The sequence below is a fragment of the Solea solea genome, chromosome 12 (genome assembly GCF_958295425.1).
Source record: "Solea solea chromosome 12, fSolSol10.1, whole genome shotgun sequence".
NCBI classification, from domain to species: domain Eukaryota; kingdom Metazoa; phylum Chordata; class Actinopteri; order Pleuronectiformes; family Soleidae; genus Solea; species Solea solea.
Genome location: NC_081145.1, coordinates 13,433,672 through 13,571,870, shown reverse-complemented (window position 1 = coordinate 13,571,870; position 138,199 = coordinate 13,433,672). Strand labels below are relative to the sequence as shown.

The 138,199-nt window shown below is 40.0% G+C and overlaps 15 protein-coding genes and 1 non-coding gene across 33 annotated transcripts in view; 7 read left to right on the top strand and 9 right to left on the bottom strand.

Annotated features, from left to right (window-relative positions):
- Positions 1-32,321: 32,321 nt before the first annotated feature.
- Positions 32,322-43,928, bottom strand: kif23 (kinesin family member 23). 2 transcript variants are annotated; one of them, XM_058646051.1, is made up of 23 exons: positions 43,797-43,928; positions 42,467-42,530; positions 42,167-42,295; positions 41,356-41,461; positions 40,932-41,068; positions 40,725-40,837; positions 40,462-40,632; positions 40,288-40,332; positions 39,394-39,506; positions 38,756-38,877; positions 38,553-38,655; positions 38,394-38,473; positions 38,108-38,227; positions 37,848-38,007; positions 37,334-37,495; positions 37,061-37,227; positions 36,793-36,966; positions 36,399-36,608; positions 35,237-35,470; positions 34,210-34,298; positions 34,031-34,109; positions 32,888-32,958; positions 32,322-32,798 (listed from the first exon to the last, which is right to left on the bottom strand). In XM_058646051.1, exons 1-23 carry the CDS (start codon positions 43,805-43,807, stop codon positions 32,783-32,785), a joined length of 2,676 nt encoding a protein of 891 aa, XP_058502034.1. In that variant the 5' UTR covers positions 43,808-43,928; the 3' UTR covers positions 32,322-32,782. The 2 variants fall into 2 exon arrangements, with proteins under 2 accessions (XP_058502034.1, XP_058502035.1); XM_058646052.1 differs by lacking the exon at positions 40,288-40,332 and having other exon boundaries at positions 43,797-43,923.
- On the bottom strand, positions 39,237-39,333 carry LOC131470699 (Z30 small nucleolar RNA). Its single transcript, XR_009241929.1, has one exon. It is a non-coding gene; the product is annotated as a Z30 small nucleolar RNA (small nucleolar RNA).
- An 888-nt stretch (positions 43,929-44,816) lies between the features above and the next one.
- Positions 44,817-49,156, top strand: ddb2 (damage-specific DNA binding protein 2). 3 transcript variants are annotated; one of them, XM_058646053.1, is made up of 11 exons: positions 44,819-44,952; positions 45,030-45,159; positions 45,242-45,363; positions 46,115-46,306; positions 46,730-46,896; positions 47,086-47,185; positions 47,370-47,547; positions 47,820-47,965; positions 48,397-48,552; positions 48,642-48,687; positions 48,777-49,156. In XM_058646053.1, the coding sequence occupies exons 2-11, from the start codon at positions 45,033-45,035 to the stop codon at positions 49,028-49,030; spliced, it is 1,488 nt and encodes a 495-aa protein (XP_058502036.1). In that variant the 5' UTR covers positions 44,819-44,952; positions 45,030-45,032; the 3' UTR covers positions 49,031-49,156. The 3 variants fall into 3 exon arrangements, with proteins under 3 accessions (XP_058502037.1, XP_058502036.1, XP_058502038.1); XM_058646054.1 differs by lacking the exon at positions 46,730-46,896 and adding an exon at positions 46,427-46,572 and having other exon boundaries at positions 44,817-45,159; XM_058646055.1 differs by lacking the exon at positions 44,819-44,952 and having other exon boundaries at positions 45,075-45,159; positions 45,237-45,363.
- A 57-nt stretch (positions 49,157-49,213) lies between these two features.
- On the bottom strand, positions 49,214-50,242 carry LOC131470318 (protein FAM180A). Of its 2 annotated transcripts, none has more exons than XM_058646056.1 (3): positions 49,960-50,242; positions 49,720-49,793; positions 49,214-49,617 (listed from the first exon to the last, which is right to left on the bottom strand). In XM_058646056.1, exons 1-3 carry the CDS (start codon positions 50,030-50,032, stop codon positions 49,273-49,275), a joined length of 492 nt encoding a protein of 163 aa, XP_058502039.1. In that variant the 5' UTR covers positions 50,033-50,242; the 3' UTR covers positions 49,214-49,272. The 2 variants fall into 2 exon arrangements, with proteins under 2 accessions (XP_058502039.1, XP_058502040.1); XM_058646057.1 differs by having other exon boundaries at positions 49,720-49,823; positions 49,960-50,066.
- Positions 50,243-50,884: 642 nt separating this feature from the next.
- Positions 50,885-54,329, top strand: kbtbd4 (kelch repeat and BTB (POZ) domain containing 4). Of its 3 annotated transcripts, none has more exons than XM_058645825.1 (5): positions 50,885-50,945; positions 51,637-52,110; positions 52,203-52,344; positions 52,773-52,879; positions 52,969-54,329. In XM_058645825.1, exons 2-5 carry the CDS (start codon positions 51,649-51,651, stop codon positions 53,827-53,829), a joined length of 1,572 nt encoding a protein of 523 aa, XP_058501808.1. In that variant the 5' UTR covers positions 50,885-50,945; positions 51,637-51,648; the 3' UTR covers positions 53,830-54,329. The 3 variants fall into 3 exon arrangements, with proteins under 3 accessions (XP_058501808.1, XP_058501809.1, XP_058501807.1); XM_058645826.1 differs by lacking the exon at positions 50,885-50,945 and adding an exon at positions 50,974-51,204; XM_058645824.1 differs by lacking the exon at positions 50,885-50,945 and adding an exon at positions 50,974-51,302.
- Positions 54,330-55,003: 674 nt separating this feature from the next.
- On the top strand, positions 55,004-61,876 carry rapsn (receptor-associated protein of the synapse, 43kD). The gene is made up of 9 exons (XM_058645827.1): positions 55,004-55,259; positions 55,370-55,755; positions 56,275-56,613; positions 57,195-57,353; positions 58,053-58,151; positions 58,259-58,381; positions 58,490-58,543; positions 58,634-58,833; positions 59,969-61,876. Exons 2-9 carry the CDS (start codon positions 55,531-55,533, stop codon positions 60,039-60,041), a joined length of 1,272 nt encoding a protein of 423 aa, XP_058501810.1. The 5' UTR covers positions 55,004-55,259; positions 55,370-55,530; the 3' UTR covers positions 60,042-61,876.
- A 1,447-nt stretch (positions 61,877-63,323) lies between these two features.
- On the top strand, positions 63,324-67,930 carry LOC131469624 (zinc-binding protein A33-like). Its single transcript, XM_058644799.1, has 6 exons — positions 63,324-63,824; positions 63,968-64,063; positions 65,800-66,030; positions 66,687-66,709; positions 66,799-66,917; positions 67,365-67,930. Exons 1-6 carry the CDS (start codon positions 63,429-63,431, stop codon positions 67,913-67,915), a joined length of 1,416 nt encoding a protein of 471 aa, XP_058500782.1. The 5' UTR covers positions 63,324-63,428; the 3' UTR covers positions 67,916-67,930.
- A 48-nt stretch (positions 67,931-67,978) lies between these two features.
- On the bottom strand, positions 67,979-74,680 carry ighmbp2 (immunoglobulin mu DNA binding protein 2). Its single transcript, XM_058644795.1, has 16 exons — positions 74,495-74,680; positions 73,441-73,523; positions 73,146-73,315; positions 72,868-73,063; positions 72,672-72,769; positions 72,403-72,566; positions 72,092-72,292; positions 71,866-72,013; positions 71,615-71,789; positions 70,634-70,816; positions 70,430-70,548; positions 70,250-70,344; positions 69,937-70,060; positions 68,982-69,815; positions 68,684-68,883; positions 67,979-68,396 (listed from the first exon to the last, which is right to left on the bottom strand). The coding sequence occupies exons 2-16, from the start codon at positions 73,515-73,517 to the stop codon at positions 68,199-68,201; spliced, it is 2,982 nt and encodes a 993-aa protein (XP_058500778.1). The 5' UTR covers positions 73,518-73,523; positions 74,495-74,680; the 3' UTR covers positions 67,979-68,198.
- A 117-nt stretch (positions 74,681-74,797) lies between these two features.
- Positions 74,798-81,350, top strand: chid1 (chitinase domain containing 1). Its single transcript, XM_058644800.1, has 12 exons — positions 74,798-75,155; positions 76,651-76,794; positions 77,176-77,308; positions 77,398-77,442; positions 77,535-77,641; positions 77,720-77,781; positions 77,892-77,981; positions 78,071-78,172; positions 78,311-78,460; positions 78,829-78,909; positions 78,994-79,036; positions 79,136-81,350. The coding sequence occupies exons 1-12, from the start codon at positions 75,051-75,053 to the stop codon at positions 79,232-79,234; spliced, it is 1,161 nt and encodes a 386-aa protein (XP_058500783.1). The 5' UTR covers positions 74,798-75,050; the 3' UTR covers positions 79,235-81,350.
- On the bottom strand, positions 79,844-83,078 carry gatd1 (glutamine amidotransferase class 1 domain containing 1). Its single transcript, XM_058644804.1, has 8 exons — positions 82,990-83,078; positions 82,816-82,905; positions 82,614-82,690; positions 81,007-81,112; positions 80,440-80,547; positions 80,253-80,344; positions 80,072-80,165; positions 79,844-79,975 (listed from the first exon to the last, which is right to left on the bottom strand). The coding sequence occupies exons 2-8, from the start codon at positions 82,862-82,864 to the stop codon at positions 79,860-79,862; spliced, it is 642 nt and encodes a 213-aa protein (XP_058500787.1). The 5' UTR covers positions 82,865-82,905; positions 82,990-83,078; the 3' UTR covers positions 79,844-79,859.
- Positions 83,045-87,612, bottom strand: cd151 (CD151 molecule). 3 transcript variants are annotated; one of them, XM_058644802.1, is made up of 9 exons: positions 87,518-87,612; positions 86,330-86,414; positions 85,288-85,479; positions 84,654-84,728; positions 84,343-84,363; positions 83,973-84,077; positions 83,734-83,889; positions 83,574-83,660; positions 83,045-83,475 (listed from the first exon to the last, which is right to left on the bottom strand). In XM_058644802.1, the coding sequence occupies exons 2-9, from the start codon at positions 86,411-86,413 to the stop codon at positions 83,416-83,418; spliced, it is 780 nt and encodes a 259-aa protein (XP_058500785.1). In that variant the 5' UTR covers position 86,414; positions 87,518-87,612; the 3' UTR covers positions 83,045-83,415. The 3 variants fall into 3 exon arrangements, with proteins under 3 accessions (XP_058500785.1, XP_058500784.1, XP_058500786.1); XM_058644801.1 differs by lacking the exon at positions 87,518-87,612 and adding an exon at positions 87,389-87,511; XM_058644803.1 differs by lacking the exons at positions 84,343-84,363; positions 87,518-87,612 and adding an exon at positions 87,389-87,511.
- On the bottom strand, positions 87,524-97,751 carry cracr2b (calcium release activated channel regulator 2B). Of its 4 annotated transcripts, XM_058644797.1 has the most exons (19): positions 97,567-97,750; positions 93,988-94,252; positions 93,799-93,910; positions 93,515-93,662; positions 92,692-92,838; positions 92,525-92,615; positions 92,339-92,434; positions 92,066-92,253; positions 91,137-91,208; positions 90,936-90,990; positions 89,985-90,064; positions 89,762-89,882; positions 89,098-89,224; positions 88,936-89,017; positions 88,698-88,812; positions 88,373-88,480; positions 88,202-88,278; positions 87,813-87,944; positions 87,524-87,601 (listed from the first exon to the last, which is right to left on the bottom strand). In XM_058644797.1, exons 2-18 carry the CDS (start codon positions 94,243-94,245, stop codon positions 87,860-87,862), a joined length of 1,962 nt encoding a protein of 653 aa, XP_058500780.1. In that variant the 5' UTR covers positions 94,246-94,252; positions 97,567-97,750; the 3' UTR covers positions 87,524-87,601; positions 87,813-87,859. The 4 variants fall into 4 exon arrangements, 3 of the variants coding, with proteins under 3 accessions (XP_058500780.1, XP_058500781.1, XP_058500779.1); XM_058644798.1 differs by lacking the exon at positions 87,524-87,601 and having other exon boundaries at positions 87,742-87,944; positions 92,531-92,615; positions 97,567-97,751; XM_058644796.1 differs by lacking the exon at positions 87,524-87,601 and having other exon boundaries at positions 87,742-87,944.
- Positions 97,752-97,902: 151 nt separating this feature from the next.
- On the top strand, positions 97,903-100,429 carry tmem138 (transmembrane protein 138). Its single transcript, XM_058644411.1, has 5 exons — positions 97,903-98,381; positions 98,746-99,197; positions 99,316-99,487; positions 99,634-99,709; positions 99,810-100,429. Exons 2-5 carry the CDS (start codon positions 99,070-99,072, stop codon positions 99,920-99,922), a joined length of 489 nt encoding a protein of 162 aa, XP_058500394.1. The 5' UTR covers positions 97,903-98,381; positions 98,746-99,069; the 3' UTR covers positions 99,923-100,429.
- Positions 100,430-100,712: 283 nt separating this feature from the next.
- Positions 100,713-102,822, bottom strand: tmem258 (transmembrane protein 258). Its single transcript, XM_058644412.1, has 4 exons — positions 102,752-102,822; positions 102,297-102,406; positions 100,973-101,101; positions 100,713-100,868 (listed from the first exon to the last, which is right to left on the bottom strand). Exons 1-3 carry the CDS (start codon positions 102,752-102,754, stop codon positions 100,975-100,977), a joined length of 240 nt encoding a protein of 79 aa, XP_058500395.1. The 5' UTR covers positions 102,755-102,822; the 3' UTR covers positions 100,713-100,868; positions 100,973-100,974.
- Positions 102,823-104,261: 1,439 nt separating this feature from the next.
- myrf (myelin regulatory factor) lies at positions 104,262-122,669 on the bottom strand. 5 transcript variants are annotated; one of them, XM_058646096.1, is made up of 28 exons: positions 122,467-122,669; positions 122,082-122,343; positions 114,978-115,068; positions 114,453-114,860; positions 113,848-113,909; positions 113,077-113,287; positions 112,846-112,946; positions 112,560-112,674; positions 111,678-111,873; positions 111,506-111,582; positions 111,109-111,219; positions 110,903-111,008; positions 109,766-109,966; positions 109,406-109,514; positions 109,089-109,198; positions 108,660-108,820; positions 108,477-108,549; positions 108,304-108,386; positions 108,147-108,209; positions 107,975-108,058; positions 107,766-107,833; positions 107,565-107,639; positions 107,256-107,483; positions 106,986-107,079; positions 106,404-106,466; positions 106,072-106,177; positions 105,871-105,945; positions 104,262-105,778 (listed from the first exon to the last, which is right to left on the bottom strand). In XM_058646096.1, exons 2-28 carry the CDS (start codon positions 122,125-122,127, stop codon positions 105,698-105,700), a joined length of 3,198 nt encoding a protein of 1,065 aa, XP_058502079.1. In that variant the 5' UTR covers positions 122,128-122,343; positions 122,467-122,669; the 3' UTR covers positions 104,262-105,697. The 5 variants fall into 5 exon arrangements, with proteins under 5 accessions (XP_058502079.1, XP_058502082.1, XP_058502080.1 ...); XM_058646099.1 differs by having other exon boundaries at positions 112,867-112,946; XM_058646097.1 differs by having other exon boundaries at positions 110,918-111,008; positions 122,467-122,668.
- Positions 122,670-127,263: 4,594 nt separating this feature from the next.
- eps8l2 (EPS8 like 2) overlaps positions 127,264-138,199 on the top strand; it is a 20,520-nt gene continuing 9,584 nt past the window's right edge. The window contains exons 1-6 of one of the 3 annotated variants that reach the window (XM_058646268.1): positions 127,264-127,480; positions 130,512-130,562; positions 131,010-131,056; positions 134,821-134,885; positions 137,145-137,306; positions 137,405-137,554. In XM_058646268.1, coding sequence (XP_058502251.1) covers positions 130,528-130,562; positions 131,010-131,056; positions 134,821-134,885; positions 137,145-137,306; positions 137,405-137,554 — 459 coding nt within the window. In that variant the 5' untranslated portion in view covers positions 127,264-127,480; positions 130,512-130,527. Of the gene's footprint in view, positions 127,481-130,511; positions 130,563-130,829; positions 131,057-134,642; positions 134,719-134,820; positions 134,886-137,144; positions 137,307-137,404; positions 137,555-138,199 lie in introns of those variants that run through there. The other 2 variants (XM_058646267.1, XM_058646269.1) reach the window with 2 other exon arrangements.

Sequence of the window (138,199 nt, the reverse complement as noted above, 5' to 3'; positions counted from 1 at the left end):
TTGTCACAATCTTGAGGATTGATGCTTGAGCAGTACGTCTTGATGTGACTGCAACTGGGGAAAGTGCCGCTTTCTCCAATTTTTTGACAAATAAACACAGTCTGAGCATAAATTATTGCGTCGGATTAAAAATACCCTGCCTGATCTCACTTGCAAATGTGTGGCCTGGCATACACATTTTTCATTTCTCTCTGAAAACTACAACACAAACTTTCGTTTTCCTCTGGTACAGAGGCAAAGCATACAGACATGTGTAATAAAGAAAACATAATACCACTCTACATATTATCTTCTAAATGTAAAGCGACTGACAGATGGATTTGTACATATATGGGGGGAAAGCAAATATAACCCAGAGTGCAATTTTTCAGCTACTTGTGTCTACCTCATTGCAGTATTCCTCTGAGACAAGAGGAGAGGAGCGAGAGGCCCTGTGTTAAGTGTCTTATTAGTGGGAAATGACTGCAGTGTCAGACTAGTCTGAGCTGTCACAGTGTAGCCATCATTAGAATAAGCACGAGAAGCTCTTGTCGTGGATGGAATCACATTTTAATCCCCACCATATTATTACTGTGGTGAGGAAGGTCAGCACTCAGGCACATTTAAGCAGGAATAAACCCCCCTTGAGAGCTTATGATAATGTCTTCCCTCAATGGGAAATATTGGTCATATTTTAGTTTCAAGCTTTTTCTAGAATACAGCACAGCTAATGAAGAGCCTAATGTAATGCAGCTGTGCGGGCCGCCATGGTAACCATGAATAATTCAGCCTACTTGTTCTTTGGTTTCCTGGTCTCAGGAGGGTTCTGCCTATATTGTCCATTATGACAGGCCATTATCCAGCCTTCAGCCTGCTAGCTCTCAGATGGTGTGCAGAGCCCATTTGTTACCCCTCTTGCTCCTGGTAACCTTCAACCAGATGGAGGGAATGATTGAGACTATATTGTTATATAAACATGAGTGCAAGAGGTGCAAGAGGCAAGAAAACGAAGAGACCCCCTCTGCACCGGGGAGTTCAAGGAGGCCCCTCCATTTTATTATAAGTGCATATTACATCTACCTTCAAAGCCATCAGATACTCTTTGAATACAAATTGCACTTACAGGCCACTACGATACATTAATGTGAACTGTGATTGTCTTGTGTTGAGCAGTTTTTAACACACCAACACTAAAAGTTACAATTTTTTGTAACTTTTAGTGATATTTTGTCATTAGTCTACCTCTATTTGGTATATTGAAGGCAAGGCGCGTTCTACGTGTGCACTTCTTTGTCTCGTCAGTCTCACTCTAACCTGTTTGCAGCCGCCTTGCTTTACTCGCCCACTGTTGCTGTTGCCTGCATCTGTCTCGATGTAAAACAAATTGCCCCCTGGGTGCTGAGTGGAAATGTCGCCTGGTGACACAAAATCAAAGCACAGCTATACTGAGACACACAGATAGTCTGTGGAGGTGACAGGCTTAATCAGCCTTGTGAACTTATACTGTATGAATGACAAATGGAGCAGGAGTAGAAAGCAGTAAGACATGTAAAGACCCCAAAAGAAGGTTAAAAATACAACAGTGAAGAAAGAGTCAAGTTACCCTGCTGGACTTGAACTGTGGATGTCAAGGTTCCTGATTACCAGCCTACATTTCATTCACACGAGTTATCAGTGACCAGGTCCCTTACTATGGATTCAAGTGAAGAGGGAGAAGAGAACACATTTTAGAGTCGAAAAAGGTAATCAGTGGTGTGATTGTATTTGGTCTGGAATGTAGTCAGTATTGGATGGGCCAGCTGAAGAGGTGTGATGCATTTGATCTGGTCATTAGGACGAGCAGGGTGCTCTGCACCCTGGTACCTCCGCTATTTCAAATCAATGCCTGTGGTGGATTTTAAATCAATGAGTGTGTTGCATTTCAGAGGCTCATCAGTGGACAGTCCCCTGAGAGGCTGGGCAGTGAGGAAGACGGAGAGGGGGAGATAGATAGATATTTGGGAAGAGAAGTGGAGGGGGAGGGGTGTCCACTCTCGGCTACTGACCTCCATAATTACCCTGTGCTATTGCCTGAATCCAAATGTGAACCAGTTGAAATAATTGCCTTTTGGAAACACCATTTAACCTCAGTGCAGTCACAGGTCTCAGCCATCTCTACCTGGACAATCCGTAAACCTATCACGCTGTGGCAGAACTGCTGCTTTGCTATGACCTGATATTGAGCACAGGAGAGAATTGAGACTGATGTTTGTGTTCTTGTGATTCCAGCCCAGCTATTGTCCCAAGGGCAGGACGGTGTAATCAGGACCATGATAGCATCTCTTGGGGGGAAGGGAGGTAGAAGCGGGGCCTGTGGGCTGATCCAGAGGGCAGATATATTTATCTAGGTAATGAGAGCCCAAACAGTGTGGCTCTGTGGGGAGGGCCGGGGACATGGCCTAGTGCGCTGAGAGACCTGGCGGTGCCATGGTAGCACGGTCCCCGTGCTGCTCATTAAACTTCCATCAGCGTGTGGTCACCATGTTCCTGCCAGGCTTCCAAAGTGCCCGTTATTAATTCATGAAAGCACACCACACATGTGATTGAGTCTGGTGAGCAGTGAAGCATTGAGGCACAAGAGATGGGGGAAATATTGTCTGTGTTTGAACACCCAACCCACCAATGAACCCCTCCCATGCTTTCCCTCTGGCAGTGTGCCCTTGAAAAAAAACTAAGACAGGGAAACAGATCCACTATGTTGTGAAACATTAATAGACACGGCTGCAGTTTGCCTACAACTGGAAAGAGAGCAATGCAGGTCGTGTGTGTGTGTGTGTGTGTGTGTGTGTGTGTGTGTGAGCACATTTATGAATGTACTCTATATGTGGAGTGCCCTGATGAACACGCATGTTTCGAGTCCATTTGCTGTGTTTTCTAAATGTGGTGGAGGAGACTGTATTTATGAATATGTTACCAACAAACATGCTGTTGTTTCAGGATATGGTGGCTGCATATATGGTGAGCCAGCTGCTTTTATCTGTGCTCCACACTCTCTACAGCTTGTGTTTGTATGGCCGCCTTTAAAAAGGAGACAGTAAATTGGCCTGGATATGGATTGTTGCAATTGAATTTAAAACATTAGCTCCAGGATAATAAGGGCTGCTATAGAGAAAATCTAGGAAATGCATTTAGTCGTTAGAGCATGGAAGGATGGGACTAATGGCATATGGGGGGTGGGTTGGGGGTGGAGGCAAAAAAAAAAATGATGAAAAACCATTTTTACGATGAATGGGTTATTTCAGTGAAAGAGAGCAAGAGAGAGGGGAAGTGAAATGGAGCGAAATAGAAAGGGGGGAGATGAGTGAGACGGCGAGAGAGAGGGGTGCTACATGATTTCAAATTAACCATTATTGTAGGCTGTGTACATGTATTATGTCTCCTGGGGCTCTGAATCTTGAGCTCATTTTCACGGAGAGGAGAGGAGTAAGAGTCCACTGTCACAGTTTGAGCGTGTGCAGCTGGCTCGAGCTACTCATCTTACGGCCAATTATAATTTCTCTTCTCCCAAATCCTTACCCCAGCTCTCTGAGGCAAATCTCACCACGCACAGCTTATTGTCAGCCGCACTCCGTGTCCAATTAACAGAGTGTTCCTCTCTCTTCCACCCCTTCCCCCTGCAGTAGAAAGTAAAACACTGACCAATGAAACCGTGTTAAGCTGCTGTACTCTACATCGATGTAATAACAACAATATAGCAGTGGGGATATTAAGTTTGGATTATATCTATGCAAGAAAGAGTATACCATTTTGTCAAGTGTGATGTTATAAGCGCGTTGCTGCTACAGTGTGTTTGTGTCGTTATTAAAGCTAGAGCTCGGAATCCACACACATCAGCAGCACCTTGTGTCAACTGTAATAATATACGTGTGATAATAGTATCGTAATCACTTTTGTACGACTTCTTATAAATCAACAATCCATATCTGCTTTTCTGACAGTAACTGAGCTGTGCACTGTGGTGTGAGCCACACATTTTGTATCTACTCAAACTCACCTCATCATAGTGAGGGAACAACGCTTAGAGAGAAGAGGAAAGTGACAGAAGACAAAAATCACCTGTGTCAGCAGAAGAGATAAAATGACAACTGTTCACACAGACAGAGATTATCTGTGCATTGCATTTGCTTTTGTTTACTCTTTTTAAATGCAAATTGCTATACGCTATTATAATATTGTGCTGCTTTCAGATTCCAATAGTGTAAAATTAAAAAACAGGATCATAAAATATCTCCTTGTATTAATCTTCTTCTTCTTCTTCTTCTTCTTTCTTTCGGCTTCTCCCTTTAGGGGTCGCCACAGAGGACCATCTGCCTCCATCTTGCCCTATTCCTCGTGTCCTCACAAAAAGGTCTTGTATTAATAGCTGCATTAAACGGTTGTATTCATGACATCATTAGGCCAGTATGTGGTGTCATTATCAGATGGGTGGAAAATGTAGCACTAAAGAATAATGAATGGTAATCCTAATTTGCTATTAAGGTTGTTGAGTCAGTGATATTAAATGATCTGGGGTGTTGTTTCCTGTCTCATGCAAGTAAAACAGCACTATAATGTTGGGCCTGTTTTAAATACAGTTTGAAATACAATATAGGGATCATACAACAGCTTCAGTACAGTGATTATATGTCATATCTACTATTTTATGGCTCAAACAACCTTCAAATGTGGAATAAAATGACAAAGCAGATATAAGAACAAGGGTCACAATTGCGTTAAATGATAACCAGTCATAGGTCATAGTCACAGGTTTTACAGTGACAGTGACCTCGTGTTCACTTTATACTGTAGAAGGACCTATAACATCATGCATCCCTGCACTTTTTCTTTATTTAATGTTTGCTTTGTACATGGATGATCACTATCACTGTTGGATCATTTAAACTACCCATTCCTACATGAACATGTTAAATACACACAATTCTAAAAGAAGATTTGAATTTGATCTCTAAATGTATTTAATTTTCTTTTGTTTCTTTATGTGTGCGTATGCATGTACAGTACATACACACATAGTCCACAGGTCTTTATCCTTACACTGTCCTCTTACCTTTCCATGACATCTATTTTACTTATTTACTTGTTTGTTTCCCAACCCATCCACTCTGGAACATCTGAGCTTTAAAGCAGTAGAAATCACTTCTGAAACTTTTCTTTTCTTTCTTAGGCCTAATCAGCATTGTATGAACTCATCTACCAGTGGTTATATTTGAAATTTATACACTATAGTTTCAAGTACGGTGCTTAACATAGTCACAGAAAGGAACACATGTTATAACACATAGTATCTGCACACACACGCACACAAAGTCTCAGTCAGGCACGTGCCGCACATATGATTCCTCTTTAGCCTCCCTCTCCTTCTCCGGGGACCGATTTCTCCTCTCATCTTCGCAGTGAAAGGCATATAGTATTAGCTCACATTTACTGCTGCACAGAGTGAAGCATGCTCTCTGCCAGCAGAGCTGAGATTTACCACGTCCAAATGTGTGCCACCTGTCTGACCTGTCTGTCTGCACCCAGATCTGCTGCCCAAGAAGAGCCATTAGTAGATCTCATTGCCACCGTCTCAGCTCTCACTGGGCACGTCAGTTAGCATGTCCTGGCTCAGGTAAAATTACACATCATGTTCTTTTTCTTTTAGATTTGATTTCACTAATGAATTAAAACATATTCAGTGTGTGCATATGGCAGTGCATAAACTGTTTTGGTGGTCACAGTTAGCAATTGCCAGGAACATATTATTTGGTTGTTCAGGCGTTTCTGTAGCAGAAGGACGTCTCTGTTGTATGTATCAGAAATGTATAAGTAATGTAGCTGAATAATCACAAGTGGTGCTGTGGAGGAACACGTCCCACTGGGAGACAGATGGCAGTGGCCACAGAAGTGCGAGGCGTGTGCTGGCTCTGCACATTCACAGTAGGGCCAGATCTCAACACCTCACCCTTTTCGATTAATCAAGCCTGCCTTGGTTATTTAAGGCCCTCGATTAATCATGCAGGATAAGCAAGGTGATAGATTAGGGTTAGAGAAGAGTTTGGGGAAAAGAAAAGGGGGTTATTCAGGGTTAGTCTTGCCAATGGTCATTTGGTCTCGGGGTCTTCTCATGCGGTGAGTTTAGTCATGATTAGTAACGTGATATTTTGAAATAGTGAGCTGTGTCAGGCTCGTGTCTTCATAAACAGACGGATAAAGGTCACAGATTTTCTTGGTAAAGTAGGAATGATACTGTAATGCACAGGTGTTAATATCCATCCATCTTCTACCGGTTTATCCCATGCATGAGGGTCGCGGGGGGTGTTGTGTCAATCTCAGCTGACATAGGGCGATATGCGGGGTACACCCTGGACAGATCGCCAGTCCATCAATACAGCAGGTCATTTGTTGTGATGCTAAACCTTCCTTTAAATATATTTCTTTCTCTCAAATGAGAGGTGACGTGACTGTTAATGAATTCACTTGGGCAGGAGAGGCAATGAGAGCTTGAGAGCAGTGTACTTCAGGCCTCTTTACTGGTAATTTAACTGCTCTACGTGAGCGGATGTGCATACATCAACACTCAACACCTCAAAACCAACACTCGCAGTTGGCACGGTCTGAGGGAATCTGCGAGTGTATATGTGTGTGTTTCTACCGCTTTGAATGAATCTGCTCAAGCAGCCATCAGAATAACACACTGATCCTTTGCTCTGTGAGAGACGGTTGACTTTGCATGAAAAACTTGCTTCATTGTGTGTCAGCGAACCGCACGTCTATGTAGTGCATCTTGTTCATGGGCAGTCCAAACCTGAGCATCTAAAGTGAGGTGGTCTGCTGTGCTGTTAAATGACAGCGATAGCTGTGAGGATCTTACTCAAAGCTGACTTGATCCTCTTCATCTTTACGTTTGCCAGCTGCTCTTTGCTCTGACAGACACAAGCACATTTCTTGGAAAGTAGATTCTGGTGGCGCTATTTACCTGCCAATCAAAACAGAAGGGGTCACCCCCCTCGGGGGGGGGGGGAGCATACTCTCACAGCCTCCACTCATCATGCACTGCAGGTCTCCAGATGAACTCTGTCACGCGTGTGCTGATGAGGGATCATTTGAGCGTGTCAGCGTGTAGGCGTACAGAGTCTATGCCACTCCTATAAGGGGCCACTGTTTTCACTAATTAATGGAGCTGAACGTCTCAAGGCGATGCATAGCTTTCCAGGGAGCAAGACCCAATTCTATATTTAAATCTCAGATGCAGCAGGGTTATTTACAGCTGGGAACATTGTCTAACACCTCATTTTGCTGAATCCAAATGAAAAGTGTCACTTTAGTGCACTTGTTCGGACTTGTTTCTTCCACATGTAAGTATATTGTACACAGAAATCTTTAATCAAATTAAAGTTCTAATTTATATCCCTCATAAATTCAGTAACTATTCTAAAATTATGGAGTATTAAATCTGTCGTGTGCAACTTTCAAATAAATGCGTTATAAATGTCCGTTACGTTCAAACTATTGACTTTCAACCAAACCTTCACATATGCTGAGGAAGCCTCTGAGCTCCACACGACTCTCTCTGTGTTCCTCAGTATATCGTTTAGTTATTCTGTCGCCCAGCGACATTCCCGTGCTGGATATGGAAATAATCCATTTATGTGATGAAGTGTTCGATTTTTCTTTAATACATCTTGTGTTGTGGGGGATCTATGTACAGTGCATATACTGTATGTATGAAAAGAGGGGGCTTACATTTAGAAGCACACTGGGATATTTCACAATAGTGGTCTAATCTGAGTTTAGGCTTTTAAACAATGTAGCACCTGATTGTTGGTTTATCGTGGGGCCTGTGATCACTGTGGTCCGGCCGCTTCACTGCACCATGAAGCAAAGAGGGAAATGCCTGTCGAGAGAGAGGGGATGGAGTGCACAGCAATGGTGGGGCGCTGAAATGTGTCCTGTCACAAGACTCTCTGCCTCTCCTCTTCCCAGCGGGGCCCTGTTGCCACCTCCCCCTCCCCTCGGCCTGTCCACCTGCCCCCCCCCCAGTCTACTCTCACATGACAGAGGAGCCGCAGGAGCAGCTGGGGTTAGGGATACTTGTCAGCAGGGCGATCGTGTGTCCTCTGAGTCTGTCCCCTCTCCGTCTCATAGCCACGTCGACTGACAGCCAGCATCAGCTGATTATCGCCACTGTGGCAGTAAAAGAAACCCACTTTGGCAGTGACAGGCTTATGACCTGCAAGACGTGCTCATATTGAGTAACCAACACTTCATCCAGAGGCTCAGGCTGTGTTGCCCTAGCCTTGAGAACACAACACTGTGCAGATAGTCTGACACATTAGCAATCTGTTTAAGGTTAAAGGATCAAATCATAGCTGCGGTCATAAATTCCATCTGTTCCCCGTACAACATGTTTATGTGTTTGTATGCTGTAATTGAACTTTATTGCCTGTTTGATACAGAGAGCAGAGCACTTGTACTGGGCAAAATGTGATTAGGATCATATCTACAAAAATAGATGTATAAAAGATCATTGAACCAAAAGGATTGCTCATCGTTTGTTATGTTTGAATAATTTATATTGCTGACCGAAGGCAAGTGTGAAAACAACAGTATATGAGCATGGCACTCATAAAAGTTATTTCAATCCCTTCTGGCCAGTCGTGCTTGGTGTTTGTGTATTTTGAGAATCTCTGAGAGGTTAACACCCCCTGTGCTCAGAGGCTCAGACAGACTACTGGTGTCTGGTATCAAGCTGAATTAAAGCTATGTCAACACATTCAGTCAACCAGGCTTTCATTACAGAGGCACCCAGTCGTCTCTTATCTGAGGCACAGACATACAGTCACTATGTTGCATGCACGCGCACGCGCACACACACACACAAACACACACACACACACAAACAGTTATGTTTTGAATCTCTCTCTGTATATATTTTTTTGTTGAAATGTAAGTTTTGATACCTATATTTAAAGTCAGCGATGAGGTTTTCAGATCAGAAAACACTAAAAGTTTGTATTTATTGATGGAATCAAATTAAAATGTTCCATTTTTGGATTTAAAATACATTTAACATGTCTGTAATCTGACTGAAATGACATAAAATTGAATTTCTCAAGGTCACACCCAAGTAATGCTTTTGGTAGTTACTATTCTGAGGGACCAGAGTGAGACTCATGCTCGTCTGGGCATTCTACAGAAGAATTCTGAAGAGGCAGGTACACAGAAGAAGAAGACAAAAGTGAAAAAAACCAGTGCAACAATTTTTGCACTGACAAGCAGAACGATTGCATGCTCTGTCGTCCTAAAAAAGTTGAATATCTCAAAGTTCATAGGTGGTATAATGACTCAGAACGGTGCTCAACAACTAGCTGCAAGCTAAACTGGAAAATGTTAATACTAACGAGTTGAAAGGGAGAATGTATCGCCACCTAGCGAAGTGGAGGCAGACACACTTCCTTCAATCATCGATGACTACTTGGCAGTAGACGTCCAACTCAACTGTGCATGAAAATGGACTGATTGTGAGTGTAGAACTGTGTATCTAAAGTGTATCTGCTGCAGACTAACAGTAACTGACTGGCTGTGGCTTATACTGTTATTTTTAAAAATGTCTGGGCCATTGAGAAAGGCAGACTCCTCGCCTGTAAATGTGACTGAGGCAAAGTTGAGGTGCTCCTCAGACTCGTGTTGTTTTGTTGCTCGTCTGTGCGTTGGGCTTGTTAGGCCACTGAAAGCCTTATGTTTAGCCCCAGAGACCGTGGCTTGAAGGTGACATCTGTCTGGGAGGTAGAGGGGAGAGGAGAGGAGAGGAGAGTGCCGTGCCATGCTGCTATAAATACGCAGCGGCCATGACAGCTCACAGAGGAAGCAGCTGAGAAGAGGAGCTTTGCTATGCTACATACCTTCTAGTGACCCTGTCATTTCCACAGAGGTCTTAATTATTCTGCACTGGCAGCTCCCTTCTGCCCACCGCTGAAGCTGTGACACACACACACACACAGAGGCCTGTCAGAGGAGAGATGCACACTGTTCTCTAAAACACTACACTCACTGTACATGCAAACAGCAGTTTGTGCATGTGCATTCAGATTAGTGTGATGCACAGGTTTCGTGCAGCCTGATGCCACGTAGACTGTGATTATTCTGTAATTTGCCATCATTACTTCACGGCAAATAGTCTGTACCCGTGTAACTTGTGAGTGTACCTATTTCATTAGCTCTCTACGGTCGCCACAGAAATGATTTGGTTTAATGTGCAATTTCTAATCTTATACTCAAGGTTGCAGTCCATAAAACAAGTCATATTTTAGCATAGTGTGAATTACCTTTGTTGGCCTGTGAATGACGCCAGTAGCTCAAACGGCCGGTACTGGAATGAGGTACATCTTTATCGCCTTCGCAGGCTTAATGGCGACTTATAAATGGAGCTAATGTTTCCACGCTCGGGTTTCAGTGTAGTCAAGGTCACACACTAGTTCCTGTTACTTGTGCACATACTCGCAACACACACATGCAGCGTCACATTTCACACATTTCAAATTTATATTATTTTTCCATTTTTTTTTACCAAGAGAAATCAACATTGTCTGTCTTTTTGGTTTCAATGAGCGTAATCTGATTTAATAAACACAGTTCACATCTCTGTGTGTTAATATAATATCAAACAGCATTTCTGCTGCATTCGGTTTCACTCCATATTGCTGGCGAGATAAGAGCCCACCAATCACCTTGAAATAATTCCTCATGTTGTTCATGCAGAGTCATAACCAGCTCTCTGTCCTGACAGTGACGGATACTGTTGTGTTCCCTTTATCTAGGCCCATTTATGTGCTTATGTGTGAGTGTGTGTGGGGGTGTGTATGTGAGTGCAGCACTAACTGGCACCAGAGGATAGATTACCTAATACAGTCCAGGCACGTTATTAGACCCCAGGGTGCTGGCTAAGTCACTCTGAGTTCTGTTTCTGGCCTTTTAATTATTCATCAAGGTATTGCCTGGGATGTAACCTCAATTACTGTGGGCTGCAGGGCCAGGTCACGTGTTGTTAACACTGCGCTGTGATCAGAGCCACCACAGGGAAGGTTGCCAACGGGAAGAAGTGCTCTGTGGCTTGGCACTCCACCCACCACCACTGATTGGCTCACATTTAGCAGCATGCTGGCTGCACTGAGGGCAGAGAGAGGAGGAGGAGGAGGAGGAGGAGGAGGAGGAGGAGGAGGAGGAGCATACGTCAGATTCCCTGTTGCCACAATGGGGACAGGAGGATGGTGTAAATACTGTAAATCAAAGCTTGATTGGTGTGAGAAGTGTGGTGTGAGCAGCCATATGAGCCCGGAGAAGAGAGGAGGGGTAGGAGGGAGGGAGAGGGAACAGCTGAAGATTTTAATGAACCAAGAGGAGGGTGCGGTGTGAGCTCTCTCTTGGGTTCACCTGTAGTGGGCAGGGAGGCACCTGCAGCCATGGAGCCCCAGCAGAGCAGTGCAGGAACAGAGGAACTGGCAAACCAGGACACAGAGATGAGAGTGTGCAGCTGGAAAGTAAAGTGTGGTCTTTGTTAATCAAATGCCCTGTTTTTACAGTCACCATATTGAAATTCAGATATCATTTTCAATTTTTATTGCCTCAGTAAAAGAAAAAAAAAAAAATTTCACCTCAAACAAACTCAACTTTTCTGCCTCAATTTGCACCTGGACCAGGCGTCTGTGTTTCCATTTGTAATCTCCACATCTACACTTCACTCAGATCGGGTGAGAGTTATCAGACATCCCATTTCTCGGCTGATTTGTGGCGATCGTGTGGAGCCATCCCCTGTGCCTGTGTTGCTCTGACAACCATGCCATGCATATCTAGGTAGTGATAATGAGAGCTGCTGTCATGGCGATCTATGACTAACAGCAGTTTCACGCTGTGTTAAATCAGGGCTGCTGCCTTGTTAGAGTCTGCTCCCTCAGGCCACACCTACCTTCAACATCTGATGCCAAGGCCTCCAAATCCCACAAATTAGGTTATATAAAGCTGGTTATTATGAGGTGACAAATGTGCAGATATTTTTACTGACAAACACGTCCTCACAATAGAACAAATGATCCACTGTTACACTGTTATAATCCAGCAAACCACCTGCACATTCTGCAGCTGTGCACTGGTTACACATCCAGCCTAGTGAAGTTTACAGTGTTAGGAACCTGAAACATAATCTAAAGAATTGTAATAACAGATTACACACGTTTTAACTTTTCCTATAGTTCCGGCCTCAGGTATTTATCACCTGTTGTGAATATGGCCTCCATTTTTTATATATATATATATATATATGTATTTATATATATATGTTTCTGACATTTTACAGACTAAATGATGAATCAAGAATTCAGCATAATAATAATATATAGATATCATGAAAAAACAACCATTACTAGTAATGAAAACTTTCACTCAACATAATTTCACTTTTTTTTTCCTTCAATGATTTCTTTTTTAGCTGTGAGGGACAGAAATATAACTTTAGTAGCCAATTCAGAGCCAGACATTGCTCTATTACAGTTTCTAAAAGGAGAATATTTGATGACTTCTTTTTCCCCTTTTTTGACAAAAACAGTGGCATTTGACATAATTGTACCCTATGGATTCTGTAAGCATCACTTACTTTCTCTTTTTTTCCACCAATAACAAAAGAGACAGAGCAAGAGACCTCAAGAATAATAATAAAAAAAACTCAGAAGGGCAAACAACTTAATAATGACTTGAAGTTAAATATTATTCCAATAAATTATTCATTTCCGCTGTAGATTAAATGGTCGGCAATGAAAATAATCAATAGTTGCAGCAAAATATCATTAACATCTCTGGTGACAAAATGTTTTCTGCTGCGGGCATTAAATCATTACTCCCAGAGGAGATGAGCAGGTGTCCCAGAGAAGTGCTTCTGGCTCCAGGCAGCCCATCCTCTGGCTCCCAGCAGAAAGGAAGCACCTCCAGATGGGAAATCCTGTGTCATAAATATTGTGTGAATTATAATGGCTCAAACCTATTTTTTCTATGCTTACCACAGTAACCTTGACCACAGATTTACAAGTACAGACCTGAACTGCAAATGATTTAAAGGCAGCAAGACTATTCACTCAAACACATGTATAGAATTACATGTATATGTCCCGTGAATCAGAAAAAAAATGTAATAGCTTTGCTTCATGCTATATATTATACTGTATAAAATGTCTACATGAAAACAAAGATACACATATTAATACACAACCTGACAGCGTTTCTCTTAGTTTGTATCTGGCGGTTTAATTACGACATCTCTCCAATGTACATGTTTAGATAATGTAGTAGGTGGTAATTAAGCAGCTTGCTCTCCCTCGTGTATAAGGCCACGATATTGCTTTGCTCATGTTGATCCAACAGCTAAGCCCAAGCTCTCTGCTTTCCATAATGCTCGAAAACATGGAGCAGTGAAATAAACCTACAAAATGAATTCCGGGGCAAGAAATGCAAATGCTTTGCAAGCCTTGTGAGCTGAGTGGATTATCTATAGCCGCAGTTCTGCTGCTTCTCTTGGATACTGCCTTTTATTATGGAGTATTTTATTGCTGCCAGGAGTAAAGCTGACAAGGAAGAGGCAGCTATAAAATGAAGCTGCCAATTCCTGGTCGTCTGCCACCTTCTGTGAAAAGCTCTGCGGTCTGTATGCATGTTCATGTGTACTGGATGTGCATGCGGAGGATTGATGTGCATTGTGAGCTTGTTTGTTTGTTCGGTTGGTGTAAGATGAGAAGCTGAATAAATACGTAGAATAAATAAGGCACCATTGATTACTCTTGTCACTGTAATCTATGTGGCTCTGACACCTAATCTGTCCTGTACTTCAATCACCGAGAAAGTGCACACAGAAATATGTGTAGAACAGCATCAGGGGGACGTTTGAGAAATTATTCTTTTTAATGTGCTGCTGCTGCATCTGTTTTGTGCTGACAGGGTTTTGGCTAAAATAAAGCAACACACATATTTTTTCTACAACCTACAATGAGCTAATAGCTCATCCATAAAGCAACATTTGAGCAGTGCAGTGTGTCACAGTGATCAGTGACATGAGTTTTATTTACACCTCTTATCTCAGTCCAAAACATCAGGATCAGTACTTTCATTGTCCCTAGTGGACAGTGGGACACACCCAGGGACTTTTTCTTCCAAGCTGTCATGTAGTCATGTATGGTCTGTATACATGTGTGTGTGTTTGAGACCATGTTCACATTCCTTGCAGTAGGGTGTAGCAGGGATCAGTGAAAGTTTAGCGCTGACAAGTTGACCCATACCCAAAGCCCCCTGTCATTACAGGGATCAAACTGTTCAAGGCCATGGACTTTCACTTTAACACCTCCCACTGCAAAAAAAATGCTGGGCCTGCCGATTTCTCTTGTGCTGTACATGTAGAGTTACACGAGTTTGACAACCACATATTTCTAACTTCTGGGCTATTAATGGCCCTGTCTTTGGAAAATGGCGTGTATACATGTGTACACCATGCATGCTTTTAGCAGAAATGTTGCCCAGTAGCTATAATTCTGCCCTTTATAATTATTCTCATCTATCAGCTTTGTTGTTTTTATGTCAGTCAGATTCTGTGATCGCTGGCATTTGAAATTGGAATAACGTGACTGAAAGTTGGTCTTGTATATTAGAAAGCTGTCACTGAGTTTAACTCGTACATGCGTATGTCATGCTTAAACATGTCTTTGGCGTAATAAACCTTTTTCACAGCAGATATTTGTCAACATTAAAATAGTTTTCTGGATTTGTTCCTATAAAGTGATTAAGATATAATTATACTGGTGACAAATCGAATGGTAGCCTATGACTTTTGCAAGTACTGTATATGTTATATAAAATAGGCATTTGTTTATAAGGAAACACACATGCTGTCAAGATGATGTGTAATACTGAAAGTATGACATTTTTGTGCATAAGGAGATGGATTCTGAACACGAGAGACCAAGGTTCACACTTTGTCTTGTAGAGTGTGCGGTTATTTTACTGCTTCAAAAAGATTTGTTTCAATGTAATAAAACTATACATGACACGTCTTCTCTCCTTCAAGTCAGTGTTTAATATTTAGCCAGAGACTACAAGGGGATTTATAATCTTAAAATCTTGGAGTGTCTAAAGATAAACATACAATCATAGTTTCTGATTGTGGAAATAAAACAGTGCTATCACTTTATTAAACATTATTCAATTCATATTCAAAATACATAAAGTAACAAATACATATATATACTTTTGTGCTATTGTTGTATATATATCGTATAAAATAATAGCACAATAGTAATTGATGGGTAACCTTGTCTGAATGTGAGTCAACCTAATTTTCACAATTGCAATATTAGTCTCCAACAACATGGTACGCTGAGAAGTGGGTCAATATGAAAACACACAGTGATAATAGGTGTTTTTTTTATTATTTACTTCCATGTTTACTTGTAAGTGGTGTTCTTTTTCTCTGCCTTTTCTGGCACATCTCAATAAAGGCAAGAATTCCAAATTACCAACGAACCGGTTCTTTGAAAAATGGGCCCCAAAAACAGATAAAGCCCCATTAGCTGTATGAGCAGATTATCTGGCACAGCAACAGAGTAAGTTACATGTGTACGAAAGTGTTTTCTAACATTAAAGGGAAGGTGTCCGGAAGCGTGTTTTCTCCCCTCTCTGCTTCTCTGATTACTGCTGTTTTGGCAGCTGACGCCCAGTAATGGAGACCTGGCTGTCAGGGAAATTTGTAGCTGTCTGCTGTAGCACAGCTCTTCATTCCAATCAGCAGCTGTCATCCCAGCCTAGGCCGTTATTAATGACGGCCACTAACTGCCTCACAAATTCTCAGCACTATTTGAGAGCCAGCGTGAAATAAGGTTACACTCTCCCACTGTGCTGCTTTGGATTAATGGAGAGGTCTCAAATATCAAACAATTCTAGAAACTACTTGTGATCCCTCTATCATTTGAAGGAGCTCAGACGTCATATAATGTGATTGTTAAATAAAAACAATAATACAATTATAAATCAAAGGTTTGTCCTCGATAACAGTTCACATGTTGAACCAGTTTGAACTGTAAATCTTTGTTATCTTGCCGATGACTGAATTAGTTACTGTATCTTGCTTAATTGAGTGAGATAACTGCACCCGTAAAGATTTCTTTATATCCTTGTATGGTTGAGGTTGCACTAATAGAACTGTGTGTGAGGCCATAAATGTGACCACGACAGAAAAACCATGTGATTGTCAGCTGTTAAATGTGGGACATGGACATTCAGAACGGCACACTGGGGAACAGCTGCCATATAAATCACTCACCTTTGAAATGCTGCAATTAGCTCGTTGCTCTCACCGTCACTCTGTGGGTGAAGAGAACAGCGGCCCAGTGCGGGGAGTGTCTGACACTCAGGATGTGACACAGGGTACCTGCAGGTTCCAATGAGTCAAATTTAAGACTTTTTTAAGAGCATCATGAATTTACGACCTGTTTCATGTCTGTGCTGGCAAAAAAAGTATGAAGCATATTCAGGAAAATCATCCCAGAAGTACTTTTTATTTATCGATTTAACATAACTACATGTGGTTTGTGTATGTGTGTGCGGAAGTGTGAGTTGTAGCCTTGCTGAACAGGTCACACTGGGCCAAGACTTTGATGGCCAATGGTTTTTAACGGCCACGTTGTGTCTCTCCGACTTTGTGCGCAACAGTAATGCTTTTATTCCCAATTTCCCAAGCTGTAGCGTCCTCTTACATAAGGTGCAGCAGACTTGAGACTGGTTTTTAAGTGACTTCAACCACTCACGAAAATCACTACTGTATGTTCTAGCCACACATCGTTAAACCTGCACTAGTAACATTGCCAGACTGGCTAGTGCTGGGTGTGTGCCGATAGCCAATAAATTCTGACCGGGCTCGAATGTTTTAGTTCTTTTTGTGGCACGGACCCAAGACCAGAAGTTACATAGTGCCAATGCAGGTGACGTAGACGTGCTTTGACAGGTCGAGGTGTCCTCAAAATAACACATTACATGGAGTCTGAAATCCTACATTGTGTCCCTTTAACGTTAGTAGTTATTGTTCCATGTTTGTTCCGTTGTTATATTACAACGCAATAAATATGTCCAAATGTTTTATCGAAAATGAAATAAGAGTAACCAAACTTTATAACTCAATAAAAGTAACGTTCATCACATTTTTATTTAAGACCTGGCAAAACTGTAAATAAGACTTTTTAAGGCCTAAAATTCAGATTATTGTGTTTGAGACTTTTTATGACCCCGTGGAGACACTGGCAACACCAAGCCCATCTGCCTGGCAGGCAAAGCAGCAGAGAACCACCACCTGTCACCTCTTGTCAGATTCCTCAATACTCGGTCTACTGCTTACTTTTGTGCTCAAGGCAAATTGGTGTGGTGCTGCAACTGCCTGAAAAACACAAAGAAATTTACCACGAGAAACTCTGCACAGTTGCACTGACACACATTTTCTCTCTTATCTTTCATCTGCCATATTACCGATGCATCCATTTAGGTTGATGAGTTGCTCCCACAAAGAAGACCAATGCTCTTGGCTATTATGGGCTCATAAAAGACGGAAGATTCCTGCCCTGTGACAGGTAGCAATTCAGTCTAAATGAGGTGTAACAAGGTCCTAGATTATCCTTGTCAGTGATCACATTAAGCGCCGTATCTCTCCTCTTTGTGGGGAGGATAAATCAGATAGAATAGAGATTGTTGGGGATTTTGTTTTTGCTTTACTTTTGGTTCACAGGTAATCCTTATCTGAGGAATCTTGGGCCTCAAAGGTGTGGCTGTTTCCTAACTTCATTCACAAGAAGAGTTTGCAAAAGAATGCTCACACCTGTAACACTCACCCGAATGTGAAGCCTGTTGTGAGAATTCAGCTGGGTAGCACACGCTGATCACAGATAACAAGCCGTTGTTCTGCCAAAAGCCAGACTATCTGATCCGAGAAATGACAGAGCAAATGACGGAATGATGATAATGATAATAATAATACTGATAATAGTCACTGTGTTATGAGGTGCTGGCGCCCCCGAGTCCTGCGGCTGTTTGTGGTTCATTAAGACCTGGTCGCCCTCGGCTTTAGGGTTGAACTACATTCCACAGCATGTTAAGTTGTTAGTGGCTTTGACAGCACAGTGGAGCCTGGAGAAATGGATGCGTGTGAGTCAACTGTTCCACTGATCTGGGATGTAGAAAAGAGCAGTTTGGCTCACAGCTATCTGCTCAACCACCTGTCAATCTATCCGACCCTGTAGGTACATCAGTGGAAAGCACAAACTGAATTTATAATTATGGAAATTAGCTTCACTCATGCTAAGTTTTCACTGCATCTCCAACTTTAAAAAAAAAAAGAAGCTTGTACTGGGTGGCCAACAAGCTGATGTATCAGAGGGATAATGTTATTGTTGCTCTACAATGTTATAATATAATGTTAATAGAAAACAGGAGCCTTCAGCTTGACTACATCATTAAATAATGCTTGTATTATATAAACCTTGGTGCCAAACACCAGGTATTTCTTTGATAATTTAGCTTGTAAAACAGCAGTACGTAACTAAACCTGATTTGCAGTAAAACAAGAGGTTTCAGATAAATGCGTGTCCCCCACACAAGCTGCTACTATTGGTTCTGTAGATTTCTGAACTATATCAATATTTATATTGAATTAGGAAAAAAAACGGACTAAAAATTAATGTGTTAGTCCAACTGAAACCAGACTTTTAAAATTTTATTTTAGTCAGGCATCGTACTTTTAAAAAGTCTTGCCTTGACAAAACGATGAACTAAACAAATAATTGATTAGTTGCAATTGTGCAAGCATATTGTACAAATGAGATATGTATATTTTTGTACATTGACTCACATTTGCTCTCCACAGTCAGTATAAGTGATGCTAAGAACTGCTCAGTCCATCAACCACTGCGAGTGTAACACTAGACATTTGGGAAAAATGGTAAACCTCACTTTTGTTCCTGTCAAACAAAACACAATGTTGCACAGCATTAAAAGTTCATTCTTCCCACGCTGCTCTACCATAGAGCAGGGCACGTTTGCAGAACCACAAGACCACAAGTCATGCATGGTCTATAAACTTATCACTTGCTGGTTTCCTCACTCTGAGGCAAGACTGTTTCATCTATGTGCAGATGAAAAATACTGGGTTGTGAAATGTACACTCACTCACGTATCAACCGACTGGTTAGTTGGTGGACAAAAAAAAGAATAATAAGGGAGCTGTTAGATTCAAAGAGAGCACTCTTTTTCTGTGCACTTTTATGGACTTCGATATAAGACGCCTGTCTGTAGTTGTAGGTGGATGGAACAGAGTAAAGGCAACAGTTATAGAACACTTTCTCAAAGAACCTTGGTCTGGGCTACTTAAATCTTTCAATAAACATTATTTATTTAAGTGGATGTGTGGATTTTACAGACCTTTTATTTTGTAGAAACACCTAAATGTGTCATTGGGATTTTGAAGCATCACACAAACATGAACAGACTCTTGTCATTCATTATTATATTAATGAAATATTATTGTATTATATTATATTATTAAATACTTCACTCATATTACACATGTGGAACATCACGTTTTCTGTGGAACCTTAAAAACAATACTGGGTGATATTTTATTTTAGCTATAGAAACAAATGCCCAACTTTAACATGGATGAGATATCCATGTTTATGCCTAAACCCTCTCATTTAGCATATAATCTACAGGTTTAATCTGCTCCTTTGCCCTTAGCTGTCCAGAGTAGTTTTATAATAAGCAATTATTATATGAAATTATATTAATAAAGCAGCTTTTATTTAAGATTATCTGTGGCAAATACAGCCTAAAATCAGCTAATGGTTTACTGCTAGATCTTGTAAAATTAATACAAGTCTGGAATGAGGATAATGCATCGCTAATATGTCTCATAATTAAAGGTGCAGGTGTGATTAACCTCATTACAGCCAAGTTATTTGATGGATTGGAGCACATTATTATTTGAGATGGCTTCCTAAAATGTTCTGTTTTAGTTTAAGCAGACACATTTATCATGGATGGAGCGCTGTGTACTCCCTGTAAGTGTCCATGATGAAGTGTCGTGATGAAACAAGGAGGCACCCACAAATGTAGCGGTCCGTTCCCCTGACAGTGTGGTTTGGGGTGACTGAGCTGTTAAATGTGGGTACGAAAATGGATCATGTGAAGTACATCATGTGGACAGAGTGACGCTGAAGACTGCACAGAGGAATACCGTAAGTGCACATTTTATACATAGAAACTTTAAAAGAAGAAAAAGGAAATCATGGAAATTAACAATTTTGTGGCCAAGCTATTAGTGGCTTTTGGCTACCAGTGCTAAAGATGGATAGCTTATCTGACTTTAATAGCTGGCACAGCAGCATTAGTGCTGAGCTGGAGTGAGGAGAGGAACAATACGGCACATTAGAGGAGCAGCTAGCACACGCCAGAAACTGCTCCAGACTTCTAATTAGCATTCATTAACAGTAGGGGGAAGAGCGATTATGGTCTTTAAGTAGTGCATTAGCTAATGTTGCTTTTCCTCATGTCAGCACATTTAAATAGGAGGGCTGTGCCGCCACATCGGAACCACAGTGTTGTGCTGACTGTGAGGTTTAGGTTGATGTTTGTGATGACCTTAAAATACACTGCTGCTGTTTGTTTACACTAGTTATTACCACTAACAAGGCCACAAACTCATTCAAACATGACTGACTGCCGGATCTTAACTGTATGGAAGCGTCACACTGTTTTATTGTTCTTATATGGTGGTGCTTTGGTGCAGATGAGAGGTTGCTGCCTGTGTGATCTATTGGGGTTAGGCTTTTCACAGCTCACATCCCAGCTACAGAAGGTCACTAAAATGTAATTATCACAAGAGATATGAACAGAATATTTAATATTACGAAACTTTGAACTTCAGAAGATGTCAATACCTGTTTATTTTGTCTATTTATTTCACCTGTAACCAGAATGTCAGAGTGAAACCTCCTGATAATTGTAGTTCTATAATGAGATAAAGTCTAAATAAAATGAATGAAGGATTGCTAAATTGGCTGGTGGGTGGGTCCCTGTCCCGCTCATCACTAGTAGGAAGACATGGTCACTCCACATGCTAGCAGCTAGCTGCACGCTAAACTGGAAACTTCTGATACTGATAAGCTAAAAACCACCTAGCGGTGTGGAGGCAGACACACTTCATTCAATACATCAGTGTGGGTAATGTGAGCAGCCCATGGCCAAAGGAAATAATTGGGCTTGCAACTGGAAGGCCGTCTGTTAAAATCACGGGAAAGGACAAGGGCTGGGTTGTCCCTGTGCAAGGCACCTAATCCCCCAGATAAGTGTTACCCACTGCTGCTGCACCGGCTTGTCTGTGTTCACTACTGCGTGGAATAAGGATGGGTTAAAATGCAAAGGTCAAAATCACTGATTGGTGTGTGTGCAAATTAACTCATTCGATTCTATTCACCTCAAGTGTTTGAATACTGGGACAAGGGCAGCAGTCCATTTGAATCATGCAGCTTGACTTAACCATGCTTGGAAACGTACTTACTGTCACACTAGTGAATGTTAAAACTGGCTATTGTTAGCAGTTGGCTAACAATAGCCTGTTTGGCTGTTGAGAAAGTCAGAGCCCTAAGAACGTCTTGCAATTTGAAGTATGAAATACAGAAATACAACGCATCAGCTTTCACTCAATAACAGAACATTTATTCTTATTTCACCGAGATCGGCACTTGCAAAAGCTCAAAACATTCTGTTTGTGTTCCAGAATCGTCTGCAGATTAAACTGTGCAGAACAAACAGAAGGTTGTGTTAGCTGATGGGTTTATAATTTCCTCTCACTTCATAATTGCAAATGAGGCAAAACCCAAACATTATTCTGCTGCCATCTGTAATTAAAGCTTTATGCAGCCACAAATATGCTTTACACCACTGCATGCTTTATGTTGAGAAATCACAGTTAATGGCCTTTAGTGCTCACTTTCACTTTGAGTTTATTCACCCACACCACATTTATTGAATGGACAAATTAGTGAAGTAGCTGTGCAATCTTACAGTAACAATGTCATAATCAGGCTGTTGATTTTGGCAGCTGTTCGACCTTGAGTATACCGAAAGAAACTCTCCTTCAAAACGGAAATGCTGAGCTGAAGTGTTCACCTGCAGCGCCCCGGGCCGGAGGAGGGCGGTGGACTGCAGGAACTGGGATGTCTGACCATAACACCCACATAAAAGCAGGAGATAAAAGGGATGTCACTCATGTCAAATCTGTAAGCCACTAAGGCAATGGTAAGCCAGTGTTTGCCTTCTTCCTTTCCTCATTATCTTTATTGTTGTTACTGCACTGGTCGGTCAAGGTTCACTAACACAGCACACTTAACCATGTATCCTGTCACACACACACTCCACCTACCAGCACACACACATAACTCTGTCTCTATCCCAACACCGGCCCTGTTCTGTGTGCTCTGCTAATATTGACTCTCCAGACTAACACTGCCTCTATTGAGTCAAACACAGAACTGTTTGACTAGAATTAGAACATCATTGAGATAACAACCGTGGACCTGTCCAGGATGGAGCTGTGGTGCTAATGTAAAGCAAAGCGCGAGGACTGCTGCTCCTGATTGTCATTGTGTGAGCTGAATGTGCAAAGGTGGAGCGTGCAATCTGGTCTCTCTACAAATGTTTTCTCACCCCACGACTTTTATCACCAGTGCATAATGACAGCCACTTGTGAAATGTTTTCTTGTGAAAGTGCACAGAGTGTTCTTCTTCTCTGTTGGCAAAGCTGTGTTTATGTGTTTGTGGTTCTTCTGTCATTAAGCTCAATGAGTACCCAGGGCTGTAAAACTGGCTTGTCACTGGGGCCATTGTGTCGTTTGTGTCTCTGTGATGAAACAATATAACACGAGAGCTTGTTTTGTGTGACAAAGCATGTTTGGAGTTTGATGCAGGCATTAAATTTTTATCTTCCATTACATATTGCTGCTATAACGTTAACAGCTCTACTGCACAGATAAGCAAACCTACTCAACTCCTCACCTCCACCTTCGACTTGTATCTCACAAATTGCAGCTGTCTGAGCTTATATGAGATCCTAGCTTCATGAAAAAAAAATTATGTTATATGTTTGGTTGTCATCTAAAATGCCCGTCCATTTAAAATAAACTAGAAATAATGTAATAGCCATTTATGATTTGGAATGTGGAAAACAATCTCCCTTCTGTGCAACTGCTATTCTGCTTTGAATGGCACTTTATGTTGTGTATCAGCTGACAAACATAAAAAAAAATCAATTCTGGCCTGTGAAATTTGGCACAGTCCAAATCTGTCTTGCATCTACAGTCACTAAAGGTAAATCTGTAAGAGACACAGACTTACAGACAGCTAATTGTGTTGATATTCCATTATATATAAGTTATTCATATGAAGTTAGTTAGCCTGTATATGCTAAGGTTTTCTTTCAGAATTGGTAAATTTAATGTTAGCTGCATTTTAGTGCATGTTAGTTCAGGTAAACAGGGGAAGCACATCCAACACATCCATCCTTAGCATGCAAAATGACAGATTCAAAAATCAACGCCTGTCATTCATGATGCAAAAAGACAAGAGTTAGAAATCCTACAATGTAATTCTCAACAAAAACAAAAACAAAAAAGTAAAACATCAACAACAACAAGAGAGTCAGTGCTGCAGACTTAATTATCATATCCATGTAAATCATCGTTGACGGTATTGCATTGATACACCTTGCTGAGCCCAGCCATCTGGGTCAACATCAGGTAACGTTTGTCAAATACATGAAAGGGGAAACGGTGAATAAAAGGCTGCTGCAGATGGCAGTACAGCAGCCTTCTCTGCCTATCCCTACAGGCCCTTGTGGTATTTTGAATTGCCCTGGGTTATGTGTTCACTCGGTCATGTAAGCTAAATGAACCATCCATAATGTAAAGAAAGAGAGATTGAGAGAGAGACAGGGATGCAAATGCATTGGTGCCCCTGGTGTTGGAAAGGGAAGTAAACTAGATGTCAGCGTTTTCCCACATTTTACTTTCAAATGAGCCACAGCTGACTGGAGCGTCAAACCTTTGCGCTGCATATGCACACCAAATAGTGCAATTGCTGAGCAAAAGATTCAACAATGCGTGCATTTAAAAAGTCCAAACCATCACAGTTTATTCTGTAATATATGTGAAAGTCTTCTCTTCCTTGCCTTGCATTTGCATCAAGCGAGATGATTCAACAGAACCTGCTACATCATTGACAGAGTTGCTGACTGGCTGGCAGCAGTTACAGTATGTGTTTTTGTGTTTATTGTGAATAAACCTCCACCCCTGCTCTCCCTGTACTCACTTTGCCCCGAACTAAGTCCCAAATGCACTGTTTTCCCATTTAGAAGACAGAAAGCACTTTTGTAAATAGTTAATGGCTTCCCAGGGACACAGGTCATGTTTTGAGTGGAGAATAATTACCGTAGGATATTCTTGTCTGCCTTCCCAAGTCACAACACAAGGTAACCACAGCACTGCTGCTGTCTGCACCCCATCTCATTTCAATCAGTAATTACCCAGCGTATTTTGCACTTGGCACAGCATGACATGATGCAAGTTATTTTATGTCCTCGTTGAGAAATATTTCGTGGCATTTCAGTGCTTCCAAAAAGTTACAGCCAATTTGATATTAGATAAATATTTGAGCTGGCATGCATGGAGCATATATATCAGATGAGCAAAAAGCACTGGCACTACTGATGCATTTAGCTGCTTAAAGGGAGGGAAAAAGACAAGGGAGAGGCCCTGTCTGTTCTCCATTAGAATCCACTCAGTTCCTCTACAAACAGAGAGGATGCAAGCCAAACAAGCTTATTCAAAGGGGTTCTGTGTGGACTGTGTTAGCTCAGCAAATCCAGCTCCACAAACATGCTTCAAAGAATCCTGCTATCTCCACAGAGCCTTTGATGTGGGTATTGATCATGCAGAGGTCTGAGAGAGAGAGGGGTGCAGTGGAGGCTTATTCTATTCTGGCTCAGATGGAATAGATAATAGCAAAAACATGCGCTCCCACCACGACGTGCTGTGCATCAGTTATGACAGCTGCACAACCATTTTCTGGCTCTTCTGGTAGATGCGATTAGGAGTAAAACACGGGAAGAGCAAATCAGATGGGTCCCCCCCCCCCCCCCCGCGAGGACAGGTCACAGCACAACATAGCTTCTTCCACACTAAAATTATGGGGTGAAGGTAAAACAAAAAAAATCCCCACCATTCCGTGCCAGGGGTTTCCAGTGATGCTGGAGCTGAAGCCAAAAATCCGTGTGCAGTGCAGTCATTTCACATTCCCATTGGTGAGAAATCCACAGGTGATAGGGTAAACAGTGAGTAATGTATCTACACTCTTAGCATTCCCGTTCATAAGGCCGCCACATTCAAAGGAGAAAGAATAATGAGTACAATTAGAACTCATTTTGTCATCGTTCCTATTGCTGCAGAACAGCGACAAGAAAAGCACAGCAGGCAGAAACAAAGCCAACACTTCCAGCATCACACTGTCACACTGTATGCTATAGAAAGACAAAGTCTGTTCTTCTTAGTGTGGTAAAACAACCACCCACAGCCCAGCCCCTGTCTCACACTGAGACCATTAGTCACAATGATTTCTCTGCCAGCTGTCCTGGTGTTTGCTTAAGCTAGCCTCACAGGCAGGTTGAGCCTCATTTGAATTCTCAGTTCAGTTTATTAGGCATGCGCTGGTGGATCATTAGTATCCAGTAAGGCCGATGCAGATGTGTTCCTCAGGTAATGTTCAAAAGCAAAATCTGAACGGCCATTAATCATGAGGCTACACGCAACATGAAAATAGCACGCTCTGTGAATAATATGAACCCACAGTCAGTCCAGTATTTCTGCTTCATGGAGCTACTGTCCCTTCCACCCTGTCAACAGCAGTCTCAGCCAGAGTTCTCATCCTGTTTGCACATAGTAATGCTGTAACCTCTCCTTTCATTCTCATACCTGGCCTGACGTGATAAAAGTTGCTGCATTATTTCGAATGAATGAACTTTGCATCTTAGCAATATGTAATGAATGAATTTAATATAAGATAAACTCCCTAACGAACCATGAGTAATTACCTACCATCTGCATACTGCAACGTGCAAGGTACCTATCAGAGCAGCAACGTGGAAGACTATTTTAAGATAAACAGATGATGTGTGCATCCAAAGTGCCTTTTGTGTTTGCTTTTGCATGGGAGTTGGTGTATCTAACTGTGCTTTATGCAGATATGAAAATTGTGGTGCTGTTTCACCTCCTCCAAATGCCACATATGATTGTTCAGAGATAAGCTGGTTCCAGTGAGAGTATTTTGCATTGGCAGGACAAAAGGTTTGAAATACCACTTCTTTCCCCTCTTTCATTAGGAAACTTGCACTCACAAATGTAAGTCAAGCAGCTAAATCGAATGTGTTTTTAATGCTAACATATGATTTGTACTTGCAGAGGTTAATATTCATGTAGTATATATTAAAAAAAAACTTTCCTCCACACCCAACAACCGTTAAGTCATTGTACATCATGCTGCATTTCACCATTGTCAGTACAATCATTTCTGGCATCTCTTCTCCTTTCATTTAATCAGCAAACTGCTTGGAGCGAAGCGCCACTTAAATAATCAGCTGACTGCACTCGAAGTCTGGTTAAGCCTCAGCGTTAACTAGATGAGATCAACGACTTGAATTAAAAAAAAAAAAAAAAATTATATGAGGGACACATTGTGGTTTACAATGAAAGTGAGTCAACGGAAATCAGTCATGGCATACTGTCATCAGAGTAAGGACCCACAGCCAGCTGAAAGTGCAGCCAAGCCACATATACTGGGCAAAGGGAGTACACTGAACTGACAGCTGCGAGCACTCACAGAGCTGCCAAGAACAAAGACAGGCAGGAAAAAACACGATTCAACTCAGTTTGGCTAGTAATGAGCCTGCACAACAATGGTTTCCAATATTTTCAATAACAAGTCAGTCATGACTTGAATTGTGTTTGTCAGAGGTCAACTGTCCCTGTGTTGATGTGTCACCGCAACAAGAAGCACAAAGACAAATGGATCACTCATTACAACTCTAGCCTGAAATGATAACTTTGAGGAAATGGATTAGAGAGACAGACTTATCAGATGACGCAATCATTATCTCCTGCATGGATTAGCGATTTAACACGTAGCATTTCTGCATTAAATATGTAAAAATGCATTAACATGTCTTAAAAAAAATAGACTGGTGTAATATATTTTGTTGTGTTGAGTACATTAGCCTAAACGTTTCCAGTAAAGCGGTAAGAAAACGCAAAAGCACAGAGACAACAACCAATTATCAAACTTGGTCTTTTGCTTTTATCTTCACTGAGAAATCTCTTGTAGCAGAAATGACACACCGTGCGTTAAATACCTCCCAATAGATGACATGTATCCCGTCAGATAGACTCTGATTGGAGCAGCCATAGAATAAAAGCAACAGCACAAAGAGAGGCAGACAGCAGATGGGATGAGGTGTTCTCATACCACATATCACCCCTTATGTGTTTAAGGGGCATAGCAATTCTTACTTAGTGTGCTTCTAAACAGGAAACAAACAAACTTCCCCTCCAGGAGTCTGTCTATCTGCATGTTGTGACACCGGCAGAAAAGAGAGCGTAGGAGCTTGTGCCTCTTATTAACAGTGAACATGGTGCATCATGCCTCCGCTGTGCATGTTAGCGTGCATTAAGGCAGAGAAGTGTGAGGTGAGTGAGCAGTGAAGAGGAGGTCCCCTCCCACACACACACACACACACACACACATACACAAAACAAAACTAGATGAGTCCCAAGAGGCTGGGAGATGGACTGAATGACAATTGACTGGCTGTCAGCACTCATCTGCATTCACATATCTTTCCGGCCCGACACATTTAGCTGGCTGACAGCCACGGCCTTGACATACTAAGATGTAGTGAACAGACCCTGCTCAGAGCTTTGCCTTGGAAAGCTTTACTCATGCGGTGTTTACTCATGTTTGCCCCTAATTTACTCATTGTCTGGGATCGTTAAATGAAAGCATGAAACCTCATAATAAGCTCTGATTTAAAGCACAGCTGTGGCTGCGGTTGAAGTACTTGCCTCCACTTGCCCTTCATATCACCAAACACACCAGTTGTTATGATACAGCTTTGGGGTAAACTGAAACCACCAACGCAACTCAGATGCCCCCAAAGGCCAAGGATGGAGTGGATAGAGTTACACGTTCATCACACCTATTTAAGCCCATGCCCACTATTCACAGGCAGATTCATTCCAGCATGTTAATCACGTGCACACAAAGAGGTCATGAACCTGTGACTCGAGTCAAACTTACCTAAACAAAATGGCCACTTTAAAGCTACAGTGCATAGCTTTTTAAATATAAATGAAGACACTCAAGCCTTTGCCTGAGGTCACACAGTGTTGATTAAGCTACAACCACACTACTTTCTCAGTAAAGCAGTGTTAAGATCATCTATGCGGCACTCAGGAAGTGATCCATTTTACATCATGACGGAGGAGGCAAGTGGAAGCACGGCAACAGGTTGGTTAAAAATGCACCGCTGCACGTTCAGCAGTTTGATGGGATAAACACTCATCATTTTTACAACATGGTAGAGGAGGAGAGGGGGCAGTGAAAGATTACCGACGCATATGTCATGAAGAGGCGCCAACAGTATTTTGGTGATTACTCATGATTCCTCAGGGGGGTGACAGAAGTTACACAATATTGGTAAAACAGCAGATCAAATGACTATGTGCCGTAAAATGTGTCACTCGTCATAGAGAGAAACTTACAGCGATTTATAAATCAGGTGGACACACAAATACATCTCCACATGAATGTGAACACTGAGTGGCTGTGGGATGTGCAGACCTTCCTAGTGATCAACATTATCCACTTGAATGTTGGTGATGATGATGACGATGAAATGTCACTGTTGTTTTCACGGCGGAAAACATCATTTTGCTCAGATAAAACTCTCATAAATGATTATCTAGCATATAAAATAGTGGATTTTGAATGTCAAAAATATGAATGGTACCTCATCAGCGTCATAAAGTGCCTAAAGGCGTCTTCAGACTCATTCAAGCTAAGAGTCAATAAAACAGTGCAATTATGCGTGCTCTTTTTAAATATGAGATGGTCTAATTGACTGTGTGCATTTGAATAGAACATCAGAATTCCCTCCAGCAGGTTTTACGACACTGATGAGGAGCACACTGCGTAATTATAAGCCGTACCTTCTGGAACATAGACGGTGTGTTGTTACCATATGCCTGGATGAACAGCGTTGTTCTGTTTGACCTGGATTATGCTCATGACTCACCTTTGTGTGCCGCTTTCATTCATTTCACTCAAGTGTCTATTTGAAACAGCGGTAATGTTGATCAGTGGCTCAACAGGAGTTTCCTAATAACATCTTAATAATGCTCATGCCACTTGCCTGTGAAGGGCTTCTAGGCAGAAGCTGGGGATAATAGCGTGGTGCAGCACATCAAACACAGCCTGGTCAGAAAGGAAAGCACTCGATACCTCATAGGAGTGAATTTAATGGCCACTGGTTGCTCTGGACTCTTGACCCTCTCCAAGAGGCTCCATGTTAGTCACTCTCCAGTGCTTTCCAATTGAAAGCCAGCCAAACTGGTTGTAGATGAGATTTCAACTGTCTACTCCAAGCCTGCAAAAAAAAAAAAGAGAGACTGAACCATGAGCTGGTGATGCTCAGATGATACGACATTGGACATTGTCACTTACAGTACAGTACAGTCACTTATAGTTTCACAGTACTCACTTCTGCTCAAAGTGATTTGAAATACATAATTTATTCAGTCAATAAATACTACATGTGTAAAATAACAGTTTTATTGAATGTGACATGATAAAAAGATCAAAATCACAATTACTAAGTGTCTATACTGTAATTATGTTAAGGTTCGGGGTACGTAACATCAATACTTCAATGTAGTTTAAGTATAAAACTGCATAACAATCATTGCTCTCAGTAGACCATACATGAAACATGTTACTCATTGTATGTGCAAATAACCCTTTTGACACAATATGACACAATTTCACAAAAGTGCAATAGCTCGGGTGCAATCCTGGATTACATGGTAAATATTAAGCTCATACTGCATATATTCTGGTATATGCAATGTATCCACTATTTAGTCTATTCTATTATTTTAATATTAAGAGTCAATATCTTTCTATATTGTGCATTCATATGTGAAAATGTATGTTATTTATTACCTGTGTCTGCTGCTGCTTTTTATCATTCCCATTTCGTGTTTTTAAATATCACTTTTTTCCATCTCTGTCATTTCAATATTGGATGTCTTCTGACTTTGAGTTTCCCTTTGGTACTTAAATAACACAATAAATAATAGTTTGCCATTATCCGTGTATTCTTTTGTTTTATATTTTAAATGATTTAAATTAAAATTGCAATTGCTTTAAAGAACTACATTATATAAAGCTTTACTATTTGTTTATACCTTCACAAGTTCAGGATATTTACACAGTGCTTGATCATTAAATGCAAAAATTAAATATGACACAGGGTCTATTCTTTCACTCAATGTGGACTAATACTATTCATGTCTAACATAAACAGTAATGATTTCATACATTTTAAAAGTGTATTGTGGTATGTGTATGTCTCAGCAAGATCTCAGTATTTGTCCTACACACCAATAGTTGCCTTTATCTTTTTACTCGCTGACAAATGTGAAAACTGGTAATATTTATTTTTTTTTAAAAAATGTCAAAGTCAAGACCCAACCACAAAATTGTGTAAGCCAAAAAATCAATAAATAAATAAATGAATGAATGTATGCGAGTGGCGCGGACCCAGCTGACTCTGCCTGGAGGCAGCCAACCTCATTGGTTTAATAGGGATTTCATACAAGGCCTCTTGTTTAACATAATGAATATCAAATCAAGTATGGGCACAGGAAAGCAATTTCAGCAGAGTAATTGAACACAGGCTTTGTTTATGTGACATGATATTACCACAGGTTTGGCACAGAAGACCTTGAACTTGACATTAAATCTCTCTTTGAGCATTGTTTCCAAAAACAAATAATGAGGCAGTCACAACAGTGCAGCACTAAATAGTTCAGTGCATCACAAACTAAAATGAGCCTTTCTTCAAGGACGATGTGAGAAGTTAAAGTATTAATGTCATATTATTAACGTGTATAAATGACTGTAGTATACAACCAGCCTAACTGGCCAGACAGTGTTTGTCATCTCTACAGTGCAAATGAGCTATAATGTATGGCTGTATTGTGCTGCCATCTAGTGTTCAGACTGCACATGGCATTTCCTGTAATGTATACTATTAGATAAACTAGGGGGCCAGTGAGCATCTAGTCTGGTCAGGAAGGGGCCAGTTCATTGAACTGCAGTCCAACTGTTTGAGGGGAAAAGCAGTTGATTATTAGAGGTGACGATATTTTAAAGATTAAAAATTAATTTTTTATTAACCCCCTTAGGGAAAGTATTCCTCTGCATTTGACCCATCCTTAGAATTAGGAGCAGTGGGCTGCCACACTGAGTAGCACAGCCGGGGAGCATTGGGGGTTGGGTACCTTGCTCAGGGGTACAACAGCAAAAAAAAAACCTACAGAAATAAGTCATAACTTGTTATCAATTAGAGGACCGCAAGTTTTAGACATCTGGTATATACACACACACACAGGTTTGCACAGTCATCCTTTTATGCCTCACATTACTTTGGACATTCTAAATTGGAATTCATAACCAGTTATTAACCTAACTTTAACCAAACCACAATCCAAATCTTGGCCCTCAGTTCCTCGGAATTAAGTTCTGCCTTATTAGGACCAGAATTTGGTCTCCATGAAGACTACTAGACCAGGCAAGGTTAGTGTTTATGCCAGAAAAAGGTCCTAAAGTAAAAAAAATACAACACAAATGATTTCCTCTAAAGCATTCTTAGTGAGAACACTAGACCTCATGCATCCCCTTACCTTAACCATGACAACTAAATGCCTAGCCCCTTAACCAAAACACTAACCGTGAAACCAAGTCTTAGCCCTGAAAAGGCCGCTTAAAGTTGTGAGGACCAGCCAAAATGTCCTCACTTCCTATGGCTTATACATTTGTTTGGTCCTCACGAATATGTACATACAGATACACACACACACACACACTCAATGTAACAGTGCTTCAAAGGAATTTTATTCCTGGATGTACAGTGAAGAAAGGAGAGCTCAGTTTTATATGTAAAGAGAGAAACTGACAAATAACTGAAGGTCATTACAGTTCAACAGTCATGAGACAGAAAGTGTGTTTGGTTGCAGCTTCAACACATGTGCCAAATAACAAATGTGCCTCCGTTACACAATTACGTGCAAAGACTCTTTCAGATGCAGGGCTGCAGCACTGACGCAGCTCCCACCTTTCCTCAGTAAATCAAGTAACACTTGTTTACTGTTCCTGGTTCAAATATAACATAAAATATTTTACAAAATGGCTTTGGTGACACATAAATATATAAAAGCATAGAAACATCATGATAAGATAAATACCATCACTATAGCTAAATGTATAAAAAGTTAGACTATTGCACGAGGATAGCGGCGACGTTAGTGATCACTGGAGAAGTCGTCGACTGCTTTTAGGGCTTCCTGCGCCTGTTAAAAGAAAAAGGAATAATTCAAAATCTCTAGAAATGTTTTACTGCAAAGGAAAAGCACACAATTTGTAAAGACAAAAGTCTTACTTGGTGATCGCATGATGCTCAAAACTAGGGCCCATGTTTGATCCGGCCCTCATCTCCACTCCCACAGAGCACTGCACACAAGAGACAGATGAAGAGACGGCAAACAAGAAGATGCATCAACAACAACAAAGTGATGATAAACATGTTGTTGTTGTTGTTGTTGTTGTGCAACATCTGTCCATGCCTGCTGTGTGTGTGTAATGACGCTACATGCAGTGACCCGGGGTGGATTATACTGTAGACAGTACAGTCAACATTAAGTACGTTTATCATAGTACACAAAAATAACACCACACACAGGCTGAAATACACTGAAATACCCTGGTGTCATTACACTGTGGTTATTGTTGAAACTTAACAGATAACCTGATTTAAATGTTCAGTCAGTGGTTACGTTTACAGATTTAATGATTAGTGGGCCAAAAAAATAAGATCTTTTTATATTATATATATATATATATATAGATATTTTTAACGCCAACTGTGACAACTTTGTTTTTTTTCTTTAACGAACATAATGATTTTGACTAGTTGTTAATCAAACATTAAAAGCAGATTCTGGGGGCCTCCACTTTTATAGTTTAAAGTCTAGGGCTGAAACAATTATTCCATTGTTAATTGATTACTAAATTAGTGTACTAATTAAGTATTTTGATAATCAGTTTGAGTGTTTTCCTTAAATAATTAAAAAAAACAACTTTTCAGCTTCTTGAATGTGAATATTTTCTGGTTTCTCTGTTCCATATCACAAAGAAATCATTAAAACGGAATCATTTTGGTTTGTGGACAAAACAAGACATTTGAGAACATCATCATTTCGAGGTTTGGGAAACACCGATCAACATTTAAAAAAAACAAACAAACAACTGACTGATGAATCAAGAAAATAATCAACAGATTGATCGATTATGAAAATGACTGATAGATGCAGCCCAAGATCAAACGTAACTGCTTAGTAGAGAAAAAGAGGTGCAGTTAATATATTTTTAAATATAATATCCATGTTCTCTAAAGAGAACAACCCTTTTTAATTAAGTACAGCAACAAGAGACATACAAGTGTATCCACCACTTTTGATGTCACCTTTCTATACTAAAAAGACAAATGCAGTGATTGCTCGCCAAGAACTGAATATCATCTTACCCTCGTCTCCACATCAGTCCAAGCTCCATCTGATTGATCACCACTGGCTGGCGCTCCTTCTGCAGATCTCCTCTTACGACTTTAGTAACAAATGTGAGGGGATATAAAATCGTTATAGCATCATTATACTGTATAACATCTGGTTAATCAGCACCTATTAACCCGCAAGCAACATGTACCGTGGGACTGTGGTGACCTCCTGTTTCAGCGTCTCAATGTCAGTGAAATGGACGGCTTGTCCTCCTCCCCTGGTTTTTATCACCTCTCCCTTAAAGAAAAATAAGATTTCTGAGCGGGCAGCCAATTTAAACAAGTGGCACATACAAGTCTGGTATTATCTGGTCTTACTATGGTCAGTTGATGTACACATAGTTAGGAAATTGCCAGGTTTTCCCGATGTGAGAATAATACATTATTATATAAACAATCAAATATAATCTCCAATAGCAAACACAGCACAACATTGTAAAGTTCAATGGTTACTTTCTCTTTAACAAAGTGAAGACAGGCCCAGCCCCAAAAAGGCAGCTCCTTTTAAACCCATAGTTCTTTCAGCCTTCTTTTAAAAACAATTGCTTTATTATAATTCCTAAAAGCCATTATTTTAATGAGGAAAAGTGGCCAATATTATTGCAAACAAAACATCAAGCAGTTCATGTCAGGATAGAAGAGTGAAACATCCACTAATTTAACAATATATTTATAAGGAATGATAAGGTGAATATGCCACATACTGCAATAAATGTTTTGTATACACTACTACTGAACCAGTGTGTGTGTGTGTGTGTATGTGGTACCCTCAATTAGTAACAAAGACACAATGTCCCATGACCAGAACTGGTGTATACCATCTGTTTTACCTGTATGCTGTATTTTTTATTATTTTATTTTTTTAAATGGAGCATCCTATGAACTATGAATTTCAGTAATAACTAACAACAAAGTTGTTACATATCATAAATGATAATGTAGTTATTATATATCATGGATGAACAAGCCATTGCGTTACCCAGGCTAGTAGGTCTATAAACTGTTGTTGGAAAAACCATCAGCTGCTTTGAGCACCAGCACTCACAACTTCCCAAAAATAAAGCAGGTGGCATGACCATGATGTCAGAGACAGTAATTACAAACAAGTCATTATAAAAACAGGCAACAGCAGAAACGCATCAACATATGCTGAACACACAGATGCATCGCACTTACCTTAATAAGGTGAGTCTGTATCTCGCCGTCAGAGGCAACCTCTTGATGCGTTAACACATATCTGTCGCACTTTGACAAGGCCTTCTCGCTGGGTGTAGACACCTGGATGGCATTAGGGATGACGGGCTGCAAAACTGTACCCAAGTCCAGGCTGGAGGTGGGCTTATGGTCCACCCACTTCTCCCCACCTGCAGACCGGGAGCGGCGATGCAACGGGCGTACTGGTGTCGTCGTCTGCTCAGGTCAGCAGCAGAGGGGAAGACAAACAAAGTTTAAAAAGTAAACCTTAGTTAAATACCTGCCACAAAACTGGTTCTTACAAGTGAAAGTATCTCCAGCAATTAAGCAAAGTTGGAGAAACCATTTTATTCATGGTGCCCGTCCGTCTCGGCATAACAGAAATCACTTCCTCTGTGTTGCTAGGCAACATGAGATCTAAACACCATTATAGTGAAAATTACAGAGAGTCGTGTGGAGCCGATGGGCTTAATTGGGATTGTGTGAACTTATTTGACAATGGTTTGATTTGAACAGACATTTGTTTAAACGTAAGACACGCACTAGTTTTAAATACAGCCTAATTAATTACCAGAGAGTTGAAACAACAGCTCTGTGACACATTCTCATTAATCTTTAATGGTGAATGTTCATTTTGTTATGGTTGTTATTGCTGCAAGACTGAAGCACTGTATTCACTTCTAACACTCTGTAAGAAGGGTGATGTTGAGGTCAGGATTAGTAATGTTTGTTCATAGGCTACGGTAGCCGTTAGCAGACAGATGAGTGTTAAAGTACATGTCAGTGTCATTTAACAGTGATACGTACTAGTGGCGACACGATACATGGTCCAAGATATCAATAATATCACGAACCAACGATTCCGCGATAATCAATGAGACAAGGCAAGACAATCATTTAGCGAAACACCACGTTATCTGTCTAACTGACGAAAACGGAACGGTGAAAAGTTAAAAGTGCATGATTTCTCTATTTATTCACAACATAGAGAACAAAGTAAAAAAGTAGCTTTCTCCACCATTATTAAAATATTAGCCTGGCATATCAATGTATTGCACGAGGAAGAGAAACGATATATCACCAAATCGATATTTTGACCCACCCCTAATAAGAACCAATTGAATTTGAAGTACAACAAACATACAGGTAGAGGTGAAGGCGAAGCAGATCTCTTTGCAGGAAGGCGCTCCTCTCTGGAAGGTCGCTGAGGGTGCTGCTGCACCTGACGTGGAGGAGGATCAGGACCACCCGGTGTCTTGTTCTCCGCCACGATTGCCTTGAGCTGCTTCAGCTTCTCGTCTTTCACCCAGAGCTTGTTCTGCATCTCCAGCTGCATCGCATTTACACGTCTCACCTGCACGACAAGAGGCAATGACGCAATAGTGAAAACGTGTATAAATGATAAGTTGAGGTCAAAATCAAACCTCAGTTTGAACAATCACCAAAGGCAGCAAAGGGATTGTGCTACTTCAACAAGCTGTAGTAAACAAAAAATTGGTATTCTTATCACACAGATGGCAATAAATAAAGTAACTTACACATTCTTTCTCCCACTTGTGCTGCGTGTCTGACACAGCTCCGTTCATACGCTGCTCCATGCGCCGCTTCTCTGAAAGTTCTCGATGCAGCCTCTGCTCTCTGGTTCCCAGCTCCTGCTTCAGTGAGCGCTTGTCGTCCTCATAGATTTTAGTCGTTTTCTGCAGGATTTCAATCTGGAACAGAACCATCAGCAGCATTTTAGAAAAAAAACATCTATAAACCACCACAACAGGTATTTGTTTTGGGGGTTTTTTCCCCCCCACACACCTTGTGTTCCTGCATTTTGGTTCTCTTCTCCAAGCGGTCAATCTCTGCCTTGCTGTTGTGGATGATCTTCTCTTTCTCTGCCAGTTTGCCATTTTGTTCATGAATAAAATTTTCTTTGGAAATGAGGTTGCCATCCACTCTCTGAAGCATTGAATTCATCGTGTTGGCTAAAAATAATAAGACAAAGTGTGAGCCGTGACAGAAAAATCACCCTTTAAGTGACCTAAACTGTCAAAGCCACAAGGTGAGAGCTGAGCTAAATTAATGAGGCACCTGTTTTATTGTACTCATCAATCATCATCTGCCTGATCCTGTGTCTGTTCTGCAGAGCTTCAATCAGCCGCGGCAGGGTGATGTCATCATGAGGGTCAGCCAGTTCAGAGGAAGGGATAGGTGGGAGGCTGTGCACCAGGTGGTTTATAACAGAGGGAAAGTCTGCAGAAACAGGGTTAACACAACTCCTTAAGCTGCTTTGTGATCTAAAAAGCATTTAAAACATTCAATAGATGTATAGGCCCACATGTAAACACAATAAACATCAAATATTTGTAATGTTTACAAAAGCAGGTCAACAACTACCGTCATGCATTCATATAAAAGGGTATGTAGAAGGAGTGTCTATACTGTACATGACTGAGTAATAATCAGGGGGAAGGAGCATTACCACATCATTCAGCAGGAAAAAATAAAACTAATATGTGAATCCATTGGTCTGCACTGGCGTATTCACATTTCCAAATGTATTCATCAATGCAAACTAGACAGTGACTGAGATTTTTGGGTTTACCCCTGTCGATCGGACCACCACGCTCCTCCAGCCTGCGCGACAGTTCCTCTTTGAAGGCCTGGTTTCTGTTCCGACGGCCTGGAGTGAAACCATAGATGGGCTTGTCCACCGGCCGAGCTACTTCCACCTCCTGAGTCATCTCTGCAAACCGCATCACAAGCTGCAAGAACAGAGCGCCCGTTATGTGTCACACAAATTACAAAGTTCTTTAAAAAATAAAATAAAAAATAAATGGAAAATAAAATGTGGAACAAACTTACCAAGGTTTCGTCATAGTCGTCGGCTTTGGGATTGACACAAACAACCATTCTGACTTTTCCCTCGCCATCAAAGTAGTTCTTGAACAGGTGGGTTATTTTAGAGTCTCTGTAAGGAACCATCTATAAGAGAAATGTAGATTACTAAGGTGACTATAATGAAAGTGTTAGTCAGTAAGTTTACATGCACAGTTTATCGAGCCAAGTACATAGTCCGAGTAAGACAGGCAACCAGACAACTTGCAGAGTCAGAGTATACATGTGAAGGAAAACGATTTATTGGTCATACCTTGTTTGTGCCACACATCTGGTTCTCTCGTAGTACTTCAATGCACGTCCGCAGATTCAGCAAAGACTGATTAATGTTTCCTACAACAGAGATTGCCGTTTAATCTCCTGTCAAGCTCAGCTAAGGGTGAGACTAAATCTTAATGTTTAGTTCACAAACCTGCTTCACGTATACGAGTGCCTTCTGCCCCCGTCCTACCAGTGCGCTCACTTCCTGCCAAGTCGACCAGGCACAGCTGACTGACAGTCACCTGGTTCTTATCCTGACGAAAAGTAAATACTTTAAATATCAAAACTGTTGTTCAAAATTCGTCCAAGTATGAATTAGAGAGTTCAGAAAATTGTATTTCGATGTGAACTGACCTGGAGAATGTTGTCACCTTCTGCATCAAGAGGAGCCTGAGCCAGTTTAACAATAAACACACTGTGGGAGCGGCTAGACTCCCTGTTCAGACGTGTGTTGGCAACTTTCCTCTTCTTCTGACCTAAAACAACACCATATGTATAAAGTGTTTAAGTTAAACACTTTCACCCTACATTCAATCTGCAGCTGTATGCCACCACTGCTAGATTATTGAGCACTGCTGCTAAAATTTCATACAATCATTAACATCACTTTCTCATAGCAAAAGCTGCAAATTATTAATATACAATGATTAAAAAGCCATTTGATTTAAAACAATTTTGCCTTGAACAAAAGTGGGTTGGGCCATTACTGGCATTAACAGCTCTAATTCTGGAGGAAAAGAAAAAAAAACACTTTTACAGCAAATGAACAAAAAACTACCTAATGCACAATGCAAATGATATACATTTTTTAAAAATGCAATTTCATCGACTACAGCTGCTCAGAGAGAAGATTAACTGAGGTCATTTCCCAGTCAAATCCAGGCCATAGTCCAGAAATACTGGGTCAGTCACATCCATGATCATCAGTGCACTGTTTTCATCCCTTAAAACGGAGCCTTTCACTTCTAAACGCAGATGTTAAGACAATTCACCTCTCCAGAATACTTGAAAAGCCTCCTCGGCAGACTTGACTTCAATCTCCATGCAGCCAGCCACGTACATGTTGTGGTTCTGATCTTCTCGGAGGATTTTAGACTGAGGTGGTCTACAGTGAAGAAATACAGCCGTTAGCCGGTGAAGACAAAGGACTGCATTTTTCATGCAACGGAAAGTGGGCCATGAAACAACTGCACAGGGGATATTAATGTTGCTTGATCACAGCCACAGAAGGCATTTGGCAGTTACAATCATGAAGTGACATTTAAAGCGACAGACAGCAGATTTATAGACATTCAGGGGCTTTGCCATGTCAAGACAACGAGCAGCAGAGGAGTGACTAATGATTTTTGCAATCAAGGAAACTCTCATCAACACTGGAGAAGTTATTTGGTGAGAGGACCCTGCATTTACCTTGTTCTCACTGTGTTCTTGACAATATGGAAGACTTATGCTGGATAATTTTGGCATTGAATACTTGCTCGGATTCCCTATATTTGCATAACTAATTCCGCTTAATTTACTTTTTGAGACAGATTTGTCATTTCTTAAAATAGTGGTACCATGCAAGCAATTCATTTAGAGACTAGATCAGAGACTCAGATTGGTGTTGTTGATGTTTCTCAAAATTTAAAAAAATACATATTTCACATGATACTCTGCCCTACGTTTCTGTAACTTATAACTACATTGGTGTGATAATTGGTTCAGTGTGGATTCCCTATTACAAAGAATACACATTTAACCAGCCAATTACAAGCTTGTCCACCTCCAGTGTTGAAGAGATTTAATTTACAATCTGCACATTTGTTTGCAACAGATACTATAAGTTCATCTAAATCAAGCCACTACTCCAATATCTGATGTACAAGTAGTCACTGGTCACATACATGAACTCAGTGTTCTGGCGCACGGGTGTGCCTCCACCATTCCACCTAGTAAAGAGAAAAGACCAGATTTTTTTTTCCTTCGGTCTGACAGCTCTTAAGAGTTCAAATACACTACTGAGTGTACATTCATATATCGGCATTAAAATCCTTCCGGTTTGCATTTCCTGAACTTACTTTGGTTTGATTACATCTTCCGGAGCTTCCTCCAGGAGATCATATATGTAGTTGTTGTAGATTTCTATGTAGGAGACAAAGACACTGTAGCTGCTGTCCTCATCCACACCATGTGCTTTATAAGCCTCCTCCGGTTTGATCATGTCAGCAATTTCAGGATCAAGCTTTTGTCTGAAACACATTGTGAATTACACATCGAGTGTCACTTCACATTTCACAGCAGCAGCAGCAGCTGATTGAGGGTTTTCAGGATCCAGACTTACCTTGAGGAGGCCGATTTAGGAACTGGCATGTTGTTTTCTCGCCTTTGACGTTCCAACAAAGCTTCAACATCATTTTGGATCTCTATACCATTTTTTTCATCTGTCTTAAAGATCTGAAAAAAGAATAAAAAAAACAACGGCCATGAAAATAAACAAATACACGTAGAGATTTCACAAAATATGATTCATTCTTGTCTACTTTCTTACATATCTTTGGGCCTGGTAGGGCTGTATACTGTTGAAGATCATGCTGAGAGAGTGAGGTAGAAGTCCACCCTGGCCTGGAGAGCCAGTCATGGTAAAGGTCTTTCCACTTCCCGTCACACCGTAAGTAAAGAGCAGACCTGCATCAATCAGACAGATTCAGCTCATATTAACACTCTTGAACAACTTTAACTAACTATACTTCTTGGTAAACCTGTGCACATTTAACCGTGAAGGTAAAAGATGAAATAAAATCAGAGAAATGCCTGTAGATTACAGGTTGGCTCATCTTTTCCTCATAACGGGCTGAGTGAGACAGAAAAGTGGGAGATGCCAAACAAGAGCACATATTTTTAGGCAACTTTTTTTAGACAACTGAGTGCAAATGTTTTTCAAATTAAATAAATCAGCTGTCCTGTGTTCTTACCATTTTTTCCGTGGATAAGGTCATCAACAAGAGGTTTGGCCACATTCTCAAACAGCTCCATCTGGGATAATGAAACCCCAAAGACTTTTTGGAAGGAATACTGTGTCTGAGAACGGAAAAAAAGAAGAAGAGAGATTTGATTATTTACGAGAAGCATATTTAATTACATAAAAGCCGGAGGTTGGCACAATATTTTGATTTCAATTTAGGAAGGAGTTGCTTTTCTTCATGGTTTCTTCTGGATGGATAACATATTACATGCAGCCAGGAAAAAAAAAACAGGGCAAGACACAGAGAAGAAAGCATGTGGTCTACTTGGCTTGGCCTGCTGCAAACGAGACTGGAAGTCAACCAAATCATGGGTAATCGTGGGAAGGAGGGAAATAATTTAATATTTTATACTGCAGGATTTAGCGAATGCAACTTAAACACTGGTATTTAGTCCATCGTTGGGAATAATTTTGATTAATATATTAGTGACTGTTTTAAGTATTTACAACAGTGTCTACAGCAACGAAACAAAATGAGTGCAACAGTGTGGCTTGTTGGTGTGGTTCTACTAGTTACTGTTCAAATATGGAGCTCTATGATGGCACAGAGCTGTATTAGACAAAACGATTATTTTTTTTTTATTTTTTTTTCATCTTAACAGGCAATAAATATGTATAAAATGTTAAAATGTCCAACCCTATCCCTGAAATCTGTTTTGGAGAATTGATGCCAAATATATCAGACAACTTCACTAGTATATTCTATATAAGAGGGGAGAAGGGAAGAAAATTCTAAAAAGTGTTTTCACATTGATGGTTACCTCTTTGTATTCTCCATTACGGTTTACTTTGAAGCCTTCAGGCCAGTGTAGTTGGATGGTAGTATCGCTGATCACCTCAATACAGCATTCCTCATCTCCCAAATCCAGAGGACGTACACGACAGTACACCTACATCAAAATATCAGTGACATGTCCTTCATGGTTATGCATTCATGTTTTGTTTTTTTCTCTTTGATAATTGTAACTTTTGGGGGGAAAAAATACTATAACATTAACAATTTAATTACAACTTGCCAAAACTGTACATTTAATAAAAAATAATGCTACTATTTCACTCACCCCAACTGGGTCTTTCTGGTTGCTGGAGGGTGTTTTTGGAGGCCTACGGGGTGTCTTACCCTTTCTGAAATAAAACAAATTTCATTCACTTTACAATGCGCTGGATTGGATTCGGTAGATATCACCAAGTCAACATCTCATATATGAGAATTTACCATCAGCAAAAAGCAAAAAAAAATTCAAATTTTGGACTGATGGATATTCAAAGAAATTTGAACATCTTGTTGAAACCAATTCTCAGTTTTGATAAGTACTTTTGACATTTTTAATTTAACTGAAAAAAAAATGGCCCAAGGCTGTAATATACTTATTTTCTGGATTGTGACCTACATCTTGGAAACAAATGCTTTAAATGCCAATCCTTGTATTCATGGTGGTGGCATGTGAGTTCTGAATTCCTTCATAAAAACCTTGAACCTTCTTTTGTTTGCCCATGTGTATTTGAGCATTTATAATACAGATACATTCATTTATAAATTCCAGGCTCTTTTTGCTTTCATATGTGATTATATGTTGAAGTTCGTGACGGATCAAATAAAGAACTGAGCACAAAACATGTATTTACAAAATATGAAAGGATGCTGTACTCCTTTCTAGTCTAGTAGGGCAGAAACAAAACAAATACAATAATGTCAAAGAAACAATCAAATAAAAGGACATACTAAAGTAATAGATAAATAACACAACAGGTTGACTGGGGAAACCCCATTCTGAAACCTTTAACGTTCTTAAAAACCTTCTTGAATTTCCTGCAGGATGAATAAAGTATCTATCTAAATCTACCACACAGTAAACCAGTTAATACTAAACCAAAACTTGACTTTAAAAAACAGATTTTGCAACTGAAAGAGAACATAATATCAAGAGCAAGACATTTCTAGGTGCTGTGCATACAATATAAAGGTCATTTTGACAAATAGCAAAAGCACAAGACAATAAAACAAGAGGCATTATGAGAGGGCAAGGAATTAATTAACTGTCGGACCAGTTTTCATTACTATTATTATTTGAATTAATCTTGTTCACATACTGTTGCAGCATGACAACACCACATACAACTTAAAAAGCATAAATAAGCACTTTTGTAATGACATATGTTTAATATCCATCATTGCGGTTTGCAGAAGACAAGGGACAACATTTAATGTGGGACTTTTCTAGACGAAAGCATTTTGAAGAAGCTCATGGACACTGTTAGCATTAGCATAGTTAGCCCCGGCTTAACCTAACAAAAGCCAACCGTTCTAAACTACTACAAATACTCTAAACAATGTATTTGTACACAGGGCCGTTCTCGTGTGATAAGCGGGAAAGAATAAAGCGCACTTACTGTCTGATCATCGTAACCTGGAGCTTGTTGTGGTTATCTTTTACCGTTTTTTGTTTCCTGCTGCTACAGGTTTGAACTTTCCCTCCGCCTCAAATCACAGGATCTTTTCAAAACGGGCTGATAGGAGCCAATGAAATGTCAGGATAACAGTCACGTGTCTCTGTCGTCACTTCCGGGCCTGTTATGGAAACCAGGATGTTGTGGTTCATATCAACGTTCATCAGATGAATCACACACAAAGATCACCTCTAAGTGCTGTTATATTATAAATATATTCCTCATTTAAATTAAAAATGTACCTACTGCAACAATTTGACAGAAATATTAGAATCTTTTTTTTTTCATTGTGACCATGTGATTCTTTTCTGGAACAATTTTCAATTAGACCTTCAAAGACTGTTACTGATATTCAGAAATCCACATTTTTCCAGCAGTGAGCAATATATAATTCACTTTTTTATATATGAGACTCCTTATTTATGTGTGTGTTATATGTTTTTGCTTGAAACCACTGTTTGTCCTTTTGTAATAAAGATATATATATATATGTATGTATGCATGTATGTATGTATGTATAAACCATGTACTTATAACAGCATGTATTTTGAGACTTTTATATTTATTAAATAATTGACAGAAGGGGTGTTGTTTTTTTATTTTGAGAAAAATATTAAAGATATGGAGAAAGACTTTTTATATACACAAGCTTAAAACAACAAAAAAAGAGTTGAATTATTTAAACATACTAAAAGGATTGACCAGTTCAAAAGCAATTTGAACTATGACATTTAACAAAGCCTTTAATTCCTATTGGTTGTCTATTTGTTGTATTGTTTGTTTGTTGCCCGTAAACGCTGAATAAAAACAAAACAAGATTAATAGAAAAAAATCGCAGTGACAGTGTGATCTTGCTTCATTTACGTGCTAAATAAAACCATAACATTTTTACAGGATATTATTTAGTTAGCCTGGGTGGTGATGGGAGGTGCCTACATTTTTAGTACCAGCTTGACATCCACCACTACTGACACCTAGAGGCCACCAGCTGTACACACACGTTACAAAACATCGACATTAACCCTCACGTGTAGCTCAACGTTTTGCAGATACTGGAACTCCAGCTTTTACACGACAACAGTGAACAGTAATTACGCCGGTGAGAAGCCGAAGTATTATTTATCGACTCAAAATATCCGTGTTCTGTTCAACGCGTAGACTCCTTGTGTGTGACAGGAAATGAAAACCAAACCCACGGAGTCGGAGGCAAAAGGTAAAGTGAAGAAAAGAGCCGCAGCCAAAGCAGCAGGTCCAACTCTCTCCAAAAAACTACGAGACAAGAAAGATGGAGAAACATCTAAACAAGGTGCGTCAGCGTCGATGGACACATGAATAACACTGTTCTTACCATGAACGACAGCTGATTGACTGTGTTGTGATTAGTGCAGCAGCTGCACCTCCTCCTCCTCTCAAGTCTGCAGGAGTCCAGAGGAGAGGTGTGCATGGGAGCATCCTGCACTACATCTACAGGAGCACTCTGGGACAAAGTCTGCACTCACAGATGAGACAGGTGAGACTCCTGTCTCCTCTACTGACACTAATACAACATGAGCAAGAACAATTATATTTAACTGTATAAAAAATTCAATTACGGAAACCCCAGACTTCTGTAAATACAGGAAAATGACACTGTTTTATTGAACGTTTACACTTAACATATAATAAGGCTCTTCACCCAAAGAACAACATTTTGTAAGTGTAATAAACAAAACAAAGAGCAAAAGACAAAACAAATTGTGCATATCTATATGTGGCTTTTATAGAAAGTCTATATTCAGTGTCCATTTTCAAAAGTAACTCAGTCAACAGCCATTTTCTACTGTCTCATAAATAGAAGTGATATATTAAAAAAAAAGAGGTTAAATTCAGAATCGTAAAAATAGTATGTATCCAGTAAGTGAAATTCGCTTTGCCTTACACAGATATAAAATCACAAAGTGCTTTACAGTAAAATAAAGGGAGAGTATCAATAAAGAGAAGTAAAAAATGATAATAAATAGACTAAAGTTAGTCAAAGAAAAAGCAGCACAAAGACTCTGGCATTTAATCAGATCAGTCAAAAGCCTGTCAAAATATGTGTTAGTTGTTGTGTGAAGGTATGACAGGAATCGAGGGACCATAAGAATAAAACGACATAGATAAAAAGCATCAACATTATTGGAGCAATAACACTTACACCACACCTTTGTTCTGTACAAAACAGACTGCCGTCTCTTTTCTTCTTCTGAGAAAGTTACATTTTACATTGAACTCTTTTCCAGTGTCTCCAGGAGCCTTTCGTTCGCTCTCTGTCATCGTATCATTTCCACAGCGCCACCAGCCCATTCGATCGCAGGATCACCTGTCTGGAGTGGAATCCCAATCACCACACTTCCATGGCTGTGGGGTCCAAGGGTGGAGACATTTATCTGTGGGATTACACCGCACCCACAAATAAAACCTTTATTCAAGGGGTGAGTTCTTGTATATTGTCCTCATTTGTTTACCTGATGCTCAAATGATAAGCAGTGTGAGGTGTGGCGTTGTTTGTTAATTTAACAAACAGTGACTTTAAATGTTGGTTTTCTGTATAGATGGGGGCTGGAGACTCAGTTACAGGCATGCAGTTTAACCAGTTAAATCCCTCTCAGCTGTTTGTATCATCTATGGGGGGCACGACAGCACTTCGAGATTTCAATGGGAGAACTCTAACAGTGTTTGCCAACACAGACACACTGAAGTAAGATTGAGTAACACAAGGAATTAAAACAGGGTCGTAGTCTGGCATCAGTCTTCTTATCAGATGGCCCCCCCCCCCGTGTGGATTAATGCTAAGAACATGTGTGGTGGTGCCGATAGCTGCCCTGTGATCAGCTTATTTGTGTTTGTGTGCACAGAATGGTGCCGGAGACTTTATTGGAGGGATGAAGTTTTGCCCCACGGACCTTTCCAGAGTCTATGTGGCTTCTGGTGAGGGAAAACTGACCATGCAGAGCTTTGAGGGCCTCCCGTCCACCACACTGTCCACAACTCAAGACTGTGGTCATGATCACCACAATGTCTGGTGAGGAAACTGTAAAGAGGACTGATGTTCAGCCAAAATAAAACTAAAACAGCATGAAATCTGCTCTTTTAGTTCCTCGACAATGTTATTCTGTTGTTGGATAATATTTATCCCATTGCATCCAGACATTTTGTGAGTCTGATGAGTATATTACTTAGTTGCATCATCGTTTTTTCTTGTCTTGTGCAGTTATTGGTACTGCTGTGTGGACGTATCTGTGAGCCGTCAGATGCTGGTGACAGGAGATAACATGGGACAGCTGTCACTTCTGGGACTGGATGGACAAAAGGTGCATTTAATTCCCTGTAAAGTACAAAATTTAAGCCCAAAGAGATGAATCATACTGTATTTGGTCCTTGTTACCTCAATGTGTGCACAATAATGAGGTAACATGGACAAAATATAGTTTGTTTTTGTAAGTAATAACAAGAATAACAAAAGGTTATTTTATTTTCCATTTATTATAACTATAGATTTTTAGTAACAAGTTGCACAAAGCCAAAGTGACCCACGCAGAGTTCAACTCCAGATGTGACTGGTTGCTGGCGACGGCCTCGGTCGACCACACGGTGAAACTTTGGGATCTGAGAAACATAAAAGACAAGACGAGTTTCCTGCATGACATGCCTCATGAAAAAGCCGTCAACGCGGGTAACACTGTCTTTATTTATTTACTCTATCATCCTTTGTGTCATATGTTAGTTTTTTAATACGTTTTTACAAATATAAATGATGTAAAATACTAAAATGTCTAATCTGTTTTCCTTCAACACAGATAGTAGATATAGTTGTTAAGTTATGAAATGCAGCTTATGTCTTTTCCATTGAGACCATCTTCGTACAGTTTCCGTCCTCTAAGCATTACTTTGATCACCTGTCAGAGAGTTGTCTTTGTCAAAACGGTCACTGTTGTCTCCTCACAGCTTATTTCAACCCACTGGACTGCTCCAAGTTGCTCACCACAGATCAGTATGACGAGATCCGCGTCTACTCGTCCCCTGATTGGTCGAAGCCTCAACACATCATCCAGCATCCTCACAGACAGTTCCAACATCTCACACCTATCAAGGTTTGATTCCTCCTTAAGTGTGTGTGTCTGTTTTCCCTTTGAAATATTTCCCAAGGGATCATGACTTGAACTAACTCTTTGGAGAGAATATATAGCTAATAACATATACTTATATCAACAGTGTTTGGCTGCACTTAACTTAACTTAACCGTGTAGAGAGAACTGTTTCTTACAGAAATAGTCGATAGGAAATCTGTTAAATTTTTGCTTTACAGCCGTCTAAAGAAGTGTGTTTTAATCCTTTGTCGAGTTATTCAGAATCAAGTACAAGACCAGTCTCCAATTGGATAAAAGAATCTGGCTGTGAAATGATATCATTATTCATGTGAATTACAGATAATACCAGACTAGGTTAGTGTTAGTATGTGCTCTGTCACTGGTCATTATATAGTCATTATTAACAATGCATCACTGTTGTAATTGCTCTGTAGGCCACGTGGCATCCTGTGTACGACCTGATAGTGGCTGGCCGATACCCGGATGACCGTGTTTGCTCAGGCGATCAGAGAACCATCGACATTTATGATTCCAACTCCGCAGAACTCGTCTGTCAGCTGCATGACCCCACAGCTTCAGGGATCAAATCTGTGAGCATGTTTTTAAAAAAACAACAACAACTGCTTTAAATGTAAAGACATTAATGCTGACATTTATTTTTGTCTCTGTATTTTTTCAGATCAACAGATTTAACCCACTGGGTGATGTGCTTGGATCTGGAATGGGTAAGTACATTTGTGACATGTGTGTGGTCTAATGACATGGTTTAAATTGTCACATGATCTCACTGAAGCCACATCATGTTCACGCACAGGTGTGACAGTGCTCGTCTGGGACAGGAGCGAATCGCTGACCGATGATGGAAACACAGAGCAGGAAGATACCTCGGCATCAGTGGACAGTGTAAGGGGACAGAGGCGGAGGAGTCAGCCACGTTCCAACAGGGAGCGAAGACGTCCTGCCGCGGATGCAAAGCTCAAGAAGAAACTGGCTTCTCTGGAGGAATTTGAGAACAAAACCAAGACCAAGATGTCAAATCAAAAGCAAAAGCAGACAAGAAAGAAGTGAACTCTAAAATAGTCTGAACAAATCCACATGTTTCCTTTGGTGTGTCCCTAATGCAGGGATCAGTTGAAAGTTTCCACAGGTGTTTTCTACTGTATGACAATAAAAATGTTTGTGTTTTGCTAATGATTGAGCCCTTTGGTCTCCGATGACATGCAGAATAAGTAATACACATACACATTACAGGACGTTTGAAGTGGTTTATTGCATGCTCCTTCTTTTCATACAGATTTGCAATCTATATATTAGGCGTAAGTGAAGAGATAATTCCCACGTAAGTCATGGACTGTAGTATTAACCAGCTGGAGGAGCACCGCTCCCCAGACCTCCTTATCTTCTTCCTTTTCCTGCTGCCAGGCCTGGTGGGCAGAGTACACCATGCTCAGGACAAGACCCTCAAACTGTGAATGAGTCAGTGGCATCCTCTGCTCTCTCAATGTGGTCAACATCTGCTTCATGGACTCCAGGTTTCTGGGGATGTTATCGTTGATCTGAGACAGGAAAGTCCGCCCCTGCCTCATTGAAGCCATCTCCTCATCAAGTAGGACGATGTTGTTGTCCTTGTTGATCTCAATCCCGCCAAGTAGAAACTGCACACAGGGAAAAAGAAATAATATAAATAATATCAGTGGCTTACTGCAGGAAAAGACTGGAATTTTTTTAACTGGCATGAAGACCTTTGAGAAAATTACCTCAAACATCAGGTTTGCATCAGAGACTGCTGAGGAAGTCATTTGAGATGTTGGATCTAAGCCTGCAGCCACATCTAAAGTAGAAAATAGTGACGTTTAACCGCCTGTGACCATAATGAAATTAGTTATTACAGGAAATCTATCATTGCTAAACAGATATTTTATTAGACTTTTTAGATATTGCTCAGTTTTTGTTTTTCTTTTCACAGCCTTGTCAACAGATCTTCTGTTTCTACTTACCTTGCAGCACTTGTTCAGACCAAAGCAACAAAAGGACCTGGAGGAAGATTGTACGTTGTATTTTCAAAGTCATTCTTCTGTTGATTATTACCGATTGATAATCCACCACATCCCTCTCACCCCTTCTCTCCCTCTACCACATCTGTGAGTACAGACAGAGGCACCTCAATCTGAATACCAAGCATTTTTCCTTCTTGGAAAAAAGAATGAAAAGCCAGTTGGCTTCTGATGCAGATCTGACAGCGGGAACTTTAAAAATAAGTATTTTTTATTATTATTATTATTGTTCAGATATTAGAGGTTCACAGAGGCAACTGGCCTCGTTCACCCATTGTTGTGCAAAATTTAACTTATATTTGCTTATAGTAATAATAATATAAAATAAAGAATACACTAAAGTACACTTAAAAGTGGTATATGATTTGTCTGAAGTTAATGCAATTTGGTTTTAAAGACAGTTGGACGGGACAATTTTGGCTTCTTTTTTTTAATATTAACATATATGTATAAAATATTAAATAAGGGGAGTCAGTGATGCTATGACGGAAGCCCGGTGATTCGGAAACTTTGTCGGGACAAAAGGTGCAAAAGGTTCATAGAAATTCTGGAATTACATTACACTATATTTTGTTATTATCTCAGAATGAGGACTTGGGTTTTCGAGATATAAAATGTTTATTTGCCATGTGTGCATGTGTGCAGGCACATATGAATCCTTGTGCAAAGCTTTCAGTCAGTAATTATTTAAAGTTGTAATGTCATCATCTTAAATGTTTCTAATACGAATAATAATGATAATACTACTACTACTACTACTAGTAGTAGTACTAACAACAACAATAATTTAAAAAAATAATGTAAATTGATGTAGTGACATAGTTATACCACTTGGGGGCAGTAGCAATAGTCAATTCCAAAAAGTCGACTTTATTTAGTTCCGGTGAAGAGGTCATCGGGTTCTGAATGATAAAGTAGTGAAGATAAAGGTAACTGCGCTTGTTTTTGTCGTGTTTTGAAGCGTAGTGACTTCCGTGTCTTGCGCATTTTAAAACAAACTCTGTTTTTACACTATAACGGTTACATATGCATACGTTTCGGCACGTTATCAGGTTAAATGCCGTGTGTGCTAACGCTGGGTAGCTAATCACAATCGTAAACATAGCAACATAACAATAACACATAGCAGTCTGTGAATGCTAAAACCAATACAGTCTTATTCAGTCCTGTAGTAAACGATACATCTATGTAGGTGTTAATATTAAGTCGTTGTGTTATTCAGTCAACCTAATGCTGTATTTCAAAGGGTGCAGTTTGTAGTTTTGTTGCAGTACATAGGAGCCAAAGTTGGTTTGACACTTTTTTTAAATTGTATCTATCTATCTATTTTTAAGTAATCATTGTTTATTCAGGAAAATTGACTAAGCACTGAGCTGTTTCACAGCAATATCTGAAATATTTCATATTTCATTACAGAAAAGTCAATATACAAAACAATATACATCCTGGGCAGATATAATAACACTAATAAAACAATAAGAAATTAGTCATCTATCTATCTAGATACTACCTGCACAGGCCGTGGTTATGGGATGAATAAGGGACATTTTTGATCAGGTGTTTCTAATAAACTTGCATCTGAAGGCAAACATTTGTGATGCTATCTGTTGGTTTTGTCAGGTAACAACAAAAATGGAGTCCAGCGAGAAGGGCAGCCTCAGTGTCGGGGGCTCTGTGGGAGAGGAGAACTACTTCTTGGGATACACCTTCACCGATCGCTCGCACTCCAGCCGGGTGGTTAAGAGCATCATGGACTTGTGCCTGGAGGATGGCCTGTTTGCTGACGTCACCATCACTGTGGACAGCAAAGAGTTTAACCTGCACCGTCTTGTGCTCTCAGCGCAGAGCAGATACTTCCGCTCCATGTTCACCTCTAACCTCAAAGAGTCCCACAACCGCGCTATTGAGTTGAAAGATGTCAGTGCCAGTGTCTTTCAACTGCTGGTTGACTACATCTACCATGGGACAATCAAACTGCGGGTGGAGGAGCTTCAGGACACTTATGAGATGGCAGACATGTACCAGCTGACTGCTCTGTTTGAAGAGTGCTCCCGCTTCCTCTCACGAACAGTGGAAGTCAAGAGCTGCCTGCAGGTGTGTTGCTGTGTTTCACAGACCTTAGAGTGTCTGCTAATTAGCAATGGTTTTACGATCAGATATGTGATTAACTATTTTTTTTATTCCAGGTTATGTGGCTTGCAGACAGACACAGTGACCAGGAGTTGTACACTGCAGCCAAGCACTGCGCTAAAATCCACTTGGCTCAACTGCATCATACTGAAGAATTTCTAAATCTGCCTATGTGTCTTCTCTTGGATATCATCAAAGGTATGTTTCAAACCAGTGTTTTTGTAAATTGTCTGTTTTGTAATTTGTATAATAATCATTACATCATTCATCACCTTTCCTAATTACTGACTATTTCTCTTTTTCTTTCCAAAAACATTGGTTTCAGTTTATTTAGCATGGAGTAAAATAAGAAGTGTTGATATTGGCTTCACATAATGTAATGTAACGTAACTAACCTCCATGACAAATATGTATTTTCTGAATATCTTTGCTTTTTTTCAGCTTGTGTTTCTATTAATACTAATGCAGATCAATGTATAGATCAGTTTAAAATGATCTGACTCTAATATCATGCAGTGCTGATAAAATTATTTAAATGGAATGGAAGAATTTAAAGTATTCCCCCACGTAACTGAGAAAGAGCATCTCCATGAATTGGATGTAAGATGTCTTGTGTCTGTGGTCAGATGGCGTTCCAAGCTCCCAGAATCCAACACTGGCAATCGAGTCATGGATATATCACAACAAGGTGGAGAGAGAGGAGTTTTCTTCTGTCCTCCAAGAAAATCTCAAGGTAACATTTTTCATATAGGGCTTTAAATTAAATGTGTATAAATATATTTGTATTTTTATCTGTAAAATCTGTAATTTATTTGATCACAGGAAATTGGGGAGAATGTCCACATTTACCTGATTGGCAAAGAAGAGACGAGGACTCATTCCCTGGCCGTGTCACTTCACTGTGACGAGGACGATACGGTCAGCGTGAGCGGACAGAACAGCTTATGCCATCAGATCACTGCAGCCTGTAAACACGGAGGGGACCTGTACGTAGTTGGGGGGTCTATCCCTCGTCGCATGTGGAAGTGCAACATGCATACCATGGACTGGGAGCGCTGTGCCCCACTACCCAGAGACCGCCTCCACCACACCATGGTCTCTGTCTCTACTGAGGATGCGATCTACTCACTAGGCGGTAAAACATTGCAGGACACACTTTCGAATGCTGTCATTTACTACACAGTGAAGGACAACATGTGGACCGAGACCAACCAACTGGACACTGCAGTGTCCGGTGCTGCTGGGGTTAACTTGGGTGGTACCATCTACCTGCTTGGAGGGGAGGAGAATGACATGGACTTTTTTACAAAGCCATCCCGCCTCATTCAGTGCTTTGACACATCCTCCCAGAAGTGCCAGATCAAACCTTACATGCTGCCGTTCGCAGGCTGCATGCACGCTGCCGTCCACATGGATGTGATCTTTATTGTAGCAGAAGGAGACTCACTGGTGTGCTACAACCCTCTGCTGGAGAGCTTCACACGCCTGCGCTTCCCTGAGGTGTGGAGTTGTGTTCCGTCACTGTGGAAGGTGGCCAGCTGTAATGGATGCATATACGTGTTCAGGGACAAATGTAAGAAAGGTGACGCGAATACGTTAAAGTTTAACCCCGCTACGTCTGTCGTCTCAGTTATCAGAGGGATAAAAATCCTGCTCACAAACTGGCAGTTTGTTTTGGCATAAAATGTCATCCGTAAACTCACACTGTGGGCCACACACTCACCACAGAGAATCAGGGAAGACTGTTGGATAACTTACCATGACTTCACGGGTCAGACATCCGGCAAAGAGACCTGATCTTAAATGTATTTACTCAGCTGGTTTCTGTGACACTTCACCTCCTGACCAGTGAAAACATTTCAGTTGTGTGCATCTATTGTGGTACAGTGTGTCTCCTTGTGTTTGTGTAGCAGTGCTGTAACTGGTGATGAACAAATCAACATTGTTTCTTGTGCTCTGCTTGTTTATGGACATGCATGAACAACGTCAGCATAAAAATGTTATTCAACATTAAACATATTCCAGAATATTGTACGTGATGTCAGGTGAATATCCTCAGATGTTATATTTTGTGCATAACATGTTAACAGATGGTGTTTTTCTAACTTTTTAAATTTTCATATCCTGTTTTGATGTACAAGGTACATGTTCATGTTAAGATGTTAACATAAATGTTAAATATATATCTCTGTAGCCACAAGTTATCTCTGTTTGTTTTGATGTTATGCCCTTAAGCCTTATGCATTACACATATCTGTTTATTACCAGGAATTTCGGCTCTTTCGTTGTTGAAATTGTACAGTAGTGCATTCAGAAATGGTACACTGGGAAGCCATCACCTCCAGCTGTATTTATTTATCTTCGGAATGTTAATTCAACTTGTGAATGGTGAGGTGCTAAAGGTGTCTCTGTGTGTGTCCTTGGCGATTGGGGGGGAGCGGATGGGTGTTTGAAGGAGAGTTGCTACTACAGACAAGCCAAAACTTTGAGCCCATTGATGTGTTTCAGGAGGCTGTGCAGCTGAAACCCAAACCCAGTGACATGTCAGACTTGGTGAACTATTCTAAGCATCAGTTGCTGACGCCGAGATAAGGGGGGGGGGGGGTATCTGGAGCCACATATGCGCCTCCATTAGAACTCCCAACAGGAACTGATGGTGCACCATCTGACATGCAGTCATTTAATGTTAGGAATTGATTCCACTTATAGCCTCCATAGCAAAGTCCACAGTCCCACAGGTGAGAGTCTGTTCAGATCCATTTGTAGATAAATGGTATCAATGCTCCAGAGGGTTGTGTAAAAACATTCAGTCCAGCGTTTGATCAATGAGAGAGGTTTAGTGTGAAGGCAGATCGCTAGGAGCCGTAGTGACCTTGGGACTGCTTACTGAGGGCAGGACAGAATTCCTGAAGGGACACATGGTCTAGAGTGACAAGGCCATCTGCTGTAGCGCCAGCAGTAGGAGGAAGGTGGAGGGGGTGCTGAGATTCCTTTCGCTGGGGTGTGGAGGGAGTAGATATTCTGGGATATCACTGCTAGCACTCCACCGGGAAACTTGTTTCTTTGGCGTTTTTCAAATGGAAATCTGAGGGATAATTTTTGAACACTTGATGGTGAGAAGGGATCATTGCAGGGTTAAATGGGGAAGATATTTTATTGGCCCTCCAGCTCTCCACGAAGCAATTGATGATAATGATCTTGTTGTGTCGCCGTTCTACTTTAGCGGATCCAGTTTCCTTTCCATCTCAGCTCAGTCGGAGCTGAGAGAGCGGGATCCGGTAGGCCTTTTGGCACCAGCCTCTCAAAGGATCGACTTCAAGTTTTTCTGTGCATGGCAAGGATCTACTTTCTTGCTGCCTCACTGAAATTGCATGGCCTAAACAAATGAATATTTTTACGAGGCACCTTGCACCAGAAATGGGCCAGGACCAAACCAAGCAGCAGATAGAGAAGGGCCTGAAGTTGTATCAGTCCAATCAGACTGACAAAGCCTTGCATGTGTGGACAAAAGTTCTGGAGAAAACCTCAGATCCTGGAGGGAAGTTCCGGGTGTTGGGGTGCTTGATCACAGCTCACTTAGAAATGGGAAAATATAAAGACATGCTCAAGGTAAGGTAACAACAACTTAATTCAATTTCATGAATCCAGTAACAAAAACAACTGAAATAATTCAGTCGCTGTATGAGCATTTCTTTAAAGGTGTAGATTTGGAAAAAAATGTCAATCCAATAATCAGTAATATTTCTGACTTTGTGTGAGTCAGGGAATGCCACTGCATATCATCAGTTTTTATGTCATGCTACGGTTCATGCTGTCATAGCACTTCTGGAAAGGCCTGCTGATAATCTCTGGAGAAGAGATCCTTCCCGAGAAGCATGGGTTAATTTGTGGCTTCCATGCAATGCAGAGTAAATAAGTGTCCTGCAACCTGAATACAAGTGTGGGGTGTCTTGTTGACATAATCATCTTGAGTCAAGCTTCAGTCAAGCAACTTTACTCTCACCTACAGCACTTTATAAGTGGGGGCCGTACGTCTTGGAATTCATCAGATGATTTATTTATTAGAATTTGAGACTATTTTGATTGTTATTTGCAGATTGCACCTTGACTGATCTCCTCTCCCCGCAGTATGCACTTGATCAAATCGACACAGCCAGAGAGATGGAGGATCCCGACTACCTGACAGAAGGCTACCTGAACTTGGCACGCAGCAATGAGAAGCTGTGTGACTTCCAGAAAACCGTCTCCTACTGTAAAACCTGCTTGAACATGCAGGGCACCACTGTCAGTCTTCAGCTCAATGGACAGGTATGTCTTAGCATGGGCAACGCCTTCCTGGGCCTCAGCGTCTTCCAGAAAGCTCTGGAGAGCTACGAGAAAGCTCTGCGTTATGCACACAACAACGACGACAAAATGCTGGAGTGCAGAGTCTGCTGCAGCCTGGGGAACCTCTACGTTCAACTTAAGGTACTCGATATATAATGCATACATTAAAATGACCATAACCACATCATAGTGATAGTTTTCTCTGTACCAGACACTTTGATAAGAAGAGTTTTGTCATTCGAGCTGTACAACCTGATTGTGCAATCAGTGCTGATGTCGCCAGTGTATTTGCAGAGTATGATGACACCACAGAGCATCCAAGTAAACATTATCAATGGTGTAGTACCTAGCATTGTAAAACATGGGTGGAGTGAGTGGGCCGGATGGCGGGGCGGTGAGGATTAGATGGGAGTGGTTTTGGCAGGTGGCATGTACCACATTTGACATCAGAGATTTGTAGGAGTAATCCCTCGACTTTGCAGGGAGAATTTGTTTCAATTGGATTGTGATTAAGTGGTTTTTAAAGGACGCACTCATGTGTCACAGTATTTAACAACGCAAATTTAAAGAAGACATAGAGGCCAACAAATGTGTTCAGATTGGTCAAATAATGATAGAAACTAACAGGTTGACGTTGGTGAAAACTGTACAGGACCTAGTGTCATTTCTTTGGCCATAATTGGACATCAGAGGTTCTACTCACTGTTCACGTCTGCCAACAGGACTATGAGAAAGCCCTCTTCTTCCCCTGTAAAGCAGCTGAGCTCGTCAATGACTATGGCAAAGGTTGGAGCCTCAAGTATCGAGCGATGAGCCAGTACCACATGTCTGTGGCCTACAGGAAACTGGAGCGTCTACCAGATGCCATGGAGTGCTGTGAGGTATTGTATTATTACCGTCCAACTCACAATTGCCATCTTCAGAGGCAAACTTACATAACGAATGGAGAATGTCATACGTTATGGTTTTGGTTTCCTCCCCGAGTCAGAATCCCCTGATGCCGGCGCTGCACATACAGTAGATGTTGTGCTGCTGACAGGTGCAAGTGCCAGTTGCTCCGTTGTACGAGGCCTTAGACCGCGACAAAAATATGCTCACAGAGGCACTGGTTTAAAGTGTTAATGAAAGAGCGTGGCTTTGGTCTTCATTCTTTTCTAATTGTGTACCGAGGGTGACAAATAACTTGTGTGATTGCCTTGGAGTGTAAATGTAAACAGGATGCATATTTGTACACATCTTGTCATAATATAATACCAGAGTACAAGAAGAGTCGACAGCGTCTCACTGTGCGGCATGTTGGAACATATGATACCGAAAGTGCAAAATCAAACACTGCGTCTACTCACTAGTTCAGCCTTTAGATCCAGGATAAACAAAACCACTTTGAAGGAAGTCACAAAGGTTAGCATTTTATATTCAATTAAGTATCATATAAACATAATACATAATGTTGTAACTTATAGTGCTGCCACTGGATAAAAATGCACTTGCTAATAAATGTATTTAAAAACACAGCATCTTAGCTGTCTGTCTGCAGTGTGGTGCTCCTCTGTGATTGTTGTGCTTTTCTTTTCTTTAAGGAATCTATGAAGATTGCTCTGCAGCATGGTGACCGTCCTCTGCAGGCTCTCTGCTTATTAAACTTTGCAGACATACACCGCTACAGGAAGGACACTGATGTAAGGTGCCACCACACGCGCAAACGTTTTATATTTACTTTTGGTCGTGTGCTCTGCCAGCACTGACTGTGGTAAACTGTATTTGTGTTTATCTTCTTTCAATGCAGAAAGCATTCCCTCGCTACGAGTCTGCACTGGGTATTATGACTGAGATTGGAAACCGTCTTGGACAAGCACATGTTTATCTGGGTGTTGCAAAGTGTTGGCTTCTGCAGAAAGAATTTGACAAGGTACCCTATGATAACATTTTCAAAAGTGGTTCCAGACAACTATGAATTACACGATTTACAAAATGTTTGTGTGTAGTCATTTTGACTCACTCTCCCTCACTGTTCCAGGCGCTCGATTCTTTGCAGCGATCACAGATATTAGCCGATGGAATGGGAAACAAGGTATTCGATGCTCTTTGACTTCTAATTGCTTAGGTTACTCCTGACATTGAGTCTTGTCTTTACAGTGTTTTTTCCTGTGTGTATCTTAAGCTGTGTGCACTGAAGGTTCACTGCCTGAGTGAGGGGATTTATCGAAGCCAGGGGCAGGAGGAGAAGCTCAGAGAGCAGGTGGTGAAGTTCCTGCAGTGTGTCGAAGAGCTGGAGCTCTACTGTGGCATGTGTGGAGAGTCCATCGGGGACAGGGACCAAAAGCTGCAGTCCTTGCCCTGTTCCCACATTTTCCATTTCAGGTGAGGAATCTTTCTCAGCATATTCTTGGCATTTATCAGTTTGTATCTGTACATTTCAGAAATAACACACATTTTACTGTGATTATTATCTGAATACTTGTCATAATTAAAATTGCCTCCAAAAGAAGGTGCTATACACCCACTTGTTTTAGACATGACAAAGCTCTGTGACCCAATTCACAATATAAATCATCACAAGAGTAAATTTGGGCATTATATAATGTTTTGACTATTTTGTAATGTAATTTCTGAAAAAAAAACAGCCTCACTCACTCATTACTTGTCTACCGCTTTATCCTCCATATGAGGGTCACAGGGAGCTGAAGCCAATCCCACCTGACACAGGGCAAAAGGTGGGATACGCCCCGGACAAGTCGCCAGTCCATCACAGGGCAAACCTACAGACACAAACAACCTTTCACTCAATTTGTTTTCAATTAACCTCTACATGCTTTTAGACAGTGGGCAGAAACTGGAGAACCCAGAGAAAACCCACACAGACAGAGAAAAACATGCAAACTCCACACAGAAAGGCCCTTTGTCGAGCCAGGATTCAAACTGGTGACTTTCTTGCTGTGAGGCAGCAGTGCTAGCCACTACACCACCGTGTAGCTCAAATCAAAACAACAAATAACTGTATTCTGTAACCCATCTGTGGGTCCTGACCCAGTCTCTGGGAATGACTCGTGTAAACAGTGGATAAGTCATCTGGAAGGTTGAGAGTTTGATTCCTGGCTCTGCTTGTCTACATGCTGCTGTGTCCCTGGTCAAAGGGACGTAACCTCAAGTTGCTCCTGACAGCTGTGTAAAGCAGCTTTGAGTGGTCATCAAGACTGGAAGAGAAGAACTTAGACCAGTGATTGTGGACTGTGAGCTGTTGGGAGCTTCACGCTGTGGAGGGCAGTGTTGCACCTCTCAGCCTGCCGGAAAAAATGAGAAGACTAGAAAAGTGTCATATACATATATATATATATTCAGACCATTTACCATTTAATCCATGGTGAATACAGTGTATTTGTAACAGCTGGTTTCAAACAGAAATCCACTTAAAGCTGTACTGTAACATGCATATTACCTTGTTTTAACACACAGTCTGACATGCATATGTTGATTCTGTACCGTCTCATCTCTTCAGGTGTCTGCAGACAAACGGAACAAAAGGCTGCCCTAAATGTTTCAAATCCTCCATGAAGCCTGGATTTGTGTGACTGCGAGGCTGTGTTTGTGCGTTGGATCTGCAGACACAGCGCGACGCCTGGAAGGCTCCTGACCGATGTGAGAAGCAGGCCGCCTCAGGATGTGCCACAGACGAGGAGTAATAATTCACTGCTCTTTGCAGAGGATGCTGAACTGAACACAGAACTGTCCCAGAGCTTCTCTGAGGTCACAATCAATGCATCCATCTTATTTACAGACATCAGTCTGTGAGTGACTAAAGCTGATGTATAAATGACAGAGGTACACTAAAGTATAAGTTGAAGAATAAAAAAGAAGCTACAGTACATTATTTTTGACGGGAAGCGTCCGAAGAACATGTGTTACTTGGTGTATTTAGTGTATTAGAAACATTTAGGGGAAAATGAGATAATATGATCTTTGGAAGACTTGTTTGTTGTTCAAATTCAACGATATTTTTACGCCAGCACTGCTCAATCCTTACACAGCAGTTCATTTCTTTTTTTATTCAGAACACAAGAGCCATTTCTGATTTCATACTTGGTATATTTATTATTGTATTCGTGTACATACTATTCTCGTGTAGATCAGTGTTAAAGGTTTGATTTATTTGAGGTGTTTTGTAAAACCTGCAACAAACTAAAATCTCTTAACCATTCAAAAACTAGTATGTCTTTACAAAACATGTACATACGGCTTTTTTTTTGTTTGTTTTTCTTTTCACGACGAAAGCCAGTCGAGCTAAAGTATCGTGGTTAAATGTGGTTTGCGATATTTGCAATGCCAAACGACAAGGCTGAGTTACATGTGTATCCACGGAACTGTGTATTCATGTATTTCATCATATTCAGTGATTTATCATTCATATTCCTTATATATTCACTCAGTTTATTTGAATTATTTAGCGATTTGGTATAAACTTGACTAATTAGTTTGCTCCGTAGCTCAGTGTACTAAATTTCTTTTCCTTATTAGGGTTTTTTTCACACAGCAAATACATGAAAAATAAGACTTGACAGCAAGAATAACAGAATATAAAAGTACGAGCGATGGTGAGGTAGAAACATATAAGGGCTTTTCCTGAAACCACACTAAGAAGAACATACAACATAAGAAAAAACTACATGATAGAATAGATGGGGGTTAAAAATAGTAATGTCAGTGTTTGAATTATTAACCAATCTTTAAATTGGATTGTCTGATTAAGTCTAATGAAGTACTGCAGGAACAAAATGCTATGAACCACAACTATTACCAAAACAACCATAGTTAAGAAGGTGACACTTAGGTCGACATTTGAGGAATCCACACAAAACTGTTTTACTTCCCACTTTGTTGTTTTCTCTCATCTTAGAATGGGCTGACTTCATGAGAGAGACCAACACATTGACCTTTACTGCACAAGCACTTATGTTTCTCACTGCAAGAACACACACATCACTGTTTTACCTCCCTTTGTTTGAGGTCACTGCATCAGAACAATGTTAACCAACGGTGTGCGTTTAGCTGTTGTCTATTCAATGTATAACTCCTGTAAATCCTGGCTATTTTCTCCATTGTTTATCTTTGTCTTCTTGGGCATAGAAGATATTTTTATTTTATTATTTTTAACGGTGCAGCCGCTCATCTTTAACAGTTTAAACTACCTCTGTTTTCGACTCCTCTTCAGAGGATTAATGCAGTAATAACAAAACATTTAATATGGAGAATTGTTATGTTTTTCTAGACGTCATGTAGATACAACTGATTTACTAAGAAAACTGACAAAAATGCATTGTTAATATATTTATGCATTGAGTCAATGTCTATGTTTCTGTGTCAAATGTGGGGACATTTCATTATGGAAAATAAAGAACAGTAAAAGTGACCGATTTTTTTTTATTTCAATGCTGATTCATTGTATCTATCTATGTATATACACTATATTATTATGGAAAGTGTCAGAGGTATAGAGAGAATAATAGATTATATTGGAATTAAAATAGCGGTGGAAAGCAAAAAAAACCACATCATCACTGGAATTTAAAGGTGTGCCTCAATGTTACAGTACGACATGTTCTTATGTGTTGTTATTTTATATTCTGTACCGTAATGACACAGCAACCTGATGAGAAAAGCCCATGACTCTACCTGATTTTAAATATCTTGGAATCATTCTCAATTCCAATTTTAAAAAAAACAGTGACCCAATACCATTACACTTAATCTGCCTAACTTTAGACACATAGGACCATATTTAGCAACAGAGGCAGCTAACTCCTTTCTACACGCCATGATCTTTCCCCACATATTATACTGTTTTACAAGCTGGTCTCATGCAAACAGGACTCTGACACCAATAGAGACCCTTAATACGCAGACTTTAAAAGCACTGGAAGAGGAACCCATCAGTTATCACCACTGTCATATTGTTAAAGGAATACTTTAATACTTTAATACCAATTAGCATTTAGCTTTGTATTACTAGAATGGGGGTAGTATTTTTTGAAAATTGTGCTTTCCAACCTCAGTTTCCCCTGAGTTGAGAAATATCTTCATTCTTTTCTTTGTCACGTGCCCACCAGTGACACTTAGCCGTTAGCGTAACTGTTAGCAAAGATGGCGGACACTGTTTACATTCTGGGAATAAGGTCCCGTCCCCCTACGAGAGGGTCTTAAAAGGGCGGCATTAGCGTTGTAGTTTCAAAGCCTTGGACGAAGTCTCACTGGTGGACACGTAACAAAAAAAAAATAATGACAATACTCGACTCAGGGGTAACTGAGGTTGGGAAGCAACATTTTTCAAAAATACTACCCCTATTCTAGCAATACAAAGCTAAATGCTAATTGGTGAAGTATTCCTTTTTGATAGTTTATTTATTTATATTTTACTTCATACTTGGCTTACTTCAGACGTCGTGTTTTCAAGACATTACGTGGGCTCGCAGCTCCACCACTGAGTGAGTTTGTAAAGCAGAAGTACAGCAGTGGTAGGATAACCAGGGTTGTTGTATTTTCATCTGTAGTCTGTTGGCAGGTCAACAGACTGCAGATGAAAATGAGCTCATTTACTAACTACTAAAACCTTTTAAATAAACTCAATTAAAACCTAACATACCTGTGGCTACATTCCTGAGTGTCCTCGAAGAAGACAGGAATGTGGGCCTCTCCCTGTGTCACAACATAACAGTGAGACAATAAAGCAGAATAAATGATTAACATAAGAGAAGGTGCGATAGGTGTAGGTAAATAATATCAAAATATAGAATAAGTGACGACATAATTGCTTTGACATACAGTCGGACACCTTCTGCCGACTTAACCAGTCATACAAGTTTGCCAACATTTACTGTGTTAACCAAGCCTTCAGATTTCTCACAAGTGAGGAGAAGGAAGACTTTTCTTCCTGTAACTGCACTCTACAGGAACACTTCAACCTGATGGCAGCAACGAGCGCACTACTCTGTGAGGAGGACTTATTTTGCCCACAGTGCTCTGACATTTATTGTCTTCCTGTTCTTCTGAAATGTGGTCACAACATTTGCAGAGTTTGTTTGCAGAAATTCTGGGAATGGAAAGGATCTCGAGAATGCCCCGTGTGTCGCAGTGTGTCTGTTCACTCGAGGCCGCCTATCAACTTGGCACTCAAGTTAGCTGCAGATGAATATCAACTGCAGTCGAGCAGCAACGATGAAGAAGTATGTCTTCTTCACAAAAAGACGCTGACAATGTTTTGCCAGAACGATGAAGAGCCCATCTGTCTCGTCTGCCAGACGTCAACACAGCACAAAGTCCACGAATGCTGCCCAGTGGAAGAGGCTGCTCAACAGAAAAGGGTGATGTAAAATGACTGCAGCTATTTTTTTTCTTTCCTGTCTTTATAGCTGGTTGTATTCAGATGAGTTTTTGGGTAAAAATGCCAGCTAACAGTGGTTGTTAAAATGACATGAGGTGCTGAAAAGCATACTTCTCATTTCAGACTGAATTCTCAACCATGTTGGAGTCTTTAAAGAAAAAACTTAAGATACTGAACAAGAAGGAGGAGCACTGGAGGGAAACAAAAACCTATATACAGGTATAATGAATAAATAAATAAATAAATACAATCCTGTTATCCTGAATATACAGTGGGTACAGAAAGTATTCAGACCCCTTTAAAATGTTCACTCTTTGTTTCTTTGCAGCCATTTTCTAAAATCAAAAAAGTTCATTTTATTTCTCATTAATGTACACTCAGCACCCCATCTTGACAGAAAAAAAAACCAGAAATGTAGAAATTTTTGCAAATTTATTAAAAAAGAAAAACTGAAATATCACATGGTCATAAGTATTCAGACCCTTTGCTCTGTATTGAGTAGAAGCCCCCTTTTGAGCTAGTACAGCCATGAGTCTTCTTGGGAATGATGCAACAAGTTTTTCACACCTGGATTTGGGGATCCTCTGCCATTCTTCCTTGCAGATCCTCTCCAGTTCTGTCAGGTTGGATGGTGAACGTTGGTGGACAGCCATTTTCAGGTCTCTCCAGAGATGCTCAATTGGGTTTAGGTCAGGGCTCTGGCTGGGCCAATCAAGAATGGTCACAGAGTTGTTTCGAAGCCACTCCTTCGTTATTTTAGCTGTGTGCTTAGGGTCATTGTCTTGTTGGAAGGTGAACCTTCAGCCCAGTCTGAGGTCCTGAGCACTCTGGAAGAGGTTTTCTTCCAGGATATCTCTGTACTTGGCCGCATTAATCTTTCCTTCAATTGCAACCAGTCGCCCTGTCCCTTCAGCTGAAAAACACCCCCATAGCATGATGCTGCCACCACCATGCTTCACTGTTGGGATTGTATTGGGCAGGTGATTAACAGTGCCTTGTTTTCTCCACACATACCGCTTAGAATTAATGCCAAAAAGTTCAATCTTGGTCTCATCAGACCAGAGAGTCTTATTTCTCATAGTCTGGGAGTCCTTTATGTGTTTTTTGGCAAACTCTATGCAGGCTTTCATATGTCTTGCACTGAGGAGAGGCTCCGTCGGGCCACTCTGCCATAAAGCCCCGACTGGTGGAGGGCTGCAGTGATCGTTGACTTTGTGGAACTTTCTCCCATCTCCCTACTGCATCTCTGGAGCTCAGCCACAGTGATCTTTGGGTTCTTCTTTACCCCTTTCACCAAGGCTCTTCTCCCACGATTGCTCAGTTTAGCTGGATGGCCAGGTCTAGGAAGAGTTCTGGTCGTCCCAAACTTCTTCCATTTAAGGATTATGGAGGCCACTGTGCTCTTAGGAACCTTGAGTGCTGCAGAAATTCTTTTGTAACCTTGGCCAGATCTGTGCCTTGCCACAATTCTGTCTCTGAGCTCCTTGGGCAGTTCCTTCGACCTCATGACTCCCATTTGCTCTGACATGCACTGTGAGCTGTAAGGTCTTATGTAGACAGGTGTGTGCCTTTCCTAATCAAGTCCAATCTGTTTAATTAAACACAGCTGGACTCCAATGAAGGAACAGAACCATCTCAAGTAGGATCAGAAGAAATGGACAGCATGTGAGTTAAATATGAGTGTCACAGCAAAGGGTCTGAATACTTATGACCATGTGATATTTCAGTTTTTCTTTTTTAATACATTTGCAAAAATTTCTACATTTCTGTTTTTTTTCTGTCAAGATGGGGTGTACATTAATGAGAAATAAAATGAACTTTTTTGATTTTAGCAAATGGCTGCAATGAAACAAAAAGTGAAAAATTTAAAAGGGTTCTGAATACTTTCCGTACCCACTGTAGCATCATGCTTTTTGTTTTTCTTCAACTAACGACAAACGTCCTCAACATCCCAGACCCAGGCAAATCAAAATGAGAATGTGATCAAGGAGGAATTTCAGAAGCTACACACATTTCTCTGGGAGGAGGAGAAGACGAGACTGAAGGTGCTCAGACAGGAAGAGGAAATTAAGACGCAAGTGATGCATAAAAAGTTGGATCATATCAAGAACCAGATCAGAACCCTCTCCTCCACCATCACTGATATTGAGACCGCCCTCAGAGCGAAGGATTTACCCTTTTTACAGGTACATTTCCTGCCATTATGGAAATTTCCCTATACCTTGTTGAACAGGTTCCCAATTCCCATTGCTCATTATTAATTGGACACTCTATATTGACCCCAGCCAGGCCATCCAGCGTAAATTTTTTGTCAAATTTTGGGGCCATCTGCTGTGGCGACCTCTAGAGAGGGAGAAGCCAAAAGAAGAAGAAAAAACTATAGCCATTATTATTATTACACTATAATTAAAATTGATATCAGTAGATCATTTAAATCACATTATGTGCTGCTGCCAATATGAATAATACTTTTATACTACTATAGCATGACTACCATCTGACAGTACTTAACACAATTGTCATACATCTGCTACTGATCTCCTTTTTTTCTTACCCCATTTTTGCTATTTCCTCAATTCACCCCAACCAGCGGTGGCAGATGGCTGCACATGATTGAGTCTGGTTCTAAAATGTCTCCGTTGACACCAAGTGTTTGTTCATAGTGTGAACTGTTAGGTTTCCCTTATTCTCTAATATTATATGGTCTGTCTTACTATGTTAGGGTATTTTGTCTACCCAATTTGATTAGGAAAATAATAATGGACCCTTCATGTAACTCATGTATACTGTATAACTGAGCTGCCCATTTTTTGTCTTTCTCTACTTGGTTTCATCAAAAAAGGAATACAAGGTGACAAAGAAAAGGTATGTATGAATGAGGCGTTAAACTGGGTTCTGACTCTGTGTTTCTATATTAGACAGTGGTCAGTGACTGTTATCATTTGATGTTCTAGGATCAAATGTGGCATTCGAGAGCCTGAGTGCATCAGAGACATCCTGATAAACTCTGCAAAGCATCTGGGATCGCTGAAGTTTGGAGTTTGGAAAAGGATGGCACAGATTGTCAACTGTGGTGGGTGAACAGACAACGTCCTGAACAGTTAGAAGGTTTACATTAAAGGTCCATTGTGCAACAGTTAGGAGGCTTTATTGGCAGAACATACTACTGTATATAATCTGTTTTTGTATGAGTGTGATGCCACTATCATAGCCTTAGAATAAGCCTTTATATATGTGGTATAGGTATGGTCCTTTCTTTACAGGAGCTGCTTTAGTCAAACTAGTCAGTATTCTTTCACTTTCTGAAGCAGAAGCTTGTTACACAGATGAAGAATGACATCCTTTTTGGTATGTGAAGGCCACCATAGATCCCTGATGTGCTTAGAACAAAAGTTTGAGTCTAGAAGTCCTGAGTTTGTCACAATCTGGAGTCTCAACATTAGAGATGTCACTAATTCTTACACACTGGACCTTTATGAGATACAAGTATTTTCAATCTTGCTTCCATGTACATTTTCAGTTCCCATCACACTGGATCCAAACACAGCCCATTCCAACTTGGAACTCTCACAAGAGTTGACCTGTGTGAAATACTGCAGGAGGCAGCTCCTACCTGACAATCCTGAACGCTGCACCAGCCGTCTGAGCGTGATGGGAGCAACTGGCTTTACATCAGGAAAGCACAGCTGGACAGTCGAGGTGGGCCAAAGCAAAGACTGGTACATTGGAGTGGTCCGGGAATCGGTCCAAAGGAAGAGCACAGTCTTCCTCAACCCTGCCGAAGGCTTCTGGGTCATCGGCCTGAGTAATGGAGACACGTTCTCGGCTCAGACCACGGTTTGCACGAAACTCGTGCTGAAGCAGAAGCCTGAGAGGATTAGAGTAGAGCTGGACTGTGATAAAGGAAAGGTAGTGTTCACCAACACTGCTGATATGACGACTATATACATGTTCAAAGACAGATTTACAGAGAGGATTTTCCCCTACATCTCCCCTGGATTGTCCGAGGAGGGCAACATCTCCTGCCCACTGACAATCTGCCCTTTGACCATAACAGTGAATGGAATGTAGAATAGACTCTCAAACAGATGCACCTCTGTAGAAGAAGAGGACACTGTAGTTGAGTGCTTGTTATAGGTTTTTAATCTGACAAATGAAATGATAAGGTACATGTAGTACTTTCAATATAGATGCATTCCTGATTCACACATGAAATTCAGCAGAAAAATGAAGGCTACCATACTGTAACCAATCAAAGTAAGAAAAGCAAGTGTATGTATTACATTTGTAACGTATTACAATACTATAAATACTTCCAAATATTTCATTGTTGATTTTTCCAAAGTTGGTGACATTAACTGTCATTTTCTTTGCTTTTTGGTTTCCTCTTTGATTCCATGTCTTTCAATTTAGAATCCAGTTTTCTTTGCAAATAAGCTTTCTTATTCACATCCATGGATTTGTCCTTCTTCCCACTGCCAGCATAGAGAACGCCTTCTTTACTTATTCTCATCCGAGCATGAGACTTGGCTTTATCTCCGCAGCCGTGAACCTAAAAAGGATAACCATCACATGATTAGATCGGTGAAGAGAAAAATACATTCACCACACCTTCATTTTTTTGGCTCTTCAATTTTGACAGGACACAATAGGCCAATCACAGGTGCTGAGTTCCATTAAGCTTCCTTAGCTCCATGGTGCAAGCTGTCGCCATCAAACTGTCCTGACTTACAGAAACGGACCAGAGCCTTCGTTAATGTGACTTAAACACCTGTGTGTTTCCTGCTTAAACATGTCAAAATGGCTGCTGTGACAAAGGGACCACATGGTCTGTCTTACCTCCGGTATATGATGACTGAGACAGTACTGTCTGTTGCAGAAAATGCAAAGCTGTCCAAGGGTTAGCACAGATGCTTTACACTTGACAAAACTACACACACTGTCTGCCTTCATCACAGCACCGATAAGTGTGTCAAAGTCATCTTCGGGAGCAGCAGCAGCTGCAATGTCGCAGGCGCCTGCCTTTGTGCGTTTTTTTCCTGGGAGAGAAAAAAACAGAGCTGTTTACGGTTTTACAAGGCAGACATGTTTGTAATAAAAACTATAAAAATAAACATGTGATGCTTCTGATGCAAACCTTTGGCCTTCTTAGATGACTGAGTCTGAGCTGCTGGGATGTTGTTGTGCTGTTTTTTCTGCTGGGCATTTTCTTCTCTTCTCTGTTGCTCCCGCTTCATTCGCTCCAAATGTAAACTTTTCAAATCTAACAGAGGTTGACTCTGTGGTTCTCTTTGGGGATTTGGAATCGTATCCTCCTCCTCCTCCTCCTCCTCCTCCTCTTCTGCTTCTTCTTCTTCTTGTGCAGTCTCCACAGCTGGTGCCATCTTCAGGGGCCTGGAGATCATGATGCATCTGTCTTTCCCTTCACCTTTGCTCTCATGCACGAGGCGCAGTTCCTCAGCAATCTGGTGGACTAACAGGCGATCATGAGAGTTAAAGGATGATGGGAATTGTAGTTCAAACTGATTCAAGTCCTTCAGAAAGTTCTCCACTTGCTCTCTGATCTCAGCGTCTCTGTTCTTGCTCTGTTCATTCTCTGATGACGTGCAGGGTTTTGTGCGCTTCTCTGAACAAGCAGTATTTTCTTTGCCGTTATTGGTTGACTTTTTCTGTCCTTGCTTTGTGTTGTTGGGAGCTTGAGCTCTGACTTTTTGTTTGGTGGATGTTGAGCTGCTGGCAGACATTTTAGTTGTTGTGTCTCTGTGGTTACGACTGTAGTTCTGTGGCACGATATCTTGGATGTACTCAAAAGCCGTTCTGGTCTCACCAAACTCTGTGAAGTGATCGATCAGGGACTTCAAGAAAGCATGATTCTTAACGGTCTGTGAGTCGCACACTACAGCAATGTGGCGTCTCGCACGTGTAACAGCAACATTTATTCTCCTGTCCTCTGCCAGAAAGCCAACTTCACCTACAAGAGTAAAATAAACACATGTGTTTGTATATGGATACATTCATTGTGATGTGGTTTATTGAGCTTTAACACAGATACTACTTTATAGATAAGTAAATAAATAAATAAACAAACAAACCTTTTCTGTTGGATCGAACCAACGACAACACAACAGCCTCTTTCTCTCTGCCCTGGAATCCATCCACTGACTTAATCTCCAGCTCAGGGTGTCTCGTTGACAGCTTCTGACGCAGGAGATCAACCTTTACAGAAATAAGGACCACAACACTGAGTCACTTTGAGATGGAACTTGTAGATTTCTACAAATGTGACTGTATCTCTATGAAATAGTTGAATATGTCTACCCAAGAAATAAACTATAAAATGCTGCATTATTCATATGCACAGTCCAATAGCTGCAGCAGCTCAGTTCCCTACAGTGTACGACTTACCTGTAAATTGTATGGGGCAATAACTGCAATGTCTTTGGCTTTAACACCAGCTTCTGTCAAGGCCTTTATGTGCAGATCAACAATGTCAACCTCACCTGGGGATAAAGTTCACACATACACGGCTAGAGTAAACCGTTCAACTTAGTATTTGTTTTGTTTGTTTAAATAAAACCAACTCACCTTGATTGCCTTTGGACTGCTCGTCTGTGACCTCCATCTCACTCAGACCACATCCTGCAGTGTCGATCAAAAGGAGTGGTGTGTTTGTTTCTTCAACGCAGGTCACTCCTGGTAAATCCCTATATTAAGATAATTATTAAAATAATTATCTGAAGGTGTGGAATGAAAAGGTGCCATATTTTCCAGAAGTAATCTGCTTCTCACTTTAATAAATGTCTCTCCACAGAACTGTGAGCAGTCAGTCTTCCCTGGTACATCTCTTTCGACGCCCAGTCCATAATGGCACTGTTCATGCGATACTGAACTGTCAGCATACGGACTACTGAGTCCCCATACATCTGAATAAGTCTCTCCATGAGACTGAGAGACAAGCCTTTTGATGCAGCTCTGTGGGAAACACAAGACAACAACATACAAACAAAAAATATCAATTAGTTAAGACCATGTTATTAATTTGTCTCAAACGTTTAGAGCTTGTGTGACAGGATTGTATGACAAAACAAGCAAGAAAACAATGTGCATATTAGACAATAATAGAAATTGCATCCTTAATAAAAGTTACACTTATTTCTGTATCTGTGTGTCTGAACTGAACTAAATATACGATAACAGATTTGGTCTTTTGCTAATATTGCCAGTACTTTTATTAAAGTCTGATCAGACAACAACCACACCGCTCTGATGAAGCATATTCGCGGAAATCATAGATTGTGTAGGAACAGAATATTTAAGCCTTTAAAACAATGACTTTTCAAAAATATTGTAGAATGATTTGACACACTGCTGATGCTTAGCTCCACACGACTATCTCTCAGGGTTTCTCAGTATAGCCATGTTTAGATCTTTGTGTCGTCTAATGACATTTCCGTGCTGCACACAGGAAGTAATAAAGCAAACAGAGGCAACAGCATAACCAAATGACCAAAAACACAAAGAAGTGCTCACGAAAGATGTCAGAATTTAATTCTACTGCTCAAAAAATCTGCTTGTTGAACGGGAAAAATGGCTCCCATTGTCAGGGCTTGACAGAGCCCAGACGCAGCATAAAAACTAATGTTACAACATTTCTGTTCACGAAGACCAAAAAAAAGGCAGAGTAATAACAACAAGGAGTTAAGGAAAGGTTTTACCTAAAGATAATAGTAAAAATAAAATGTTGAATGTAATTAAAAAAGGGATTTTTACTTGTGTGATTTGATTGTAGGTGGTAACTGCTTGTAGTCACCAGCCAGAATACACTTTTGTGCTCTGAGGAGGGGAATCCAGCAGCTACTCTCCAGGGCCTGAGCACACTCATCTATGACCACCCAATCAAAATGCTCTGCGGGCAGGAACTTCAGTGGGCCGTTGTCACAAGCACCTGCAGATACAGACACATGATTCGCCATCACAGCTTCCACCACATGACATTCTGTTCACTAAAGACCATCACTCACCTGTGTTGGTTGATAACACAACATCAGCACTTTTTAGGATCTGAGCAATGGCTGTTGATTCTCTGGTTTTCAGCTCTTTCCTCAGCTCTGCTATTTCTCTTCTGAAATTCACCCGCTCCCCTTTTTCCTGCTTCTTCTTCATTCCCATCTTGAAAATAAAGGAAATGAATTACAAATCAATCAAGGTGTTGTGAACTCTAGTAGGAGCACACGCTAACATACTTACAAAAGCTGTATCGATGTCTTTGCGGATATCAGTGATGATGTTTGCGTTGTCACTCTGAGCGAGGATGGCATCCAGTGAATGTTTCTTAATGGAATCCAGCAGCCTGGCAGGGTGACCCAGCCTCAGGACTTTGGCCTTGCACTGTGCTAACCTCTCCACTAAATTATCCACAGCTACATTAGATGGGGCACAGCACAGGACCTGCAAAAATAAAAAGATTATCCTATACAGACTGAGATGTGACAGTGACAAATACAGCAACCTGTGAGGTAAATGGTTCCATTCACACAAACACAATCAACCTCTAGCACCTTCTGGCCTTGCTTGACTGCTTGCAGGATTATCTCCACCACTGTGGTGGTTTTTCCAGTTCCTGGAGGCCCATGAATCACAGCCAGTTCTCTCTGAGACAAAGCATATGACACAGCTTCTCTTTGGGAATCATCCAGGTTCAAGTTAAAGAATCCAACTTCATCTGATGAAATGCAACAGAATTAGTCACTGATTTACAAAGCTTTACAATGAGTGTTAATAGTGTATACCAAGCTACCAAAAGGCATTGTTTTTAGTTATTACTTACTGGGCTGTGATTGAGAAGAAGGTTTTGAATCTCCAAAAAGAACAGTGATCAGATTGGCTGCAGGACCATTGTTGTATCTATTTAATGCATTCAAGGCGCTGCAAGCACAAAAACAGAGAGTTTACTTTAGTCATCTTAAGGTTTCTCAGCTTACTTTTATCTGCATGTGATCAGCCAACATTTGTATGTTACTCACTTTTTCATTCGTTTGTAGGTGACGTCATTTGCCAATTTTAAAAGGTTGTAAAGAGCGTCAGTATTAAAACTGAGCCCATCTTTTGAATCGTCAAAGGCCACATGGACGGAAGCTTGACTGACCCTCGTCACTATCCCTGAGGCAATCTGAGAGGCCGCCGTGCATCCATCAGTGTCATACAAGCCAACTATATCACCTGTAACCAAAGACATTAACACCACATTAGGCAAACAAACCCACAAAAAACACAAATCAAATGTTTTATTTATTCATCTCACCAGGTCCAAAACTATTGCTCGGAAGAGATGAGAAACCAAGATGCTTTCTTGGCTCTAGGATCAGGACTGTTCGGCCATACAGGCCAGTGGAAAGACTTCCAATATGCAGCTTCAGCAGGCAAACACCTTTATTTTGAAGATCCTTGAGAGAGATGTTCTCTTGCCATAATCTGATGGCACAAAACAAGACTGTAATTTAATGGGAGAACTCTCAATAATAAGTAATTGTCAGTGGGTTTTTTTTTGTTGTTGATGTGTCCATAGTTGACTTCAGTCTGAATGTTGTTTCACTTGCCTGGTCTCCTCTATTTCAGCTTCCCTCTCCTCCTGTAGAAGCTCCAGTGTCTTTGACACAAATTCTTCCACCGCCATTTCTCACTGAAAGAAACCAAAACCACAGTCAGTGTTTAAGTTCACATTACATATCAGCAGCACCACAGACAGGCAGGAACAAGACATTCTGCATATTAAGAATTTTCAACTAGATTAGAACAAATTAGAGGCAGTCATTTAATCGGACAGATGATTGCTGCTGCACTTTTTTTTTAATATACACTCTATGTAAGACTTTAATAGGTCTTCCGAAATGTAAAGTTTTTACACTGAAACTCATTTCTCAATGACTATTTTAATGAGATCTTTGGAGGTGGTGGTGAGTTTGCAGGCAAGCATCACTCTTGGTTGTCAGTATGATCTTGTCTTCATCAGTTTCAGTGAATCGGTTGCTTCTTCAGCAGTCTTGTGTTGTTTTTGCGACATCCATGTTTCCTGTGTTTTTAGTGTGTGTCCTCTGTCTGCACACTTCTGGCTTTAACAGGCTTTTTGGTATTTTTGTCTTCAGCCGCCTACCCATGAGTAACTGACCTCGAGGCATGGATCTGTACTCCAGCAGGGCAATGTATAGGTCTCTGAGACTGTGGCCAAACGTGGCTCATTTAACTTTTTCTGACATCATGTTATGTACGAAACTTGTACCAGACTGAAAAGTGTTCACTTGTTGTGTGTCCGCAGTTTATACAGAGAACAGCATAAGTCGGTTTCAAATTGTAATCAGGCTGTTTGCAAATCATGTTTTTTAGTTTGCTTGTCTTTTGTCTTCATGTACCCACTACATCACTTTGCGTAGCCCTGGGGGTACAAGTACCCCAGTTTGGGAATCACTGGCAAAGGTAATGTACAGCACCGCCCAGTGGTAACTGACTGGTAAGACAATACATGGCAACACAGAAGTGAGGGGATAAAGATTAGTAGTTTACTTCACATCACAGAGATATATGCTAACATGTTAGCTTGCCAACCACAGTGAATCTAGTTACATTAGCAATATAACAACGCAGAAAGACACTCACCCCCTTAAATGATGGATTTTTGAAGAGAAACGGAAACAGACAGGCCAACGAGCAGTAAATGTTAGGTCATTATTAAGTCTACTGAATGTATTAGGTTATATCTTGTGTTTCCAGTGGCTTCATGTCACTCGTGTCGTCTTCTTCGACTGAGTTTGGAGCATTAGCTCGTTTCAACAGTAGCCACAGTGCCACCTAGCGGCAGAGATGATCGTAGGTCATTTGAACACTGCTGTCGCTCGACATCCACAACTTTTATTTTGAAAGGCAGACGAACGCGGAAGACACATAGCTTTGATCCACTACAGTTACACGTTAGACCAACCTGTCAATCAACAGCAGTCAAATCACACATAGAAGTTATTCGTTATAGCAGAATATGACTCGTTATTCTGTGTGATTTCAGAGCGCGGGTGTGTAATATGCTGGTGATTTTTAATCTGCCACATCTCAGCCAGGAAAGAAGCACTCGCGCTACAAACCTTCAGACCTGAGCTAACCCCATTTCTTCATTTTAATCTGAAATCTTCACGAATCATTATCGCCACCTTTTTTGGAAATGAGAACAACGCTGGTCCTGCTGCACGTCGTCTCCTGCTGCTGGCTGACCAGTGCCACACTTTCTAAAAAGGATGCTAAAAAGTCCAATAAGGCTTCGGCTGAGGTGAGTAACTCCAGGTCCACACATGTCCTTCATTCAGTTGAACCTTTTCAACATGATCATTTCAAATGTCTGCAATGTAATGGGCCCTTTACACGCAGCAGCCATTTTTGACAGATGACAGGAGAAAAACAGGCTGGTTCACTGTCTCACTGTCCTGACTAACATGAAGTGAACACAGCCATTGATTATGTTATTATTTACACCTGTGCTTTTCATGCTATGCATGTCACAATGCTTGCTGTACAAAGGACCCATTAGACCCACTAGTCAAGTTTATACTGTCCTTTACAGACATCTTAAATTTAAAACAAGTCAAAAAATAATGTTATAAATATCTTGCACTGGAATTGTGACTATTCAAACTTGGTTAAGAAACTGAAAACATGAATACTCTTAGTTTAATTGATAGATATGTTGATTAGAGCTCACTCAAATTAGAGTTATTTTCAACTTTCATTCTGCCCAGTCCAAATTTAATTCCAGATATTTCCATCATTATCTAAGACTGGTCAAAACCATGTTATTTGTAATGACATTTTGGGACAGTTACTTGGCCAATAAATGTAAAAACAGATGCCAAGTTGCCATAGTAACTTTGGGTCTCCAACTTGAACTTGGTGTTCCAGTTCCAGAGTCTCTCTCTGAGAGACAGGTTCTAACCAGGTTCCAGTGCTTTGTGCCTCCTGGTTACTTTCCTCACCAACTTCATACTCGAGGAAACCACGTCCTGTTCAGAAGCAGTTATGTCCTTTCCTTTCCCTCTTCTTTTTCTCCTTCCCTAATATTCTTCTAATGGTTTTCAGCAGGCTACACACACCGAGCGCTGCAATGCTGCCCTCCACAGGAAAAACAGTTTCTGTCCATGCGTCTTCAGTGTCGTCCCCTTCTCATCCTCTCATCTCGTCTTCTAATAATTTACAGCAGGCTGTTTGTTGTTTCCTAATGCTGCATACCTCCATCTTTTTCCTTTAGTCCTTTGTTTTTCTCTATGACAACCAGGTAATTGGGACTTTTTGTTTTGGTTGTGAACGCATCAGGCAAAATAGGAGATTTCATTGTGGTGTAGCAGGATTGAATCCAGCTCAAACTGAATTCAAATGTTTAGCATGTATTTTCATGCGAATGTGTTACTGACCTGCTGACAGGACACATGCACACACAAGGTAATCTGCTGGTGAGAAAACCTCAAGACACATTTGACAAAATTGGGACGTGGCACCACTAACCACACCCCTTATGATGATCACAACAATGCCTCTCAATTTTGTGAAATGTCTTCCAAAGTCATTGACCTTCAAAGAAATTGTAAAGGTAAATAGATAGCAATGACATGACCAACCTTTGTTTTCTTTGTGGGCATCTGGTGTTCGGCGGAAAATGGAGCACTGGGTGACTGCCTGTACAGCCTATGCCTTTAGCCAGCCCTGGCTTTTGGCCTCACTCGTCTCAGACTGTGTCTCTGAAATGTGCTCTTCTTTCCTTTGGTCCTGTTTAGACATCTCCATCTGAGTTAACTGTGTTGGCGAGAGGCCTTGTTGTGACAGATCCGCAGTGGAAAGACATAGTGAAGGAGGAGAAGAGATACTGTGCTCAAATCAAGAAAACGTTTCCAGGACTGGTGCTGGGATATGTCACACCTGTAAGTCTGTCATAGAACGATCCCCCTTCACCATTTTCCATGTCTGGTTTTGTATAATCCTTTCATTTGTATTACTGGCTGAAAACCTCTATTACCTCTATTGTAAGATCTTGACCTTACTATGTCAAATGCGTGTGCGTTTTTTGGCACTAACGAAATATTGAATTGTATAACTACATTTAACGTGACAAAACGAGCAGTTTGAACACATCATCTTTAGCTCTGGGATATTACGATGGGCCCAGATTAATCAGCAAAATAATCCTTTTAAATGGAGCTGTACAAGGAGGAATAACAACATTTTTTTAAGATGGATTTGGGAGAAAAACTTTGGTTTTTACACAGTATCTTAATCACCTGTTCTACTTTCCTGCCCTGCAGTGGAATGCCCACGGTTATGATGTTGCCAAAACATTTGGCTCCAAAATGTCCTCAGTGTCACCAGTGTGGCTTCAGCTCCACCGACGAGGTCATGAAACCTTTGAAATAACAGGACTCCACGACCATGACTCAGGTAGAACTCGTCTTGTATGTGTCACTCAGAAAAGTATCAACAATACTGGCTTATATCTGTAAAGTAAAGGAGTGTTGTTTTTTTTCCAGGATGGGTCAAAGCTGTACGCAAGTCTAACAAAAAAGTCAGATTGGGTAAGTCCAGCCTACTGCTCACATCAGCTCTGTTTCCAACACTATTCATGTGGTGGGTTTTGTCAGTTAAATGCTGTTTTCCGTATTACAAGTTCCTCGCCTGTTATTTGATGGCTGGTCTTACCAGGACTACATGACCGTGCTGGGGAGTGAGGATGAGATCGAGGAGCTGGGAAGTGAGCTGGTGGATGTTGCAAAGGTAATAAAGTGCTATGTTTAGATCTAACTCTCTTGCAACAGTGCACAGTGTTTGTCTAATGTCACTGCAACCTTGTAGACTGAAGGTTTCGATGGCTTCACCTTGGAGCTGTGGAGCCAGCTGGGCGGTAACAAAAGAAAGTGAGTTATTCTAATACCAGACTGATATTCTATCTCATCTTTGTCTCTGAGAAAGATTCCAGAGGGAGAACAAAATTGATGATATCAAATGTATAATCTTCTCTGTCCAGGGAGCTGGTACATCTGGTGAAACACATATGTGAGGCATTGAAGGCCAAAAAACTGGACTGCATTCTTGTTATTCCACCTGCTGTGACCAGGTGAGTGAAAATGGTTTACTTTAAGTGACATAAAATGCTGAAGAAAAATAACAGAAATGACTTGCTGTTGTACTTTGTATCACGATCAGTGTGGGGCAGCTGGGAATGTTTGGTAGGGAGGAGTTTGAACAATTGGCTCCGGTGGTTGATGGATTCAGCCTCATGACATACGACTTCTCCAGCGGGCCCAGGTGAGTGCAAGTGATGCACTGTATAATAGTCGTGATGGGACTAGTCCCCGATGACGCTACCAAACTTTTCAAACATTTCTCACACTAAGCTCACTAATTTGGCTTTTCCTTTCTTTCTTTCTTTTTTCGTTATAACAGACCAGGCCCGAGTGCTCCTCTGTCCTGGGTCAGAGACTGTGTTCTCCAGCTTGCACCAAACGCTGAGTGGAGGCAAAAGATCCTGTTGGGACTCAATCTGTATGGCCTTGATTTTAGAGACCAGGGAACAGAGCCAATTCTGGGTGCAAGGTAAGAGATTGTTGCAGTTTTACATTTTGGTAAATAATGTGTTTAAATCTTTTCAAACATTTTCAAACATGCAGTTATTATATTTGTTAGGTATTTTATGGCTTTGGGATTTAAATACACCTCTGGGGTTGTCACAAAAGCAAATTTGTTGTGCTACACAATCACATTTCAAGTGCTTGGATCACCCCTACATTTAAAGTGGAGTTTCCGAAAACTCCCAAATCCCAATTATCTTTCTGTAAAATATTCACTATTTAATAAGCAATGATCAAAGTGAAAGTTTGAAAAACGCCACACAGCGCAGAAGTTGCAGATGACAGAAACTGAGTGATGTCAGCAGGTTACACTTTGTCTTTCATTTTCTGTAGGTACATTGACATTTTGCGAGAACACCGACCCAAACTGCTCTGGGATGAATATGCTGCAGAGCATCATTTCAGTTATAAAAGGTAACAAGAGTGTAATACTTTGAGTTATACTTTCCAGCAGAATCTTTTAACAACATACGTCATGTCTCTACTCGGTCATTTCAGAAACAATGCAGTGAAAGCTGTGGTGTACTATCCATCACTGAAGGTAACTGGTTAAACACACATAATAAAGAGAACATACTTCACAAATTATGTTTATAGTAAACATAACATGTGGACTAACACTACTTTCTCAATTTTTCAGTCAATCGAATTAAGAATACATTTAGCCGTTGAACTGGGAACTGGAATTTCCTTATGGGAACTGGGACAAGGACTGGATTATTTCTATGACCTTCTATGAGAGTTGGACTTGTTAATGAAGACTGGGGACCTTGGATTATCAGCACATGGAGGGTTTTGTTTTTTTCAGAAACATGGTGCACCAAAATCTCAGGTGCTGTATGGAGGTTTTATTTTTCCTCCCCGAGCAACTAAAATGAACTCTGAAATCAACCATTATCAGGTTCTTGTTAATACTCTAATTTGAGGGTCATGGATGTGTTGTGAAATTTCAATTGAATGAAACTGACTGTTTTTTTTTTGTTTGTTTTACACGGTACATGAAGGAACTTAAGTGTGGTTTATTCCTGTATCAGAAATCAACTTGTACAGTCACATCCATTCAGCAACTTAGGGTGCATGATTAGTATTTATAGACTTTAATTAAAAGGGGTGTTTTCCTATTTAGAGGCCTTCATTTTTCACAAGCTTTGAACATCCATCTTTAAGAATGTATCTGCTCCTGACAACCTGCTGTTGTTGTTATTTTTCTTTTTGAATCCTCAAATCAAAACATTTGCTTGTGTGAAGTTGGATTGACGCTCTTTCCAAACATCTGTACTGAGCATCTTCCAATGTTCGTTTGACTTCATGATTATAAATGTGAAAACAAATGAGTGCTACTGATTCAGACGTTTTTATATTTTTTACTTGCCACTACAGAGCAGGATTAGATTGTTTACAGCAAGTGAGGTCGACTGCATGTTCTGACCAGTTATCAGGTGTCTGTCTATGACGACATGCACTGCATCTTCTTGACTTGCTGGAAAAACAAGGAGACAAATGAGATGGTGGTTTATTAAATTTTAAATAATGTAGATTAAACATTTCACTTAATTCATTTAGTATCTATGCTCACCTGTGTATGACCCTCCGCTGTCTTTCACAAAGTCTTCCACAATCAAGGGCAGGTTGGCAAAGTCAGGTCTTCGCACCAATTCAAATACGGATGGCTTTTAATAAAAGCAGTGACCACTATTAATATACATATTTTAAAACATGTTAATATGTAGTGTATTGGCTACTTGTGGTGTACTAACCCCTGTTAAACTGTAGCCATTGAAGATCCACTTCTGTCCCTCACTGGCACAGCACAGAGCTGACACTCCCTGTCCCACTGCACAAATAGGCTCTGCACACATGAGCAAACAACAACATGCATCCAATTCTCTGCAGAAAACATGCACAGTATGTACTGACTGCTTTTAAAAAGGGCCTCTTACTCACTTTGGTGAGAAATGAAGTGCAAGAGAATGCGGTGCAGAGAACCACTGTGTGCCAGGTCATTCACTGCTCCAGGGCAGTCCGGGATGAGGAGCGCCTGATATCGGGCACCTGCAAAAAAAAAGTCATGATGACATAAAACTGAGCAAAGTCCAACAAAGAGCAGCAGGAGAAATGAAAATGGCTAAGTGGATATGACATTAATATTTCGTAACATGATAAAGTAACAAAATACATGTAACAGTATGGTAATTGCAATGAGGAAGTAATATGTTAATACCATCACATATCAATAGCAATATAACATGTTAATTATTCATTTTGATTTTCATATAAAGAGTAGATTTAGGGTAGTCCATAGTAATTTCTATTACCAAACATTTACCTGGCCATTAACAATATTGACCCCTTATTTTTACTATAAACTATAAATATTACCATTATTATTGCCAAGCTGGAAATTATATTAGAAATGAGATGTTATTACTATATTACCTCCCCATTACAAAATGATTGCCATACTATTACCATGTTGTGACTGTGATGTAGTGTTAAGAGTATTTTACTTACCATCTATAGATTCAAGTTTGGCTGGTGTTGCATAAGGTTTCACGCTGAAATCCTGTACCCATCTGGCAGTGCTTTCATCAACTCCAACAAAGTCTATTGTCTTTCCCTGTAATTCAGAGAAAAACAAACAGCACCCGTACATCAGTAAAGTTAGTAGTAAGTAAGTTTATGGTATTTCTGAGTTTACATAGGGTTACTATCTGAACAAATGTACATTTACTTTATGAACTTACATGAGCATGCAGATGCTGATAGTGCTGTATTTTGTACAATTGCCCCTTGTATTAACAACACTACATGCATAGATACATTATTCTCATGGGTTGAGACAGGTCACAGATTATTCAATCTAGTGGAGATAATAAATCTGCCAGACTGATGAGATGAGCTCCCTCCTTTAAATCATATTCATAACAAACCTACTGGTGGTTCTGGTGACAGTTTTATCTAAAGATTCAAGAAGTTTATAGTCATACACACAAAAACACATGTTAAAACCATGCAATGAAATTCTTGCTTTGCTCGCTTCTCTTCACCAAAGCAAAGTCAGCACTGGAATAAATAAAATAGATAAAAATGTATAAAGTAAAAGTAAAATTGTTCAAGTGCAATGACAATTGCAAGATGCACAGTACCAGATGATATACAGTGGCAGACAGTATGACGATGAGGTTGTAGGTATGAGTTCAGGTTAACTTTTAAACAATATTCAGAAGTCTATAATAGCTTGTGGGGGGAAAAAACTAAGTCATGTGGTGTGTGATTTCACACTCCTGTAGCACCTCCCTTTAAAGTGCTGATCCTATCTGATAAAACATTTCAGCTTGTCAAAATTAGTACAATTATTTTCAGTGAAAAAAATTTGTTAATTAGGTGTTGGTGGCAAATAAAAGCCTCTCGAACAGAACAGCTCAGAGTGCAGTCATGATGATGTGTGATGTGATGTGTTAATCTGAAAAACAATACACAAAGACATCATCCTGTTACATAAAACCCAAACACTACAGTCACCACGGCAGGAACGGCCTGTTCACCTCTCATTATATTACGAATGTTGAAGTTGGGGCAAGGTGTACTGGTTGTTAAAAGTGCACTTAATTTCATTGATTTCCAAATACGTGCCATGGGATTATTTTTCGTCCAGTCATGATTATGTGAACATGTCTGTGGTGGAAGTTAATATTTTACTCAAGATGGACAATAATACTGCTGAGACAACTGCATTTCCTGTAAAATCAGTGAAGACGTACTGTACCTTTGGTTTAAAAGAGATGTGATGTAATCATTTTCAATATTTTAAATGAAAATTAAATCAAGTCATGGGCAGTGTATATACACTGAGAATTTACAAATTATGGATTTGTATTTTATAATTTTTAAAAGGCATAAAATGCTTTGTTATCATTTCTTCTTCACCTCTCTAAACCTGGCAACCTAAACGTTGTTTTTAATTATGCTCCAAGTTCCTTTTTTTTCTTTAACTTCCTGTACAGACTGGGAAACCGCTCTATTTAAAGGCTCTTTTTAAAGAGAACACTCGTGAGATCACAGACATTTGAAAGATGAAGATGATGAGTGTATTTGTAAGCTTTTAAATAAAATCTTACCCCCGGTGTGGCTGTTTGGAGATTAAACGCTGAGCTACAAAGATTGAAGGATTGGTGGAAAGACGTTGCGGACACTCCTGAACAAACAAGCACATTCCGATATTAGAACACTTACTTTGTTATCAATAATACTGTGTACCGCCGCTAACTATCGTCATTGAATTCATATTAAACACACCAGTAGTAACAAGGTAACACTCACCTTGAGGAGACGCACTCGCCACCATCAAACATGTTGGTTTCGAAGACATTTCCTAAGTCTTTATGCCAAGTCCGCATCAATTATTTTAGCCTATTTTATAAATGAACAAAATGATAACTTAACAGTTGGTAAAATCGTGCAAGACATAAACACACGAAGAAGAATTCCTGTCACCTGACAGCAACATCCGCTCAAAGGATTTCAGAATAAAGGTTCACTGTGTGAGAAATGGGTGGCAGGTGTACTTTTATTTTCCTTCAAAAAAAAAGAAAAATGTTTTTAATCTTGGGGCTCACTGCATTACACACATGTATACATAGAACATGGGACCCGCATTAATATACATATACTTTAAATAATGAAAATAATACTATTTTTACCCCATCCAAACACATTTTCTTACAGTAAGTCTGATGCTGAAAGTGTCCATAAGAAACTAAAAACAAGTGCTGTCCAGCAGCATTAATACTTCTACTGTTGGCACTCTGAAGATCATAGTTTCACAAATTGGATCAATAATATCACAGCACCCACAACTGTATACATAATTTTGGGGCATCCACATTTCCACTAAACATTTTTGTGACATTAAAAAAAAAATCAGTATGGGTCTTCTTTCAAATTTTGATAAAGGCAGCAAGTAAACATCATCCCAAAAATCTGAAAGAAAGAAGACATGAGGAACGTCTTAGAGCCACACTGCAACCTCAAACTTTTTGTTGTTACAGTTCAGAAACTTTAGGTGGTTATGGTTTTACCTGGAGAAATGCAATCCCAATGCCCACTGAACCAAGAATATACAACTGACTGAGGATGAAGTCTTCTAGTTTCATGATGCAGCCTCCCTACAAGCACAAGAAAAGCAGGGACAGTTAATATCGTGTTAGTCAGGGCCACATGGAAGGCAGCTACACTCACCTCCACATTGTAGATGTTGGATGGATGGTCCCTGAGACCACAGAGGTCACTGGGAGTTTTACAGCAGCTGTCAGGAACGAGTCTTGCATTATCTGCAGCCTGGATCCACACACTGTCTCTCCAGTCAGAGAAGTTTCCACTGCCACAGCACATGAACTGTGAGGGAACAAATAATGAGAAGAGCAGGGGAAGTGACACTGAACGGTATTAGTATCAAACAAGCAGCATCACTTTCACACCTCCTGCTGAAGCTTGTCCACAGCCTGTGTGACGCTCTCCTCCCCGGGCTGCTTGTATTTCTGCTGCATGTTCACCTTCAGATTCTGTCTGAGCTCCTCGTCCAGCTGCGAGAAGAGAATCACTTCATGCTCAGGAAAACCAATCATCTCATTCTATAACAAAATACCTGTACAGATGCCACTGTACCTGTGCAATGCCCACACATGACTCTTAGTAGTTAGCTAGTCCTTTACATTGATTTGCAGATATATACAATTATTAGTTTTAAATCTTGACTGACAAATGTGCACAAAGGAAAATTGAACGTCATATATCAACCTGTTAGAAAAACAGTTAAATATATGGCGGAAACAGGTGACAGCAGATTACCTGGTAGCAGAAAGGGAAACACTGGAGCCAGAAAAGAGGGGAAAGAAAGAGATGAGTGAGATAGATGGGAAAAAAAAACTGTACAAATGAAGAACATGCACCAAGAGACATGCAAAGAAGATTTGCCAGCAATGCCAACAATGGAAGTACTGTATGTCATAGATAGTAATAAAAAAACAAGACAAAAGGTGTTAGAAACTAAGGAAAATGAAAAAGGAAAAAGCTGTTAAACAAAAACTGAGCAGAAAATTATAGATTTTAAACAAAAGCTTAGAATGAACAGGCACAATCACAAAATATTAACACCTTACCTCTTGGTACTTTATGTAGGCCAGCACACCAGCAATGATTTCCAGCAGGACAATACAGAGCAACAAGATCAAATACTGTGAAAGGGAGACAGAGGACAACAAGAATACAACAGTTATATACATACATTTATTTCTGTGCTAAAATATAACACTATGTGACTTTAAATGACATTAATTAGTTATAAAACAAAATAGAATTGCTCATTTCAAAGGCTGTGGAAAATATGGATATGGTCACAGCTAGACCTTTGTACAGTTTAGCTTAAGCATTATATCATCCCACGGCTTGACCCTCTTCAGGTCAAGCAGGCACTTGGGAGGCCAGTCATTCCTCTGGCATGAGCCCCGCTCTAAATCTAAACTCTTAAAAACACACTGTGCGTGACTTTGTCTGTTATTTCTGACAGACATGCCCGCCTGTCATAATGGGCAGCACTAAATGCAGGCAGACGGGACAGAGAGTCACCAAGGATTAACTTTCAATACACATAGACCCAGACTGGATTGTAGCGTGTATGTGTATAAACGGTAAGTTTATACAACATTAAGTGTCTCTCCTTGGTCTCTGAATCCACATAGAGTAATTACATAGGGTTAACCCTTTGGTTACCATGTTTAGTACAATAATATTCACCACAATCAAAAGACTCTTCATCTCCTTCAGAGTGGCACAGCATCCGATTATCCCCGTCACTATGACGATGACCCCAGCTGCTATCAGGATGTAAGCAGAGGCTGAATAAAAGCTGGAATTCAGTAAACTGACGTAGTCGCTCTTTTCCACCAGAGTCCACACTCCCACTGCTAGGACGACTCCTCCTGCCAGCTGAAAGAAACCCCATCAAAATTAAAAACTAACCACTTTCAATTCAAGCCAGATGCTCCTTTCAACAATGAGCAACATCTTTTTTTTTTAAAAACACTTGTGCTCCTAAAGTGTCACAGAGAGAAAGCAAAGCCTAAGTTTTTCACTGCAAGCCTCAAAAGGTGTACAGCAAAGTTTGTATTTATATTTGTTGCACATGTATTATTTCTAAGGTGGATATGTTGCACTGTTAGAATTGAGTTAGTAACACAGTCTTTAGTTAAAGTTACAAGGTGTGTATTCATTCATCCATTGACAAACACTTTATCCTCCACATGATAGTCGTGGGGCCGCTGGAGCCTATTCCACAAACATTCACTCTCTCACTCACACCTATGGCCAGTGTCCAATTGGCCTCTGCATGTTTTTGGACTGTGGGAGGAGAAACCAGAAAAAAAAAACATGCGAACACGGGAAAAACACGCACAACACTCCACATAGAAAGTGCCAAACCAGGATCCAAACCAGCAACAGTGCTAGCCTCGTGCTCCACTACGTGAGCCTTAAGGTGTTGAGATGGAAAATTGCAGCTGCTTTAATTGAATTGGTTATTGGTTATTTTCTCTGTATATATGTTTGACTGCTATTTTACATTTTGTATTGAATACTGTATGAGCTAAACAAATACACACACCTGAACAAAATAAATGTTAAATAAAATTAATGTTCTGGTGTGAAGACACTGTTGGATTGTCTCTACAGTGCAAGCTAACAATAAATCAAAGGAGATAAACAGTGTGTGACAGAACACTTAACAGAGGGTTTTGCTGTCTTAATATTTGTGAATATGTTAAAATTGGCTTTAACTTACCCAAAAGAGAATATTGAATAAAAACAGTAGATATTTCAGACAAATTGTCCCACATGTGTGAGTTTTTCCACCTCGAGTTTCCATTCTGAAATCAAGAGAAATGGCATGTTATTACACTGTAAGTTTGTGAAAACACAGAAAATCACATCATCTGGAGAACATCAGATCATACAGTTGAATCTCCCTCAAGAGAATGAATGCATGATGCACAAAGAGCTTCTTTAAATGCTGCTCTCATGCAAATGACTATCACATAGCTTTCTGTTACTAAGCATGCACAATGGTATGCTAAAGCCTATTAGTGCTATATCTGAGAGAGGCTGGTCTGTTGCACTAGAGACAGAGGATTTTCCTCAGTCTGTCACTCTGCTCTGTTCGCTTAGTGGAAGGTGATTTACTGGGTGGAGGTCAAACATAACTGTAGTGTATATATAAGGTATATAAGCTGACAACATGTTTTCTTTTTTTAAGATTCCACGTGGATTGCCGTTAACATAAAACAAGGTACCAAAAAATAAACGTGTTGCATTTCCAAGTCCCAAAAAGAGAAGTGTAACGGGCTCACTGATGCAATCAAATATGTTGAGGGGAAAACATACTCAACAACTTGTCACGTCATCCACCAGACAGATATATATGTCCTCATCTCAGTAACTGGACCTGGTCTTCTCACACTCCAGTGATATACTGTTGACTTTTAACTATGTACTTACATCTGTTTTACCCAAGCCTCATCTGAACTTTCTTCTTCCATTTTGTAAACACTCTTCTAACTTCTAACATCATGAGATGGTCACATTCATTTCTATACATTAGAGAACCACTCTGCCCAAAATAAATCAATAACACAAAATAATAAAGTGAATATACTTTTAAACTAATAAGCAAATTAAAAATTAAGTCATGATAATGTATATATATTTTAACTTAAGCCACAAGACAAAATACCCCGTGTGAAAGTGATCATACAAAATCTCCCAGTGGTCACATTTAGAGTTATTTTTAACTCATTGTCTCATGGAAAAACTGCTCGGCCTTCCTAGGAGACAACACTCCTACCTGATTTTGGGTGGTCGACCCTGAAGGATGTGGATTATTGGGTTAATGTCCTCCAAGCTCCCACTAACCTCAGTGTCAGTGTGTAGCTGCCTTTGAAGGTTAACTGCAACAGTATAAGTTTTCTCCTACCCCAGCGTCTGAGTGTCGCTCCTCTTTTGGCACAGCAGGCAGCTCGGCCCTCACCAGCTTTATACAGTACATGTCTGCCCCCAGCTGGTTTCTCATGCACATGAAAAATAAATGTTGAATGGGGGACCGTTTAAAAAGACTAACAACAGGGGAGTCATCAAAAAATATATTTTATTGGATATATTTTAATGCTACATAACAGCTTATGTAAACCTTGCAGATACTGTTCAGTAAACTTGTTCACAGAAAAATGGCACTATGTGACTTTAGGACAAAGAAATGTAACATCACCAACCCCATCGACATTTTTAGAGTGTTAATCAGAAGTCTTTCCTCTTCTGTCTATGTGCAGCAGCCTTTTTTAGACGTTTCCTCAGTCAGTAAAAGTGCATTTACATAATGTTGGTCATCTTGAGCCACCAACATCCTAAAATTAAAGAATTATTAAATTAATGTGCAGCACAAAACACAGTGTTCCAGAATATAACATTCTTAGATTGTTTAAAAAATAAATACTGTTGTCTATAAAAAATACTAATAAAACTTACTTCAATATGGAATTTAGCTGACTGAATTTAAGATCTAGTTAGTAATGTTGATAGTACACATACATATACAAACTGGTAACAGTGCAGTGAAATGTTCAGTGTAGAAACACAGCCGTAAAGAAGCATGATGTCATACCTTGCCAGGTGAGCCATCAGCTCCTCCACGTTACAACCCGTTTTGGCACTGCACTCGTAAAACAAAGCTTGGTGTTGCTGTATGAAACAGAGTGCCAACATGTATTTTTCTTGCTTTGCAGAAACATGGTGAGAAATCACTGACGAAAGTTGTTTGAATATTCAAATTCACCTCAGCCAGCCTCCGCCCATCCTCTGTTTCCACTTCTCTGCCAGTTCGGTCCTCCAGGTCCAGCTTGTTCCCCAGCAGCATTAAGACAGCACCTTCACTCATCTTCTCCTGGAACAAAGAACAGGTTACAGTATTACAATTAACATTTTTTTGTCCAATTAATCTAGTTCAAGAACTCAGTTAAACCCACAAAAATAAACAGAGTAATGTACTAAAATAAACTCACTTCATAGTCATTTTTGTTTACTGAGATTCATGTTGTGCTACTATATGTAAATGACAAAAGTACTTTTTTTTTTAATCCATCACACCTCCACTTGTTCACCTTCACAGAGTCTATCCATCCTCTCACCACCGTGAAGGAGGGGGAGTGAGTGATGTCATACATGGCAAGGACGCCATCAGCCTTTCGGTAGTACTGCTCAGTGATGCTGCGAAACCTGCAAAGAGAGTCAGTAAAACAAATATGTGCACACAAGATGAAGAATGCAGTTGTTGCAGGTGGTTTTAAATATAATGTAAGTCTACAAAAAAGAATGACAATAACTTCAATAATATCTGACCTCTCCTGTCCTGCAGTGTCCCAAAGCTGCAAGGTGATGGTGATGGAGCCCAGAGTTAATCTCTTCATCTGAAAATCCATCCCTAAAAAAACAGAGACCTCTGGTCTTTTTTTTTTCATAATCATTGTTTAAAAAAGTGATAAAAACTAAAAAAAATCTTACCAACAGTAGCATTCAAATTACTCAAGAAGCTCCCAGTGCAGTAGTGTTGGATGAAGGAGCTCTTACCCACACCCGAGCTACCCAAGAATACCACCTTGAACACTCGCTGAGGACTGACAATGTTGCTCTAAAATGTGGGTAAATGGCCACATTTAGCTATTTGATTTTAATCTTAAGAAGCGAGCATGTTGTTGCCAAAGATATACACTCACTGACTACTTTGTTAGGTTCACCTGTTCAACTGCTTGTTGATGCAAATATTTCATGAGCCAATCATATGTGTATTTAAGCATGCAGACATGATCATGCCAAATTGCTAGTTCAAACAGAGAATGAAGAAAAAATATATAAGATAATAGATGTGAACATGGCAGAGGGGCTGGTCTGAGTATTTCAGAAACTACTCATCACTAGGTTTTAGAGAAAATAGTCCAAATAAGAGAAAATACCCATTGAGTGACAAATACCTTGTTGATGCCAAATGTCAGCAAAGAGTGAGAAGGTGGTTCAAAATAATACAAGAAACAGTAATGACATAAATACTCGTAACAACCAGGGTATGCAGAAGACCACACCAGGCGCTACTCCGAACACATGATTAGGTGTCGTGTGTACCCAATAAAGTGGCCGGTGAGTGTATAAAAATCTGATCCGTTTTCCCTACCTGAATTTGAGTCTGTTCAACATTTTCACACCTGACACTACATGACAGTTGGTGTTTCTGGTATGCATTTGTCGCCACTTTGTCTTTGTCCTGTTCCAACTCATTGGGTGAGTTCAGCTGTCTTCAGAATCAATTGATACACAAAATTAGTGGCTTCCTAGAATGACAATACTCACTGCGAAGATTATACATTCGATATCAGATGCAGGTAAGTCATACAAACCTTTTCAGTGGCTTCTCTTGTAGTAAGTAGTTACCTATGATTGAGCCTTGCTTCTGCAAAACCTTTGTGACAATTGGATTCTGAAAGGTGTTTTGTGGAAAGTGAGGCAGAAGAAACAAGTGGCATTAACATTTTCCTACTGTCTCAAATAGATATTTATACTCTCAAACATGACATTAACATGACATTAGTACATTAACAAACATAGTCTTTGAACCAACTGGTTTACATAGGCACATTGTTTAACAAGCACATATTCAGTTATATAGTACAGTGACACTTGTTCTGCTACAGTAACATGAGTAGTTTGTTATATTCATCTATCAACAATACACTCATTTTCTCCTTCATGAGAGAAAAATAAGCAGATAAGCAACAGGAGTTCACCATCTTGTTTCTTGAAGGAATTTGTGTCCTTTGTCATTGTCTCAGATTCCTACACAAAAATAATTAATATAATAAATATGTAATTCAATAATACAACATCCTTATTATTGTACTCATTGAATGTGACATGGGATAAAAGGAAACCTGCAGAATAACTGAAATGTATGACAAAAGAAATGGCTTTATCAGTTTGGCATAAACTGACCTGCATAAATGTGAATATTAATTTGTCATTAATATTTTACAGTATAATTAATATTTACATATAATACTATCACTGTGCACTTGTCACAGGAAAGTAAAGCCCTTTACTTCACTGACCAGCATCTTTAGAAGAAAGAAAAAAAGAGCAAACAATAATGCTGACATCACAATTTTAGTCAATAACCAAACAACAATAGCGGTCTATATAAATAATCATTGTCCAGAGGCAGGAATAAAGCATGGAGCCATTCCAGGACTTAGCTAAGGGCGGACAATTTCCTGTGTCCATGGTGTACAAAGGTCTTCACTGAGGTAGTAAGATAACGGCACAGCAGGATGGACAGAGCGTCTGTGACTAACCCTCTTCTGAGTCTGCTGGGCATCTTTCTCATCTCGCAGCCTTTTGTTCATGTCCCTGACACAAAAAGAGAAAGTCATGTAGAACCAGTGCACACTTTGAAGACAACGGCTACTCATCAGGAGTGGTTTCAGGAGATTTTCTGTCGGAACCACAACACAGGAATTTAAATGTAAAAGCAAACAACAGCAGTTAAGGCTCACCTCAACAGCTCCAGTTGCCTTAAGAGGCTCTCCTTTTCTTTTTGAATATTCCTTGAGACCCTCATCACATTTCTACAGTGAAGCAAGCAAATGATAATGCATATAATTTGTTATAATATATAAATCCCAGAAAACAAACAATAAAATGCTCCCACTAAAAGTTCCCTATTTAGCATAACACTGATATTACATCTTGTTCCTCTGTGCCGTTGAGCTTCAAGTGTTAACCAAACTATTAAACATCCCTCTTTCATTACAGCCAATGTGGGCACTGTAGCTGAGTGATGTTCTACTCATATACATCAAGAAGAATGAGGAGGAAGCCCAGAGTACACAACCATTCCATTCTGTCACTCTCCGTTAATAAGAATATTTCATTCAGTAAATGTATTCCTATCATGATAGGGACAATATACAGAACACTGTGTGACTTATTCTCATGTTTCATTTTTCTTTTTTTTTTTTTTTTTAAATCTGCCAACTTCACAGGTGAAGGGAAGGATTCCCAATATTCTTAGTTGAACCACTAATTACCTTCTGGATAAGGATTCAGCACATTAATTATACTTATAATATATATTGTATATATTCGCAATTTTGGTTTTAACAAAATGTCTGTAGCCAGTAACTTACTTTTACCTTGTGTTCAAGCTGTAGGATGAATTGTTGCGATAAAATACTATTGATCAACATCCTCAAAAATGACTTGGAGACTTTTCCATGCCTGGAATGGAAAGTTGGGCATGCTTTTCTTTAACCTCACATTGACTAGGGTGACCTTTTCAGGTGACTTCAAAAACTACATGCAGCAAGTGAGAACTAAAAGGAGCTTGTGTGACTCCAAATTACTGAAATAAAAAGATTATGTTCTCATCATGCCTAATTAAGACATGTGGGCAGCTACTGTATCTGTGCAGTTCTCCACTTACCTCTGTCTGGCTGACTGTTCCTGGGCATCATTGAGCTGCAGCAGACTGAGTTGACCCAGAGCAACCTGCAGCTGCTGTCTGGTGGTTTCCACGTGCTCCTGTAGCTGGATGTTGAGGCTCCGCAGCTGCTGGTTCTGCTCCTTAAAGTTTGCCTGCTCACAGGTCAACTGCCGGATTCTGGTCTCCAGCTTAAGACAAAGACAGGTTCCGGCAGTTAATTAATGAAAGTATGGAACTTTTCAGACATACTATTAGTGCCATTTGGATACCTACCTCTTTCTGTTTGTTCAGTGTAACCTCCAGCTCTTGTTCTCGCATCTTCAGCTCCTCCTGAAGATGCTGTCCTCTTTGCATCTGTTTGATGTTGTCCTGGATTTCAAAAGAAAACGTCAGTAAATGCTAATTTGACAATCATTCTTGTACGACACACGTAATGGACTAAATAGCAAACATATCAACCTGGACCTGGTGTCTCTGTCTGTCCTCTTTGTGTTGATTTTCCATTTCTTCATATATGGTCCGAACAAATTGATCGTGTTCACGCTCTCGTCTAAAAGAGAGGGAAAAAAAAGTTAAAGAAATACATTTTTAAAAACGGGCAGAAGACAGTCGGAGGAAGTTGGGACCTGCATAACGCTTGCTCCAGACAGTCCCTCTCTCTGATAGCATCCTGTAGGCGGGACACTGTGTGGACCAGGACATTTTCCAGGACACTCAGCAGCTCTGGTCTTTCTTTCTGGAGCTCACGCCACAGAGAACAGAGCTCCTGCTGACTGACATACAACACACCACAAAACATAGCAGTTAAAATATTGGGGAGGTCTCACCATAAAATCTGTTCAATGAAAAGTTCTGGAATTAAAAGTTGCTGTTGGTGAAATATGTGGTAAAGCTATTTGGAAAAGTGTTGAACCTTTATTGCCCCTTGTGGACTTCCGAGTAATGACCAAAACAGCGCAGTCTCTATGACCTAGTTATCTCTCCCCTTGCCCCTCCCCACTCACACACTCAAATGCACAAATGTAACTTTTCTATGATACAGTTCTAACATTTCTTAGCTCTTCTCGACTCGATTCTACTCGGTTTGGGTACCAGGCACGTCATTTTCCTTTACTTCATTGTACATCACAGACAGACACAAGTTTTACATGGCTGGAGGTCAAATGTCTAAAGGGTTACAGGACTGTGAAAATTGATATAACAGATATACAGATATACTGCAATAACTAATAGATATAGAGTAACCAAATATTCGTCATGGCTATAAAATACATCATGTAGTGTTATTTGACTTATATTATATATTGACTCATATTTTCCTTATTATGGAATCATTCAACATTCACTAACACGTATGTGATGCACACATGTTTCACGTGTGCTACAAGTACACAAGTATGATTATAAGTAATATATGAACCAGCTTCTGAATTGTTTAATTTTTCTTACTCTTCCAACAATTTGTCAGCACCCAGCTCCATAAGTATGTTCACACATCCACCAGCAGCAGCATCCTGGAACCAGTCCACCTGATCTGAAGCCTCCCCTGCTTCATCTTGACTCAACTCAGTCGAGTCCTCCAGATCCACCAACTCCCCTGCACCACAGAAGAAGAAAAGCACAGAAATATTAGTTTTTCGTGTTTCTATGAAATGTTTCTGAATGAACGGTAGTTTTACCCAGAGCTGTCATAGTGAAGCATGGTGTTAAATCAGTCAAAATACTACACTCACCAAGCACTGTGTTGAACTCGATAGGAGTAAGGAATCCATTGCTCTCTCTGTCCATACTATCAAACACTGTCTCCAGCTGTTCGGGAGACAGCGGCAGCTCCATTTGTAGCCTCTGATTGGAAGACAATGAACAATTCAAACCGCCATAGTCAGCCTGAATCATCTAATTCTACAACACTAGATACTCACCTGCATATCCCGCTTTGTGATGAAGCCTTTCCCCTCTTTGTCACAAAGCAGAAACAGCTCCTTGGCCTTTCCCATGGTCTCTCCCTGCGGGCTTGCTGTCATCGTCTCTCTGGATAAAGTCGGTGAGTGGTGTCCCCGGCTCAGCCTTGGGCTTCCACCTTGAAGACCTTGAAGACCCCGTAGTCTGGGGCTCATTGCTACAGTCTCACCACTGCCTTGACCGACCAACACTTCATCGTCATTCAGCCACCTAGACATTGCTGCACTGAGGAACATCATATACCACTGTAAGCTGAATAACTGTGGGTTTATACTTTTACATACATCATTTATTGTTGTGGATTTTGTTTGGTTACATTAATATCTGTATAACTTGGAGCCCATCCCAGCTGACATAGGACTAAAGGCTGGGTCACATCCTGGACATGTCATCAGTGTGAGTTAACTCATTACACAACATTATATCGAACTTTTGTTATGTTTTGAAAATAACTGATAACTGATTGTTGCCCTAATGAGAATTGACACGAGAGTGATTTGTCACTAGAAATGTTCAGTTTATAACTACATACATTTTCTACTATTGTATTACTTGTTTAATGATATTTTAGGTCTTCTCTCTCAGTGCTCCAAAACACCGTAAGAGGCTGCCCCTGCAGGTCCTCCCTTGTCAAACATGAGGTGAAGAACAAACTAAGCTGTGACTGTGTACATTATCTACAGCTACAGCTACAGCATTATCTACATATGCTTTTTTTCTCACTGTCTGACATGAAATCAGACAATCACTTTTCCTGTTTTAGGTCCGTTAGGATTACCAAAATTATTTCTATTTGCTAAATGCCAGAATAATGAGAGAAGGATTTTTTTAAGACAATGTTTATTACCTTCTTCAAAGTCAGAAGTTTACATACACTAAGATTATTATGCCTTTAAACAATTTGGGAAAGCCCAAATGAAGATGTCATGTCTTTGGAAGCTTCTGATAGGTTTATTGACAACATTTGAGTTAAGAAGAGTAGTGTTTGAGTAGTGAGAAAAAATACATCCACAGGTGTGTACCTGTGGATGTACTGTATTTTAAGGCAACCTGAAACACACTGTTTCTTTGTGTAACATCATGGGAAAATCAAAGGAAATCAGCCAAGATATCAGGAAAATAATTTTGGACTTGCACAAGTCTGGTTCATCCTTGGGTTCAATTTCCAGATGCCTGAAGGTGCCACGTTCATCTGTTCAAACAATTATACGCAAGTATAAACACCATGGGAATGTCCAGCCATCATACCGCTCAGGAAGGAGACAGGTTCTGTGTCCCAGAGATGAATGTGCTTTGGTCTGAAATGTGCATATCAACCCAAGAACAAAAGCAAAAGACATTGTGAAGATACGGGCTGAAGCTGGTAAGAGTGTGTCATTATCCACAGTGAAACGAGTACTGTACTGACATGGGCTGAAAGGCCACTCTGCCAGGAAGAAACCATTACTCCAAAAGAAACATAAAAAAGCCAGATTACAGTTTGTAAATGCACACAGGGACACAGACCTTCATTTTTGGAGACATGTCCTGTGGTCTGATGAAACTAAAATCAAACTGTTTGGCCATAATGACCAACGTTATGTTTGGAGGAAAAAGGGGGAAGCTTGCAAGCCTGAGAACGCCATCCCAACTGTGAAATACGGGGGTGGCAGCATCATGTTGTGGGGTTGTTTTGCTGCAGGAGGGACAGGTGCACTTCACAAAATAGATGGCATCATGAGGAAGGAACATTATGTGGAAATACTGAAGCAACATCTCAAGATATCAGCCAGGAAGTTGAAGCTTGGGCGCAAATGGGTCTTCCAAATGGACAATGACCCGAAGTATACTGCTTCTGAATCAATCTGAAAAATTGCACCCAAGGATGAACCAGACTTGTGCAAGTCCACAATTCTCTTCCTGATATCTTGGCTGATTTATTTTGACTTTCCCACGATGTTACACAAAGAAGCAGTGTGTTTCAGGTGTGCCTTAAAATACATGGACAGGTGTGTCTCTAATTAACTCAAATGTTGTCAATAAACCTATCAGAAGCTTCCAAAGACATGACATCTTCATTTGGGCTTTCCCAAATTGTTTAAAGGCATAATAATCTTAGTGTATGTAAACTTCTGACTTTGAAGAGGGTAATAAAAAATTGTCTTAAAAAAATCCTTCTCTCATTATTCTGGAAATACAAATAGAAATAATTTTGGTAATCCTAACGGACCTAAAACAGGAAAAGTGATTGTCTGATTTCATGTCAGACAGTGAGAAAAAAAGCATATGTGTCTTTTTATATAGTGTATGTAAACTTCTGGTGTCAACTGTATATGGGCTATATAAATAAAACTGACTTAACTTGACTTTACTTGCTGGTTAAATAAATGTTATGAAGGGAGCGGAGTGCATGACTGTCATCAGGATATTTGGAGGGTAAAAAACAGGATGGTGTCATGTGAGAAGAGTCACTGTGTGCTTGCTTGTGGAGGGAGGATTGCTGCATTAGAAGATATGCAAATACACACAGAGACTTGTTTGCATTGTCAGAATTACCACCATTACAAAACAAATTCTTACTCTCAAGAACTATGGGGAAACCATGCATCAGTATCTTCATGGCAATTGTAAAACAGTGATTTATAACAAATATGAGCATCACTCACAATTAATCTTCAGGTTAGAAGACATTTCTATTGCATATAAACATACAGTATCAGCATGAATAACAAATAGGGCTGAGCAATAATTCAACAACAATATACTGCACAATTTCCTTCAGCAGCAACAAAATATTAATGCATTAAGTATAACATGTGTAGTCACTTTGAATTAACCTCGGCTGTACGAATTGTTCAGCAAGTGTTTGTCAATTTAGTTCCATAAAGAAGTTAGACAAACAAAAAACAAAACATAATTTGACATGTATCATGACACTATCAACAATTATCAATTTAATACTGTAACCTTTTTGAAATATCTGAAACTCTCTGCCTTAGAATTAATTAAATACTGTCTCCCGCATATATGAATATATAACGCCTCAAAAGAAAGTATATTAAACCATAAAGTCTATGCAGATACGATTAGTGTGTAAACGTGTTGATGAAAAAACACTTTTCACAGTATACAGCAGCCACGCCAAAGGTCAAATAAACTTCAACACACCTCTATCTCACTATTTAGTGGTGTGAAAGTGACTTCAGGTTATAACAGTGTTTACACAGCATTTTACAACCCAAGTGTCAGTCAAACAGCCCCAAAACGTCCAATTGCAAACACGATTGCACTCAGTGCGACTGTAACATATGTTACTTTAAAAAACATATTTTATAATGAAACAGGACGTTAAAATGGTGCGGAATGCTTTTTAGTTTTTGCGAAAGGACCAAAAAGTTCCCCTTCTACGAAATTCGGTCACAAACATTGCCTGAAATGACTTAGACACGACGGGTTAGCAGCTACAGTACAGACAAAAACCCAAGCAGAAACAGTGAACAGCAGTGAGACAGTTATTATTTTACCAAACTGGAACCATGGATACGCTCAGAATTACTCACGGTTTGTGTTTTCTGTCAGTTCAGCGAAGTCAAAGCACCTCTGACCACTCACCAGCGAGTGTCCTGACAACAGGTGGCCACTATACCTTTGGTCACCTCAGTCATTCAGACAAGTACCGCCTTCAGGCTCTGGGTGGCGGTGACGATGCGGTTCATAAAACGAGACGCATGAACCCAGAAGGAGGCAGTAATGCAAAATGGCGGAAGCCAACTGCTGTAAAACAGCGAAGAAGAAGAAAAAGAACCACGTTTTATTGACGTATACCGTAATGTTTAGTATAGCCCACGCCCTCCATTAACTCCGTGGGACGCACACGCACACGTTTGAACAGTTATTATTCTTAGGACACGGTATTAACTTCCATTTATTTGGACAGCATAGCCAACGCGTTATCCCCAACCTTAATCATAACCCGTTAATGCCTTACCATAACCTAACCTAATCACGAGACAAATCCTAGCCCCAAACGTAACCAGAGCTTAGTTTTAGTCTCCATGCAAACTACTGGTCCTGTTAAGTCAGAAAAAAATACATTAAAAACACATTTTATTAAATATTTAATTTCACTCCCTTAATTTCACTACTTAGCAACCTTAACTAAAAAGTAAGCAATTACTAACTCTTGGTGCAATATTGAGGATTATATCGAGAACATTTTTAATCAGGCATTACGGTAAAAGGCAGCGTTACCATGGAATTTACGGAAATACATACTTTACCGCCGCGAGAGAAGGCGGAGATGCCTTGATTTCGAACAATAAGTAACTTCTGTCTGAATCAGCGTGGTTTATTTTCATCCTCCGTACATTGTTTTGTAAGTAAATGCAATTTTGTTGGAAATTCCGAAACATGATTGTATAACAATGTTGTAACGTTGACGTCGAAAACGTACCTAGAGGGAGAACCACGATATCTGAGCTGTGTTTTGCCTACCGAGTGTTTTGTTGTAGAGATAATAATAGTAGTAACCAGTACCCTTATCTCCAGACAGGGTATAACAACAGACTGCTGTTTTAATACTTGTATTTATCCATTTTATTTTATAGCTAGTAGATGTTGTATATTTACATCTGTCTGTCTATCTATCTATCTATGAACATAACCATGCTGCTCTAAGAAACTCATATTAAGGTGTTACTTATTATTAAATATAACCATACCTCTTTTCTTTTTCACAGGATGTAAGGAGACTCCCCACAAGAAAAATGCCAACATGCAACACTCCAAAAGGTCAAAAACATTTCTTCTGATATTCTGGACAGTCTTCATCACATGAAAGTGGACCTTCCTGGACAAAATGATACACAAAGCAATAGTACATTAGGGGAAAAGCCATCACTTTCTGACTATATGAAAGGAAAAGTTTTAACTCTGGAGTCAGTGTTACTGCAATTTTGTCACCATCAAGTCCCCGCTTTAGGGATCTGTCTGGAAAAAATACAGCCAAGAGAAAGGAGAATAGACTGTGGATCTTAGTGGTTTTCACACTCAGGCTACTGAAGATGCTTCAGACCAGTAACTACTCACTGGTGCTGCTGATCCAGCTGACGCTGCTGACCTATGACCTCTTAGTCAACTCCTTCAGTGAACTTACAAGGGGAGAGCCTGTCGTCCAGCTAGTGCTTTTTATGTAAGTCATCCACATGTCCATCAACAGGAAATAAATACCCTTAAATAATTGTGTCATCAGTCAGAATACAAAATGCAGTTCGTTTATATAAATAACATCTGTACATGTATGCCCACAGAATCCAGGACATTGCCATCTTATTCAATGTGATCATCATCCTGCTGATGATGTTTAACACGTACGTGTTCCAGGTTGGCCTGGTTTCTCTGCTGCTGGAGAGATTCAGGGCAATGCTGTTCTTCTCTGCCCTTTACCTGACACTCAGCATCTGCTTCCACTCCTGGGTGTTGGTACGTTCTGTCACACAATCCCCGACAGCTGCATGTGAAATCTAATTTAAAGTTAGCAAGTTTTAAAAGTGAAATATTACTGAATGTACTGAATGAACGTCAGTTGATCCATATGAACTGATTGAAAAGAATTTCCTTACCTTTAGAACCTTCGATGGCTTAATTCAAACCAGTTTGTGTGGACAGATGGTCTTCAAGCTCTATTTGTTTTTCAGAGAACAGGTAGGTGGCCCATAAATTCAGTTGTGCATTCTCCATCACATCAAATCCATTTTCTGTGGTCTCTGTCGTTACTGAGAAAGGTTTCTTTTTGTTTTAACAGGAGCAGTGTTGTATTACTACCTGTACAAACGCACAGCTGAGTATATGGGAGACCCCAGGCTCTATGAGGACTCTCTCTGGCTGCGTGACGCCTTTGCCAGAGCCCGTCAGTGAAGACACAGTTTAGTATCGAGGAGGACATAGTAGGTCATTATAGTTTGCTTTAATGAAAAGTGGAACTTTTCTTATTGTTTATAAGCTTTGACATAACAGTCGAACACAAGTTTGATGTTGAACACTGATAGTAACCACTGATGGGTAATGGGTGTTTCAGGTTTTGTGTTTATTCACTCTTTATTGCCAAGTGGGCAGTTGTTAAAATGGTTTACCAATTAAGATTACCATGGTATATGTTGTATCATTTTAATCTGGAATGATCTATGTGGCCTTTGCAATAAATTTGAGTTGTACAAAGCATTTTACAATGGAAGACAAATAGCTTTGCTGGAATATGTATTACTTCCCTGCAAAGCAAGGAAGAGGTTGGTTTATTTTGTCTTTTGTGAGACAATTATGTTATTTACATGTTACATAAGGAAACTTTCAAGTGAATCTGGCCATCTTTATGTGGGGACGTTTGAATTGCATTCCTACTGTGCATAATAAATAATCCTTCTGTAATCCTGTTGTCAGTCTTCATCAATGAGGTGCTCAGTATTATCCTGGAGACAAGGTAAAACAGACAGCTCTATCTTTAACAGAAAGATTAATCAGGGATTAAGGTTCTTTTTAGGAATTACTAGTGAAACAAACTATAAATAGCAGAGTATGTCAAAAAACCTTCTATTTCTAGGCAGCCTACTGGTTAATATGATCTAAAAGTTCTCAGCAACATTTTGTGAATAAGATATGAATAACTACAATCATCGCAACCGTCAGGCTAAACAAATAAAGACAACAAACATTTGTACAAATCCTCTTTACTTGAGAAAACAAAACCTGACTCCATTCATATGATCCCAAAATATTGTCAGTGCAGTCCAATTTAATCCAGAATCCAGTTTGGGTAGTCGGTGATGTCTTTTGTCCTGGAATGTGTCATATTACTTTAAGCGAGTCTCTAGAAACAGCAGGAAAACAAGAAACAATGCTGTTACCAACTAAACTGTTGATGGTGAATTAAGAATTAAGCACCATTAGACATGAATAATATTTTAAACGTACCTTCATACATAGATGCCGACCCAGAGTAATAAAAATAGCACCCCAAAGCCCATAAAAAGTGAAGCCACAAGGGAGATCAGCAGCTCTTTGTAGACGTCCCTGGTGTATTTTGTTGAAGTCACCTCATAACTGATAGAAAAGTTAAGGCAAGTACATAAAAAAAAAAATGTCTACCTTGTAATGATGTTTACTTTAGATTCACTTCTGAAGAAAGCACAAAAAACAAATTCAATCTCCTATAAATATTTCTCTTAGAGATGCAACAACAAGTGAAAGCACACAATCCTGGAATAATCCCTTTATGCACAGGAGACTTATGGTTGATAAATTGAAGCAGGAAGTCCGTTTTCAAAGTTTGATCAAGAGACATTTTTATTATTCAGCTTTTTTCTGTCTGACCACTTTTGCTAATCTGGCGTTTGTGAGTAACATCTACTTTTGTTTCTTGTCTTACCGCATTCATTTTTAGAAATGTCCCCATGTTCCCAGCCACTGCAGTCCTTGAATACAATATAAATGTGGAGGCAGGCTTTTTGATTTCAAAGATATCAAAAGCACATACTTTCAAGGTTCCACGATCTACAGCTTAGCATGGTAACATGCTTTCGAAACGGTAAACTGTGTGCAACACATTAGCCAAAACTACAGATCTATTAAGAAAGCAGTGATATATATAATGGGCTGTTTAGATTTTAATGACCAATGTCCCAACACTTTTATATCTATTTACCCTCTTATTTTTTTTCTTTAGTTTGAAACACTCCATCTATCTATTCTTCCATAGGATTAAAATAGTATATCATTTATTGCATTTGTTTTTAAAAAATGTTCTATGTATAATGTCCTTGAGGGTTTGAAATGACTGTATCATATACAGTAGGTATCTGTATGTGTGTGTGTGAGAAGGTCACAAATATGAACTTATCAATCTTTTTATCTTCTTACTGGATGAGTTTGCTTAAACAAGCTACGATTCATTTGTCAAACACAACTCTTAATAAGCTGACTTGCCTTTTCAATAGTATAAGATATTTGCCTGAACATAACGTACTAGCTAATGGTTTTACTATTTCTGCAGCAAATATTAACAGTAAATGACTGTGTCCTAAATACTGTACTTCCACATTTGGAGCACTATTCTATTGTACATTATTTTATCTCTAAATCCGTCAACTGCAACTTCACAGTAGTAATACCACACACACACATATATATATATATATATATATATATATATATATATATATATATATATATATATATATATATATATATATATATATATATATATATCCGCATTCACAGTGTGCTATGAAAAGGATACACAAAGAACCAGGCGGTAAAGAACATGCCGATGGCCAGCAGAACGACGGTCAGGTGAGGGAACACAGCCGGGTTCACCGGGCTGGTGTACCTTGTCATAGCTTCGAGTTCCTGCAGGCAGAGAAGATATAAACACACGTTAGATTAGACAAGCTGCATCACAACAAAACCACGAAACATCCCATCGTAGTGTCCCTATTCCGTAGCTTCCGATAAGTACTGCATAATTATTCTGACCTAGTCTACACAGAGCAGCTGAATCGGTAGATTTGACACAAGATGCTAACGATGCATTGCTAGCCTGTATTTCGGGAACAACGCTACAAAGCGCTGCTTCACCAGACCAGAAAGGACAATGGTTTACTGAAAAGACAAAAAATAACGTGCAGATAAACAGCACGTCACTGTATTTTAGAAATTAAATCATATAAACCGAACCAAAATCCCAAATCTTACCATGTTGTAATGATGTGCAGCGACTCCCTTTAACGACCAACATAAAAAGGCCACGTACTGATTATCACTTCCTGGAGACGTCCTGACGTAGGTTTTACGTTGTGACTTGGGCGTTTGCTACCCATAATTTAGATTGTCAGGCTTATCCTGCGCGGTATTATGGGCTTAAATATTTAAAAAGGAAAACATTGCATATCATTATTGTATTTCTGGTGTTTCCATCGGTTTACAGCGGAGTTGTTATTTTTATTTTTAATTATTATTAATTGAACTGCCGATTGTCTCAAAACGTGGGCCAAAACACTCCAATTCAAGACAGTGATACATCACCATGTAACCTTTCTCCTAAATACCTTTTTATAGTGAACTCCACATTTTTCCATATCATAGCAAACACTTTTATTTTGATATTCTGAAATACATCATCACAAATATTGTTACTGTGTGTGCAAAGTTGGAATACAGTTCAATTGAATGACCCCCACCTGACCAGACTAGATGCTCAGTGGCCCCAAGCTTATTTAAATTTGAGACTCCTGGTGTAGTGCCTGATATAAATGAATAAACACTATATTTATACACATGTTCACTATGAAGCTATCCATATTAAAAGTCCAAAATGTAACACTTAGAAGGGGCTTATTGGCAGAAAATAATACATGTATATTTGCCTATCACTTTATTATAAAATCCTTAGATTTTTGTTGTCTAAAAATAAACCTTTTATGAATAATTTTAGTGAGGGCCTTGCTTTACAGAAAAAAAAAATGTACCTGACAAGACGAATTCAGGGCATTACTCTCCCCACATACTTAATCTATCCTCGACTCCCATCTAGAGGACAAAATGTGGAACTGGTTCAGACCGAAATACTAATACTAATACAAATACCACTACTACTACTACTACTACTACTAATAATAATAATAATAATAACAATGATAATAATAATAATTATTATTATAATAATCAAACACAGGAGAAAGTTCAATCACAAATGTATTTACTGCATGCAATCATAGTATTAACAGTTTATTTTTGGATGATATGTTTTTCAAAATTGAATGATACATTTGACTAAAAAAAGGTAGTGATGTTAAAATAGGCAACACGTTTTAGGGTTATGACGTGTTCTTATAACAAACAGTGCTAAAATTAGAAATGCATTGTTGCAGTGTGTGTGTGTGTGTGTGTGTTCATACTTCCAACGGCTAAAAGTTAATACACCATTGATATCACAGCAGCCAAAATATCAACCATAAAAACATTTTTTCACAAAATACATCACATAAAATGAGCAGTGGTAGTAACAAAATGAAGCTATACAGTTACATGTAAAGCAGTTCTACTGGAATATTCGAAACCAATGGGTGAACTAACTGGATAGAGTGAATGCAGTTCATACTGTATATACAGGGCAAAAAGTGCTACAGTGGTTTCATTACGCTAGCTGGTGCAGTATAAATAAGCAAAAACAGTACTTTACCCAGGTTAAGTCATAATAATGAACACTGCACTGCATACATTTTGTCTGATAGTTGTTGCTGTTATGTCCCAGTAATATTTGAGACACATAATTGTGTTTTTCCTGCTGGATAGAGACACATGGAATACATTTCAATTTGACAAAAGGAAGTTGGTTAGAGTATGTCAGGAATGCTTTCAAAACAAGACACAATAACACAAAGGAAAACAATTTACAATTTTCAGGTATATCGACAATTATCACTCACTGCATATTCTTAATTGTATAGGCACAGGAAACGTATTCAGAACATACAGAGAAATACACAAAATTATACCCAGTGTATCATACCCAATTTTATCTCTGCAGTGTGCATACTTAAAATAAAATTACATTGAACTGCCTCTAATCTAAGATGTATAATTTTAAAGAAATGATTGGGCATGCACTAGAAATAACCTAATCTACTGCCATACCAGCATTCTGTCCAGTAAGCAAATGCAACATAAGCTATTCCAGTGTTTTTTGAAATATTGTCAGTGTTGGACTTGTTGCAGTTTCATTATCAGATGCAAAGAACTGTCAGTGTTTCAACATTTCCAGTGACTTGTTTACTTATCCAGTCGTATCGCATGCGGTCCAGTGAATGTTTTTTAAAATGGACTCCTTCATATAAGAAATGTTCATGAGAATGTCTTTTTAGTTGGAGTCATTTGCATAAACTGTTAACAAAACAATCTGACGTCTCATTCTGCGCCACAGTTGAGATGGATATACGACACAGTATTTTCCTCTCTGTACAGTGTTTAGTCAGATGCAGCAAAAGGAGACAGTAGACAGTGTAGTTGACTGGAGCAGTCTCAAACACAATGACCCACTGTAGAGACCCAGGGATTGCCAGTGTACACTAGTGAGGTATACTTTCAGTGAGTTGCAACCATTTACTGAGGCCTTCAGCAGACACCAAACGTCTGCTCTCCAGTGTATAGAATTATTAAAAACTTGTTTTTGTTGTCAGTTAAGACTGGTTTCAGTGTACATACAAACTCTTCTATAAAACGAAACAAAAACAGATGCCGTGTCACCTCTACATTATCTGCTGAAAAGAAATATGGCTTATATTAAGTATAGAAGGCACAGTGATCAGTAATGACCTGAGTTACAAACTCATAGGTGTTGCTTTCAGTAAAGCAGTGAACTCTGACACACACAAAAAGTTACAATTATCTAAACAGACAGAAATAAAAAGTAATGTCAACAGTGTTTGAAAATCCAGTCTTAATGCCTCAGTGCACCTACATGTGGAGGGGATTATGGTGGGGACAGTGGTATATAGTTGGTTCCATAATGAATCTCTTTAAATATAATATACAAGAATAAGTCAAACTCAAAAACCACTTTTTGCAACATGACTGCATGTGCAGTAAATGGTAGGAGAAATGTGGCTCATCTAAAGACACCTGAACACATCATCCTCTTCCTCACACACAGCTGCTTTCAACGAGAAAATGGTAGTCAGAGAACGATGAGTTTTCTGCGTCAGTGGTACAACGAACTTCACCCTGTCAATGCAATGCATGAAGGAAAACAATCAATAATCGGTTCCACACGGTGCCGTCACTCTTTAAATGAAATGATTGGTGCCCACACTCACAGACAGGGAGACACGAAAGTGATAGGTTACGTCCTGGGAAGAGAGCGCAGGCACTGACCACAGGTGTCGAGTCCCCTGAGGGAAAAATAAAAAGCATAAAATAATGAATAACTCACTTGAATTGAGTGACACAAAATGACAAAAAAAGCAAATCTATTTTAATTTTACCGGGGATTATGATTAAAATGTAGTATAACGTACCTTTGTTGACGTTCTCTGACCACCATAGAGCTCTGCCTCTGTGTGGTTGGGGCATAAGCGTCCCTTCGTGGCACCACATTGTTGTACCCACACAATGTTTGTGGACCTGAAATGAATTGTTATTTTCTGGGTCTGCTATATCATAACAACATTCTAATACTTTTGTGAAATATGTTCATATTCGACCTGCTAGTAGTGATAGTTTATTGAATAGTCATGTTGACTTTATTTTTCTCTAACTCTGTATGCTATTTACTGCCAATCTTTTCAAGGAATCTTCAAAGAAAAATATTTCTAATATGTGTATATATAACAGTGTGATGTATACTCACATCATGTATAAAGTTATTTGTGAGATGGAGGAATTTCTTTTTCCATGGAGTGATATTGTGTAGCTAGAATCAATGCAGAGAAAAAGGAAGGTCAGCATACAAATATCTGAATACAATCTGTAACAGTTAAAAAAAAATGACAACACAACACAATCACAAAGAAAATTGAACATAACAATAATTTGAATATGTTAGCGTTACCACCTCCACAATCATCAGATCTCAACCATATACCATGTAATAAAAAAGTGGATAAATCTTCCTTTTGCTCGGTGAGACCAACCATGAACTAAGAATATGGTGAACAGCCACCAGGGGGCAACTCTATTGGTTAACATCTTCCTGTTAATGGTCTAAATAACTACTTTCAGGTCTCCTTCAATAGAACATGATAACACTTTTGTAAACTGAGTTCCCATGTAGAGGAAACGAGATGATAAAGCCTAGCACCAGTGTGACTGACAGCTGGTATTGTCCAATAGGTGCCATGAAAATATTTGGGGTTTTTTTGTGAATAAGACACTGCATCTAGATTTTTCCTTTAATTTGTCACTAATCTGCCAAACATGATTGTATATTTACCTGCAGCTCATGGGTGTTGCGCAACTTTGTGCTGTAATCTCTTGGTTTGTTTCCACAATATGTAGACTAGTCAGGGAGGGAGCTGACCTTTCTCCTGCAGAAGTAAGAAAACTGCATTATGAGCCGCTGTATTACCCATAGCATTCCTTTGTACAGCATGTAGCGAAGCTTTATTTGCTGTTGTTAAACAAATGGCTCAACAGTGTTTGCACACTGCATATTATGTGTGTACAAGAAAGAGCCACGTCTGGGCTATGTCTGTGGATTTACCCTTCATGTGCAGGCTGCGTTGTCTACGTGGCACTGTCTGACCCCGGGGCAGACGGTTGGTAGCACCTGCGCTGTCCTGGTCTGTAGGGGCTGGCTTTTTGGACTTGGCAAAGAACAAAGGAGCTGAGGTGTGACTCAGTCGGTTTCTGCTGTGGCCATCCTTGTCCATCATTCTAGACTTGGCCTTCTTATTGGAAATGCCAGGTGTTGGAACAATGCTTCCTAAATCTGGAGAAGGAGGAAATTTAACCTGCTCTGATGACAAATAAATAACCCATGAAAACCCGTTTTGCATGTTTGCTGACCTACCTGTGGTGGATTGGTTTCTGCTCGGTGTCACACCTGTAGTTGATTGGTTGTTTATGGTTGTAGTTGAACAGCACGCTGCAGGATTTGTAAGTACATGTGTGAAAAGACTCAGCTCTGAGGAGATGTATGTTTACAAACTCTTATTGACTGTGATTTGAAAGGTTTGACCCCACAGGTCACTGAAATGAGCTCTCCACTCACCAGGTGCAGGGGTGGTGGGCAGTGGAATATATGGACTCTTGCGTGAAGATCCCAGAGCAGCTTTGGACCTGCAACATGTAATAACACAGTAGAGCAGGAGCATTTCTCAGAGAAGAGAAGCAGAAATACCTAACTAAGCAATGACAAATAAGACAGTGAAAGTGTAGATCAGAAACAAGTTGTGAGAAAGTCAGCTCTTGAAAGCGTACCATGGGCACACAGGTGGACAGAAAGATACAGAAGCAGTGAAGATGGGCATCCAAGTGATGTAGAGAACACAGGAAGGGACATAGCTATGGAAATCAGGGACAGACGTCATTATTCTGTACACTATTAAAGAAGAGAAGAACTAAAGTATGATTTTTAAAGAGGAAAACATACTCATCTGTGACGTCTCCTCTGTGGTGGAGAGTCAGCACATAAAGAATAGACATGGAAATGACACTGCATGGAGACAAACAGTGATACAGTACATTAGTGTGATAGACAGAACATGTTTCACACTAAAACCTTGTCATACACATGTTTTCAGTCTAACCTGAAGGCCATGACAATGACAAGTGCCAGGATGGCGCCCTGCATCAACCTCTGACTGAGGCAGCCTTGATCTGGAGGTGAGTTCTGCAACAACAAAGAAAGGAAAGAAAATACAGATTACATGCTCACTGGTGTATTTCATTCCTTTAGAATTAACCAAGCATTGTTACAGACCTTGCTCCCAGGTTTGACAGTTTTCTTCTTGAGTGGGCCACTTCCTGTCCTGCTAAAATAGCTCCCTGATTGGCTAAAAAAAAAAAGAGTAATAAATCAATTATTTTTCTACTCAAACTATTTGCTTTCTCTCAACATTCACATATTACCCTAAAATCTTTGGTGATCAGCCGCTGTTCTCACCTGACAGTGCTTCCGCTCACGGTGCTCTTCATACTGTCGAGACGACGCAGCTTGGCCAGTTTCCGACTCCAGCGCTCCAGTTCATCAATACGGGTTTCCAGGTTGTCTGTTAGCTTACACAGTTCTTTTACTGCCCCCACATTCTCCATGAAGATACGATCCTTCAAAATACAAGGTGGAGGTGTCAGCGTGTCCTGGGCCCTGTGTAGACCTGGCATTTACATTCGTCCAAAATACACACTGACATCAGAGTGTTTGTGCGTGATCGTATCCTTCAGAGAAAGGATGATTTGGAAGAAACTAGTGACACATTCTAACCGCATGCTAGTATAACTAACTACAACATAGTACATATTTGACGATCATGATCAGAGCACTGAGCACTGATGTTAATAACAGGAGCAGGACGTGTTTGTGTGTGTTCCTTACTTTATTGACAACCAAAAGTTTGGGAATAGTTTCTCCATTGGCACACACAACATCACCCCCCTCCTTCACTGCCTCAGGCAGGATCTGCTGGACTTCCTGAGCAATCACTCCTAGAGAAGGTTATAAGGAAGGAAGCACTTCAGTGAAAAACCACTAAAAGCATGACAGCATGCATGGATAAAGGATACGGCTGCATAGTGATGCACATAGAGCAAAAGACAAATATTAAGACATCAAGATGAATTTGTGATATACAGTGTAGAAAGACACTGAGAGATGATGGAGGTAATCATTCATATTATTCATGAGGTTGTTACCGGTGTCTGCAGTGTTCTCTATGCCCACGGTGGCAGCAAACTCTGGCTTGAACTGATAATGGACCAGCCTCATCTGAGAAATCCGTTTCAAATTGTCTGTGGTGTTGACCTACACACAGGCAGAGTGACAATGACATGCATGCAGATGGTATGAAAACACAATGCAGCATATTGTGACAATGCTTGGATCAAGTCAAATGAAATGACAAAACCACCCAGTCAGGAAAATGTTGAGGCATGGGTGTTTTTGTACGACATGATTCGGGGTGACAAGCATATGAGGCACATTGTGACACACACACACACACACACACACACACACACACACACACACACACACACACTGAGTGTCACCCTGACCTCCTGGACATTTTCTTTGGCCCTGATATCCGATGGGTGTACCAGGGAACCCATGATCTTCACGTTGCCATTGACGACAAGGGCCTCATCTGGCCGGTCGGTGTTAATGCCCACTCTCCCGTGGTGGTAGACGGAGTCTGGTAGTTGGCCACGCTGCCACAACACCTCATTGTCACTTTCAAACTGGCCTGGGTTGGACGCCTATACCAGAGAGAAGACAGAGCACAGAACAACTGCGGTTCAGACATTTCTGGGGAAAAAGCGGTTAGAATTAACAAATGTATAAAACTGCAATATTACTATTATTATTGTTATTATATTTGTAAATAATAAAGAATAGTTTGAGAAAAAATAAGGTAGATTTGATGAGGGTAAAATGTTAGTATGATCAATAACTTGTGATTCTGAGCAAGAGCAGAGGGATCATCTTGTCGTGAGCCTGTATCTGAGATAAATGGATGTGAAAATAATTCCCTTAAGTACAGGAATAATTTATGTTTGCTTCTGAACAGAGACAGGCTCATTGCTAGTCTTCATGCTGTGCAAAGCCTACATATGCTGGTTATTATACGCACCGATTGTACAGATAAGAGTAAAAAAAAAAAGAAGCAAATAGCTATATTTCCCACCATATATCAAACCCTTCCTTAAACACAAGTGTGTCTTGATGTTATTATAATGTATAATAGAGTTTAAATCAGCAAAGCTGTAAACTGGTGGTCTCCACACATTAATCAAAAACAAGAACATTATTAAATGGCTTTCAAATAGCTTTTCTGATATTTACAGTTATAGGTTTACGAAGTTAGTTGGACATAGCAATGTCATGTCGATACCATCACTGGGCAGTTAAAACCATGTGCATCCAAATTAGGTTGTTAATATGATAGATAAAGTGAAGGAAAGTGGCAATGCTAAATGAATAAGTAAAAAACATATTGAATTTTCTGGGGTTTCATACATGGCTTTTACAGGCCAGCAACAACACGCTTTGCTTCATACTGTTGTAAACACTTCATTTTGGAGAATAAATGTGCTGAGAAAAGGATTTAAAAGAGTGTGGAAAAGTGTGTACAGTAAACTAAGAGAAAGGTACAAATTCACAAGGGATATGATTGTTGTAGGAGGCAGACAGACATGGCCAGACGTTACCCTGACGATGATCCTCTCAGACACCTGAGCAGCCACAGTGTATGTCTGACTGTGGGACTGAGCGTGCAGCGCCACCACCAGCATAAAATACCTACCAGGACAAGAGACATTGAAGAACATGCGAGTACTAAAGCTTTCACTGGACCATCGTCAGTCACATGATGATGATGATGTCTTGACATATACATCACCTCTGGTCTGGGTTTGGTTTGCCCTTCTTCCTCATGTTATTGGCTGTGGTCTCGCTGAAGTGGAGCCGCCCCACTGTGACTTTTGTGACCTGCTCTGAGGGCAAGGTGATGCTGTGAGAAACAAAATCACAGGCATTTAACAACTGAATAATCGTTCTACAACAGCATACTGTCTGTGCCTCAATTAAAAGTCAGATGACCAGGTCTGCAGTCTGCGACGCGCCCATAAAACACTGAAAGTCATTCTGACCATTAAAATCTCTTTCACCTTCAGTGTAGGTGAAGGAAACAATACACATTCTGTGGAAAATGTTTATTAATTAAACTTACGTTACTTAAATATGAATCAGTTCTTTTTCATTTGTGTTTTTTAATGTTTTACGGTGTCCAGACTCACAGCACTGGCTTGAAGGGTCTCTTGCTGCGGTCAGACTGTGACTGCTCCACGCTGATGGACTGATTCATGGCCTCCACCTGGCAATAAAGAGAGAATTAGAATGCACTGTGTTCTACCATAATAACATATTAAATAGGATTATCTGTTTCTTTGACGTTTTGCCTTCACTCACCTTTACTCCATGGAGTTTGAGATAGAAACAATCGATTGGCTGCAGGCCTTCACTTGTCTTGATGTACTTCGGATCGCCCAGCATGCCTACGTATACTGTGACCTGGAAATGGTTCTTCTTCTGGCAAACGAAAGCATCATCAGACAAGGAGAAGTTGAAGCCTTTGTCGGCATCGACACGATAGGTTGGCATCGGCCTGAAGATGGGGAGACAGATAAGGAAACATTAATAAAGTGAACGAGAAACATATGTGAACGCATCTCTCCTCTGCATCTTTTTTATGTCTTTTTTACTCCAGAGAGTCTACATGTATACAAGATGACATGCAATGTACACTATGTATTTGGCAGCGTTAACTATCAGTGACATCATACCCTGGGTTTTTTTTTTCACAACAATACTGAAGTACTCAGAGGATTAAGATCTTCTGACAGACTTGAATCTAAGTTAGAGCAAATAAAAACCCTCTGTTCTATTACATAGGTGTGGTGTGCTGAAAGTTTGTGATGGGCAACCAGGTGGTTTTGATAACATATCTGGAAGGTCTTGTGAGTTCATTCTAACCCTCCTCCCTATATACTTCATTCTTTTTTGGCATTAGAAAGCACAAGTAGACATACACTAACTTATCCCTTTACCCCCTCTTCGCGTTGTCTTTCTTAGCCGAAACCCTGTGCTCCTTCACTCCCCCACACGGCTCACCTCTGAGGAATTCATAGACCTCTGCAACCCTGCTATTCCGTTGCCTCTCCCACTGTAAACCTTGCTGAGTTATCCATCCAGCCAATTATAAATGGTTTATTTCTATTTGATTTCAGCTCTTTTTTGTCCCAAAATAAAGATCTCAAAGTGTGCAGCTATGCCAAAATAAATTCCACCCACAGTTCTTTGCAGTTTGCGTCATAAAGTGGTGTCCACTTGTTCTGCTGGTGAGGTTGCCACTTAATGCACTGATAGTTTGGGTCCAAGTAGGAGTTGTCGGCATCCTGCATTATACCTGTGACAGACACGTTTGAAAGAGCAGCAATTAAAAAGAGGCCAACGAAAGTTAAAAATGTGCACACCTGCTCTGCAAAAGTCTTTATCTGTGTGAGAGTTAGAGGGGTAGGTAAGAGCAGGTGGGCGTGGAGTAGAGGAGATGAGGAACAGAAGAAAGATGCCTGCCTACCTGGTTCTTGTTTGATGATACCTGTGATGATTTGTGAATTGAGGGTGCTGTTGGGAGAATCTGAGTGCTTCCTCTTCTTGGCCTGGTGAACAGGGATGCCTCTGCAAGAGGACATTGAAACAGTCAGAAGTTGTACACAATATGACTCCTTCCCATAATTGCTTCTGTTGGATCCAAGGTGGACAACACTGCCCTACCACCTGTATATAAAGTAATATTATCATGACTCACTCCTGCCCCTGAGGATGCTGCAGCAGCTGATGGAGCATCTGCGTCTGCTGCATGTCTCCACTTGCACTTGTGGCAGGACCGACAGTATACTGTGATATCATGGGCTCAGGCTTGAGGTACATGTCCCGATGCATGGTGGAATAGTGGAGGGGTGGCGTCGGAGTCATGTGACACATGTTCTCTGGCGTCATGGTCCTGATCATGTGATGATCTAAGAGGCATAACATCGATAATAATAATATTTACATGACTGGTTACAGAATGCATTTTCTCCTCCTCAGGTTTGAACTTGACATTTCATCCTGCCAGTTTCCTCTACTTCGCAGCAACCTTGATGAAATGTACTTTCCACTGTTTCAGCCTGGAGGGATGCCCATCAGATTATACTAATCCACACCTTTTTACTAATGGATAAGACCAACACAGCAGCAAGAAGAACATAATGACTAGGAGAGTGGTTGTTGTTCAACTTGTATGTTGAAACAAGCCAAAAATGGATTCATTAATTGTAGAAACATGTGAAAATTTAATTTAAATCTTTTTCTTTTTTTTTCTAAACAACACCTGTAAAAATGTGATTCATAAATTACGTTTGTTTGCACATACTTTTACCTCTAACCTTTACACACTGGTCAAATACAATAAAGTGATGAGTAACAGATATTGACTTTGGCTGTGACTTGCTGTGACCCAGACACACCTTGAATATAATGCAGTTGACAGGTCGAGGTACTGATTAGTTTCTCTCACACCGTCTTTTCTCATACTTACCATTCACCTGCTGTGGAGAGTACGGCTCTGAGCTGGAGTCTGGGGGAGACTCTGGTAGTGTCCTACAAAAAAATCAGTAAACCATAAAACAATAAATGTTATATTATCAAATACAATTATGTCTTCCTTTCTAAAGCAGATCATCATTCATTGCTGAAATAGGACAATTAAAGGTATTTTCTAAACTACCATAATCTTTCTGGGAGAAACTTTCCTTTTGGGAATAAGTGAAGACTTTTCTTTACAAAAGCTTGTGTTACTTAGGTTGTGTTTTCCTTTTTCTTTTTTTTTTGTCAGGACGTAATTTGACTCTCTTTCTCAGCCTCTTATCAATTCCCCTCCCCCTCTTGACTAGCCAGTGCTTTATTTGTACAAATGATGCCAAATCAAGTATTGATTGCAATATGGATCCAATGTATGGTGTGTTTCTGGTGTTGCTGCACACTTTAAGAAACATACTGCGCCACCTGTTTCGATTTCTGCCTCATTTCAGATGTCGTGTTTAGTATCTTGAACATTTCTTCAGCATTCCTGAGTAGCAACTCATGTTATATTTTCCTCCATCCTTTACACCCATTCATCCTCCCCCTTGGTATTGTGCTCACCCTGGAGCGTAGTGGCCCCTGTGCTCAGGCTTGACGTGTGCCTGCTGCTGCTGCTGCTGCTGCTGCTGCTGCTGCTGCTGCTGCTGCTGCTGCTGCTGCTGCTGCTGCTGCTGCTGCTGCTGCTGCTGCTGCTGCTGCTGCTGCTGCTGCTGCTGCTGCTGCTGCTGCTGCTGCTGCTGCTGCTGCTGCTGTTGCTGCTGCTGTCCCAGGCAGGGGTAGTTGTGTCGGAGGCCCAGGGATGGACCTGGGGGGTAGGTGTTCTGACAGTTAGGGGGCCCAGGCGGGAGGGCTCCTTGACGTAATGGAATAGGGGGGCTCACACCACACACCAACCCGCCAGAGGAGGACACTCCTGCCTGGGGAGATGAGTAAGTTTGTCCAGGGGTGCTGTGGACCTCTGAGAAACAGCTGGGAGGGAAAAAAAGAAGAGAGCCTTATCAGAAAAAATAATTCCTGTGTAACGACATGATCTGATTCAGTTGGTGCATGTTGTTTTGACATTGCGTGGTTGGAGTCCCCACTGACATGTCAGTGCTATCGTCCTCCTTGCTGATGTAGTCTTCCAGGATACTGGTGTCGATGTTGGTTGGCTCCAGAGAACTGGTAATATCATGACCTGTGACAAGGGAGGGTTGGGAACAAAGAGGGGGAGACAGAGAGACTCTGGGAATTAACAGCGGGAATCTTTCAGCAACTCCACACACTGCCACCAAAAGATCTAGTTTTCTATGGAAATGTGTGGTTTTTAGTCTCATCTAATTACACATGATCTCAGTTCATACACAACTAACGTTACTGCAACGTTACTGCAACTTTACTGCATATTTGAATGATGCATACATTTATAGTTCATGCCGAAAATATCTTATTTTATACAATGACTGACTAACAGAGAATTTAAAGATTAAGGTTTAAGAAATGACCAACACTCTAAATATGTTAGTAGCAGATCATACACACATACATATATGGGGAGAGAGAGCAAGAGAGTCTTTTTCAGGGTCACTTTCACCCCTTTGATAGCCAAAGCCTCACAAATCCCAAACGCATGACCCCATTTAATCTTTAAAACACCAACATAAAGAACAAGCACTTGCCTATATTGCCTATACCTAGAAATGCGTGAGTAACTTTTTTACGTAAACCATTTCTTCGGATCACTTATCTCAAATGTTACATTGAGTTAAGAAAGAAGAAAAAGGATGAAAAAAAGGATTTTAGGACTTTAAAAAGCTGCTGCTGGTCACAGTCTCAAACCACAAATGCTAGAAAGAGCGTTAGTGTGAGAAAAAAGAGGGGAAGCAGGAGGAAGGGTGTGAAGGTGAATAAGGACAAGGTATAAAGTCTGAAGGCAGACATACCCCAGTCTCTCTCTTACACACGCACACACACACACACACACGTTCATTTTTTTCCTCTGATAGATTAAGCACTTACTCAGTTGGGAATGCAAAGAATTTTGGTGTTAGCATAAGTTTTCTACTCACTTTTTGCCCCACTTTACCTCAGAAACCCTGAATTGTCCGTGGCATAAAGTGTTATTGTCACAGTTCCTCTCCACACACTGCTACTGTTTATCACAATGGACTATATCAACTTACAAATTACACACTTTGTTCCACCAAAGCCCAGAGATCACAGAGTACAGCAGCACACACATCTCATAACCATCAGGCAACAAATCCACATATTCAGAACAACACTAATAATATTATAAACCCTCCCATCACCTTCATTATAATCATTTTCATTTTAAATTGTATTGTTTGATCAAGCATTTTCACACTGCTGGAAGAAAACAGATGGTTAATGTTTCTAAATACATGCCAATGTGAGGGGAGAACTGCTGGATGGTCCCCCCTTAAATAAGATCCAGATGTGCACCCCACCCAAATAGGCAGTAAATTTAAGTTGGCAGGCCTGATAACAAAAAAAAAATAAAAAATAGAGCGATGCATGGTAGGAAAGGGGAGGGCAGATACATGGAGGCTGAAGAGAGTGCAGGCAAGAAAGAGAGAGTTTGATGTCCAAGGATGGAACGAGTGAAGAAAATATGAAACAAGTCAAAATATGATTGACTTGACTTGACATGAGTTCAACACTGGAGATAACAGACATGCAAAACAGTTATTCAAATGACCTAATTGTGCTTTTTGTTTGTTTGTCTGAGCACCACAGTGTATTTGGTCATTTTGGGTATTACACTTTATATTAAATTATAGTAACACATTGTATCATTGTAACATAAAGAAAATGAAAAAATGTTAATTAAGGTGTTCACTGTGTGTTTGCTGATTACATCTTAATTAAAGAAACAAAAAGGTTTCATTATTAAAATGATCCCACAACTGGACTCAAGAAGACTGTTTTGTAACTTTGAAGCTGACCAACATTTTCAATGAAAATAAATCTCAGTTGCCACCTTTTTATTAATCTACAAACATGTGCTGCCACGTCACATTTTTAATCAATTAAGAAAAGTTATGGTACAGTAACCACTCAGTTAAGTTTAACTTGCTGTGAACTGGATGTGTACATTTCCCTGTTCTCTATGTTTTCTCTGTCCAGCTGTGTTCAACAAGAAACAGTGAAATGATTGTCAGTCCAACTTCGATACAGACCGGCCTTTTGAGAGATTAATGGCTGAGAGGGCAATGTGTGTGTGTGTGTGTGTATAAGCAACTGTGCGCATGGGAGTGTGTATACTTGTTTGTGTGTGTATGAATGCCCGTGTGTGTGTGTGTGTACGTTATGCCACCATTTCAATGCCTGAGTTGTCAGCACAGTAATAATCTAACATGAACACAAACAGAGGGCTGAGTGTGTCAGTGCCCATTAACCATGGGTTGATTTATATCATTCAGTCAAATGTGATGAATTATTTCCTTTCCAAGTTTTTTGAAATAATAGAACACACTGAAATTGTCTCAATTTAAAGCTTTCTCTATCAAATATGACTGCAATAAATTCAATGATGAGGCCATTGACAGGCAAGGAAACTACACTAAATATAACAACGGAACAAAATGATTTATTTACCGTCTTAATCTCACACTTTACTCTGAATGAGATTCGTATTCATTCATGCAAGTGTAAATAATTAAACACAGAGTATTTCACTAAAGAGGAACAAAGTCCATGTGATTATCAAACAATTAGACCAGATTAAACTCGGCTGCACCCACAGAACATGTGTGGCCATACTGTGGACACATTTTCTAGATATTTAAAACCACATTGCATACTTACAAAAACTTTTTTTAAGAAATACAAATTTGCAGAATAATTTGACATATTATATAACCGGTTATTTATAGTAGCATTAGTCCTACACCTTGATGCACTTTGTTTAACCTCTATTTATCTGTTTTCCTCAGCAGCACTTAGGACTAGTCCATGACGCAACAACCTCCTAAACAGAAACCATTGGATCTCACCAATGTCAATACAAGCACTGTAGAGGAACAATGTCACTCACAGCCAGTCCAGAAACAAAAGAATCTATATTAAACATTCAAATATACTTCAACAAGACACACATGGTAAAACGTGAAAGGAAAAATCTAGAAAGTAAAAGTGTAAGAGAATTCTGACAAAGCCTTAGAGTTATAGTTTACAATACTGACTGAGGAGTGAAGAGCACTGCTATGGACTAATAAATTACAACTAACGAGAAGCAGAACATACAGAGCAGCAGAATACCTGCGCGTAGCCAAAGCATGTTGATGTCCTTGAGATGAAAGCACCTGAAACAGAAGATGAGAAGAGGAATGCCCCTCAATTTTTCACATGTTTCCCTACTCGGGTTAAAAGACTTTCTCCTGCAGAACTGAACGTTTCAGATCAGGGTAACTAGTGTGTGTGTGTGTCTGTGTGTGTCTGCGTGTGTCTGCGTGTGTGTGTGCAACAGCATATTGCGTATGTGTGCGTGTGTGACAAAGGCTCGGAGAGCGTAATAATGAGGATTATTTCCCAGTCATGAGAAAGAGCTGTACCAGGCTACCACACACAGCCCTTGTCGCACACTGGTTGCACCGGTGGACCTGGCTCAGGAGATTACTGGGTGACGAGGCCGGGACAGGGACAACGAGCTGGGAAAAACTGTGAGGTTGAGTCTGAGGGCCTGTGCTACAGACTGACAAGAATGAGGCGGGAGAGACTCAACATGACGAAAACAAAGAAAGAGTCAGGAGGAGGAAGGAGAAGAATGAAAAATAAGAAAATATAGATGAGGAAAAAAAAATTGGATTGGAAATTGATTGGAGATAAAAAAGTAGACGTATTGTGCAACCATATTTGTATATTTTTTAACCAGTGTTATTATGGCCAAGCAAAACTTTCTGGCTAATATAATACTGTATATGGTGACATGTAGAACATCCGCAAATCCTCCCATAAGACTCTCTTTAAAGGCCCAGTTCTATCATAAACAACATTTACTGCGTGCATGTCACTCAGTGGGCACTTTGCACTGATGGGAGTGAAGCGCAACGATGAAAAAATAAAACAGACTTGTAAGCCTGGCTGCTCAAAAACAATATATTCTGCCAAGTGCAATTTACCAACCGTTTCAGTTTGTTGACCCCCGTAAATCTGAGCAGCCACTGCTGATTCAAAACTATTACGGGACGGGAGTACGGAGGAATTCTGATGTAGTATCAAGAGTAATGAAAGTTTATTCGTCAGAGGCAAATATTAAGCAAGAGCACAACTTTTCCATCTGCAGACTTAAATGGTGAGGAGGTGAAAACGGTCCAGGTTCTTGGCAGATACAGTTGAATGACCATCATCTGCTCAACTGATTTTGGGGCTGTGATGGCTCTGTAAGTCAGTTGAGCAACAAGTCTGGAAAAACATCTCAATAAATCACTATCTACATCTACATGTATGAAGACTCCTAAACTTTCTTCCTGTGCCGTCATTAGCTCACATTTCCTCATATCAGTGACATTTTTCAACATCTGCTTACAGAATTTACAGAATTTACAGAAAGCAAATAATTAATTGAGAGAATAATAATAATGATTACATTAAAATAAATGTTAGTTTCTGCCCTGTACGCACATAGTTTCACTGTGATTCACTCACAGATCCCTGACCATGGCTGTAGACTATGACACAGGTCAGAAACAAAGTCTAAGTAAAGCACCAAGGCACTCTCGTTTAAACTATTAAAATGGTCATGTTAATTAACATGACAATTGGTTGGAATTGATGGAGGCTTGAGGGAGGCTTGAGGCCAGGTACGTATGCATATGTATTTGTTTTAAATGCTTTCACATGACCATGTCAATACATTAAAGACATTTTAATTCAGGGGTGTCCAAACTTTTTCTTTAAACAAGGGCCAGATTTGATAATGTGAAGATTTCCGGGGACCAATGGTACCTTCAGACACTCAAGGTTACACACAAAAAAGCACTGGTTTATAATCATTTCATCTTCAATGTCACAATTATCATTTTTAAATGACAATGTAACCAAATCTAAGCCACGCAGGAGTGAAAAAAAATATATATATCTGCCTTTCTGTCACATCATAGAGTCAGATATCATAATAAAGGATTCATGTATCTGTCTGTCACGGCTTAGTTTCAAACACACAGTTTCTTATCAGATGAGCTAATGACATGTAAACTGGGTCAATTTTGTGTTTGACACCGTCCCGGGCCATAAATAATAAATTGTAAAACTGAAGCTGCGGGCCATACAAAATATGACCGAGGGCCGTGACTTTGGATAAGCCTGTTTTAATAGTTTTAAATGTTTTAAAAGTTTTAAATGTGACAAAAACAAATTCTTTGAGAGCAATATTTTTTTTACTTATCTTTTAAAATGTTGTACACGAAGGTTTCACTTTCCATCAGAGCATGCTAAAGGTAAAACCAAGTGTTTGGTCGTGTAAGGAGGTGAAATGACTTGGAACAACACAACGTAACCGCAATAAATGCGTGGCTCTGTGGGTGCGAGACAACTGTTTGTAGTTGAAGTGAGTCAGAGAGGAGAAGGTCAAGTTTTGAGGGGGTTGGTGGTTTCGCTGTGTTTCTCTCAACAGGCCAGTCTCCCTCCACCCAGAGTCTGCTCTATCTCACCTCCTCACCACGTCTGCTCACTGTCATTCTAATGGAGTCAGAAAGAGGGAGAGCCCCGAGAAGGCCAAGCACCAGAGGAGAAACACCGGTCTCTCCTCATTGTGTTTTAACAGCCACCAAGGCTATGCCAGGAATGTACACCATGCATTAGTGTGAATGTATACATATTTCACTAATCCTATTAAAGCACAGTTTACCACTGACACAGTTCATTACAGTGCTCTGTGCGTGCGCCTCAGTGTGTTAAACAGACTTTCTGACAAATGGAAAACACAAGAATGACCTTTTCTTGATGTTTTTTACAGAAAGACCTGCAACCTAAAGGAAAAGTGCATATACACATAATTAGGGTTATTTATGACAAGGGGAGAAAGTTGAATTGGAAAATAATCATTGAAGGCTGCACCTACTGTAAATTCTTAATGGCCAAGTTGACATTTCAGTCCAAGCAAGAATGGCTGAAATAAAGCCAAAGTAAGAACATCTCTCCAACTCCCAAAGCAAGAATGTAAACACACTAAATTCCTGTCAGAATGGCAAGGAACCTCTGACAGTCACGGATGGTTGTGTATATTTAAGTCAACACTCTGTGTATACTCAAATAAAGTGTTAAGTCTCTCTAAAGATAACTCATTACAACAACATGTCCTCTTATTCATGCTTGACTTCTACTGAAATACTTAACACTTTCTGAAAAAAACCAAAACACCAACAACAACAACAACACAGAAGCTCAAACTGAGTATGTTGTGTGAATTCTTTGACAATCACAAAGTTGAAACTCTACGTGGAATTTTCCTGCAGGAAAATGGCAGACACACTAAATTTCATGGAGTCATTTTTATTCTCAGATTAAACTGAACTCAATTCAGGCAACCATCAACATCCAGGTCAGTTGGTAAATATGATTCAGAAGAATAATCAAATGTGTGGGAAACCTGGTGAATGTTTTGAATACAAGATACACAACATTATATCTTGGTTACATACAATGAATTTAATTTATTGATATTCAGAGCTAAGACTGTCTCTATTGATGGTCATTTACTTTATGATTTACACCACACCACTGCTTAAAAGTGCACTGCTCGTGCATGCCTGTCTCTAACTCACTCTGTGCCACAGTATCTTTGCAAAACACGCCATTTATCTTGACTTAAATTCCTGCACCCTTACAACCCTCAACCCCACCCTCCTCCAGGTTTTTTTTTTTCCTTTTTTTCTGAGGATTCCCAGTTTTAACGTGATCTGTTACCCATCACCAGCACTTTAGCTCCCCACACCTGAATGTTGTTTTTAAAGATGACTAGTCTGGAGGACACTGAATACTACACATTCATGTCTAAAATCCACATTTATTGTATCAGATCATATGATGTTAACCACCTGTCATGCGTGCAGGCACCAATTTAAACACACCAAACAAACAATAAAGATAAACTGGCAATTAAAGGTAATTAAAACGACTTTTTCCTAAAAAACGTGACGATTTCAGAGTACAGCGACATTATTAACATTATAACTGAGATATTCTTACCTTCAAAAAATCTCTGTAACGCTTCTGTTTCATCGACCACGTCCATCCTAGCGGGTTCCACATAAAAAATCCATCAAACGTCTACCGTCGTCCGAACGACGGCAATTCGGATCCGGGAAACGTTCACACGTACATCACGGAATCCAGAATAAAATCGTCGTTTAATCGTATTTGATTATTTCATTTTCGTTGAGAGGACTTGAGAGAACTTGTCTCCTGGCTCTGTTGTCCTTGTGGTCAAACGCTTCGGTGTCTCCTGAGGCTGAAAAATTAAAAAAAAAAAAAAAAAATGTAAATCAAGTTTACAGTTAGTGTTAAAGCGCCAACAAAAGCGCACGGGAGAACGTTAATGTTGGAGCTTTTTCCGTCATAACAATTAACAAACCTCCGTTTCTACTCTCAACGAAGTATCATCTGTCCGTGGGGAGGAGGGGAGTCAACGTCGGGATTAAAAAAAGTATAATAAATGTATAAAAAGTAGTTTAAAAATGAGGCTGTGAAGTCGGTACTCTTCCTCCTCTGCCTCTCGCTCTCAGACAGGATGTAGAGTCGGAGGAGAGCAGATGAAGCAGGTGAGGGATGTGCGTGCGCTTCAGGCTGCAGCCAAAAAAAAAAGAAAAAGAAAGTTTGCCCGTGTAGACGCACACAGCAGTTTACAGTGTACGTATATACAGTTAATGTTACTTTTAATTAATCTCCTTTTGTCCAAATTACATTTTCGTCTCAAGGAGGATTCATTCATGACCTAATTATTGTCACAATCAATTTATTATTATTTCAGTTATGTCTGAATTTAATCATCAATTACTTTCCTTTTTTTACCACCTCAATTGTACATTTCATTGTTCTTATTCAGAATAGGTAACGAAATATCATCATAATTGTCGATAAATGAGTGTGAATTCATAATTCATAAACATTACAATTCGAAATCCCTTTGTGTAAAATTGAGGTGAAATTATTTTCAATTGGCAGGAGTGAAATTGAAATGACGAATGAATGAGTGTACATTCAGCTGTTTTTTTTAATTTCCCCCAAAATGAGCCTACAGGGGCCACCATTTTTTCACCAGGTTTTCAAAATATAGGCTCACAATAGAGATCCTACACATCTACACATAACATGAAATAAATAAAATCACAAGTAAGTTATGAGTTGCAGTCATTCTGCCTGAGTTTGAAGTACAGTATGTTTTATGAGGGGGAAAAAAAGAGGCTCAATCACAAATATGAGTTTTGCTTGAATGGTTTGTCTTTCCATCAGAAGAAGAGAGAGCTCACCTCTGTTGTCTCATGGCATTTAGATGATTGGATAGATAGATAGATAGATAGATAGATAGATAGATAGATAGATAGATAGATAGATAGATAGATAGATAGATAATTCAAGTTATCAAGCTTGTCAAGGAGTACACACTCAAATATCACCCACATATAGGCGGCAGATACACAACCCACATAACAAAGACAATTACCCAGATATCTGTCACAATTTCTGCCTTTTCTTATAGTTTTAGTGGCAAGAATGTGTTTGTTTCTGAGCCTCCCAGTGGGTCTGAGGATAAAGCCCAGAGGAAAATGTTGATCTGGGATACTGATAAAACTGACTTGACTTGAGTGTAACTTTTTGAAAACAGCAAACAGAGGAGCACGTGCATGTAACATACTGACAAGTGGCAAATCCTACATGATCCAGTGAAAGATGCGTTTTTTAAGACGTGTGTGCGGACCTTTTTTGATTTGTCCATCTCAAACAACCAGCAAAAGGAATGGTTTGTGTCAAGGCTTCCCAAGGGGAGGATTTGAGGGAATGATCCATTTCTCTCAACCTTATCAGCCGCATCCCACCCCCCTTATAACAATGCCACTGTGTGCAGCCCCCACAGCCGGGACGCCCCCCCACCCCTCCACAGCCCTCACCCACATGTGAGATGCTGTTGTGTTGTCTTGTTCCCCCACAGCTGGAGCATCTCCCTCTCCACTCCTCCACCCCATAGCTTTTCCTCCATTCAACCCAAACAATGCCTCCGCTCTTTCTGGCCACACTATGCAGATTGTTTGGGAGGACAAGCAAGAAAGAGAAACAGATAGACGCTGCAGGGGACAATGAAACAGCTGGCTATGTTAAAGCAGTTCATTTTGGTATTCTGTATTTCTTAACTCATATAGCCCTCATGTATATACTGTATGTGTGTGTGTGCTTGTATTTGTCACCTCTCAAGGACCTTTTATGGCATAGACACTGACCAGCAGTCCTCATGGAGACCAAAACCTGGTCCTACTGAGGCAGAACCTCATTTCTAAGATAATTGGTTACGTTTAGGGGTAAGATTTTAATTGTGGTTAGGCAGTAACTGGTTATAGTTAAGGTTAGGGTTAAAGTCAGGATTAGGATTAGGCCATTAGTAAGTGTGGGTAAGGTTAGAGTAAATCTCCAGGAAATGAAGGTACTCACCCATGTCTCATCTTGTACACTGAGTGAATATAAACTTGTTAACAAAGTCATATTATGTGGACACATTAATCTGAACTCCACGAGGTTAATGGTCTTTTGCACATCAGCCATTTTGTCATGTTTTAGCAGGAAAACGGGTAACAGGTGTCACTGATTACACTAACGAGCCATCATTCACTTCATTACTGACACCTACTGTCAAAAAGGTCAGGTGTGTAGGTTAAGTTTTAGATTACAAAGAATGAAGGTAAGTCAAGCAATGTCCTTTCAAGCAACAAAAATAATACATGATAATATGTCACAATGTTAATATGTTACAATATTGTCATTTCTATTGTTCTTTGATCAGTTTATAGCCCTTATCATCTTATCTTATCTTATTATATACATAAACACTGTCATAAATGTTTACCATGAGATAAAGATCCAGTTTAATTAGTGGGTTGGAAAAACAATAACTTATCAACACTATTATAACCAACACTTAATGACAATTGTATCAGTTAATTGCTGAGGTCTGATGCAATGTCTGGTTTTAGTCATATACATCTGTTTTTTTTCCTTCATTGTAAAATACTTTGCTTTCGCAAGATTTCAGTTAATGTGAATACAACTTTAACGTAGCTGGTACAAATAACAGCCTTTTGCCAAAGAACAATTTAAGATTTGTCACACTTTGACGATTAACAGGGAAGATGATTCAAGTTTGACTCCAGGGACTCTTAAAGATTTTTATTTGAACATTTGTGAAATCTTTTTTTTCTTTTTACAGTTAGACCACAATGATTAAGAGTAACCTGACATACAGTATACACAGTCAGGACTTGACATTGTGATCAAAATAAATACTTCCTGCACATTTATGATCACCTGCATGGATGCACTTTATTCATTGTAGCATATTAAAGAAGCCTTTATTAACTATGTGATCACAACATATTTTCTTTTAATGAGAGGATGGTAAATCATAATATCTGGTGTCAAACATGAATAGGTTTATCTTCACATAAAGAGATTGGCCTACACGCTCCATTTATCTTGATAATGACATGTCAACGTAATTAGCACTCAAAGCAGTGACGGCTCTGTTCATTCATATCTTTGTTAAGGGTTGCAGTGATCTCTTCATTCCCTGTAGATGTTGTTTAAATAATTGACCTCTACGGCATTCATAGACGTGATACTGTATACCTTCACCATACGTCACAATTTCCCTCCCAGAATAGATACAAAGAAAATCTATGGAAAATTTGATTTTGAATAGTTTACCATTGTTTCACATATGTTCGGTGTTTAGGATCAATCTTTTCTGATTAAATAGGTTTGATTATGTCCTCTGACTTTTTGGTGTACTAAAGCCTGTTTATCTGAACAGTTTCATTTTCCTCCAGTAGAGGGCAGACTCATGTCAGTGGGTTTTGTACTTACAGAGGGATTTTCAACCTTGTGTATAACATAAAATCAGTTTAAGATGTATGCTTTTGGGGGAATCTTTTATCTAATAATCAAATAAAAATGATGAACATGCCGCAGATTCTAACAATTGCACGCTGACCGAACTAGCAGCACTAATATTTAAGTTTGGCTTCAACAGGACAAATGAATATCTGCTCAGCAGTGAGAGTCAGCACTTCATTTATCCTGTTAGGATATTCATCACTCCCTTCCCCACATTGTTGAAATATTCTATTGCTCAGCACTGACAGCTTCAGTTAATGATCAAACCCAATGATAACGTTTCCAAAGTAACCACTTTCTAAACAAATCACATTTCAGAGTGAGAGCATTTGCTTGAGCAACAGCCAAACACACGAAAACTTCACGTACATTTTAGTCACTGCAGCTCAGACACGGTGTGTGGTCAAATGTGCTTTTCATTTCTGCTGAAATGTGATTATTCTAGTGGGTGTGTAATCTACAAAATATAATCTGGATTTATTTGAATGGGCAGCAAACTACAACCAGAGTAAGAGTGGCCAGACCTAGTAGCCGGTGACACTGGAACCCAGGCAATGTTCCACACTGTTACTCTGCTTTCATTCAACCCAGTGACTCCATCTAGTTGAGGCCAGTCACAAAGAAGATGTCAGGTCTATGCTTTCGAACACCATACATATCATGCTGTGGATGCTGTGTACAATTTAAAAGTGCCTATTATTTCTAAGAAGAATTGAGTGTTTTTTTATGACACGAGGAGAGGAAAGTAAACATTTTTTGCTTAGAATTGACAGACATTTCCTTACCAAGACCTGATGGGTTTCAAATATGCAGAGTCGGTATTATTTAAAAAGTTCTCAAATTACATTCTATTTTATTTATTGCATATAAAGGTAGGTTACAGAAATGGGAGACATGAAGGCAATTATCTTTAACTCCTGGTGATTTTATTCTGATTTGTGACATCAGTTATTGTCTATAGGAACCAACAACCAGGAAAAGAAAGGAAAGGAAAGGAAAGGAAGAGAAGAAACACATTATATTTGGAGCTGTCTCCATTTTAAGGCCATACCTTATGATAAGGGGTTCCAAGTATTATTTAAGTGGTTATTACAAAAATGTTTTCCCGAAACGAACAATTAAATAGCTTTCTTTATTCTTTAGATTTTGTCACACAATATATTTGTTTATTTGAGTACAGGTTGCTGTTGCTCTGCAGACTGCATTGAGCTCCAGCCCACCCACACTCCCACAGAGCAGTGTCTCCTCCCTCTCTGCAGCAGGTTGAGTTACCTGCCACCTATCACTCACCTGCGCTGCGCTCTGCCCTGCTGGTGGAAGGAACCTGTACTTTATAGTTTTAGAGCAAACTGTCGTAGCTCATAACAGACAGCAACAGAGGGTGGTTAAACTTACTGGTAACATTTTCCTGCGGAGCTCATTTGTTGATCGGCTGTGATGACAAGCTGATGCTCCAGGCGCCAACTCCGTCAGCATCCTGTTCCCCTGTGAGTTTGTTAGTTAGTTTGTTTCTTTGCTTCTTTCTTTTTGGTTATGTGTGTGTGTTTGTTATGTCATGCGTACTGGAGGGTAACATGGCCCTTTGCTCCATGTACTTGCTCTGCTTCCTCCCACGGTCCACAGACACGCGGGTTTGGTTTTTTTAAACACGTTGGGTAAAGATCACTAACATGGATGCCATCCATCAGCATTGGCTATGACTCAAAACCTCCAGGAATGTAGCGTCATCTAGAAAAGTAACATAATTAGGTTCCATTATTAAACTCCTCGGTCTGTTGAATTATAGGTTATACTTATATACTTATACTAAGTGTGTGCGTGTGTGTGCGTGTGTGTGTTGGGGGGGGGGGATGTGTGGGCTTGTTATGTGGACAAACAGGGATGGTGCCTGAAATCTGACCTGATTTTGTCTTGCTGGGTTGGTGACACACTCCACACTGTGCCTGTGTTCCCACAACAAACCTGTAACACCATCACCGGCTATTGTAACCATGTAACGTGATTCAGCCATAACACTACATCTGATAAGGGTTATCTCCTATGAAATGCTCAGCTGCTCAGCATTACATAAAGTGCTTGTTATCATACTTGCCCCTGCTGTTCGGCTGTTGATATTTTCTCGCCTGTGAAATGAGAGGACATTAGGAAACTGGTGCCGCTCTTTATGCATGCATTGGAAGTACAGTATGGCATGGTGCTGCTGTCGGTGTCACTGTGTGGTGAGGTATTGTGATGTGGCGTCTCGTGCTGTGATGCAAACAGCACATGACAACTCTGCAGAGACCTGTGTTCAGTGAGGCTGCATAGTTGATGCCACAATGCATTCATTTAGTTGTGTGAGGTTTTTTTTAGGTGGCAATTTGACAAGTTTCAGTCCAAGTTAGATTAACAATATGAAAAAAATAAACAACAGAGATCACATGACTGATACTACAAGTCTGTAAATGGGTGTAGTGCTTAGTCGGGACTTGAGTTTGGTTTACTGTCACAGAAGCAAGCATGAACGAGACAAGGCTTTCAGTGAGAAGGGAAATCAGAACAGACAGATATTATCAGTCACTCTGAAAACAAGGCCAGTATTTCTGAGTAAGGCCAAGATAAACTTCCTACTCACACAGTTTCCTACCTTTCCATTTATTGTTCTGTATTGTTTTAGCACCCTGTAATTACTACTGAATAAGTGATGTCCTTTATTTTGAAAAATAAGAACTTACATTGAAGACAAAGGGCGGTGTTTCGAAAGAGCCATGAAGGGGACAACACTTTACACCCAGTCTGTTCTGTTCCGCCTTCACCTTCTTCGTGAAACCTGGCGTCGGTCCAGAGCAGGAAACAATAGCTTGAAAAGAAGATGACCACAGACATAGGAACAGAAAGAGGAAGTATATCCTTTGTACGGACTTCACTTAATATAAGATTTTGTTGCAGTAGTCAGGAGATATACGTGAAATAAAGTCATGCTAATTGTGGAAGCCCATGTTTACCCTCTCTTTGCTTCAGAAGTTCTGGGGACAGTATCAGAGTGAGAGATCTGAGTTGTATTTATGATCCGCCTTGAGATAAGACTGAGTGACTGCACCTGTAACTTACAACTGGCATATTTACTTTGTGTATTGTGTGATGTGCTGCTGTTGCTGCTACTTGTTATTTTAAGGCCATTTTAAACTTCTGAAATTGTATAGTTTGGTCAGATGAGGAGACATGCCCATGTTCATAGTTTTGTAGGAAGCGGGCCCAGTGCTTTAAAGTGACTTAAGGTCAGCCTCTTTCAGATGGGACTGCTCTCGATGAACACTTAACATGCTCGCTGGAGACACAGGATCCTAACCTCTTGCCACCAATAAATAATACAGACTGAGTTGGTTGCCTAAAGCGATACATGGCTCCTCTGAGTCTAAAAGTCACATGTAAAAGGTAATTATTGTATCCAGTGTAGGACACAGTTCAGTTAGGCAATTAATTGAGGAACATTCACACTGTATAAAATCCATAAAAGGATTTAAAAGAACAACAAACACTGTGTTTTGCAATAACACTTGAAGGTCCACCATTTGTGACTGTATGTGCTCAGCCACAGTGTGTGTGTGTGTGTGTGTGTGTGGTAGGTGTGATATACTTTACAGTACGTTACATAACCTTGTCAGTGCATGCCTTGACAGACGAGTTAGAGACTCAAGGATTAGAGCAAAAGGTGTGGGAGACTTTTCTTCTCTCATTTCCTGCCTTCATTTATCGCTCAGATTTACTCTTTACACTCCTATCCTTTGCAGCTTTGCAAGCATTCAAATTAAAGGATCACGCATTGCACATGGCAGAAGGGCTGGGCAATATTCCTATAATAATAATATGTGTCATTATATATTATACATATACAGTATATATATTTTAATATTAACATAGCAAAGGTTCAGTCTATATCAATAAAATGTGAATTTGCTATAATTTGTCTTTTGTCTTATATCCATAAAGAAGTTTAAAACCACATTTTACTGGTTTCTTCAACTTTTACTCAGGAGCAAACAGTCATCTTTAACTATCAAAAAAATTTTTTTTTTAATTATGGTAATAGTGTTGGTCATATCGCCCAGGCCTACATGATGGGGTGTTAAACCCAACCATATTAAATAATTGCAGCTATTCAGTCACCAAGAGTTTAGATCTAATTACACACTACATATCAGCCTGCTGTCTTCCTTTGTCCCAGTGCAGTCCCTTGTGCAGGCCCAACACCTGGCTCTCCACTCTAGAAGAGCAGGCTGTTTAGTGGACTACACCTCAACTTAGCATGCATCTGCAACCTAAGCTTTTTGAGTTCAAACAGCATGGTCTGGAGTTCTAAAGCTCACCTAACTATAGAATGAGGGGGAAAAAAATAAACATAAAAATAAACTTGATGCTTCATGTATTCACAAGGTATTTTAGGTAAAGTAATGAATGTTTGGATAGACACTTATTTCTCTCCATGTCAGACCTTTACCCACTTTCCCTCATGCTCATCTTGCCTGTTTTCCTCCTCAGGTCGATGCCTTAAATCATGAGTGTCCCAGGACCTCCGTCGAGGCAAACCAAGTGAGTGTCGCACACATTTCTACCACCCTCTTGTATATTTACCTTTCTGTGAGTTAGCGAATCACATCTTGCTTCATTACTGTCACACAGTCGAAAAGGGAATCACTAATCCAGTGAGTGGAAGGTGGTGCTGGTCAGGGACCTTGGGCATAAAGCAGCTCTGTTGAAAATTGTTTGCTTTCCCTGGGTTCCTGCCTCCATCCTTCCTCCGTACGCCCTCCCTCTCTCCCTTTTCCATTCTACCCTCTCTTTCAGTGGCTCTTGCTGGTCCATATGCTCAATATCGCAGGCTAATCTCATCTAATGTTGGCCAGGCTTCTCTCCCTTTATGTCTGTGTGACAGTGTAGGAGATTTAGGGGGTTTGTGACGCAGGCACAAAGAGGTGCGGGCGAGAAAATGAAGGGTGCAAAGCGTAACCCTGTCTCTTCTTCTTCTTGTCACTGCAGTGGAGTGGCCAGATCGGACAGCAAACTCAGCGCCAAGGCCCTCTACGGTAAGTGACTGTTGGGCAGTGTTTGTCAGTAGGAATATTTAATTGTTTGATTGTTGTCAAGGCTTTGCCTTAACATGCCTTAATTTCTGTAGCATGACTCACTACAGAGTGTTTGTCTTGTCTTACAGTTCGTGATTAAGGAGATTGCACTTGTCAAATGGCTATTTTGCTTGTTTTTTTATTATCATTGTAGCTTATTCACTTTTTGTCTAAACTGTTTAAAAAAAAATTACACATGCATTTTTTTCTCTTTTTTATCATAAACAAGAAAATTTAACTTTATTTTGCTTTTTATTTTTTCACCTTCCTGTCCCTATGTGCTCTAGTTTGAGGTGCGACATCTGCAGCAGGAACAAATATTGAATATCTATCAATACTTTTCCAATATTCAGCTAACTGTGCAAAAGTCTTGTTAGGAAATCTAGTACTCACGAAACTGCTGCAGCTCCACAGCCTTGCTGCACTATCACAATCCTCACAATCCACACATGGGCACACACGCAGATAAGAGGGCAAGGTCCATTTGTGGGGCCTCATCATGCTTGGCCTGCGGACTTCTCTGTTTGCCATTGAGGGACATGGGAGGGAGGCTGCGTTCCTGAAGGGAATGTTAGGCCTAAAACGCATGTATCAGGCTGATAAATGCAAACATGTGCATTTGGGAATATTGTAAATTGAAGGATGTGATTGTGTTGCTTCAGGTATTTTTTATTTACATCTACATTGTGTGGCTGTGTAATAGGCTCATGTTAGGATGAGTTGACATTTTAGTTTAACAGCATACTTGTGCAAGGGTGTGTTTCTGTGACTGAAACGTGCTATGCTACATTAGCTAGAAGTGCAGGGTGTGTCTGTTTTCAGTGTGTGGCTGGAACAGGGTGGGGATGCTTATGTCTTGCAGGTGAATAAAGGGCACATTGAAAAGTGGAAAGAGGCCGACTCTGCCTCTCACTGACTTCCGGTGCTGCCCTCGCTGCCTCAGACATTAGCTCACTGGCTTGTTACTGGCACCCCCTCCACACTGCCGACACAGAGGAACACTGTAGTATAAATAACATATCAGAGGCAGACAGAAACCTGCACAGATAGAGGTATGACAACACGACAACCTGTCTTCATGCATGGCTGCACTGTTTTAAATTTAGAACAGCTTCAAATGGCACATGATGGTGTTTTTGTGTCGCAAGATGTGTTGTGCTCTAAGCCATCCAAACATCCACAGGAGGCCCCCACTCTTGTGTCCTCTGTGAAATAACCCACTCTGTGCGTGAAGAGGCTTGGCTGTTTTAATCTTGTGTGGCAGATGGTTGCCACTACCTTCTCACTGCAGGATGACACCAGTATGACTGTACTCACTGCGAACGCGAGAGCAGGATAGTGCACAGTATTGTACCGCGTCCCTAACAGCAGTAGATGTTTGTGTAGATATAATCTCCAGTAGGTCTGCAGTTTGCCACTTCCCCTGAAAAACAGATTCACATTCCTGTATGCAAAAATCTCTGTCATTCACACCGTGCAGGGAAGCGCACATGTGATGCAAATCGCCTGATCTGTTAGCTTTAGGGTAGAGCACAGAGACTCGTCTCCCCAGCGCTTCAGACCATTAAAGAGCTTTCTTGACTCTCTTTGTGGTTGAGGACAATGTCTCTGTCAGGTAAGATCTGTGGAACGAGTAGAGATGGTGGTAGAAACTTACATCGCTTTTAAATTTGTGTACACGTGTGTGTTTAGTTTAAAATTCAATTCTTCAATCGTGAATATAATTTGAATACTAAAAGTGTCATTATTTCCTTGCGGTGTCTTTACAAATCAAACTAGAAAAAACAAAGAGATTCAATTTTAAGACATTACATCATAGAATGCTTCAGTTTTCAGTTAAAGGTGGAGCTGGGCTTCAGTGTGTTTACAGATCAGCTGTTTGGACGGCTGGATTGTCTGATTGATCTGGGCCATGTATCGGTTTGATAAGCTGAAAGGCAGCCATGTTTCTCACTGATCACTGACTCTGGAGAGTCTTGAGGATCTGCCCATCTGCCTACTAAGTGGTTCTTATTGCAAACTGTCACAGCGACGTGACTTGATTGGCATAAATGTCAGTCATTAATAAGACATGGGCCAAGCTCGGCTGTCAGAACGACACCCGATGCTTGTGTTTCACCTGTAGAGAGCTAAGCAGGCTGGAAATTGCAGGAATAGGAATGACAAATGCTTGCGTCATTTGAACAGTGAGGGTAGTGTGAAGGGTTCCTCCTAGAAATAGTTTTCAGTGCTGCAAAAAACACAGCCAAAGCTCTATGGAACATATGAGAACATGTTGTTTTCGCCCCCAGTGAATCATCAAATAAAGATCAAATACTGGCAATATTCAATACACTGTAAAACCTTGACACACATGTTGCTACAAGTGCACAAACAGTGGGGCTTTTGTGTCACTATAAGGCACACAAAGCAAAGTGTGTGAGAGCAAAGCAGAGCCGCAGTCTGTGTAGCATTGAAATGTTGACTCTGTTGGGTTGGGGACAGAAAGAGGTCTGATATGAGATCTGATAGTCGAGTTTATAAAGACATGCTCTCATTGTTACCTACGGGCTATTCATTCGATAACTAGGTTTGGCGAGCACGCCAGCGCAACAGCAAACAATGATGCTATTAAATCATAAAAAAGGTCACTGCATTTTCAGCTAAAAAACTAATGACATTAATGCTGTGCGGAGTAAAATAATACATCTTTTTCCTGTTAAAATGCTAATGTAGAACATGCAGATGTGTAAATGCAGCCTCACAGGGCCATGAGTATGGAATGTGTGTTTTTGTTTAATCCTCTTTGGTAAAATAGTAAAAGTGATTGGAAGTGTTGACAAATAGAACTCTCCACGTACCACTTGGAGTCATTTCACCTGCCTTGTTGTTTTTCAAGTTGAGTGCAACACATTTTTTACCTACTAGAAGGCTGAAAGTCACTAGTCAGTGACAAATAACAAGCAAAAATGCCACATATGAGGAAGTCAGCGTGATGAGTTTGAAACGTTTGAAACGTACCACTGACTTTGACAGAGAGAATCTGACCTGGGTGGAGTCAGTTTTAATGCTGCGCTGTAATGTTATAAATATAGAATTGGGCAAATCAAATCACATAGACTCTTTGATATGAAAATGAATAATTAACAGCTTTGATTGCACTGTTGCCATTTAAAGTGCTCCGTGGCAGGACACTGTTGTACATGACACAGACAAAAGACTGAATACAGCTCAATCTCACATAGGTTTCATTTCTTGCAAAGAAATACCCTTATGGTACGTACACACACACCATACTGTGCATACATGTTTCCCATTATGTTCTATATGTGTTTCAAAAAGGGATTGAGGAGTAATTATACTATATGGTCTATTATAGTAATGCTAAAACATATATATATATATATGTGTGTATATATATATATATGTATATATATACATATAAAACTAGTACTAGGCACTAGTATTTGTAGCATAAGGGTGAGTTGTTGAGTTGTTATGGGTGGATAATGTCAGTGCCCATAACACCATAAAGAAAACATTCCCTTCCTTCCTTATTGCCCTGCTGGTCTGTCCCAGCGTGCACATTTTGCATTTCGTCTCATTTGCTTCATTTGCTCAAACGTTCAACATGTGGACTTGGGGTCAGTGTAACTAAAGTGTTGCTACATTGAAACATATACAGTAAGAGCAAAGGCATGATTTTCAGTGTCTCTTTTTTTAACGATTTTGTTTCTTATCAACAGAACAGAGGAAAAAGTATTCCAACTCAAATTTTATTATGCAGGAGACGTCGCAGTATCACGTCGAGGTAAGTCCTCTTGTATAATGACTATCTAAGATTAGTAAAGTCAGTTTGACTTTGGCTCTGGAGGTAAAATGTTAATGAGCACACATTACAGTTGAAGTTGATCATTTTGTATTATCTGTAGTTTTCTTTTTATTTACTTTTCTTTATATACGTTACTGTTACTGTAGTACCTGTTCACCTGACTGTTGACTCTCTCTCATACACTCCTGCACTTGCTCTCTCCTCCCGTGTCTCTCTTTTCTGTGGCCCCGTCTTGGGCCATTTTTGCCTTTATGGTTTTATTATGGCGACTTAGTCGGTCCTTAGTAGCCTATTTTATTGTTGTCCTGTTTTGTTTCATTCTTTGCTGTTGGCTGGTGATCCCTCTTTCTCTTGTTCTCTCCCTTTCCTGCTATTTATTTTTACTTTAACATATTTGTTGTATTATCTGATTGTTGATATGTTGATATGTCTTTCTTCTTGTTAAAGGGAATTTTTTTCCCTCTTCACTGTTGCCTAATGTTTGCTCAGTGCGTGCTCAGGGCTTCTTTCTTCCTTGTCTTACCAGGCAAAACGCCTTGTATTATTTGATTAGGGTTGATTGGACTGTTAAGCAATTTGTAACATTTGTTATACAAAATGAAGTTTATTATTAAATTAATTTCAAAAATGTCAGTGAGACTCGTGTGAAAAACAAGATAAAAGCATGCCAATTACTTTAATCATAGTATGATACGTGCCTGTATTTTTAATTTCCCAGAAGGAAAAGCTGACAAATAATTTAATGTCCTGATAACATCTCATCTTTATCGCAATACAATCACAATAAAGCAATAAGGCAGCAGCAGTACTGACTTGATTTTGGCATGACTGAATCAGATACATGGTTCAGATCAGGGCTGTGATGATGAACTATGTCCTGTGTCTGTGTGCACATGTCCTTTGTCACACATGCTTTGCTAACCACAGATAACACCTATGCTGGCAGAGTTATGGTTGTGAATATGTTCCACAATGAGAAGGACTTCACTCTAGCCAGTCATTATGCAAATGGTCACAACAAGACTGGTTGAGCACACTGTAGATTTTTGTTTTTCGGTTTCCTCTGATGATGGTGGGCTATGAGCAATTTGTAGAAAAGAAAATGATCATACAAATAATATATTATTGGGTAAATATGTCTTTCTAGTCCAGTCTTGATTCTAGAAATATGCAGTCAGCTTTCCTGAGAATCCTAAGATTAAAGAAATTCACTGATAACAGCACTTATTAGTACAAACTCACAGTATCCATGGCAACATTATACTTTGTGTCTCCAGTAAAAGCGAATGAGTTCACCCAAGGGAAGACTATGGATGTGCCATTTCCTGTCTCTCATCCTTTCTCAATTTTTTACAGTCCCTCAATAGCTACCTTTGCTTCCTCCCATTTGTCAGGTAGCAACCACATGCATACATACTGTGTGTCTGTGAGTGAGTCTGTGCACCATTTGCAACACTATAATTTACTATTAGATAGTAAGTGAGAATAAGTCAAAAAATGTGCAGGTAAAAGTTTCGAAAACAAGACCTTTTGCAAAATATTACTTTTTTTGCAGAAAGTGGGGGTTAAAAAATGTAAAATCTGATGCTAAGGGCAAATTCTATATGTTTGTTTAGCTTATCAGCAAGAATAAGAATAGGACTAGTCACATAAACCAAATCAACCCATGAAAGCCTCTAAATATAACTTAATAACATGTTACATGTCATTTATTTTACTCTTTTTCAAGTGCAAAATGGAGGAGTTGCGCTTAAATAGGGAGTTGTGCATCAGACTGGGAGTAATGGCATGTTGATTTAATGTCAGCGAAAATATTTCCAGTCTTATTTTCAGTCTTTCCGTATTAGTGCACAGTTGTAATAGTCCTTTCACTTTTTCCATCTAACTCTCAGCGAGAAAGGGAAAAAGACTTTCTATTTTGACAACAATATTTATAATCGATTTAACAGTGTGAGTGTTTTTTTTTTTCAATAATTGAAACAAGTTATGTGGTTTTTCAACATCTTAAAATGTGAATATATTTTGTTTCTTGCTCCATATAACAGAGAAGTCTTTAAAACAAAATCGTTTTGGTTTGTGGACAAAACAAGTCACTCCGGAAACACTGATGTTTCTACATTTTATGGACCAAACAATGAATTTATTAATGAAGAAAACAACCAACAGATCCATCAATTATGACATATAATAATATACACCAGGTTTACTTATTATATTAACACACTGCTTCCTTTGTAGCATCTCTCGACGTTCATCATGGACAAGAGAGATGCCATTACCACAGTGGACGATGCCATTAAGAAACTGGCTCTTCTAGATTCAAAGGACAAAATATGGACACAAGAGATGCTCCTTCAGGTCACTGACAAGGCGGTCAGACTGCTGGACTGTGACACACAGGTAACAGCTCGACACATGTCAACACATCACACACATTCAAAAACAAAATTCACTTTCAATAGACTGTGTTCTTAATGTTTGATCTCCATCCCCTGTAGGAAGAGTTGGAGAACTTCCCTCTCCCCACCATTCAAATGTGTCAGGCGGTGCTGAACCAGACCCGTTACCCCTCTGTGCTGCTGCTTGTATGCCAGGACAATGAGCAGCACAAACCTGACATCCACTTCTTCCACTGTGATGAAGTAGAGGTACGTCTCAGTTTGACTGTTACAGGCTTGGCTCACTTTGCATCCTTTATTGTCCACGCACGATTGGCCTGCTTTGTGTTTATGCCATTCATAAAACGAAGGGGCTGTTGTTGGGGCATTGGGTCAGATTTCAATGCTGCTAGAGGGTGTTTGTGTGTGTGTGTGTGTGTTTTGCGTGTATCCTTTTACATTTTTTCCTGCTTGTCCAGAGGTTTTTGTGTAAGGACAAATTGGCTGTTAAAATTGTGCCGTGTACTTGAAATCGTATATCACTCCCTATAATTCAGTTCCTGAGGTCCTTGAAAGACTTTACAATAACTGGTGTTCTTCGTTCATTTGGCTGAGAGGATCTAAATATAACAGGGACAAGCATCACAGCAAATAAATTATCCATATGCATTTGTGCCACAATAGGAAAAAGCAATGTCTGTTTATTTTTGGCAATGGTCGGGGCTTTGTGGTGTAGATCACCATAGGAGGATAGAAAAAGATCAATATTCTTCTTGTTTGTAAACTTGAGCATTTTTTTTTACCTTGTTGCTCCTCATACTATTTCTCAAAATAGTCATTGTAAAAAAAAATATAGGCTTAAATTGTACAAAAAACATCTGTCCCCTGCTTTAGATAAGCAAACGCTATAAGATA

What these genes read in the sequence shown, in the direction of transcription:
- kif23 (XM_058646051.1), bottom strand. An exon ending in TGATGAGTACAATAAAACAG is followed by an intron (nt 37,228 to 37,333) that starts GTGCCTCATTAA and finishes TATTATTTTTAG; the next exon opens with CCAACACGATGAATTCAATG. An exon ending in CCAAAATGCAGGAACACAAG is followed by an intron (nt 36,967 to 37,060) that starts GTGTGTGGGGGG and finishes GTTCTGTTCCAG; the next exon opens with ATTGAAATCCTGCAGAAAAC.
- ddb2 (XM_058646053.1), top strand. Translation starts at nt 45,033, where the DNA reads ATGAAAACCAAACCCACGGAGTCGGAGGCAAAAGGTAAAGTGAAGAAA. An exon ending in ATAAAACCTTTATTCAAGGG is followed by an intron (nt 46,307 to 46,729) that starts GTGAGTTCTTGT and finishes TTGTGTGCACAG; the next exon opens with AATGGTGCCGGAGACTTTAT. An exon ending in TGAAAAAGCCGTCAACGCGG is followed by an intron (nt 47,548 to 47,819) that starts GTAACACTGTCT and finishes GTCTCCTCACAG; the next exon opens with CTTATTTCAACCCACTGGAC.
- LOC131470318 (XM_058646056.1), bottom strand. Translation starts at nt 50,032, where the DNA reads ATGACTTTGAAAATACAACGTACAATCTTCCTCCAGGTCCTTTTGTTG. An exon ending in GTCTGAACAAGTGCTGCAAG is followed by an intron (nt 49,794 to 49,959) that starts GTAAGTAGAAAC and finishes TTTCTACTTTAG; the next exon opens with ATGTGGCTGCAGGCTTAGAT. An exon ending in ATGCAAACCTGATGTTTGAG is followed by an intron (nt 49,618 to 49,719) that starts GTAATTTTCTCA and finishes CCCTGTGTGCAG; the next exon opens with TTTCTACTTGGCGGGATTGA.
- kbtbd4 (XM_058645825.1), top strand. Translation starts at nt 51,649, where the DNA reads ATGGAGTCCAGCGAGAAGGGCAGCCTCAGTGTCGGGGGCTCTGTGGGA. An exon ending in AAGTCAAGAGCTGCCTGCAG is followed by an intron (nt 52,111 to 52,202) that starts GTGTGTTGCTGT and finishes TTTTTATTCCAG; the next exon opens with GTTATGTGGCTTGCAGACAG. An exon ending in TCTCTTGGATATCATCAAAG is followed by an intron (nt 52,345 to 52,772) that starts GTATGTTTCAAA and finishes GTCTGTGGTCAG; the next exon opens with ATGGCGTTCCAAGCTCCCAG.
- rapsn (XM_058645827.1), top strand. Translation starts at nt 55,531, where the DNA reads ATGAATATTTTTACGAGGCACCTTGCACCAGAAATGGGCCAGGACCAA. An exon ending in ATGCCATGGAGTGCTGTGAG is followed by an intron (nt 57,354 to 58,052) that starts GTATTGTATTAT and finishes CTTTTCTTTAAG; the next exon opens with GAATCTATGAAGATTGCTCT. An exon ending in CCGATGGAATGGGAAACAAG is followed by an intron (nt 58,544 to 58,633) that starts GTATTCGATGCT and finishes GTGTATCTTAAG; the next exon opens with CTGTGTGCACTGAAGGTTCA.
- LOC131469624 (XM_058644799.1), top strand. Translation starts at nt 63,429, where the DNA reads ATGGCAGCAACGAGCGCACTACTCTGTGAGGAGGACTTATTTTGCCCA. An exon ending in AGGCTGCTCAACAGAAAAGG is followed by an intron (nt 63,825 to 63,967) that starts GTGATGTAAAAT and finishes TTCTCATTTCAG; the next exon opens with ACTGAATTCTCAACCATGTT. An exon ending in TACAAGGTGACAAAGAAAAG is followed by an intron (nt 66,710 to 66,798) that starts GTATGTATGAAT and finishes TTGATGTTCTAG; the next exon opens with GATCAAATGTGGCATTCGAG.
- ighmbp2 (XM_058644795.1), bottom strand. Translation starts at nt 73,517, where the DNA reads ATGGCGGTGGAAGAATTTGTGTCAAAGACACTGGAGCTTCTACAGGAG. An exon ending in GAGCAATAGTTTTGGACCTG is followed by an intron (nt 73,064 to 73,145) that starts GTGAGATGAATA and finishes CTTTGGTTACAG; the next exon opens with GTGATATAGTTGGCTTGTAT. An exon ending in CAGTCAAGCAAGGCCAGAAG is followed by an intron (nt 72,293 to 72,402) that starts GTGCTAGAGGTT and finishes TTATTTTTGCAG; the next exon opens with GTCCTGTGCTGTGCCCCATC.
- chid1 (XM_058644800.1), top strand. Translation starts at nt 75,051, where the DNA reads ATGAGAACAACGCTGGTCCTGCTGCACGTCGTCTCCTGCTGCTGGCTG. An exon ending in TGCTGGGATATGTCACACCT is followed by an intron (nt 76,795 to 77,175) that starts GTAAGTCTGTCA and finishes CCTGCCCTGCAG; the next exon opens with TGGAATGCCCACGGTTATGA. An exon ending in CTGGGCGGTAACAAAAGAAA is followed by an intron (nt 77,782 to 77,891) that starts GTGAGTTATTCT and finishes TTCTCTGTCCAG; the next exon opens with GGAGCTGGTACATCTGGTGA.
- gatd1 (XM_058644804.1), bottom strand. Translation starts at nt 82,864, where the DNA reads ATGTCTTCGAAACCAACATGTTTGATGGTGGCGAGTGCGTCTCCTCAA. An exon ending in CAAACTTGAATCTATAGATG is followed by an intron (nt 80,548 to 81,006) that starts GTAAGTAAAATA and finishes TTTTTTTTGCAG; the next exon opens with GTGCCCGATATCAGGCGCTC. An exon ending in ATGGCTACAGTTTAACAGGG is followed by an intron (nt 80,166 to 80,252) that starts GTTAGTACACCA and finishes TTTTATTAAAAG; the next exon opens with CCATCCGTATTTGAATTGGT.
- cd151 (XM_058644802.1), bottom strand. Translation starts at nt 86,413, where the DNA reads ATGGAAACTCGAGGTGGAAAAACTCACACATGTGGGACAATTTGTCTG. An exon ending in TATTCAATATTCTCTTTTGG is followed by an intron (nt 85,480 to 86,329) that starts GTAAGTTAAAGC and finishes GGTTTCTTTCAG; the next exon opens with CTGGCAGGAGGAGTCGTCCT. An exon ending in GTTTCCCTTTCTGCTACCAG is followed by an intron (nt 84,078 to 84,342) that starts GTAATCTGCTGT and finishes CTCTTCTCGCAG; the next exon opens with CTGGACGAGGAGCTCAGACA.
- cracr2b (XM_058644797.1), bottom strand. Translation starts at nt 94,245, where the DNA reads ATGTCTAGGTGGCTGAATGACGATGAAGTGTTGGTCGGTCAAGGCAGT. An exon ending in AGGCAACTGGAGCTGTTGAG is followed by an intron (nt 90,991 to 91,136) that starts GTGAGCCTTAAC and finishes TTTTTGTGTCAG; the next exon opens with GGACATGAACAAAAGGCTGC. An exon ending in TTGAACAGACTCAAATTCAG is followed by an intron (nt 89,225 to 89,761) that starts GTAGGGAAAACG and finishes CCCACATTTTAG; the next exon opens with AGCAACATTGTCAGTCCTCA.
- tmem138 (XM_058644411.1), top strand. Translation starts at nt 99,070, where the DNA reads ATGCTTCAGACCAGTAACTACTCACTGGTGCTGCTGATCCAGCTGACG. An exon ending in GTCCAGCTAGTGCTTTTTAT is followed by an intron (nt 99,198 to 99,315) that starts GTAAGTCATCCA and finishes GTATGCCCACAG; the next exon opens with AATCCAGGACATTGCCATCT. An exon ending in GCTTCCACTCCTGGGTGTTG is followed by an intron (nt 99,488 to 99,633) that starts GTACGTTCTGTC and finishes CCTTACCTTTAG; the next exon opens with AACCTTCGATGGCTTAATTC.
- tmem258 (XM_058644412.1), bottom strand. An exon ending in TTTACCGCCTGGTTCTTTGT is followed by an intron (nt 101,102 to 102,296) that starts GTATCCTTTTCA and finishes CTTTTCTATCAG; the next exon opens with TTATGAGGTGACTTCAACAA.
- myrf (XM_058646096.1), bottom strand. Translation starts at nt 122,127, where the DNA reads ATGGACGTGGTCGATGAAACAGAAGCGTTACAGAGATTTTTTGAAG. An exon ending in CCAAAGAAAATGTCCAGGAG is followed by an intron (nt 109,515 to 109,765) that starts GTCAGGGTGACA and finishes GCCTGTGTGTAG; the next exon opens with GTCAACACCACAGACAATTT. An exon ending in ACGCAGCCTGCACATGAAGG is followed by an intron (nt 107,080 to 107,255) that starts GTAAATCCACAG and finishes TTACTTCTGCAG; the next exon opens with GAGAAAGGTCAGCTCCCTCC.